Below are 144179 nucleotides of genomic sequence, written 5' to 3'. Positions count from 1 at the left end.
GCATTATTAAATCGCAATGTTAATAAATTCCCGGGACCAGACGGAGTACACCCACGACTTCTCAAGGAATTAGCAAATACAATTGCACTGTCATTAACAATACTATATAATCAGTCTAAAGAAACGGGAATGGTACCAATAGGATGGAAAGAGGCGCATGTATGTGCAATCTACAAAAAAGGGAACAAATCACTCGCTGGAAATTACAGGCCCGTCAGTCTTACGTCAGTTGTGTGCAAAATAATGGAAACGCTTGTTCGGCAACACTTGGTAAATCATATGAAAGCCAACTCCTTGTTCAGTAACAAGCAATATGGTTTTATATCGGGAAGATCAACAACTCTTCAACTCGTTACAGTTCTAGACCAATGGACCAGAGCACTAGATAATGGAAATTCTATTGATTGTATCTATACCGATTTTCAGAAGGCGTTTGATACCGTACCACACAAAAGATTACTTAAAAAACTAAAATCATATGGAATACATCACACTGTCGTTAAATGGATAGAGGACCTCTTAAACGATAGGAAGCAGCCCGTTGTAATTAATGGAAATAATTCGGCTTGGAGACCCGTCACATCTGGAGTTCCACAAGGGTCTGTAATAGGTCCGATATTGTTTGTTGTATACATAAATGACCTCCCGGATACTATGCACTCTGAGACATATCTGTTCGCGGATGACACGAAAATATTCAGAGTTATCACTGAAGAAAATGATTAAACCATTCTACAAGAAGATCTCCATAATATGGTAGCATGATGTGATACATGGCTCTTGAAATTGCATCCTGGGAAATGTGTACACATGCACTTAGGAAGGACAAGTGTTAACGATTGCACGTACTACCTTGCTGATACAACTCTAAAGAAATCACAAGTGGAAAAAGACTTAGGAGTAATGATCGATAGCAGTCTCGAATTAGAAAAACCATAAATCAAAAGAGCAAATATGATGATGGCAATAATAAGAAGAGCATTATAAATTTGGACAAAGAAACCTTTCAATTATTATATAAATCATAAGTGAGAACTCATCCTGATTTCGCATGTGCTATCTAGTTTCCGTACAAAGCGAAATACATCGAAAAAATCGAAGGAGTACAAAGAAGGGCAACAAAGCTGGTCGCTGAAATTAAAAACCTTTCATACATAGACATACTGAAATATCTACAGTTACCAACATTAGCGTTCAGGAGACAGCGAGGAGATATGATAGAAATTTACAATATAACCAACGGAATGTACGATCGTGAAGCCATGGGATTTTTGAAGATGTGGAAAGATGTTTCGTCGCGGTCCGAAAATAGAGGAAATTCTTTAAAAGTATACCCTCAACAATGTAGCACTGTAAAGAGAAAACAACAGTTTTTCACTACGTACTGCAGCGGTGTGGAACAACTTACCAGAGAATGTTGTTTGTGCTAAGAACTTAAATTGTTTTAAAAATGAACTGGATAGATATTGGAAAAATATCGATCTATTTTATGATTTCAAGGCTAATTGACAACCTGAGGTGATATTACAATCAATAACTGTATTCATAAAGTATGTACAGAATTTGAGTCTGTTGTAGAGGATGTTTTATCCTGTATCAGATTTCTGTCATTAAATGTTGTTAGATGTGTACGGTATTAACCCTTCAAGAGTTTTAAGACTTGTTTACGAACATGATACATATTATCGATTTTGTGTCGCACGTCCAATATGTTACACCACGCATAAACACATGACACCAAACGCCATATAAGCCCACAAACTATGCTACATCCAAAAATATCCAAATCTACGAGAGTTAATGTAGCTTGTTTGTTTATAGTAGATTTGGATTACATTTTAACTTTTTTGGTTATTTACATAGTCTATTATATCGGGGGCTGTGGTGGCCGACTGATTAAGATGTCTCGACATATAACTACAAGCGAGTTTGAATTCCAAGTGGAGAAGGTGCCAGGTATTGACCTGGCACGTCCTTAAATAACCCTGGCTGCTAATAGGATGTTAAACTAATAAAACTTAAAACCAAAAAACCTTACACCGAGTCGTATGTCTTTTTAGCTACTTGTACTTTTTGTTTAATGACTTGCTAATCTTAGAATGAAAATATCAACAAACAATATGTAAAAATGGCAATTTTTAAGACAAATGATTCGGTCTATTATTCGATAATCATTTGGTTTCTTAAAGCTGACAATGCAAGTTAAAATTATTAACATGATTTTTTTTTAAATAAGTATACTCGTTTTTCCAAGAATCGTTTATGAGACATTCCCCGGTTGAGGACAGCCATTTTTGTTTTACATTCCGACGACTCACCGACCCCTATATAAAGCGCGTGAATCGACACACGCGCGCTCATTCATGTACCTATACACCTAGCAGTCCACAGGTTATATCACCTACAAATAGGTAAACAAAACCCTCACCTGTAAAACTATATGGAACTATTTTTAGCAAGAAAACATGTCAACTCCTCTAAGTTGTCATTTAGATGTTTCTCAAAATAAAATTCCAACGCAAGTGAATAGAAATCCAAAAATAATCCGTCCACATATCTCCACGTATATCATCGTACCCGACGCACTCAACTGACTATATACACGTGACTACGTACCTGACCCGAACCTGACCCGAGCGACAACTATCAAGGACACACACGTGTCGTTGTACATGTACGTGTAAAAATTAGTTTACATTGAAGTGTTTTATTAGTTCGTATTGGACATATGTTGGGATATAGCTGACAACACATTCATCTATTACTTCAATGAAATATTCTCAGGTGAGTGCAGTGTTTATTTTCAATTTGACATTGTTATTTGCAATATCGGGGCATGTGTATCTGAGACAAGATATGTTTAGAATGATACACGTGTGTCAAGTGTCCCGTGCTTTATATAGGGGGTTGGCCAGTGAAGGTTACTAAGCAGAGCAAAAGAAAAATGGCTGCCACTTCCTTAGATACCACACTGTCATAACTAGGGGATGTCTCAGAAACAATTTTTGAAAAAAAATATTTCGTTAATATTTTTTTTTAATTTCAACTGCATGTTTTTAACTTGCATTGTCAGCTTTAAATCAAATTTCCAGATAATTTTTGTTAGTTTTATACTCTGTGTCTGTTCCATCAGATATAATTATGATGATGTCTAAAGCCGTATGGAAAACATATAAGTTGAAAAAAATGTTTTAAGAACTTCACAAACAAAATATATTAAGAAATATTCCAGTCAATTTTGAACAGATGAATTATGAAGGTAACATTCACCCTAAAAGTTTAAAAAGCTAATTCAGGTAAAAAAACTTGGCCAGAAATCTATATAAACATTTTGTGTGTGTCAAGTTTACTTGAAGATTAAATGAAGTTTTCTTCGTGTGAAATTGATCTCAATTTCAATTTCAGGTAAATGTGTTTTAGGTCAAATTTTGCTGGTGTAATGTATTAAGTGAGTGATGGCTATAAAGTTTTGAAATAATGTCCTTTTCATTTTCGGATTTCGCTTTGGTTTCAATATATTTTTCATGTAAAAATGACAAAATTATTTCTGAATAGGTCTGAATACAAAAATCGAAAATTTACTAATAGCTAAAAAAACCCACTATGTTCTACAAGAATGTTTTAGTAAGAAACTTAAATTACGAAATATATCACCTAATGTTCATAATGAACAAAAGTATGAAATTAAATATTTCTGCTTGAAATTAAATGAAACAATTTTTTTCATCCATAAATGCATGAAGGGGAAGCTGAGATATTTATGTCCATAAAGAAAAAATATGAAATTAAATATTTATATTTGAAATTAAATGAAACAATTTTTTTCGTTCGTAATTGAATGAGGGGAAAACATTTAAGTCTTGCAGGTATTGTGAAAATTTAAGGGGGCAACCCCCTTGTGGATGTTAGCCCGTTCTAAATAAAGCGGAGGAGAAAAAGTATTACATGAATATATACGATCAGGTATATATATAGGTATACACATATCAGGTCAACGAACTATGTGTGTGGAAGTGATATCATTCTATTAATGGCGATCTTGAAACCATCATCAAAAACTCACATCCTGTTTTGAAAAAGAACTGAGTAAATTCACTAACATCTATCTTGGATAAACAGTTATAGCTTAGAATGCATTTCAAGTCAGTCATTTATTATAAAGAGCAAGTAGCGACGAAGCAGCCTTATCTAAAATGAACTAAAGAAGAAGATTACTTAGAAACCTTTCATCTCACAATCTAGTTTCATTTTTGAAGATGTTGTCCGCTTGCCGTCTCCAAACGCATATCCTAATGCCTTTCTGTCAGATTTCCAAACATCATCTACACGTAAAAAATCAAACCGAACAGCCAAACCTTAAAAGTTGAATCCACCTCTAGCTATCAACGAACCATTTTTTTCCGAGCGAATCCTACCATTTGTACGTATTCTTATAATTTCCCCCAGAATGCTAGTATCCTTATTGATGCTGGAAAACAGCCTTTAAAGGTTTCAGTCGAGGCCCAATCCTGATTAGACTCGCAGCCGTGGGTCTTCTCTTAACGTTATTCATCACACACTTGGTTCGAGTTGACGTCATCGGGCTTCACTACTCGTCTAGAAATAAAATCCGCTATAACCATCCATGATTTATAAATGCTCCACTTCCATATTCTACGATTCAGGCTAGAGTTACCGACATTGATGTTGTTTACTGTTCTCGGTGATGTCTTCTGAAAAATGAATTGCAGATCTTCTGCATTATATAACAACAAACGGAACGTCCAGGAAAATATGAACTTTAAAGACCTTTAAATAATTTATACTAAAACTACATTATGGAATTGAGTCTGATTGAGTATTTATTATGTTATTCATTATCGTCTTATATCTTATATATTCCCTTGGTCATCTGCCTTTTTCCCTTTTATTTAAAATATGGCAATGTTATCTGTTAAAAAATCATTCGTGAATGAGAAAATTAGTGTATGACACTCTCTATCTTGTATATGTTTATTTGTTGTATAGCATTGCTATGAAATACTTTTTAAAATAAAATCTCTTTTTTTTGTATATTATTTCACATAAATCCTAATAACGCCAGATTTGTACTACAATCCTCGATTTTTTTTAGAGCTGTAAGTAGCAGTAGGTAGGAAACCATAAACAGGCGATCAAAATTTTGAGGCTGCGATTATGGTCAGTTTTATTGAATAAATGCATCATATACTTGCTTGTAATTAGTAACTACAGTTTTCTATATTTAATTTGCGTTTCATTCATTTGAATGTGTAATTTTACACTGTATTGTAAATATATATTTTCTACAATGAGAGCGATTTTATAGGCTTGACCTGTTACCAATTCTTTTGACATAACATCAGACAATATTTTGAAAGAAAATCGTTGCCATTATCAGCATAATTAACATGACTTCATTTCGCGATGTCCGTTAAAAACAAGCTCACAGTGATTATCTTTTAAGACATAAATTGGTTTTCCTTTACAATTTATATCATTTCGCAGTGTTTTTTCCCAATTATTAATAAATAAAAAAAACTACTAAAAGGTAGATTATTGGAAAGAAAGATGGTATACAGTAGTTTAGCTTCTAGGATCACTGACCAGTTCCGTGGTGACCCAAGCACTGTACGCTACAGACAAAATCAAATATTATAAAAAGAGTGTTAAAGATGCCCTGTCGCCGACAGAACATAACGACACGCATCATTTAAACACTAATTTGTGTCTATACATGTATTTATGCTCTAATGAACATAAAAATTATAAAAATAATATAAGCATTATATAACATAAAAATAATGTAAAATGATTTATTTTTGCTTTCGGTCCATGCTCAGTCAGTACTTCATTCCATATAGGACATAGTATCATGGATTTTCTTCAGGACGCAAATAATTGTTTTTAATATTTTTTCTATATTGAAGTAAGTCAGATAAATCAATAGTGCTAAGGGTGTAAAATAAGTAACCTTTGTAACTGAAGAAAAATACTAATTTGTCTGCCTCTGTTTTTGATAGAGAAAAAATATCATTCATCACAGCTGTAGCATCTCAAAAAATGATCAATTTCCATGTTTGTTCCGATAATGATATAAGACTCTTTCATATGTGGATATTAAGGATAGGGATATTCTACCCGGGGGTAAGAATGTTGTAAAACCTGAGGCTTGCAAGTCAATTCTCTATAAATGAAAACTGCGTGATATTTTCAACGCAAATTAAGTTTGTAAAAGTTTGTATCTTTTAAAGTAAATTCAGCCTAGTTTCTGAAAAACACGGTTAAAACTGTACCAAAAACTAACAATAATTTTGTAGAGGCTCTGATGTCACAAGGCTTTATTGTTTTGGTAGCCATGCAACACAGCTTCAGGCGACATGGGTGCATTGCCATAGACCAGTCAGTATTACAAGTGTAAGTATGAGAGGATAGAAATGAAATACGCATAATAGCACATATGAATTTTATAAATTGTATACAAAAGCGTTCACTAGATATGGTTTGTAATTATGTACATTTCTCATTGTCATTTTTATTCATATCTCTTTAGTTTCTGAATTAGTTGGTTTAGTTTTATTACGGTAATGTCACGGCGATCGATTATCTCATATCAATAGGAAAATGAATCCAATATGAAAAATAAATAACCTTTTTTTTGATAATTCATCTTGAAGCTTTCTCATATATTTTTTAAGGGTGCTAGGTAAATGATTTATTTTTATCTATTGTTTTACAATTCGTTTAAAATTCTCTACTACAACTAACAGTCAAAACATATTTTAGCAATTTTATACTCTGCAGTTTTTAATTAATCAGATATAGTTTTGAAATCACACACATTTATGGACTATGCTTGTTTTTTAGGTTTAAACTATTATTGATACCCCGACTGATTAATCAACTTGTTTAAGTAAAATATATTTGCTCGTGGCGAGTAATATATCACGATAACTTGTTTTACATACGACCTGCTACTCTAACAGGATACCTGTCTGAGTCTTTCTAAAGACACATGTAAATTATTCTTTATCAAAACGTATGTTTATCTCATTTCATAATTTTTTTCTTTCCTAGTATATACATGCAAATGATTTTTGTTGGTATTTTGATATTTTTTTGTGGGTTTTTTATCATTAAATAATTTTTTTCATAGTTATTCCGATTTTCGTGTTTTATCAATTTCAATTCCATGGCAACTAAAATGAAGTTTAACTTTATCTAAAATGTATTTACACATATTTTTCCCATATAGAAATATCAGTCTAAAATGCATCAGTATAATTATTTGTATGCCCAGCTAACCTATCTGCAGTTTCTGTCACCCTAACAAAATTTGACGGTCCAGCATTGCACTTGGAAATTTTAATTTCTAAAAAGAAATCAGGTTTGAAAGTACAACTGTACCATAAGCAGTACCGAAATCGACAACAATCATCACTATTCGACTTTCATTTCGAAGACAATTCATACATTTTGTACACCTTTGTGTCCTTATGTTGCATGGTTATTTGTCTGAAGAAGGTGACATGGCACATATTGTCTTCAAATCATCACATATGAAATGTTCACTATTTATGTAACAATAGTTTTAAAATTAATGTTTTTCCTCCCAAAATGCCAATAAAATACCCTATAATTTATTCCAAGTTTACTGTTCTAATTTATATTCAACTGAAGCCCAAACTTGTCTTAAACAAATAATCTCTGATTATGCTAATTATTGAATTAAGACTTTATCGATTACTTTTGAAGATAATAAGCCTAATTTATCGATGTTACAAACATTAATTGGTTGTATCATCAGTTTATGGGATTAAAGTCATGATGACCTTCGTGGTGTCAGAGAGTCGTGGTGACACGGACATCAAATGCGAAAAAACTTAATGTCTTCTACCAAAACAATTACAACTGCCCATAAATAAACCTCAGTAGCGCACAATGGTTCTTAAGAAAAGAGAATTGTCCCGAGAAAATAAATGTTTTCGTGAAATTTATCGACATGTGTTATACTTTAATAAAAACATTGTCCCTTAATCCGAAGACATACAGTGTAGACCAATACGGCTCCGTGGAAGATTGTAGCTTCCCTCGAGATCCGGATAAATTATACACCCTACTCTGCAATTAGGCTGACTTAAAACACCAAATACAGCTAACGTTACAGTTTCGTCCATTCGTCGCCTGCAATTTACCTTTTCTCGCGTGGACAACCCTCTGTGAGACCAACGCTCACTTCCACTGCTGTTTTTTACGACTCTTTACGCATGCGTTGATTTTTGAAACTGACACCCGGTAGCTCAGTTGGAGTTCTGCTGTCACTGCAGCTAATTGGATCTTTGAATAACATTATATCTCAGCTATGAAACCAGTAAATAGTAAACATCTTTAATCGCACGGAATTAATTTGTTAAAGAAAGCGACTCGTTATCCAGTTTTTGTCGGTTTCACTACGTGTGGCGTCCACCAGTGATCCCTACCAGGGCTATTGACAAAGTAATTTTTGACGGCGCGATTCGGCAAAACCGTTTGCAGTTGATTTGAATTTAACCACTAGTTATATTAGATACCTGGCGGTATCGTACAATTGTGTAGAACAGGTATCTGATGCTTTTGCGATAGTAAATTGCTGAGACAGAAAGTTGATGCTTACAGACATGCATCACTAATTATTTCGCAGGTGAAATACACAAGATGATAAAAAGACACTAATGAGAAAAAAGATAATCTAATTAGTTTTGACAAAGACTACGAAAAAAAATCTTAATATTAATTTAAAAATAAATTTAAATCGATTTGTTGTCTACACAGTTTAGCGTTATGTTCATTAGAACATAGCAGAATTAAGCCAGTTACATTTCTTTTTCTTATAATTACTAAGTTTTTGTTATATATATAATGAATTCCTATAACATTACTTGACTTCACTTTTGTTAAATAGTATTGTCTTTTTTCATGTCACTTTTATTTCTCGTTATTATCCAGTGTATATTAATTTACCCATTGAAATATTATTGTTAATTAACAATGAAAAAGACTTCATTATTTTACATTTCAAGAAAATTTCGATTCAGTAATAAATTGAAATAAGATTTGACAACAGGAAAAGACTATGTAAGTTTTCTCTTAGGTGACAAGTCTCATTTGAGTTTTTGAAACAGAGTCACTAATACCGTGGATTTAGAAATCTTATGATATAAAATCTAGCATATTCTGAAACGCACAAATGTCTTACATTTGTCCTCTGACCACACAAAGGTTCTAGACAATGTTCTGAATTTTAATTTTACTGTCTATAATTAATAATGTTTTTCTTTAATAATTTTGACCAGTCTTAAGTAGTGATCAACTACAGAGAGAAACGGAAGCGTAAGGTCGTCTTGTCCGTCTCACATGGTTCTATGTGTATTTTCAATTCGTCCTCGCCGAACGAAAATAAACTCACCAATTGTTACCCTGTGTGCTATCAAACGCTTGAGTGGTTTCTGGACAAGTTACAGCGGTTTCAATTAATGTCAAGTGATCCGGGTCGTGCGCACTGTGGCCGTTACAATTCTATTACATGATACTTTAAAACATTGATATGATGTTTCAGCAGTCATGGTCTTTGTGACGCTTTTAATTGCCACAATTTCCATAGTTACCTGGTTACCGTGTCATATTGTTTCCTGTTATACGGGTAAACTAGTACCCCGAGGGTAAGCGTGGATGACAACTGCTAGTTATACCCTTCCTAACAAATCCAAATCAGATACAAAAGTAATACCATACATAATGGGTTGTAATTTTCATTTTCATATCAGATCATTTTAATGTGAAAAAAAATAGTTATTCAAATACTCAAATTCAATGTGAACTTTCGGTATGGCAGAATAATTTTTTTTCAATGGGAACGTCATGATTAAATAATTAACAAAGCATGCAATAACTTTTTTTTAAAAATATTGTTCAAATTCAATGTGAATTTTATGTATCACATAAAATCAAACAAATAAACAAATATATTCCTTTTGCAATTAATAAAGAAACTATGCTTTTTGGGGAAACTAGATCAAAATTGTATATACCATAGGATTGAATGAAATAGCTATTTATACATATTTTGTTTTGCCATGTGTCATGCTTGCACTATGTATACATTTGTGTATTTCTGTGACCTGATATCCAATTTCTGGCCGTTTATTCTTTCCTTTTCTCTCCTTCCCCTTATGTTAATTGTTTATTTATTAGTTTATATACCATCCCTCTTCATACCCTTATTCCCCTTTACCTCCTTCCCCCCTTTTTCATTCGTCTTTCTTTTACTTTTCTCACCCCCTGCCCCATTTTCATTAATAATAACAAAAACAATGTAATTTCTAGTATATGAGAGGAAAATGTCATAATGAAATAAAATTGGAGTAATGTGCATGTGGCAAATGTAGTCTTTGTTAATAAATTGTTTGGAAAATAAAAAATTAAAAAAAAAGTTCATGATTAAATGATTAACAAATTAAAAGCATGCATGAACTTAAAGAAATATTGTTCAAATTCAATGTGTATTTTCTGTATCACAATGAAATCATTTTAATGTGAACACGATGATTTAATTAATATTTTTTTTAAATGTTACTCACATTATATGATTCTAACATGAGTGCCATGCTTACTTTGATGGCTAAATGTTAAACTGTATTTATTGGTGGGCCTAGTTTGTTGTTGTATGATGATTTTCAAATAAACCCAAATAACAGATAATGCATCAATTTATTGTTCTAGTATAAAGTATATTATCTACATATGGAAAGAATGAGTATAAATGTTTGCTGGAGTTCGTGAGAAATCTCGAACGATAACTAAATCTCGAAAGTTTTGAACGGGCATACTGTAAATACATTCTTAATGCTTTACATTATACTCTTATTAAATTGATAACAATAGACATCTGTCGTATGGCAATGATTGAGTTGTGACATACTTAAATAGGGTTTCGCATTTTAAAACGACATGCTAGTAAATGTGCAATGTACTCCTTTAGATAGTCATTGGTACTGAGTTTGACCAAAGGTCAGTGTGTCCGGAGGCTCCTATTGTCACTTACTATCATGGTATATGACAAGTTACACGTGTATTTATATCGCCGCAAACACTTCTCTCAGAAAAAACCGAAACGTGTCATAGCGAAGAACGTTTTTCTTCTACTGATCAAAGACGATGAACTGACCATAACAAAGGACCACCAAACTGACCACCGGTGATCGCGTGCTCGGACGTAGTTAATTAGACACCAGCTGGACAACTGACCGAAGGTGTTTAACACTGAGTTTTTATGAAGCCAGGTCAGATTTTTTGAACCACGCCCCTGTATTTATTCTCGCGTTTAGCTGGAAGGGCTGGATAGTTGATGACCACTGAGGTGGACATTGATATTTACGTGTGGACATCTTAATTCTAAACTGGACGATGGTCAACACAGGGCGACTTCTACAAATTACAGGTTCATCGTACGGTTTTCACACTGGCGTTGTTAAACGGAAAACAATGCTTTTGTCATTATTTTTTCTCTTAGAAAGCCAACAATGGTATCACGTTTGATAGTTAAACATAGTATTATGAAAAAGAGTATTTTTTATCTGAAAAATGAAAACTGTATAAATTTGACTTTATTTTAATTTGTACATGGGAAATGATTTCTTAATAAGACCGATGCTAATGCGTTCTCTATTGTGATATAACAATTGTGAAATAGATTTTGAAATGTAAAACTTAAACTTTTGTTTGTTTGTTTGATTAATTAACTTCCTATTCACAACAGGGTCATGTAAGGACGGCCTCCCATGTATTCGGTTTAAAGGGTGTGTGTTATGCGAGGTGCGTGTTTTGGGAGACTGCGGTATATTCATGTTGTGTCTTCTTGTATAGTGGAACTATTGTCCTTTTTTAAGTGCTATATCTCTGAAACATGCTGTCGAAGACACCAAACAACACACACAAAAGTAAATTTTACTAATTGTAATACTAGTAAATAAATGAGTAAATAAACATTATATAATTTCATCACATTTATAGACCGTAAAAATATCTATTTTTGAAAGATTTGTGAATGATCTAATTTTGGTTGTATCTAAATTTGCTTTAAAGGTTTGTTACACAAAAACCTTTTTATAAACTTTCTGATATTTTGACCCCATCAATGTTGGCTGACACACGTTTCACAGCACTCCGCAAAGCTGTTGTCATTCGCAAACACCAAGATGAACTGGTAAATGAAAAGAAATTAAAAAAAAAATACCAAAGATATTTGTTTTTGTATTTTGCGTTTAACGTCATATTAACAGCCAGGGTCAGTTAAGGACTGTCTCCTATGTGTGCTATGTGTTGTGGTGTGTGGATGTCTTTATGTTTTGGGAGTCTCTGGTATATCCATGATGTGTTGCTTTGTAATAGTGCAAACATTTTTTACAGTGCTATATCACTGGAGCTTTCCGCCGAAGTAAGCTGGATTACAGTTTATCACAAATATATTATAAAGAATCTAAAGTGAAGCAGCTGTTAACATACCCAAACATTGTAGGTATAATTGGATGTGCTTTGTTTTATAGGATATCTCTACAAATAGAACATATCGGATACAGATCAACTTTTACAACAAATTCAAAGCATAGCTTATGTGATATGATCGGCTCATGGTGGAAAGGGAAAGTGTCCTAAAAGTTTGATAATAGTCAACAGTCCAAGGCTTATTATGGAATTCTAAATTTTTGTCCTAGAAATCGGTTTATTTCTATAAAGTAACAAAATAGATACAAACATTGTCCACAGAAACAAACATTGTCCACAGATATATACAGACAAAAATATATATGAAATTTTATAATGATCAAATAAGTATACGATATGTGTGAAATTAAAAACTTTTGTAGAAAATAAATCTTCGTAACAACAATATAGTATTCTTGTGCTGTCATATAGTTTACAATGTGGCTAGAAAAATAGGACTGATGTATGTAGCGTCAATGCTGGCTGACAGACATTAACATATAAATATATTTCTTTGTTTTCAAACAATAGACATTGACGTTGCCTATTGAATTAGAAAAAATGCCTTGATAAATCGATGGAATCGTACATTAAAACGTCAGTTTTGCCATTTCAATTTCATTCCATCGAATAGTATGGGCATTTAATTATATTTTATAAGCCTTGGTGACACTATTCTTTTTTAAATTCCATGTGGTTATATAATGGTTATGGTTATAAGATTAGAAAACTTTTCCATGCAGTTGTTTGCAAACAAAAGTGATTTTCCTACCCATATGAAACGTTAAATGAAATAAATAAGATAGTAGAATTGCATCTTTGAAAGATAATTCAACAGAGTCAATATTTCAAAATAATTTAAATGTATGGCTGCCGATTCGACTTGAATGCTGAATTAATCCTATTTTAATTATTTGTTTACTGTGAGGACTGACAAAACTTTTAATTCTGTGGATACATTCGATATCATGTTATCATATTACACAAAAATCTAAATCGTAAGCAAACATCCCAAAGTAAACCTTCACCGTGATGCTTTACTTTGTTAGATCGTAATCAAGAATCAGAAATATCAACATTAGTCATTAAAATAATTCCATGATCTGTTTTACGTAGCAGAAGTCACAGACGTTACCGCTCGTGTTTTCCTTCCAGCCATATACCCGTAATCGTGTACGAAGGCGTGGCTAATTATAGAGTCGGTGGACGGTGAGGAGACGGAGGGGGTTGGTGGGGAGATGGTGGACGTGCCCACCCGATCTTCACAGAGATAAGGCAGCACTGTCGTCTGCTGTTTCTGGTTGACTTGTAGATCGGTCATGACAGCGATATACAGGTCTGGTGCGATACCAGACGCCGAAACCTTACTGGAAACAATTCACATGAAACTCTTTCAATGTAGATGTAAGACAAGGCCATTCACACTGGAAACCAATCCTCGATTTCCAGTGACATGTTGTTGGACAGGTTATGTGTAAATTTATGAATTAGTTACTAGCAACTAAAAAGGCAATGATAAAATGTTAAATCATATACTTTTATTTCATTAATATTACTGAACAATTTCTTACTGAAAATTACTATTTACCCAATGAAATGTGTCAATTTTATACGTAGATTAGTGAATACTAAAATATTTTTTTATATTTGTATAGTTCGTCTCCATATTTGTATAATTATAAGAATAAACAAGTCCCACACAGTATATATATATGTAGAATATTGTTTTAGTTCTCGAGTTCTACGTTGTTACGTAAGAAAAGTTATTTGCATATATTCTTATGTTATAATTAAGGAGATATAACACACAAAATTCAGGATGTATCCTTATTATCAAACGCTTCGTTGTTTATTTAGTATTTAGTACATCACATGATAATTACTAGGAATGCGATTGGATAACAGCCATGATCTATTTTGCGACAGTTCCCTGTCCTTCTTGACTACGGGAGACTATACCTGACTACGGGAACTATACCAAAGTATATTCCCCCGGGAATGAGCACGCGACTAAATATATGACGTCATAATGAATGTCATGTGACGTACTAAATCTATTATGGCCCTTTCCCTGGGGAAGAGTTCTCATATAGTGTTGTCTGGCGAGGTATAGTCCCCTCGTCTTCCACTCGGGGACCATACCTCGCCAGACAACACTATAGGAGAACAGTCCCCTCTGGACAGGGCCATAATAGAATATTAGAATACACTCTAATTTTGCGTTTTATTTCCATAACATAAACGTGTATCATATATAACATATATGTTAAGCCTGAAATAAATTGTTTACATGTCTTTTAAAATTGAAAATACTCTTATAGATAAGGACAGATTTTACATCGGAAGTCATAAACCATTAAGTCATATGTATATGCCACAACTGTGGGAGAATATTGACATGTTATTCTCTCTTCGGTAATCTATTGAATACCATAAGAATTGATGAATGTATACAACAACTTCTCAGTACTGCCCTAAGTCATTTTGAGTTATTATGTGTACTTGTAAAATTAAAACGTATGCATTTTAAGTATTATAATTCTCAAATTGTTGATGGTGAATAACGTTATAAAAAGTGCTCCTTTTAATTCTTAAGTATCCAAATTACGGAATATATACCTTAAAACAATATCTCTCCACTAAAATATCACTTCTTTCATATATGGACGCTCGAACTCAAATTCAAATATTCCGCGATAAATTGTACAAAAGATCAAATGAATGCACAAGTGTCAGTATAAGAGTCACTGAATGCGAAACTATTAATTTAGATTATTTTTCAGTAACATGTATGATTTTGGTCAATTCTAAAAAATAATTGTTATATGTTATTTTAAAAAGTCCACTGCAAATATGCAAATACGATTTTTAACATGCTTCTACATGCATGCATGTAATCATGCTGAGAGGGCGTATATAGGCTTTGTCTGCTGCCCGATCCTAATTGATTCTTTTGATTTAATAAAATATATTTTAAATGATAGACTATGAATTAACGAATGTGTTGAAAAGAACGAAGAAGCTAAATAATGATTATAAATATTTAAATATCAAGCGAAAATAAAGTTAGTTTAGAGTAAGACATAGTAGTTGTAGACATAAACACTAGAAAGTTGAAATAAAAGCCAATATCAGCAAGTCAGTTTTAATTCATTTACAGCCAAAATGTTCTGAAAACTATTTTTTTTTAAATTTATATTGACAAAGTACAATGTTCATATTTATTGAATATGAGTTTATGTAATTGTAGTTTTAAGTCTTTTACAGTCGAAATAATTTGAAAACTAACATTTTTTTTATAAACATGACCAAGAAGAACATTTATATTTATTGAATATGAGTTAATATACAGAAGTAATCAGTTGATTGCAAATATGATTGCTAGAGTATATGATCAAAGTTTCATTATTTTTAACATGACATGACCGCTGTTAAAAAAAACATAAGAGAAATGCTTCTGTGTGCTTTCATGGGTAAACAACAGACCTAGCTGACTGAGAGACACCTTTAATTCTATTTTATTGCCAATTAATTCAGCAAAGCCATCAGCTCCGACCATTTTTCGGACTACACGATGACCAGTATCAATGTCCATATTTTTAAAACTGCTCATTGCAGTTTAAGCTGGCCAAAAACTACATTTAGTCTCCCATAAATCAGAATTCACGAGGAAAGATAAATTCATCCTATTCATGAGATGTTAGATAATCCCTTGCAAAAATTAGCTATTTGCATCTTTTTTGATCTGTCATCGATAGCGCGTTTGCTAGTTTGCACGTGTAGTCACGTGCGCGACTACCGTTACTTTAGTTAGTCCGCGCACGTGTGCAATTATAGAGGGAGCTATGCGTGTAATTAAGCGCTGAAGTTCTGGTACGAACCACGGCGAGCTGCTCTAGACTTGAAGCTATGTAGGATATGCCACTCTAGCAGCAGACAAGAGTTGTGAGGCTCGTGTCCGGATCATGTATCAAATACAGGAACCAATCAAACACCCAGTCTGATCGCGTATTAATCGGCAATGAACACAGTTTGGTTGACCAATGGGAAACGTCTGTTTCCTGTCGCAAAAGGTCAAAGGTCATCAGCGCTCATATATTTCATCATAATTAATATTTTTCAATATAAAATATCCAAACTTATCTCTGCGTTTAGTTGGTATCATCAATTTAGAATAACTCTTTATATGAGTGAACTTGTCAGACTTTATTCGCTGAATTCAGCACCGTTGAGTTATTTAATATCAATAAGAAGAGGTAATGCACGTACGAGTGGATGTCAGCGATGAACAAACACACAGCACAAGAGGTAAGTCGCTTAAATATACAGTAATAAACATGTGCAATTACAAATCAGAATGCATTTAGTGATGTATCTCATACCCGCTACCTCCGTAATTAGATATTTTTGCCTTAGCCATACAAATTCAGCTTATCTACTGCTTCGTGCGTTAACGTGCAAACTTCCACATTCATGTTCTCTTTCTAGTATTTCATAGAAATCTTGTACATCTTCTTTAAACTTCAATTCAAATTTATTGAAACAGCTGTGCCTTGATAAGAGGTTTAATTATCTATTTAAAATTCACCAAATTAAGTAAATTAAGGCGCGTGTTGGCGTTTTAATCAACAAATGTGATGTGTTCATTCAAATAAGAAATTAAACTTTAATATGTCAGATTTCGTCAACAAAATATTTCATATTACATTGAAACTATCTTACTTAGATTAATATTGATTTATCCATTTTAGAATTTATATCCATTCTTAAATCAGTTTTACAGTTAACTTCATTTAATCTATTCTTATTACAATTTACTTACTAAGTATTAATGTCTTATTCTATAATTAATTAAGTATTGTTATTTTGCGTACATTACCAGAAATTTGATTATGATATTAAAGTCTTACATCAAACAAAACGTCCATTGATATAATAATTATATGCTTTCAACTGCACACTGTCGCCAATAATTCACATGGTATGTTTAATTATATTCTCATTAAAGGTAACTTATCAACCTTGTGAAACTACAGATAAAATATTATTATGTAGACTATGAACAAAATAACAACTCTCTTCCTCCACTTATTTTTCCAACTATCTATTCGCTAAATAAATGTTTTACATTTACCATCCTCATTTTACCGACTGGGGTTATATACAGTGTGGTGAAAGCATGTCATAATAAAGTTTGTTTACATATATTTTCGAAAAATCGTCCTCCAGTAGGAGTAATGATCTAATTTATACAATACTAATGTCTCATCTTTTATTGTTTGCGTACCCGTGATCTAAAGGGGAAACCTTTTATTTTTTCATTGAAGCTGCTTGCTATGTGTCATTGTATTTATTTCAAATAACGGAATATTATTTAAAATTTCTTGAAATATTTTAACAAAGATGAACAAAAACAATGCCACACAGCATTAAACAAACAATATCAAAACATCATTTCAAAAAATGGAGCAAAATATTTTGCTTGCATTTGTTTGAAACCTACACATTGGATTATTGTCTGATATTATTCACATTTTGTTAGTTGATCTCAGGTGAACAATACATAAGCATAATAAAGGATATAAAGATATGCATGATCTATGACTTCTATTACAAATTCAATTTTAATTGTAAACCATTTCTACAACAATGGTTTCTGCACCTCAAAGAAAACAAACAAGCAACTTAGTATCCATGGATACGGGTAAAGGATATCATAAAACTTTAACAAAATTCGGAGACATTTTGTCCGAGACTTTACCGATCTAAATAGCGATACGATTTCTGCAACACTTACTTTGGTGTAAAAAAATAATGAATTTTTATAATGTGTATAAATCAGTGTTAGGAAGCTTATGAAGAGTAAATGCAGGTCATGTGGTCATATTGCCATAATTTGTTCCAAGCAATAACAGGAAATTGTCTCTTTGGTATTACGAATTTCTTTAAAAGTTTGGCATCAGATAAATATCAAACTGCATTTTTTCGTTTTAACTTCATCTACATAAAAAGTTCTTTAATCTCTACGACATATGTTTATACCAATTAGTAAAAGATGTTTTCAAAAAACGTTTTATATAGAAATTTTATTATACCAATTTTACCGCTTAGTCATTCTTATGGTTGGAACATGAACCATAATCATTTTGTTTTCATATGCATAATATATATAACGACTTATCTAATAAGTGCACATTGTATTTTTCTTTCATTTATCTTTCTACCATTGTTTCAGTCATTTGTTATTATTCTTAATCTACCTTTTCATGTAATCAAAATACAATATTTTTTGTTTCTAAGCTGTACAATACGCCATATTGAAATAACAGCACTGAAAATTAACTTAATAATGTGATTTTTCTCCCAGAAACACTACGTCGACATGGATACCTATCCGCCCAGTAGTCCTGGATACGACGACGTATGGCGAGAAAATTCCCCGGATGTTAAACAAGCTTATCCGGATCTCTCACGCTCCCCGTACGAATTAAACGTCGGATCGTACCCCGTGACGACAATCGAGTTTGACCCAGTTCCGAACGTTTTCACGTTCTCTCCATGTGGTCCATCATACAGGTGAGGAGAACAGCTACCAAAACATCATCTTCAGTTATGAAAATTTATTTATATTTATTTTTGAGTTAATTAACACGTGATGTTGGAATGCTGAAAAATGTCTCCATTCTGCAAAATCTGGTATCAAGTGGTATCATTGTCTAAAACGGAGTTCAAAATAAAATCAGTAGTTTTCGAAGATAAGCATTGATATCTTACTGTAAATAAAAGTGGTATTCATGATAATAAAAAAGATCGTTACAATAGTAAAGCTCTGGCAATTATAGTAATTAAAATCTAACAAACTTTTTATATATAAATACAAAATGAAAACATTCAGACATATTATTTCAAAATTTCTAATGATTTATTTTTATTACCCAGTAACATTTTTTGTGTATTCTATTGTAAAAAGCAAGATAATATCGTCCGTTTAAATTGTAATTTCGTCCGAATTTGCCCTGAATTTTTATAGGAAGTCTCGCGGATGAGGTAGAAGGTCATTTTCCATTTTTTTGTCATCCATGTGTATAGTCATTACTTGTATATTACGAACCTACATATATCTGACATTGCGGGTAATCATTGATTGTGATGTATTATGTTTAAAAGCGTGACGTCATATTTTTTCATAGAAAACGTTTTCTCACAAAAAAACGACGTCTCAATAGATGTCTACCTACAAAAGAAGATAACTACAGAACCTTGCTAAAAGAATGCATTAATGTTATATAATTTTTTTTGCATATTGACAATTTTGCCGTTGGTTCGTTCAAAGATGTTTCCTTAAAGTTCACGTCTATTAGACAACAAAGATTCAAAGATTCCTTCGATGAAATTTGCAAACATTTTCATAGTTGATTTCAAGAGGTATTGCTATTTTTGAAGTAAACATAAATAAGATAACGCCATAGATTTGTTACACTGCATGTTATTCCCAAAGCAAAATAAAGGAGAAATATATATACAGAAGATAACGGAAAAGAGTTAGTTGAAAATTTGTCAAATCAAATGAAATATATTATAATAGTAAAAACGACGTGACCATATACTTTTGACACGTCACTGCACATGTATGTAGTATGACATATTTCAATAATTTCTGCTACGATTATTAATTTTGAGTTTTATGAATACAATACGGTTTTATATATTTTAAGTTCTCTAGCTACGTGTGTTGCCGTTTTATTTGTTAAAGACAAAAATTCTTCTTTGTATAAAACATAAATAATGATAATAATAATAATTGTTCACACCTTCAACTGAAAAATACTTGAACGTAATTTGAGATTCGTAGATTTTGTAAAGGAGAAATTCGACGGTTAACGATGATGTGTTAGATAGGATTCTAATTCGTGTTAATTCTGTGTGGATAGCCGTTTAAACAGATCCAAGTGATTATTAACCATTGAAAAACAAGTTATTTTTGTCATGAACTACACCCTCAAGTGATAATAAGCTTCGTATCACTAAGCTAAAATACTCTTGAGAAGTAACTGACTCAAGTTTAAATAATAAGTATATTGACCCTTTCACACTTTAAACATGGTCACGTAAAGGTAGACAAGGGTTTTGGGGGAGGGACTGTTTGCTAAAAAGCTGCTTTCTACAAACACTTGACGGCACAAAATGATGGTTCACGTTACAACGTTCGTGCCTGCAGTGTGAAAAGTCTCTTGGTGTCAGGACACCAACAATGATGTCAGGGCATTGGCGAATTTAAATAAAATTATCTGTTTGTTAAAAGTATTTGATTAAGACTGATAACCGTTTTAATTAGGCCAGAAGAGAAAAGTATATTTGCCGTACTTTGTAATACATAAAGTGTGCCGCTTTTGAAATGTATTAAATACTTACTCTATACATATGTGACATCTTCTATTTTGTATACACCTATACAAAATGTCATTTACTCTCAAACTACAATTTCTGATATTTTGAATAAGTCGTTTGCTGAAGTTAGATGTTCTTACAGTATGTGCCACGAGTTAATGCCGCTATTTGTCAGGGATATGATGATGATCGTCAAGCTAACAAAGCTTTAGATTTTCTGTTCGTGGTCATCTGTTCCTCAGATGTGATGTCAATACGATTTAAAGTTTGGACAAGTGATCGCGTGAATGGAAACTCGGTCTATCATTTTTTTTTGTTTTCGTCATATTCAAAGAGAACTTTCCCGATGTTGGACCAGATACTAATATAAACTCTCAGATGGATACTTCGTAGCTTTATTATGCTAATGATTGAGTCTTAATGACGTTGAATGGCAGGGAGGCGAAGTGAAATGAAATCGGGAATCTTGTTTCGTTTTATTACAACTTGCATCGTTTCCGTATATGTCTAACCTGACATCTGCATGGTTTATTTCTTGTTTGATATCAATTCGTGTTGATTCAGCGGCGGTGGACATTACACCTAGTGAGAAATTTAAAATGGATATATAACAATGTGGACTTATTTTGTATACGATTTAAACATATGTGCGATATATCTACTATGTATTCCATATGGGATTAGAGAAACTTTTGGGGTTTGTATACCATCATAAGTAATGAACAATATTACATAATCTTACATTATTATATAATACAAAGTTTTGATGTTACATGTACATTACATAAAATTACAGTATTACATCAATTACATCAATAGGCTTTTTTGTTTCAGTGTCTAGTATAAATACTAAAAATAATATACTAGATCTATATTACATAAAATCACAGCATTATATTATATAACAATGTATGCTACTTCAATAAGCTTGTTTCAATATATTATATAAATATTGAATAAATAATGAATTATTACATAAAATGATACCAATAATTTCCATAAAATTATAGAATTCTATCAATAAACTTGTATAATATCTACTACATATACTAAATATATTATTATACCCATAAGCATGTTTCAGTGCTAATTATGATACTTGATAACAAACAACAATAATATAGTTATAACACGTGATTTTCGTCTGTTGTTTAGCTAAATAATGTTATATCAAATACATCATGCCAAGTCAAGGATGAATATGTTTTATCAACTCTATTTGCTAAATAAAATTATGAAATATCATTTGCGAACCTGTATACCTGTTCAATAAATTCATAACATTTTCTTGACATTCTTTTATTTTCTTTTTCAGTGTTTTTAAGTTGTCGAAATACACAAAATGATAACCTGTTTTTTCTTATCACCAGAATATAAATGGTCTATGCTTTATAAAATCTTAGTAAATATAATATTTAAGTTAGGATTGTTTGCTCTATTATGTTTCCTGACGCTCTCGGGTTCTATGTGTGGTATTTAAATACGGTGGCCACCAGCCTCAGCTTATTTACTTTGCCATCAAAAAACGACATGATCTTTTTACCTTTTGAGATGAACCCCTACCTGTCCGGGTAGTACGACATTTCGAGTACTTTTAACATACCTGTTAATTGTCCTATAATTAATGTTGGAGATAGTTTTAATGGTCTTTGGATAATTTTCAATAAATCTGTCGGTTTCCGTCAGCAACAAATTTGCCAAACTAAATTCTGAATTCTAAAGATAAAATGGCTATCGTAGCATATAACATTATAAAATGTGCAAATACTTTAGCATTTTAATTTAATATTATTTGTAATGGTTAAAATGTTGATGTTTGCTTAAATTTGATATACATGTAGGTATTTTATGTAATGAAATTAAAATCGTCATTCATACATAGAAAGAATATCTACTTACTGAATAACTTGAAATATTCGCGATTACTATTTTTTCGTAATTAGGAGCTTTCAAAAAAATTAATGGGTATCATATCCGTGGTTCTTCAATAGAACAATGATAACAATATCATACAAAATATGATTTGCTATCTTTATATTCGCGGTGACAAAATCAAAATCGTCCTCTATACATAGAATGACTATTCATGACTAATTACTGAATTAAATAGAATATTAGTGAGCACTCTTTCGTGTTTTGTTCACATCATTTCGTGGGTATACATATCCGTGCTTCTCCGATAAAACAATGATAAAAATATTATATAAAATATGATTTATATCTGTGGCTCCATAACAGCCTTGAAAACAAAAAAATAATATGCACAACGAAAAGTCCACGTTATATGGTAACAAACATAGAAAGATTATTTTAGGCTACTATACTTTTATCATTTTGAAAAGTAAAATTAAATTTGATGTTGTGTTAAAATGCGACATAAGAATTCCTTGCATGCAAAACATGCAATGTTGATTGGAAGTACATTTTAGTACGTGGGTATCTTAAAAAAATTCTTTCAGTTTATTTAAAATATATACACGTACTTCTGATAGTTGTATTTTTATATTTCTCGAGAGTTTTCATCCGTTTTTTATGCATCCTTAAGTTTGTTTGACTACATTGTTTAAAACCAAACAATAAAACACTATCGATTTTTTTTTTTTTTTTTTTTTAAGAAAATAAAAAGATTTTTATTACTTATAAGAGGGAAATGATAATAAGTTGCCCTCACACAGGAGGGGATTCATTCAACTAGCAACTTTCATACTTTCATATTTAAATTTAAAAGGCACGTTGTAAATCGCAGAATTCAAGCAGAAGAAAAAATAACTAAAAAGTAAGAAAACTTGAAAATTTATTTCAATTAGATAATTGACCTTTCAAAATGGCCAATTAAGTTGCTACTTCCAGGATCTTGGAAATATTTTTTAAGGGAATGGAATAGTTTTCAAGAGCTGTCAGAATTGTCTTTCTATGACAATACGGATCTGTATTGTTATTACATACAAGTATTTTGATATATTCTCACGACGAAAACGAAAACATCATTTTAGACTACCTCCTTTTCGATGTAAATCTGTAAAAACAGCATTTGTTTCTGATGCTCTATTCACGTGTACATGTATATGAAAATATGTGGAATAATTCACTTCACAATCACAATTTTAGTAACTTCTTGGTTCTGAATAACATAAAGAAAGTTTTTGATTATTTTTTAGTATGAACATTACGGCGCTTATAATTAAAACCATAAAATATTTTTATTCCTTTTTCAAGATTATGTTTGATAAGGTCCAAAAAAATAACTCTAAGCAATTTGGTTTGAGGAACATTGATTTTTTTCATCTATTCATCAAAGAAATCGTTTATTTTCAATAAGTCACTGGTTTTTTTTATTTCAGAGAGTTTTCTGCTTTTAAAGAAAAGTCACCACAAGATATAGCAGATGCGCTTCTGTCCTTGAAGCACGCAGTGGTACATCCGGGTCTTGGAGGACAGTTATCTCCCCTTTCGCCAACCATGCACATTGGTCAAACGCCCTCAGGACCAGGTCCAAACAACGGACAACACCCACAGAGTATTGGTTATGCACTCAATCCAAACACTCAGATGCCACAGAATATTTACCCTTCACAACAATCCCCGCAATATGGCGTGCCGCCTTACCCATGCGAGCCGCAGACGAACATGTTCCCGTCAATGAGCGTTAGTGTATCTATGAGTATGAACGTCGGCATGCCACCTCATGGTGTGAACAACTGTCAGTATAATCCAGTACATCATCAACAGTGGCCAAGTCCACAGCAACAACCTCCGCCAAGGACGATAACTCCACAATATCAGCACTCTCAATACAACATGGCGCCATTATCGCCCCAGTACAACTGTCCCCAGAATCACTCGTATCAGACATCGTATTCGATTCCCTCGGATTTACGACCACTATCGAATTCTGATTCTCGGGGGATTTTTTATCGTCCTCATGATAATCTGAAAGAGGCGGCAAGACTTTGTGCGGTCAACCACTGGAAGAGGTCAAAGTTCTTCGGCGGACGGCATGCGCACGCAACGTTACAAAATGAGAATAACAAAGTCAACTTGTGTAGGATATGTGGCAAAACATACGCGCGCCCTAGCACGTTAAAGACACATCTGAGGACGCATTCAGGTGAGAAACCGTACAGGTGTTCCACTTGCGACAAGTCCTTCTCACAGGCAGCGAATCTGACAGCTCACATCAGGACACACAGCGGGGAAAAACCCTTCAGGTGTCCGATTTGCGACCGTCGGTTCTCGCAGAGTTCAAGCGTCACTACCCACATGCGTACTCATTCCGGAGAACGGCCTTATAGATGCAGATTGTGTAAGAAAGCTTTTTCAGACAGTTCTACACTTACTAAGCATCTCCGTATACACAGTGGAGAAAAACCATACCAGTGTAAACTTTGTCTTCTTCGCTTCTCACAGTCCGGAAACCTCAACCGACACATGCGTGTTCACGCCAACTCGTCATAAAGAAAAACTAGTCACTTTTGCATTATCTTGATGTATCAAAGAACAGAAACGAAAATAGCCTTAATCCTCCAATTAACCACGGTCTATGAAACCCTTATTGGAAATTCAAGTATTGAATTTATGTCAGATATGTAATGTAAGACTCTTTCATTTGTGGATATGAAGGATAGGGATGTTCTACCCGAGAGTCACAAAATGAAGTAAAACCCGAGGCTTGCCGAGGGTTTTGCAGCATTTTGTGATCCCGAGGGTTAAATATCCCTATCCTTCATTACCACTTATGAAAGAGTATTTTTCTTTCATACCTCGACGTTTTATTGCAATTTTACAACTATAATATCCCGCCATTTTGAAATAAATTCGAAGAAATCCACGGCTAGAGGTCAATTTTTCATACATGAAGAAAATAACGTGATATTTTCAACAAAAATTCCGTTGTTTGCATCTTTTAGAATAAAACTAGTCAAGTTTGTGAAAAAAATGTTAACATTTTACCGAGGAAATAGAAATTTTGTTGACGTTGTGACGTCACGAGGCTTTATTGCTTGTGTAGCCATGCAATACAGCCTCAGTGGGCATGAGTTTATTGACCTAGACCAGCCAGTATTACACGCGTAGGTATGAAAGAATACGTATTTATGTCAGGTCTTTTGGAAATTTATTATTTGAAATTTTGTCAAATCCACTACATTACACTATTTATCAAATAATCCGCCTGATATCCAATTATTTCACCCATGTAATATTTTTGCATATTCCACCAGTGTAATATGACCTGGAGCGATTTTCATTGGTTGGAAATCCATTGTGACGTCAAGACAGAAACAATAAAATAACGTTAGGAAAAGGGACGTTACGAGGACGGCGGGACAAAATGGCGGCCTCCGTTAGATTTTCGTAATACATTTTGAAATGTAGGTTTCTGTAGTTATGTGATAATGAGTAAAAATTTGTTTTCATTTCATATGAGATTTTATGAAAACTCGTCTCGAAGTTTTAAGTTTTAATCGTCAAAGCTCGCAAAAAAAATCATGGACTCCTTTCATCAAATCTCGTATGAAATGAATACTCATTGAAGATCATGTATGTCTTTCAGGTTGTTCATATCACCCCGTATGACGTAAACATAGTATTGTTTCTAGTGTAAAACGGTTAATCTAAATCTCAAATGAGATGTGTCTTCGTAAAACTGATATATGTTTATTTCATTAATTATGAGAGAGTCATTTTTTGGATGTCTTAGGGAAAGCAACATGAATATTTAAATTTTTAACTGTCTAACAAATCTGCTATCAGCAGCAAAAGCAAGTTCTGATATGGTTTTATTAACAGAGTGTAAAAAATACTAATAAATGATTCGGATATGTTTTGAACATTTTTGTTTTGTCCGTAAATAAAGTATCTTAATGGAGATTTCGGTTTTATTAATACATTCTTTATTATATTCTTAATGAGAATCTATGACAAGGAAAGAATATTTACATAATAATAATCAATTTTATATTGAAACTAATGTTGTTGTTTCCATGTTTCCTGTTTGTGGTAAGTTGACCGTAAGACGGGGATTGTCGACATTAACAAGTTTCACTATACGTCTCTTACTATATAGAAAATGGAAGTATTTATGTTCCAAAGATTTTTTTTTTTACATCTAGTTGTCAATTAGTGGGTCTAGGTAGTAAACATGCCTGAAATCAAAGCAATCGGGGATTGATTTACAAATGTTACGGTATTGCACCGTACCACACCTACTTTATTAAATATGTCAGAAAACAATATGTGTTGCTTTTGTTTTTATTTTCTTTAGGAATTAAACGATTTCTTCGTGAATCTGCGTAGAGATTACATACAATTACAGATGACAGTTTACTAAGTGTTGTTGTGAAACCTAACAAGAAGATAAATTCGACACTTACCAATTTACTTAAGGGTTCCTATAAACATGATTTTATTGGGTACAAGATACGCCAGTGTAAACGTTCATGTCGAAACCAAGTGTTAATGCTAGGATTTAAGATATTTCATGTCGAAACCAAGTGTTAATGCCAGGATTTAGATATTTCATGTCGATACCAAATGTTAATTCTAGGATTTAGATATTTCATGTTGAACATTTAATAAATCATATACTGTCAACTTTACTAAAAGTGGAATGAGTCTTTTGCTTTGTTTAATATCGAGTTTTTAAAAAAGACTTTATTATTGCTATGAAAGTATTGATTAGAATAAAAAACTAAAATACAATTTATATGCGCCTCAAACATTTCGTCTAATTACAATTTGTATGTAGACAAAATATGATATAAATTCCAATGATAATTCTAGGGGATTGAAAAAGATCGATTTAACGATAATCCAGAAAAGAAAAGTATTCATAATCCATTGTGTATACATATCCTCTTTATTGAAGTACAACATCAGAATACTACTGTGAAAAAAACATAGACTATTAAACAAATTGTAATTCATATTGGATTAATGCTTTTGATATTTTATTTGGCATGTTTTTTTTGTTTTTTTGTTGTTTTTTTTTTAATTTCAGATTCTACAATTTCTGTTATTTCAAATTACTTTTTGTATCAATAATAAATTAAACTAATCTAAATAAATCAATACTAAACACAGTCATATTGTACAAATGAATTTTTCAGATGTGCTGAAATATCTTTTGTAGTTTGTTAACTGCTTTTAACAGAAAATATTCATATAATTGAGCAAATAAAACATTGAAAATATAAAAGATTTACACTAGTAAAATAATCAAATCGATTGTTAATTTGTTTTTTATATGATAAACGTTTAAGTGTATATAAAGTACTTAATTACAATTGTAACGCAATTGATATCTCAATGATTAATGATGAATTCAGATTCAACATTTTTTTTAAATAAAAGATTACATGAAATAGAAATTTCGAAACTTAAATGCAACGTTAAAATGTAAGTTTCTATTGAAGCTGCCTTAAACCCATGACGAATACAGAGTATATAGGATAAATCAAGAAAATAAGAAATATAATATGGATGAAATCGAATCAATCAATGTTTTTCCAAGTATTAATGTGACAGCTGATATATAGAGTATATACTATATAAGCAACAGATGTTTTTATGTTTCCAAGATGAAACATTTTCCAAAATTTTTTTAATATCTTTGAAAAACCTAGAACATGCGTCCTTAAAAGGGTGCATAGACTATTAAACAAATTGTAATTCTATTTGATTTCAAATTGATATACATGAAACAGTAACAAACATTTCGGCTCATTGCCAAACACTACCGGCAAGATCGCGTATAAAATGTGTACATCGCATTAACGCTTGGAAATATTTGCAAGCAAAATGTTCTCACCAGGGCTCTCATAAAATATGACTATGTTGTGCTAGACCATGTCTTCATTGATAAATATAGATCTATTTTGTTTTATTGATGTTGTGAAAAAAATCCAACAATGAATTGGTTTGCTAGTTCTATAGCAATCAATCAAATTTCCCATACCGTGTGCAAAGCAAAACTTGTCTGCCCGGAAGGAGCATGTTAACATGTACCTAATTCAATAGGCACAAGGTGCTCCGGGATACACGTGTAAGCCTAGATAAGATACGCGTAATCTTACACTTATATCATCATTCGTTCGTCAAATTGATATACATGAAATAGATAATAATGGCAGATTGGTGAAATCAAGGCCTCAGTAACAAACATCAACTCAAACAAATCAAAGAAGGCAAATTTTGATAAGCAAATTTAATAGTAATAATAATAGCGAGAAATTTTTGGAAGTTTCTCCTCCTTTTGCAATGGCATACTCAATGTGTTTAATCTCAAGTGGAGTTTATTATCAAATCTGCTAAAGATTAATAATATGTGAATATAAATACTACTATTTGCATAGAGAAATTTCATACAAGTGCATTGTAGATGCACTACAAATGTAATCCAGTATTTTCAATACAAAAAAAAATCAAAAATGTCTACTGGTGACTGAAATCAAGCCATTCAAAATACATTAAATATTTTAAGTAAGAACATGAGAGAGAAAGATTTGTTTCTTTTGTATTTGTCTTTGTATACTGCGAAAAAAGCTAATAAAAATGTGTTTCAAGTGAAACTAGTAATAATGATAGTGAGAAATTACAACTAATTTTACGTTAATTAATACTCTGAAAAGTTTATTTGCCATATGAAAGGAACCGTACCGATTGTGATTAGTAAATGAAACTCTTATCAAAATGTTAAAAAATGTTTACCAAACAAAACAGGTTTTAATAATTACATATATATTGATAATAATATAATATAGATTGTATATAGCAAAGGGGATAGTTTTATATACTGTAAATGTATTGGACATAGGATTAATTCCTTGAGTATCAGCAATACTCTAACAAAACAATGAGAATCGTAATTCGGAGCATCGGTAAGATAAAAGTGATTTATGCCATAATTTTCGCACTTACGAATTAAGAAGAGCTTTAAATATTTTATTCAACCACCAAAAGTTACCCACATTTTGAGAATATCAATAATTACAATGCATTAATTAACAAGTCCAAATAAGTGTTCAAATTAAATGTTGGTATTGAAATACATAGTTCAAACCAAGCGGCCACGCTGTGTTCTATCATTTTATTTCATTTTACATTTTTACAGTGATATTAATAATAATTGTTTTCATCTACACTTACATAAAGAGCTATTAGAGCGCATAAATTCTGGGGTGTTACTATTGTTTATCAGCCATCATACATGTTTGTCTGTGGCTTTGAATGATTTTTACAACTTAATTCGTCAAATCGTACGACTTTCAATAGATAACCGAAGAAAATAGCATGTCAAAATGTTGGCCCAGTTCTGGCACAGATAAGTTTAAAAAAGAAATTTTTTTTGTAACATTGACGAATTGGACTCCAGAAACAAATATTCTTCATGATTACAAAGCATAGTGAAAGACACAATAATTATCTTACCGATTATACATATATTTTATTTTTAACATTTATGTATTGTATTTTGTCTTGATAATGTGGTTTTTTTTTCGTGTTCATAGTATATACATGTGATATACATATAAGGGTCAAAGATAAAGGGGCAGATCGCCTCGAAAATTTGACAATTTGTTTTGTCCACACGGTTGGAATTACTTCTTTGTCCCATGTGATACATATATGTATATGATGTTTATTTTGTTATTCCAGTAAGTTGTATTGCAAATAAAATAAAGAACTGAAATTAAAACAGATCCATCACTAAAGTTTGTAATACCTTCTCACTAAACATTAAACGAACTATTATAAATTAAAATGTTTTAAAGACCGATAAATATGAACGGATTATCTTACTTAAACTTCAATTTCAATAATTTTTATTTCACGAAAAAATGTGGAAAGGGATCAAAAAACAGACTAAGCCTATATAGATTCTCTTCCAAAAATACTTGACGTCTTACCTAAATAAAATATAAACAGGCTGAGGTAATGTTATTGTTCAGCGATTTCACTTTTTACACATCAACATCATGTAGTGGCTAAATGTATTGATTTTAGGTAAGATTCTAATGACTCCAAGATATGTTTTACACATCACATTGCAACAAAATACGCAATCTATTTCATTTTAAAAGATTACAATTTTCGGATCGTGTCTTCCTGCTAGCTATATCCAATATTACAACATTATAGTCGGGGTCAGACACGGAAGTGTCCGATCGTCAAACTGCTTCGGCCACGTGGTCACTCGCCTGGTCCCTATAAAAGGCACATGGTCAGTCGAAGTGGTCATTCTTCCGATCACCTATTCAGTGTCAAGGTAAGTGAGTTGAATTATCTTTTTTCATTTCCGTTTCTTTTTTCTAAGTATTCACGATTTTTAGCATTTCAATGAATTTACATTACAAGTGGAAACTACAATAATTGCATATAAAATCCTGCATTGAACGTGAAAAGATATCTTGAAAATTTTAAAATCGAGTAATGATGTTTGTATATTTGATTTTCACACGAGTTCAATATTAGCCAATGCCACTGTGTTATTTTATTATTCTCTGACTCCTCATACCTACTTCTTAAAAACAAAGTTCTTTACACAAATAGTCGATGTAATATATTATCTGATTTTCTCACGTATAGAATCCTCGGTCGTAAGGCAAACCAGTCAAGATGAACAAGACTTTGATGCTTATCCTTATCCCCTGTCTGGTGGCCTTCGTGGCGGCCCAGTATTACCAGCCAGGATATGGAGGACCTGGGTATTACTATAACTACGCCCTCCAGAGCGCACAGGGAGCCAAGACCAGCAACCTTCTCAACTTCGGTAAGAATTGCCATAATAGACTGATCACATAGCCTCTAGACATTTATTCTGCAAAATAACCTGACATCAGCTCTAAAAAGACGATATTTTTGTACAATCTCAAGTTCGTTTAAATTTATTGAATACACATGTTTTGTTTTTCATTATCTAAAGCCAAACGTAACAATGATGTTTACTTTCGATATTCAATGAATATTATATTCAAAAGAAAACTTGAAAATGAAAACATTCCTGTGCAATGTTATATTTTTACACACAAAAGATATAGATTTACCTGTTATTGATATTGATCTTGATTACTCAAACTAAAACATCACGATTATCATATTCTATTTATCACGATTATAATATTCTATTTATCACGATTATAATATTCTATTTCTCTTTCCCAGGTCTCCTCTTCTTCGCCATCCTGATCCTGACCAACGCCACCGGAAACATCGCTGGTTAAGCACAGAACATAAAGGATGATATATACCCTACTCAAATGATCAAATGGTGAGTTGACTGATACTTGTGTTCACAATATTTTCTTTTATTTCATGAATAGATTACCTATTAGGCGAAAACATAAGGAAATGCGACATTCTTGATACATTCCTAAATAATGTTAAAGAATATGCTTTGATACATAATAATATCCGAACCAGATAAAATAAGTCTACTAAATAGAAAATCTATCAGATGATGAATTCAGTTAAATGAAAAGGACCCTAGAATTTTGATGAAAATGTGACATATAATTTTTTTTTTTAAATTCACTTACCAATTATATTTTCCTTTTTTCTTTTCAGAATTCCACAGACGTTCTGTTATTGTTGATATTGCGCCATGTATTGTTGCTTGAATAAATTATTACTTAAACCTATTTTATTTTTCTGTCCGTTGTGTTTCAATATAATATAACTCAATAAGACTATGAAAAAAACTGTAAAATATTCTTGGCGCAGTCGACATTGTCTCATCCTCGATACTCCAGGGGTTCAATTCACTTATGATCTCTACACCCCTGGACTATCTCATAGCACAATTGAAGACAACAGAACATAATATGTAATTTAGTCCTTTGATAGCCGTATAACGGTGCACTGTGGTTGACTGTGTAGCTTTGAAGTTGGGGGTCGCTCTCTCTCTGTAGTCTTCAAAGGAAATTTTTACTGACCTATAATTGATTCTGATTTTTTCCTCTGAGCTGCCTTCAGTTTTACTATGAGATTGTCCAGGGGTGTAGATATCGTAAGTGATTGGAACCCATAGAATATCGAGGATGACATTGTATCATTCACCTTGATACCTCAGCTTCCGATGATTAATAAGTTTATTTTCTTATTACAAAAACAGTATAACTTGTCACAACCGGCCCTTGTCTAATCCATTTCCCTGTTTAGTTCGGCCTAATTTTATAACATTTTCTTCTTAATGTTTCATAATTAAAACCTGTCTAATCCGGAATCCTGTGTTTACCGTTTAAATATGTTGGTCCCGGTTTTGACTAGTTATACTCTACTTGAGGATTAGATGTCATAATATGGCATAGTCGTCGTAATATCGCATAGGTGTCATAATATGAATTAATGTCAGGTTAAAGATGTGACTTTAGTTAATATCCCCCATTTACTATTATTAAAGGTGCATACCTTACCGAAACCGCTTTTAATTGTTTAAATGTTACTGGGGGGGAAACGTTGGTCATTTTGTCTCAAAAGGTATATTCGGAATACTTTATTAACACATCAATCGGAACTCCTCGGATGTAACTGTCGTACATTGACCTCGGATGTGACACAAGAGCTTCCATTTTGAAACTAAGGGACTATAATCCTTTTCATCACAACTGGTTGCCAACGAGGACACAGCCCCTCGAAAACTGTCAATTCAATGATGCTGTTTGGTGTTTGTGTCGAAGGAAAAATTGTGGCATATAATTTCTTGAAATACGACTATAGAAGTTCAACATTTCAATAACTATCAATTTTCTTATGCGCAGTTAGGGCGTAATTTTAAGGTTTTCCAGCGAAAAAAAATGTTTGATGTTCTTATACCTTTCACATCCGAGGTAATGTTTTACATCCGAAGAGTTCCTATTTGCTAACAGATAGGATGGATAAAGTCGGTATAATTCATTAACATTAATTGGCTACTTGGCAACTTCTACGAAATTTTACCTGATGTCTTATAGTTGTCTAATTTCGCTGGTGGAAAATAACTGTTTGGAACTTAATAACCCTCGCGAGTATCACTAACTATTCAGTATGTATAATGCTAAATATCTATTTAAGCGTGATTCTCATAATATTTTGGGTTAATGAAATCATGGACAAAACCCGGACGGAAATTCTTATTCATAGACGCTTTTTTTTTTTTTTTTTTTTTTTTTTTTTTTGTCTACGACTTCATAAACCCAAAAGATATTGAGAGTATAAATTGCTGTAATACTATTACAATAAAACAACCTGAGTTGTGGCACATTGATATCTTATCCAATATTTCAGTTTGGCGAATGACTTCGCCGCTTTTAAAATTCCCCGCGAAATCATTTTGTATGCATGACGTCTTAATACTTAACGTCTAGTTCTTTCGGTCTATGGAATATAAACTCAAAGATCTCACCAATAGAACATATAACATATGAAACTAGATAATATATCGATAAACTCTAATTACGAAAGTGATTTGTCAATAAACACAACTGGCTTACAGATTTCATAAACCCGAAGTGTTTATAAATAATTTATTACCCCGTATACATGCTTGTTTCAAAGATATCTATGCTAATTATCAGATTATAAAAAATGGGCAAATGGAGATACAGCCAATCAAAGGACCAATCTACCTGCTCATTCGTTGTCGCACACAGAGCCTTTCATATTTCAGGGTTGAATATCCCGACTGAGAAGGTAACTCTGGAGTAGTATGGTTTAATTCACACTGTATCTGTCCCCTACAGAATACACCGATGTGGCTAGCTCGAGATGCTCTGGCCCTGACACCAGACTTGCACATTATGACAGATAGATGTCTGGTTTTTGTGTTAGTGATGAAGTAAGAATGATGGAACTTTACCAGAAAACAAAACTATTCAAAAGCATAATTCAATCATATATATATGGAAACATAAAGAAAAAAACCTTTCATGTTATCATAATCTGATTAAATCCACTTCTTCAATACGCTTGCGCTATGAAAAAGCGTAATGAAGAGCTGATTTTAATCAGATTGGTGTCACTATTACTTTCATATTGAACTGATATGAAGGCAAATGTTGTAACACTAATAAAATCATCTTTTTATTACTACGCTATTGCAATTTACTTCCAAATTGAACTGATATGAAATCATTAGAGACCGTCGATATACTGTAAACTAACTTTTATTCGCGTACGATGAACTTTCAAGAATTTCGCGATCCAAGTAAATTCGCGAAAATTTATCACCGCAAATTAATAACGACATCATCTGTATTGATCGAAATTGTCATTCTATTATTAAACCCGCGAATATTAATGTCCGCTAACTTTTGTTTTAAAATGGAAATCGCGAAATTTAATTGCCGCGAAAGAACTTGGTTTACAGTATATGTTCTGGCGTTATTTATTATTCATTAGCATTCATTTTTGTTTCGGACTTGTAGTGGGTCTCTATTATTGGTAGATCTTTAGTAAAGACCTCGATGTGGGTTTGAATTTCTAAATATATCCACCATCCAGAGGAAGCTATTTAGGTTCCAAACATAAACTATTAAACGGAGGATTTTTATTGCTGATCGATTAATTGATCGATTGATTGATAGGGCTTAACGTCCTTGTTTCGGTTATAACCGATACTATGACACATTGATTAAAAGATCTTACACGAGTGGAGTTTATTAAACGAGTTGAATAAATTAATATACCGTAAGTCTTTAGGCTTATTCAATTGTGGGTTAAGTGTCCATTCAAAAAATACTTTTTATGTCGCAGGTATACGCATCGTAGCCGGTCATGTTGCTTTCTCTGAGGAAATATATTGAAACTCACAATTTTTATTTACGTGGAAAAAAAGTTATTCTTCTTTTACCTTCCTTTAGTCTTGATAAAGGAATTTTTACAAACACTGTGTAAATCCAAGGTTGGGAATTATAATGTCCCGAAAGAAAATAAATTATTTTATAAAAGGCATTATTGGATAGTAAACTGGTCCATTCGTTTGGTTTAATTTAGAAATTAGAAGATGTATTAAAAGAATATTTAACAAACTGAACATTAATTTGAAAACCATAATCATGGGAAGTAGTCTTATAGGTATGGATGCCAAATAGTGTGATGAAAATATAAATAATGATTTTTTCTTTGTGATTGACCTATTCAATTTTTGCATTCCACGATGAAATAAAATCCGGGAATGGCACGGAAATCCGACGTTATCGTGACGTCACTATATAAACATTTACGTTGCGTATTGTTTGGCAAAATAATCCCTTGGAAAAAATCAATGGAATCGTATGTGTAAACGTATTTCATTTTATAAAGTAGCCTTGAAAATTAATTATTAAGCATTTAAGTCACTATTTTTCAATACGCGGAATCATACAGTTTTCAAACAAAATTTCTTTCATACCCCGAAGAAATTAAAAAATAGTGTCTTCAATGCTTTAATAAATACATATTACAATGTGTATCAAATACATTATTGAAACCAACAGATTAGCATAAGTTCCACAAGTCTGCGATAGATTGAGGAGATACTTTATTGTTAAATATTCTGTAAGTTATTGTACATTCATAATTAATATATTATTTCATAATTTCGTTTGGAGATAGCTGATGTAGGCTTTGCCTGATGTCAAATCCTGTAGCATATGTTATAAAAATGGAAATGAAATGAAATGAAAAATAAACATAAACTGAGTTCAATCTAGCTTAAGCTTGTACACATTGGTAAGATATAAAAGAACGAAATTGCCATACGATATTAACAACCTTATCATTTCATATCATAAGCATTTTTTAGCATAACTCAACTCTCGAAGTAATCTATACAGCTTATCAAGTTAAGTCGAATTGTTGGTTTAGTTTTCATTCAAAACTTTTCATACCAGATCTGGTTTTCTGGTGGGCCGCTTCATTTCATACCACTATGAAAATAAATCCGAGAACTGCGTGGAATCCCGATGTTGCGTATTGATTTGAAAAAAAATGCCTAGGAAAATTAATGAAATCATACGTATAACGTATTTTATTTAACAAAGTAGTCTGGAAAATTAATTATACGTCATGTAAGTATTGATGTCACTATTTTTACGCTGATTCTCACAAACGTTTGCAGACAAAATTTATTTCATAACCTAATGAAACTAAAAATAGTGACATTAATGCTTAAATAATGTTTGTATGTTTTTCTCATAAGAAAGATATTGAAAACCAGAATATTGATTACATAAGCTGTAACATTTATTTCAAACCAATGACTAACACATATACACGTACAATAATACAGACTTCATACAATGTAAAACCTATTTCTTCTGATGTTCTATGGATTCTTACAAAAATTTGTAAACAAACGTTATTTCATAACCCGATGAAATTAAATGCTTATAATTAATTTTCCATTCTACTTTATCAAATAAAATACATTTACACGTACGATTAAATTTGATTCAATACGCAACGTCAATGTTTCTATTGTGATGTTACGATAACGCCGCGATTTCGTGTCATTCTCGGATTGATTTTTTTTCATCTTGGTATGAAAAAAAGAACTGGCAAGTCTGAATGCCAGATTTAGTGTGATATCAAGAAAAAATTATATCTATATGAAGAACGTGTGGAATAATTCATTTTTTTAAATAGAATTACCGATTACTTTGAAATATGAAATGACGTTAGAGACAACTGCTTGCATGTTTTTTTCGGTATATACCCCATATTTCCCAACCTTTGTAAATATCATTATTTTTGGCAATACTGCTTTATTCAATTTGAATTTTATTTGTCTAAATATCTTTACATTGTAAATAATTTTATAATTCTCAAAATACAACTAATTATAGTACCGAATGAAACTCTTTTTGGTTGATCACTGTAGACATTGCGGTGTATAATTATTATATTTCATAAATTAGTCATTATTCGTATCCTTGTTGCTGTTGACGACATCAACTGCAAAAATTAAAAGACCCTATATATCGACAATTCTAAATTAAAAATGGATAATGAATGATATACTATATATGTTTATAAAGATCTTTTAAATAATACTTTCATGCTACTATTAAATGCCCATAATTAATATATCTATACATAGATAACGATTAGTAAGCAAAGTATAATTTATTTCCCAATAACAAAACTATCAGCAACATCTGCTGTCTGCAAATTTTTACAAAATCTGGCAGGGACGTTTGACTCTCTGACATATTACCGAATCACACGAGCGTAACCATCACTTCCTTTGAAGATGTATATTTTATATAACGCGTCTTCCTGCTAGCTATATCCAATATTACAACATTATATAGTCTATGTCCTACACGGAAGTGGTCAAACTGCTCCGGCCACGTGGTCACTCACCTGGGCCCTATAAATAGTGCCTGGTCAGCTGTAGAGATCATTCTTCATCAATCTTGTGTTGGGGTAAGTAGTCTGGAAATGTTTCCTTCGTTCTTTATATGTTGGTTGGTTATTATCTACCATTAATGCTTGAAAAGTTAACGTTAAATGGTGTGCACTTTAAAATGTGGTAAACCTATACCTAGTCATAGATTCAAGCGTGCATTCTGAAATGCGATTTTACCTTTTTTATGTAGGGCTTTCCAACTGAATATAAAATATCACTTTGAACTAGCAAATGCAATGTATAGATTTTTTAACATTAAGTGATATTTTTACAAGTACACGTACATATAATGAGAGTTGTGAGAGGCTGTTAAGATCATTCAAAATTAATTTGAGGAATTGTTTAAATCATTAATCAATAATTTGAAAACTGTTTAAATCATAAACCGTTTTTGTGAGAAAATGTTTAAGTCGTGAAATATTATTGTGTGGAATTGGTTTTTGATCATTAATTCATTCTGGGGAATATATTTTCACGGGTTCCACTATTCCCGCATAAATTTATCATCATAATTTTAAGGTAGAAAATGATATTTACACCATCGGTTTATAGAATCCTCGGTCGTACGGCAAACCAGTCAAGATGAACAAGAGTTTGATGCTTATCCTTATCCCCTGTCTGGTGGCCTTCGTGGCGGCCCAGTATTACCAGCCAGGATACGGAGTTGGAGGATATGGAGGACCTGGGTATTACTATAACTACGCCCTCCAGAGCGCACAGGGAGCCAAGACCAGCAACCTCCTCAACTTCGGTTAGTTTTACAACATACCGTGACTGTTAATAATATTTGGCTTCTTTTTATTTATAGAAATAAGATTTTTTTTCTGTTTATCAAATATATATCAAGTTTTAATGTGAGTAGAGATAATTGAATTGCATCTTCGATACTCCAGAGGTGCTATATATCGCTGTCGTGGATATGACATCGATGATATTAACTCCTAGAGTATCGAGGATGAGAGAAATATGAGATAAATCAAGGACAAACAACATTGCTTTCGTAGGTTTTTTTACGAGAAATGTCTGAACTACGTTATCATAACAAAGGTACGACTATGCGTTTTCCTTTTTTGCATATTACAGAGTAAGCTCCCTTGAGAAGGAATCGATTGTTACGTCGTTATTTTGTAAACGCAATTCACGTCGTTTCCCAATCTCTCCCAGGGTACATTGCGGTCCCGCAATGCACCCTGGGAGAGATTGGTCGTTTTGACCTAAATATATAACGTTAATACGCTCGCAAACATTATGTCACAATCAATACCTACCCGCAAGAGAACAATATGCAAATACAAAAAAAGTTATTATAATGAAAAATAACTTTAACAATAACTGTTTGTTTTCTTCAGGTCTTCTCTTCTTCGCCATCCTGATCCTGACCAACGCCACCGGAAACATCGCTGGTTAAGCGTAGATCACAAACGCTGACATGTTCACTATACAAATGATCAAATGGTGAGCGGATTATATTTTTAGGTTACATTTTATTTTAATTTCTAAGAAAATAATAAATCACGGATAACGATGCTTTGTAGCAATGTCGATCTTTCAGAAACATATGTAATAAATGTTTATAAAGAAGATCAATAAAATGTAGATAAATCAATGACAAATGAGTAAATAGATAAATGAATAATAAATAAAAAAAAATAGATAAATGAATAAACATAAATAAATAAATATATAAATGACAATCACATTATTATTATTTTGTATCACTGAAATCGGTGAAGTAACCATTTCCTAAATTATTGATTTAGCACATCCTAATAGTAAGTTTTTTTCGTAACTTTAATCACATAATTGTTTTCTTGGGTTCCTGAAGTCGATGTGACAACTATTTTATTAAGTCTATTTTTGTTGTCTTTTCAGAATTCCACAGACGTTCTGCTATCGATGATATTGCGCCATGTTTTGTTGCTTAAATAAATATTAACTTTAAATTAATCTCTACTTTTGTTTTCCTTGAGTACTTTACATCCTCGATATTCCAGGGGTTAATATCACTGTAGTAATACTCACTCCTGGAATATGTCATATCAAAACTGAAGACTCTGTATGTGGCAACAGATGAGAGTGGAAATTTGGTCCTTTGATTTACAGAATCGAATACTGTGGTGCATCGTATTACTTCGAAGTTGGACATCACTCTTTGTTAATCTTTAAACGAAGTCTCTAGTATGCCTGTGACTTAGTCTTGTTCTCCTGAAATGCGATGAAATAATCCAGCGGTGGATATAGCGAGAGTGAAAGTAATCCCTGGAATATTGATGTTGCATTGCATGAAGGAGAAGACGCCATTAAATGGCCTTCGCTCATTATTCGTTCAGGTGACATCTGTGGTAAGCTAGCTAAGGCTAGCTTATGGAGATGTATTTTTGTCTCTTTAACAATTTAATAGTGTAACGCGAACTATAGATTTCCGGTTGCATACCTGACTTTATAAAGTTATTTACTCGTTGTTGTATCCATTTCCGTTGTGAATGAATCAGGAGTATATACACATTATTTCTGTTACAATTTACTATAGAAAATACTGACGCACATAAATGTCCATCCTCCATACTCCAGGGGTTCCGATCACTTACGATATCTACATTCCTGGACTGTCTCATAGTAAAACTGAAGACAGCTCAGAGGAAAAAATTTGAACCAATCACAGGCCAGCAAAGATTTCCTTTGAAGATTACAGACAGCGGCGTAGCTAGGTCTGTATAGGCCTGCATGCCTTGGGATGCAGGGGGCGAAAAAGACCCTACTCAGGGTCCAGGGGCGAAGCCCCGGTAGGGGGTATGGGGGGCGAAGCCCCCCAGAAGCTGACGGGAAATTGTTTCAATGTAGTAACCATTTTACTTCTTTGGTAACTTTTAACGTATATACCAATGGTTAAATGGAAGTCACAATATTTAGGTGATAACCATGCAAAACTATATACATTGTATACATACTAGACTCCCGTGACAAGTGCTCGAACAAAAAACACGGATTTGGGTGTAAATATTAAATTAGTAAGTAATGGAAGAATTTTGAGTTATTTTAACTGGTGAAAAACTTATGGAGACTATTTTAAACAAAATTATAATTAAGTTTACGTGTTGGTTTGTTTATGACAGCGAGTCAAAGACCACTGTCAAAATGGTGGAAATTGCGAAAGAAGGGACCAGTCCTCGACCACATCAATAAAAAAATTGTATTAATCTGTTGTCTCCAGTCTTACTGAGATAGTCCGGTAAGTGATCGGAACCCCTGGAGTATCGAGGATGATAAATGCCAGACATTGAGATAAAAAAAACCGCCAAAAGTGTATTCACAGTTTAAAAGAATAAAAAAAGTATCCACTGATTTCAAGAATCACAGGGGTTACTGTACATTCCTGTGGGTATAATCATTTTTTCTGTACCAGTATATGCTCGCCGGAAAGTTGGCTGGAATTTTGCCGGATGGTTTTACCAGTACCTGTTGAGTCTCGACTCTCGAAAGTGTTTAGAGATGGAGAACTCGCCACTTCCTCGGATAGAGAATTCCAGATATAGATTAATAGAATATATTTCATCTCCTTTGGGGTGAGACAGGATAATGTCAACTCGAGGGGTAAGATTCTAAATTTGTCAAACACGAGGCTTTGCAGTGTTTGACAGCTTACGAATCTTATCCCGAGGGTTGAGATCTCCTGTCTCGCCCCAAAGAGGGTGAATGATTCTTTTATCTCACACCGGTAAAACTGTGAATATCCCTGTCTGGGGCAAGAGAAAACTCTGCCCTCCGCCTCTGGGTCGCAACTTCAAATCCAAGGTGAGGCAGTTACCATGTACTGACCGCTGGTCGGTGATTTTTCTCCGGGTATTCCGGTGTATCGTTGAAAATGGAGCCAAGATCATTTTTTTGTACATTTTTATCGATTTTTTGTTTACGATATTATGAAGAAAATAAGTGCAGAAATTAGCAAAACGTTGTCGGACAAATGCACTAGTTTGCAATTGGTTTGGCAGGACGTGCTAGGTTCAGGAGGTATTGGAAAGCCAGAGTACCTAGAGAAAAACCACACAACACAACACACCACACGACACAACACACAACATCATACGACAACACAACACATCAACACACAACACAACAACAACACACAACAACACAACAACACCATATGACAACACAACACATCAACACACAACACAAAATCATACAACAACACAACACAACAACATAACGCACAACAACATACTTCATCACACACAACAAAACATTATACAACAACATACAACACCCGGTTTTTTACAAGAAAATACACTTTTTATTTTAAAAATATATATATATGACTTAGGCCTACACAAAGAAAATTTACACCAAAGTTATGAACAGAAAAAGACAATTTTCTATAAGTATGGTAGATCTATGCGTATTTAGTTACAGGACCTACACAAAGAAAATTTACACCAAAGTTATGAACAGAAAGAGACAATTTTCTATAAGTATGGTAGATCTTTGCGTATTTAGTTACAGGACCAATTCATAAATTAATGCAGTAGATTACACACGGCATACAAAATAGTCGATTCTTGGTCAAGGGGGAATAACTCTGATTCAACACACAAAAAAACTCTTCAGATGAGAAGATAGATAATCACTCCATTTGTCAAAATGGCCGACGATACTAGGAAACTCGACGGATCAAAATACAAATTTGATCATTGTGAACTTCTGATGGGATCTCTCTGGATTTACTGCCAATCATAAATGGTATTTTTATTCAGAAAATTATACAGAATTGGTTATTTAATTAAGTTCTTTTTGTGTATCTCTGAGTAATTATGCAAATGATAGCAGTCATTATGTTGTATGAGGAAAAGGGTTTTCCAGAAAAAAATAAAACGAGCTGACAATATTCTTAACGGTAGGCCTACGGTATGGTTTATATCTTCTGTATGCAGCCGATATTAGAGGTAAACTTTAGCACTGTCAAGACAAAGGTATATGCTATTCATATCGTGATTGTAACATTCGACCCTCTCCCGATATTTCCTTAAACAGGTCGGGGAAAACCACCAATTTGTGTATTATACGCAAACTTGAGTATTATACCTCAATTGGAGTATGGATTTGTTGCTAAAAGTAACCTAAATTGCTGAATTTTTAAATTTTGCTATACTTGCAAAAAATTGCATTGATATATATGCCAAGATAAAGTATAATTTACTGAAATTTGTGCAGTAGAAGTGTTTGTTACTTGGGAACTTGATGCAACTTTTCTCAAAGTATTGCATCAATTTTCAATACTTTCCGACATGAAAATAAATCTATTTTTTGCATTAGTGTTGTGTTTCATAGTTAAATAAATGCGATTTGTATAAATAGTTTGGAAAAGTTAATTTTAAAGCAATTTCCTTATACAACTTATGTAAATCACTCTCGATGGCCTGGATGTAAGTGCGCGAGGGGTCTTAATGTGGGAGGAAACCGGAGTGCCCGGAGAAAACCCATGTGATCGGGCAGGTGACCCCCTAACCTTTTCACGTCCGTGTCGTGTAAAAAAGCTATATAGTTACAGTACTGATATAATTATGAAGCAATTTTAGATACATCCTGAATTCATTCTTTAATTACTGTTCTGAATCTTTATCATGTAAAATTTATGCCAAAAAGGTCCAAAACCACATTTCAAAATGTCCTAGTTAATACATCTTCATTTCAACAATTTTGATTATACTTTTGTTTGTTTGTTTGTTTGATTTATTAACATCCTATTAACAGCTATGGTCATGTAAGGACGGCCTCCCATGCAAGTGGTGTGTTGCGTGAACGTTTTGGGAGACTGCGGTATATTCGTGTTGTGTCTTCTTGTATTTCGGAACTGTGCCCTTTTTGTAGTACTATCACTGAAGCATGCCGCCGAAGACACCAAGCAACACACCCCACCCAGTCACATTATACTGACAATGGGTGAACCAGTCGTCCCACTCTCTGTATAATGAGCGCTAAGCAGGAACAGAAACTACCACTTTTATAGACTTTGGTGTGTCTCGGCCAGGGGACAGAACTCAGAGTCTTCCTCACAGGGACGAACGCTCAACTCAAAGCCAAAAGTGAGGCGGTGCCAAGGGAGGCATTAGGAAACACAAAGTCAAGAAGAAGAGAAAAGATAAGATCCTAAATTTAGTCGCCTTTTACGACCATGCAATAGGGGCAGCAGGTACAATATTAACACCCTACCTGCAGGGCCATTTGAGTATACTGTACATGTATATACAAACACATAAAAATGGATGGGACACACATGTGTACATCAATAGATTTACTTCGATTCTCATCTTTCTAAAATTCTTCAGGAAAACTAAAAGCTTAAAATATATGAATAACGGAAAATAAATAGAATTCAATTATTAAATTGATCATCATAAGTAGCTACGTCGTCCTTAGCCGATCATCAGTTGTGATTTTACAACCAATTCTCAACAAGTTTGACCTTTATTTAAAGTTGATTTGGTAAAATATAAAAAGATCTCAAATATTCGTTCTATCTCGGTACGTTATTATATTATTCACCTACTCCCATAACACGAGAGTCGACTGGTCAGCCGGTTTTTATATCGGACGGACTGGTCAGCCGTTTTGTATATCGGACGTTAGTTTGCTGACTGTCGACATGTTCCAAAAGAGTCTCGTCGTGCTATACCTCTAACATTGTTGGAGTAATTATTCACCATGATCACAACCGGTAGGTACAATTAGCAGGTAATTATAATAAGCGATTCAGGCTTATTTGGCTCTTATTTTTCAAACACACTTGCTATCAATGCAATCATTATATCTAAGCATAAATTGTCGAAATTAGTTATGCAGATCAATTGTTAAAAATATATCGGTATTGATAAATAGCATGGATATACAAATGTATTATACAATAAATAACTCTTTCCAGGGAGACAATTCTAGATGTATCCCGACACATAGGGACATAATTATTTTATTATACCGAACAAAATTAAAAGAAAAATATCTCTGGTAAAAGAACCCATGAAGATATATCCCAGCAACAAGATTGCTAAATCTGTTGGGCTGCAAAAAAAAAAAAAGCAACAGCGTTGCCATTGTTGGTTGACGTTGCAGATGAAGTCAACTTCCGGTCACGTGCGGAGCTTCCAAGGGGTTCTTTCCCTGGGGTTATTTTTTCCCTCGGGGGTTATTTCCCTGTGATTACTTCCCTCACCTTCCAATTCCAAGGAAACATCTAACTTATTCAATGTCATGTGATCAAGTTTAATCCAATCAGAACATTCTAAATGGAAGCGAGGTATGATAAACTCTAAATATTTCTGACCAGGCAGTTTTGGAAAAATAATGAAGAAACATGATGTATAGAATATACTATAGACCTTAAAGGCTCACAACCTTTCCGGAGCAAAATTTAAAGGTTTCTGAAAATCATAAATGACTTAACAGACACCTGGAAAGTTGAAAAAAATGGCCAGACATGCATTCGGACCAGTATGGACTGTGAGTAAGCCGGACCAAACTAGATTTTGCCATACCGAACATTAATGTGAATTTCTGAAGTAAACATAACTTCCTGCTTTAAAATTTTAGTACCAGGCAACTGCTTTCATGATTATCTCATGCAGTTCAAATTCTATATTCTTTTTGCCAGGTTGGCAACTGCGTCATACTTCAGAGACGCCATTTCTACTGACTTTCAGTGCTCAATAATTGCCAGACGGCCGGTCTCGACTGTTTTTAAAATTGTTGGTCCACGTTAATTTTTTCCGGAAATGTCCGTCAGACCAGCACATTTCGCAATGTCTGACGTAAGAAAATATATCGATGACCTTAGATCAGGTTACAACATGAAGCTTATGCAAGATATCCCGTGTAATATAAGATAATAGTTGGGTTTCATTTCGCTGTTTTGTCTTCTGGTGCAGTGATAATTAACTGCCGTGCAGTATTTAGGACGACAGTTTGAAACATAAGACGACCCACGTAAGAAAATTAACATTTTATTTATTTTGATTAGATTGTTGAGAAGGTGATGATAAGTGTAGTATTAACGGTAAGTTGATAACTTTTGCGACTTTATAAAATTATCGATCTTGTATTACATTCCATTTTTTAAATTAAAAGCGGTTTCGGAAAGGAAGTGGGCCTTTAAATAATTATAATCTGACTGATGATATATAAAAGCTTTAAAACATTCCTGAAATAATCTTATTTACAGATAAATATGGAGGCAGATCAGGATGGGGATCCGAGGACAGAAGGGCAGCACCCCAGTGACAGGAACGCCATCTCCCATCTCATCATGGCCAGTGCAATAGTATCACGGAACGTGTCGACCGCTAACTCCGATATAGATGTTACAAACATTGACGAACCCCAAGTCTCTGACAATGTACAACACCTGGCTAGTTCTACATCGGCCACAGTTCCCCCACAGATCAGACGACACTCCGACCCATTGGTGGGCATGGAACGACATCAGACCCTTCATCAATCTCCCCGACAATCCCCGCTACCATCACGCTTTGTCTCCTCTCCCACCCTCTCCCTCTCGACCCATAGTTCATCCCCTCCCCCAATCATAATGTCTGATCGTGAATTCTCACACAGTGAAGATGGCAGCTCATTTATCATCAACGGTGACCTCGACGATCCGCGAAAGTACGAACCCATCAATATAGACACAACAGATCACAGTGAAGATGCCACATACACTTTACCTGATTCATCACCTGAAATGTCGGCCTACGACAACGGAGCCAAGGCACAATACAAGATGTATAAATGTCGTCTTTGTAACTTCACGGCCACCACCTACACACAGCTCCAGCTTCACATGCCAAGACACGGAGGTATTCTATACTTCATACTACTGTAATCCACAAATTTTCTCAAAATTCAAACTTTCGCATCATTTTGTGAGAGAGCTTGAACGCGAATTCATAATACTTATAACTGCAAATTTCCCTATAGGTTTATGAGAGAACTTGATTTTAAAAAATTTCTGCAAATAATTGTATAATTATATGTCAATGCATGATTTCGAGTAAGAGCCATTGATATACAGGTATATGCAAATATTTTGAAAATAACTAAGATACAAAATATTGTATTTGTCAAAAACCAATGCAAGAAGTAAACAGTATTGAACTAATATGTGTGGTTCAAATTCGTTTTAAGAAATGGGAAAAAAACACACACACAAAAAAACCCCAATATAATGAATGTTACCAAAGCATCTTTTATAATTTTATGCTTATACATATATAGTTATTATATATATATATGGGTCAAGGAAGTAATATCTACAGTTGTTTGCCATATAACACTGGATCTTTATAGACATATGTCTGTAGTTATTATATATGTATAGTGTACTATTCCGTCTTTGCATATTACAGAGTTGCCTGTATGTATATATCCATTGTGATGCCATTGTTTTGTAAGAGAATTGAAACTCACGTCATTTTCTCTTAAAAATAGTATGACGCTACATTGATGAGTATACTCAAAAACAGATGACGTAAAAATCAATACCTGCTGACAAGGGCAGGTAACTCTGTAATATGCAAATATAGAACATTTTATATCAAATATAAATGACTGTTTATGAAACCAGACTTCCATAAACATCCCCATTTGTGTGTCATTCTATGTGAGCAAATTACCTGATAACATACAAACGACTCTGGTCATTTAATTAACACACATATGCAATTTTTTTTTTTTTTTGTCTTATTTGTTTTTTTAGTGCATTTTATCTTTATTTATTGTAAACTTTGTTGTAATTCCTATTTATATGTGTTCTTTTTTACTTTCAGGGGTGAAGGCACTGAAATGCCCGTTGTGTGACTACTCGACTAATGATAAAAGTAACTTCCGCAGACATAGACGACTCCACATCGGTACTAACCCAGTCAGTGTACTGAAGTGTGAGAAATGTACGTACTCAACGATACTTCCCCGTAAGTTCCGAGAACATTACAGCCAGGTACACAATGAACAAATCGGTCCTAATTACCAGTTTCAAAGCAGTCCCTACCGACCCTCTGGGTATGACACTGCTCAATTCAAGTACAGATTGGGTCATGTTGATCTGAATCCCGGTCATATCCCCACGTCAACTGCCCCTCAAAGTATGGCTGCGACCTCGGCCCTGCATTCCCTCCTGCGAGGGATCCACTCGACCCCAGTACACTACCCCCATCAGCCTGCTCAACCTATCCAGGGCCAGTGTCTAGGCCAGTACCCGGGGTATGCGGCCCCGTTAAGACGACCGGCTGATGAATCTCACATGGCCTCAAATTATCTCCGCTCCATTGTATCCTCTATCATGAATAGTCCTCAGACCGTTTCCATGCCAACCCCCAGTAGTACCATATCCTCATCAGGCTTTTACATGGCAGCTGATCCCACTCACCAACAACAGCAACAACAACAACAACAGCAGCAACATATACGTGTGACCCATTCTCCCATACAAGTTGGGATACAACCACTTCAAGATCAGGTCAGTAGCCATCAGGTCAAGGTCAAGATGGAACCTCCTGATCACCCTGACACGCCAGAGACCGCCGACGTTTCCAGTACAGCACCCCCACCACGACATCACTTTATATCAGACCAGGACCGTCGGCTAGAGTTAAATCCCTTCTCACGGAGCTTCTCCGAAGTGGAAGACGGCGGCATGGTCATGGAATGTAATGAAGTGGCAACAACTGCTGAAATAAGACAAACATTATCTGCCGATTCTGGTCGCTCACAAAGAGGTGACCGGTCGAGTATTGAGCTGCGGGCCAGTGTTGATGACAGGGTGAATACTACAGTTAAAATGGAGGTGTCGAGTGTGGGGATACAGTGCTCAATACCAGTCATCAAAACCGAGGCAAGCGTTGTCAGTGACAACTCCAACACTCTGTCAGCGAGTTGTGTAGAACGCGGTGTACAGTGTGAGATTATGACATCAGGTCGTTGTGTTAATCAGAGATCTCGCTCCCTTCCGGGAGAATCCAGTTTCACTGAACAACAAAACTTTCAAATAACGGAGAACCGGTGCAATCATTGTGGTATCACATTTGATGACGAGGTGTTGTTCTCGATTCACATTGGCTGCCACAGCCACACAGATCCGTTTGTTTGTAACGTCTGCGGCAAACATTGCGGCAACAAGTATGGCTTTTATTCTCATATAATGAGAGGCCACCACTACTGACTGAAGGCTGCTATTAGATACATTGAATATTTCTCATCAGCAGTTCTCATCAAATGAGAGTTAGCTGTGTTGGTCGTTAACTCATGCACCCCTAAAGACACATTTAGACTCTTCTAAATCAAAGACTAGACCAGTCCATTATGAAATTTCAGGGGTAAATGAGTTAATCTTAGAGTATTTATGTATAGATTTGATCTCATTTACAGGATGCTGTTTTCACTGCCGATCATATGTCATATGATCTGCTTTAATGCTGTTGTTACTGAAATGTTTTAAATATTTTCAAGATGTGATTCTTGAACAATAGTTGAATTTTTTGTATCTTGTTTTATCTTTAAACATTTTGTTGTGTCAAAGACGATCATCTTGAATCTACTTTTTTTGTGTGTGAGTAAATTAGATATATCTTTGTATTGTATATTTATATCAATATATATTTTTCATGTATTTGTATCTATTAGTTCGTAAACTGAGCTTTGTTAAACTGCACAAAATCTGTCTGCTTTACAATCTTAAGGGATTAATCATGATCATTTTTGATATTCATTTGAAGCTTTAACCATTTTTATCTATCAGAGTTACTCCCCTTTGTTTCGCTCCCTCAATACTGACAGTGTAAAACAAAGGGAAATAACTCTGGTAGATCAGAATAGCTTTAACAAGCAGCCTTGATGTAATCCGAGATTTAGATAATACACATCTAATTCTCTGATATATTATGATATAGCCTCCGGGCAAGGCTTGAGAAAAATAGGGAATTTAACTGGTAAATTGGGAATTTAACTGGACATTGGTAATTTAACTCTACAACTGGGAAAATAACTGTACAACTGGGAAAATAACCGAAAATTGGTAATTTTTACCTATTTCCCAGTTAAATTACCAAATTTCGGTTATTTTACCTATTTTGGGCTTACCAGTGTTATGCATCAAAATTTTCATCTTCATACTTTGAGATATTTATTTAGTTCGTTAATTAAAAAATAATTAATCATTTTGCATACCATGTTTGAAATGTAAATGACAAGTCTGTTGTAAACAGGTAAACATAAATCACTATGTATTTTCTTTACTTCTGAGACCCTGGTAGACATTTTTCTGTGTGGTAGATAATATCTGTAAAATGATTTGATAGTTGACACTATCCACAGGGACTTGGCACATTTCCAACCAAATGTAAAACATATACATGACGTACAGTATTTAGAAATATACAGTAATACGTAATTGGAAAATTGTGCCAATTCCCTGTGTAAAAGTGACAACCAACTTCTAAAAATGAATTGAAGTCTAAAATGGAGCTTACTTCAGTTTTTTCTCTAATCAATAATGTTTTTTTTTTAATTTATGTCAGGAGAAACGGTAGTTAGAAGCTGAGAATTGCAAAAAATTGGGGCGGGTGTTTTTTGTGATTATTTGTCACTATTATCACTGACTAATCTTATCAATATCAATTTAGAGTATTTGCATAAATTTTGAAATTATTGAAAGAAATATAATTGCTATTTTGGTAAATTTCATGTAAAATATTTTACTGCCGAAAATAATCTACTGTAAAGTGTATAATACCAAATTTTAATAGTCCCAAATATTTATCTCATACCAACATCAGATCAACCATTTTTACAATATTAAATTACTGCTGAAACAATCTGATTAAAATCATATCTTGATTTTCACGTAACTCTAGAAAACCTTACAAGATGTACCATGCATTCCATTTGCAGATTTGCACCAGTTGTATGGATATGAATCTGCTGTATCTCAAATAAAACACATCTTACAAAATGTACCAGCAGAACTGAATGGGTTCTGCCATCATGGAAAAATCCAAACGTGTTCTATTTGGCGGTGCCGTATCATTTGAGTACAATGGGTATGAATCCGCAAATGGAATGCACAGGTAACAAACAGAGAGTAGGTTTACCGGAGCGGAGAGGATATCGAGCTAATATTTTCATCAGACTCCTGCTGAAAAACAAATTCATTAAGTGGCTCAAAGCTGTTGCTATTTCTTCAACCAAAGTATTAAAACTTTTATTGAAAAAACCAAATATCTTTACTTTGTCTTCCTACAAATTATCAATCATCTTATATTTTCTTTTACTTATGTATTTTTATAAAGCTATTATACTGTTATTAGCTTTTTATTCAGCATGGTTGGAAAGCACAAGATCAGTGAAGTACACGACCTACTCCAACATTGGGAGAGGTATTCTGTCTTTGCATATTACAGAGTTATCTACCCTTGCAGGTAGGTATTAATTTTGATGTCATTTGCTTGCGAGCATAACATCAAACTTTTCAGACGGAATGACATGAATTTTGCTCCCAAAATAATGAAGTCACAATGGATATCTACCAAGGGAGGTAATTTTGTAATATGGAAAGACGGAATAGTATGACAAGTTTTTCAATGTGGTATATATAATATTACTGTATTTTACCAAACCATGTGTATGTGGTATTTTGTGGGTTTCCCCAAGATGTTGTTGATATTTCTGTCATCTATCTTGAATACCATTAAACATGTATTGTTCTGTCATTGCATTTTAAACAGTTATCTGCCCTTCCTGGTTTCGATTGATGGTGGCGTTTGGGGTTTGCAAGCTAACTTAACATAAAATGTTTTAGAGAAAATGATGCAAAGTTCGCTCACAAGATAATAATGTCACAATTACGTTCCCATTAGTGAGATAACTTAAATATTCAAAAAAGAAAAATATGGATAAGCCAAAAGAGTAAAATATTATTTACTTGGCTGTTTTGTATCTAATTTGGTATTCCTAGCAGATAAAGAAGAAAACATTTCATCAAACATCTGCTTTTTGCCCCAATATTTTTACTAACAATCATTCATTACATTTATACAAAATTAAGAAGCTTTGTATTAATTTTATCTTTTCTGCTGGACAAATGGTGGCATTAAATTACCTGACAAACAATGGCAATATAATTATATAGTCAAATAATCTGCACCAAACCATGCATTACAGCTGGGTGGTATATAGGTCAAACTAGGCCTCAAGGTCATGGAATAACCTGGAGGTGATGGAGTAGACTGATGTCATAGGATAGCCTAGAGGTCATGGGATACTCTCAATGTCATAGGATACTCTCAATGTCATGGGACAGTCTCAAGGTCACAAAATAGTCTTATGGTCCTGGTATAATCTCAAAGTCATGGGATAGTCTCAAGGTCATGGAACAGTCTCAAGGTCATGGAACAGTGTCAAAGTCATAGGGTAGTTCCAATGTAATGGGATACTCTCAAGGTTATGGGAAGGTCTCAAGGTCATGGAACAGTCTCAAGTCATAAGTTTGACTTGGCCAATCTTACATGATATTACAAAAAGTACATTATATTTGTTGACTATTTAAAGAGTTGAAGAGTTTAAGCATTAAAGATTGTTTCGTGATTCCAAAGCCAGGTTTGACTATGTTTCATTGTACAGTATATATGAAAAAGATTTGTTGACCTAACAAAATGAAATGTGTATGTGTTATCGATTTACCTATATACATGTATGTATATATCTGCTAGATAGAATTTTACTGCCCTCTATATTTATATATATATATATCTATTATACACAAACCTAGATTTATGTTATGGTAATTGTTATGCTCCATTACAAATTTAATGTATTGATATGCTTTTACATTGATACACATTGATCATTACAAATTGTGTGTTTCTATAGATTTTTAAAGTGAAAACACCATTTTGTTGATTTTCTGCTATATGAAATGTAGATTATGTCCCTTGATTATGTGGATTATGTCCCTTGATTATGTGGGTCATGTTCTTTGATTATGTGGGTCATTTCCTTTGATTATGTGGGTTATGTCCCTTGATTAAGTGGATTATTTCCCGTTACAAAATTAGAGACACTTAAATCTTATTATGTACATGTGAGACTTTGGTGTGGATCCTGAATTTTCTATTTGAATAACAGGATTGATTTTCCTAGGAAAGCAATCTATCTCTCAAATGGTCTCCCTTACAAGTCGCTTTAGGAGAACTAAAGGAGATAAGTTTATTCTGAGGTTTAGTACACATGTACCTCCTGGCATTTCATTATGTGTTACAGATAAGAAGCCCCAGTGCATAGCCTTTTGATGTACAGCCCTCCCCCCACGCCCCGTTCTGATCTATTTAAGTTTACTTCCCTGAGTTTCAGTCTGTCGGATGGAATGTGGGGGAAAAAAGGGAAGTAACTTTGATAGATTAGACTGTCAATTCCAGTTCAGTGTGTGTTTGTTTACTATTGAAGTAGTTCAGAGTTATTCCTGTTCGTGTTCACATCTGTAATTTTATGATGGTACTCTTTGTTAGATCTCAAATCTAATAAAGTATTCCGTCTTTGCATATTACAGAGTTAGCTCCCTTGAGGGTAGGTATCCATTGTGACATCCTTATTTTGTGAGCGCAATTCATCTTGTTTTTTCTGAAAATAATGATGTTACTCTCGCAAACACATGACATCACAATTGATGCCTTACCACAAGGGCAAATAACTCTGTAATATGCAAATACAAATAATTCAATGTGGAGTTATCTTTCCTGAAATAAAATTATGGTTTGTAACCACAGGGACTTGGCACAAATTTCCCAACAGTCAGCATATATATATATATTACCAAGTCCCTGTCATTTAAAAATAATGTGTTTCAATGAGAAGAATATACTTTCTAGCAAAATAATAGTAACGATGAAAGACTGATTGACATGCAGCATTTCTAACATCTTTCACAGAAAATATGATATTTAAATTGGAAAATCTTAACATGACCATATAACCTAAACTTTGACAATGGTATTTTTCAATTTTATTTAGTATGGTTTGCTAGTTGTTTAGCTGCAGATTTTAAATTTTACTTATTTTGATATGCATTGCTTATCAGTGTTTTTGTAGATCTCATGGTTCATATTTCAAATTAATGCTTTTTCTTGGTAGAATTCCTGAATTTGTGCCATATCATGTTGAAGCATTTATGTTCAACCAAATTTTACAATATGTGTTTCATATGTATTTTTACTGAGAATGCAGCTTAAACAATTAATTAAATTTTTTAAAATATATCATGTTGCTGTTTTGGGAGGTAATGTGTTTGTTGAGGAAGAATTTTTTTTTTTTTTTAATTAGTATTGTTCTTATGTGTTTCTGTTTTTTAGTGGAGAAGAACATCAAAAAGTTTTGATCTTATCCATCAGAGTAACTTCCCTTTGTTTCACTCAGATTTAGAGGACAGGATTTATTCAATTTATTTTCCGGAAATTAACTCTCATAGGACACTGTTGATGAGAAGAGGAGTATTCATCAAAGGGGGACAACTTTTATTATAAAATAAAAAAAATACGGGAAAAAAAAAAAACAATTTGGCTATTAATTATCTGACAACATTTACCCTAAAGCTGGGGATGAGATATCTACCTTTAAAATCTATATCACGAAAAATTTAAAAATTTTAAATCTGATTTTCTTGGTTTTTTTTTAAAATCAAATCGCAAAAATTTTGATTGCAAAAATAACCTTTTTGACCTTGGCATGCATCTGTAAATAATATAAGGCAGAGTGCTGGTAGTTTCACTCAAGCTATTTCTTATCTGTTGCACTTACATAACTATAATTTTTATTTTCATACTAAATCCGGCTTTCTAACTGGTAGACTCTTTTTTCTTCATACTTCTAAGAAGAAAAACTCAAGGAATATTGCGAAAACATGACAAATCACAATAGAGACGTCAGTGTTGCGTATTGATTTGGAAGAAGTAATCTATTAGAAAATCAATGGAATCATATATTTAAACATATTTTATCTTACCGTATATTTTTAATTATAAGATTTGATGTCACTATATCCTAATTTCACTGGGTTATGAAATAAACTTTGTTTGTAAAATTTTGTGAAAATCTGTAAAGCTGATTTACACAGTTTGCAAACAAAATTCTGTTATACCTCAATGAAAGTAAAAAATATTGGCATCAATGCGTAATCATGAAAAAAATGTGCCATAATATACAATATAATCATGACGTGGTTCACCGACCTCAATACCTTTGTTTACCTCTTGTCTTAATCTATAATCTGCTTTTGTTTTCATTCACTATTTGTTAATCACAATATCTTGACTATTGTTATTCTTACTTGAATATTGATGTAGACTTTTATCCTAATGTTGAAATTTTAGTCTTCATTTATTTCACAACATTTCACTTGATACCTACGCAATGTTCATTACTGTTTGCAAGTAGTTTATAGCAGGAATTTCCTCCGACCAATACATCTGATTTAGACATTCTGCCAGTTAGTTCTCTGGGGTACACCCGACACCTCTGTTATTGTACTTATCACAATGTCTAGGTTTGGTATCAGGGTTAGAGGAAACTCAGAGTAGATAGTGCTGTGACGTTACAGTATCGACTGTACAACATTGATTTATATGTGAGCTTGTGTCCAGTTTTCCTTACGGCTAATTTATTGTAGATATTTTATGCATTTTTATATATTAAACTATATGTCTTTTTACAATCGTTTGATTGTTCATATTTTGTTCACTGATTTGTTAAAGATGATCCTCCACCGACAGAGCAGAAATGAAATGGGCTATTGAAAGATTCATGTGAGTGTAATGAAATCAAAATTTTTTTCCCTTCAAATTTCCTCGTCATTTCTTGTGCCTGCAAAAGATAGCCTACCCTCTCGCCATTACAGGGGTTGGTATCACTGTCGTTGTATCCACTCCTGGAATATGTCATAGTAAAACTGAAGTCATTTCAGGAGGAAAAACCTGACCAATCACAGAAACATTGACGCCCAACAGTCAACCAATGTATATTTCTTGTGTACGTCAAGGACCAAATTACATGTCTCACCTGTGGTTGTACACACACTAGGAGTGGGTATATCATGACAGTAATAATACTCCTGTGTTGTTGGCGACATTATGCACATTGCTGTACAGTTACAGGTGATCAACCTCAAACGACCACGGTGGTCTAGTGGTTAAGATGTCCTGACATTTTACCACAAACCTTCCACCTCTTGGTTGCGGGTTCAAATCCCATGTGGGGCAGTTGGCAGGTACTGACTAATTGTCGGTGGTTTTTCTCCAGGCACTCCAGCTTTTCTCCACCAGCAAACCTGGCACGTCACTCCTTACAGGACCCTGGCTGTTAATAGGGTGTTAAACTAATAAAACCAAAACGATCTTGGTATTTGATCTTATATTAAAATCAAAAATATGTATGCCTCAAAATCCCTCATACAAATGTATACTACGACTTAAATATTAGACTCATTTGGATACCGCGACCTTATACTTTCTATTCATTAAAGAAATGCTAACTTTGAACACAGGTTAGAAATCTACTTATTTTATTGTGAACTTGACACTGCATGATACCTTCAATCCCAAGTCTGTCCGTACGTGTACATAGAGCTGTCCACTTGTCGTTCCGGGGCTCGAATACATAGTTTTAGGTAAAACGCTAGGCTGACGTGTGACGTACGATACTTAGCCGGGATGTCGTCATAAACTTCTCCAGTGACGTCATAGATATGACGCAAGAGTACCTATGGGACAAGAACAGAGTGAGAAAAATAACTACATTGTCTTTCTGGAGCTACGTCTCTATATTGGTGATCTTTAAATCCATATTTATCGTACGACTGGTCTGTTTATGTTACACTGTCATGTCATAAAATACCATAAGACACACGTGTAATGACACCATTGTGACGTCACGGGTAAAAATGATGTCACAATCAAAATATGACGTCGCACGTTGGTCTGAGTAGACGGAAACGTCTAATCCGAGCTAAGCGTAATATGAAAGTTTTGTCTATATTTCAATAAATACTAGTTATCCTGTGTGATGGATATCATCTTGCACTTGTGTCTGCGTAATATGGATTTACTCAAAAAAAATTAGTATGTATCGCGCGCCTATAGTCTCGTGGCATATAAAATTATGGATCTGGTTTATGGAACATCATACACAAAACTGATCACTGAAATCTAGGTAACGTTTCATTCTCCGTGTCTTCATCACGTGAAAACATTATTCTTTCGTAAATGGGATCCCTGAGAACACATACTGTAGATGTGGTTATTTTCGAGGGAATTCTTGTTTCGCGGTTCGATTGGCAAGCTCTTTGCAGGACTGTTATTTTGATCAATATTTCTCGCAAATATGAAAACAATAAAGACGTTACATTAATAAACAAATAGAAAAGAGATAATCATTTTCAAAAATCCACGGCTATTATATACTACATGTTAGCATCTAAATTTTGGTGGAGTTGGTGATATTGGAAAAACATCAACATAAAGTTTAGCCCCAACTGCTATGCCACCAACTCAACGGAATACATATGTAAACAATCATATAAAAAGGCACTATGGATGTATTGTCTGCATATAAGTAGAATTCATTTTCTAAAACAATATACCAATGAAAGATGAAAAAAATCCATGAATGTGAATAATCTTTAAGGATGCCAAAAAGCGAAAGCTTATAAAGGTAAGGCAAATATATAACTGAAATTATAACTGATACCCTCATGGCTTTCCTGTCGGGTACGACCGCTCTTCTGTCGATCTGGGATCGCCTAATCAATCCAACCCTTGCCGCTAACTCAATATCTTCGTCACGTAATAGATACAGTTTGTCTGATTCGATATGATTTGTGTTTTCAGACTGAAAATATCCGATTTCATCGAATATATCGTTTATCTTTCTATCATCCGTCACTGTTGAGCGTTCAGCACCACATTCATCGAGTCGGTCATCTTTTACGGAAACATCGGATTCGTTTCCGATCGGAATGTGGTCCTCTGGAATTATTAGTAAATCTGTTTCCTCGGTGTTAATTGAAGCTGAGTTCATTATGCTATCATTTATACTTTTACCATCCAGTATAAGTTTATCTAAGCGTTCGTTATATTCTCCAACGTCCTTTAGGCGTCCGTCATATTCTTCAACGTCCTTTTGGCGTCCAACATATTCTCCAACGTCCATTTTTTCGATTTCAATTTGCAAACTGTCTGTACGCGAAATATTGCATCGATAATTGATGACGTTTAGTGACAATTCCACGACGTCATAGTTTACGTTTCAATTATGACGTCACTATCTGGCGTCATTACCTTCGGAACAATCCAACCGTTGATTGTCGCCTTCATGACGCATACAACACAGCTCATTGTGCATTGTTAATACAACTTGGAAATGGCTGAACTTTTGACAAAAAGGGCAATCGAATGTGTGGACCAGGATGGGTCGAAATACAACGCCGAGGATATGTGTAAATCGAAGAAAGTGAAATGGGACTCGAATGAAAGACACGTCGATACCAGTGAGCAGATTTCAAGACAACAGCAAGACGAAGATCGGAACAACAGTAACGGACATGTAAAGGCGAAGGTTAATGTATCGGAAGTAAGTGGAGATCTTAAAGCCACAATTTCAGAACAAAATCCGTATCGGATTGTCGTTGGGGAGAATAACAAGAACAGAAACTTTGACGATGAGGCACAGAAAGCATCAAATATATTGAAAAACATTGTCATGGAGAAAATGAATGACAGAATTGCCGACGAAGCGTCATCTTTAGCATTTCAAGGAGTTGAGAAACATAATTTTCAACCTATGGTGTTACCTCTGAATTGCAGAACTTCACAGTCACGACCAGCATTGCCAGTACGTTATATTCCGGTCCAAAACAATGCATTTCCACCTTTTGTTAGAGGGCAAAACATTGCTGCCTTTGGAAATCTGACATCACTCCCCCACCAGACTCAAGCTGGAATGTCAAGGACCATACAACAGCCTGGAAAGTTGATGGTACAATCCATTCCAAATGTGTCTTCTGTAACGAAAACTTTGCCACCTATATTTGTGACGGCACCAAATGGAACCATTGTTCCACCATCGTCCGGAACAGCCTCCCGATCGGCAGGAACCATGACATCAATAAACGATCAGAGCTTGCCAACTACTGAATACTTCAATAAAATTTCAACTCCAGGGATGAAAGCGGCAACGGTTCAAGTGATGCCAGGTGAGTCCGGTGATTTTTTTTTTATTACGTTTAAAACACTCCGAGGTACAATACTAAATTATTACCCACTATATTGCACGCTTCCTCGGCAGTCCAGAGGTTTTTATCACTGACGTTGTATCCATCCCTGGACTATCTCATAACGTTTCATAACCCTAAATGATATTGAGAATAATGCTTAGATACTCATTATCTGTTGTCAAATTAAGTCGAGTGATTATCAAAGTCTAGCGAAATGATTATTATATTGATATATCATAATGTAAATCCTCAATGAGCGATACTGTACTGGTCAGCGACCACGCACAGGGGCTTGTAACGAGAGTTTGGTATGTGTGTGCCTGCTTTGAATAGTCATGCCTACAGCAGACTCTCCCTCCCAACTCTCATTAGAATCTCCTGTAAGACCAAGTACCCATTTTCGACATCGCGTGCGTTTTTTGTATGATTAGTTGATTATACACGAGTTATCAAGCATTATTTTGTGGAAACCTACATATGGGAGTTTTAATTTAAATATGGAGGTTTAATTACAAGATTAAAAAAAAAGAATTTTAGGGAGTTCAAATAAACGGTGCTTGCTGTTTTAGCAAGTGACATAACATGTCAAATTTGAGGCCTGATAACATACATTAACGTTATATGTACGAAGTAATATACATTTGAATTGAATTTTAAATGAAAAATATTGGACGAAAGCTGAAATAAACTAGTCCATATCATAAGAGTAAATTATAACCCCTCTAACTCGAATCCGCATTCCTTGAATACCCCCATTTGTCGAACTGATTGCATGGCACCGACCGTGTCCCGAACGCAACGTATACAATATACAGTAAAGTACCAAAAGTCTTCGTAATTTTTACTTTTCCTTATATATATATTCTATGTATTTTTTTACATTTTTTCATTGATTTTTCCTTATCTCATCTATTGGCGGATTTTAATCAATTTTGGCATACTTGAAAAAAAATATCTACACTTTCAGCTCATAATATTTGTATAATTTTCCGATATTTCAAAATATTTTTTTTGTGCACCACTAAAACTTATGGCGTCAATTCCTTCTTTGTTCTTACCAAAATGACAACGAAAAAGTTTTGCGTGGTAATGAAATACGGTTTTCTCAAAAAGTGCATAAAGGAAAACTTTGTAAATATTATTAGTTGAAAGAGTAGATAATTTTCAGAATGCCAAATTTGATTAAAATTCGCACCTAGATGAGATCAGGAAAAATCTAAGAAAAAAAGTAAAAATACATAGAATATATAGTGAACGATAAAAATTACGAAGACTTTTGGCACACGACTGTATATACATATGACAGTTATATGTAATAAGCAGAATATAATTATGTTACAAAAATATAATAATTGTGCAATTACTAATGGAAGGCAATCATTTCTCGTCATCGCGTTTTTAGGTTGCTTGATTATACGTATGCGAATTACAAAAATTATCTTCTGAAAGAAGATGCCACCATGCAGGTTTCCATTAAAAATGTTCACAGATACATTGTAGGTCTACAAATGCGATGGCGATTGGTCGCTTACTAGATCTACTTGTGTCTTTCTGTTTGGTACATGTATTGACGTATAAACTCTTTTTGGTTACATGCAGTCTGGTTATAATATAGTTCATTAACAGACACTTATTAAAGTGTTTGGCAGCAAAATAACCAGAGATGATCACATTCGGATTGTAATAACCCACAGATTCAGCTAAATTTAGGCAATTTTGCCAGTGCTATTCCAATATTCCTTAAGTTTTTGAAACTCCTTAATCATTCAAATAGTGAATTTTCTAACAAAATTTTGTAAAAAGAAATTTTGTCAAAAAAAAAAAAAAAAAAAAAAAAAAAAAACAACAACACTAAAATATCTATCTTAAAAGTTTTGAAATCAGTCTGAACCTGTAGTTAACTCAACCCCACTTATGACTTGTTGTAAACTCAATCCAGTGATTATAACATGTTACAGTTTGGTATACTAATAAGCACAGATTTTTGAGTACACTTGGCGCTAATTATGGCGAATACGGTATTATCTTTACTTGAATGGCTGCCAAGTATACATATATATGCATATGAAAAAAATCAAGTGTTAAAACAAATTCGCCTTCACTAGCTCTTTCGCAACTCTCGCTACTCTTCAAGGAATGTTTATCCCATCCCCTGAAGAGTAGCGGCAACTGCGAAAGCGTTAGGGAACGCGGCTTTGTTAAAATATTTGTGTTTACTTTTTTGTTCCATTACAAGGACATACTACATTTATTTATTCTATACCAGTATATACTTTTTGTAAAATACATTTGAAGATGATTCACCGGAGTTTATTAAACACAAAAAGGTATAGTTTAAACAGTAACTTGTATAACATGCAAATTAGTCATAATTATTTTCAGACGATTGTTTCTTATACCTTCAGGTACACATATGACATACAAAACCCCAGGTGCTACCTTTAGGAACCGACATGGCAAAGTGAAGCGGCCAATGAACGCGTTTATGGTTTGGGCGCGAAACTACAGAAGTCGTCTGTCAGATGAGATGCCGCACGCATCTAACGCACAAATCAGCGTCCGGCTTGGCCAGATATGGGGCAACATGTCTCTTGTCGACAAGGAAAAATACTTCAGAGAGGCAGAACGTATCAAGCTCCAACATAACCGAGAATTTCCAGGTTAGATTTTTACTTTCTTCCACAGTTCGTTTAGTTTATGTTTTGTTTGATTGAGCGTAATAGTAGTTACTAATGCCGTTTTTAGGATGTCCCACTTGTTGATGTAATATTTTTGAGAATCAAAATCCTGATGTTCAGTGATCCCTTTAATTGAAAAAAAAATATATTTGTATTTCTTACTAACTTAACAAAAATGCGTATTTGATCTTCTAGGTTGGGTTTACCAGCCAAGGCAAAAGAAAGTTCATGTAGAGACCCAACATGATCGTCTTTGGGCAAGATTTGGATCCAATAAGGAACTAACAGAGTCAGTCATATCCTCTTGTCCGGGTGCATCAGTGACCAACGGTCAGCAGATCGTAACACCTACTCCTGTGACCGTGTACCCTAAGGCACCAATTGTCCACGCGCCAAATGTCTCCGTCACGTCCCCTCTTCCCTCGTTTTCACAGATGACACAGACAGTTTCTTATCACACACCGATCATGTCTATGGAGACGGCAGTCAAACCAACACCGGAAACCTTTGCCACTATCGCTAATATAGGAGCCGGAACTTCGGATGGGTCATCCGACGGATGCCAGGAATCTGCCAGAAGACCGACAGCCTTCAAGACAGTAGGGAACAGTCAGGCACCGCCATCTGCCAAACAAATCACCCTCAAGAAAGAAAATGATCAGATTACTCCTGTGATGTCACCAGCCGTAGATCTTGCTCCACCTAAGCCAGTTTCATCTTACCTACCATCTACTGGAAATGCGAAATCATTGTCCAGTACGAGTGTGGGATGTCCTTCGCCTAAAGGTCGCCCTCCAAGTATTTCCCGTAGAGTTCCAAGTAAGTTCCGTATGAACAAGTTAAAAGACTTTGCCTTCGTAAACAAATCAATGCATGGCATATTGCATGTAAAGTTACATTTGTTCCTCAAGATGTGACTGCTTTAAAACATTTTCTCACGAATATTATTTACGATGCAACTATGCGACTTAAAGATCTATGCTCATGAATATCATTTATGTTCTGTCGGCGGTGGAGCATCTTTAATAAGTATTGCTTGTTGTCTTGTAGCTACCCCGGCAATGCTTCTGTCATCACAACATGCTAACAAAGAAGCGATCTCAGCGAAGAATATTTCCAGCAGTCCTAACAAAAATTTATCTTCTGGGTGAGTTTTTTTGTAAATTCGTCCTGAATTCTATCCTCGATACTCAAGGGTTACTTTTACAAGTAGTATTACAGAAGCTATTCTGTACTTTCACATTAGGTATTGATTGTGACGTCATGTGTTTGCGAGCATATAACGTTGTAAATTTCGGAGAAAATGACGTGAATTGCGCTCAATAATAAATAATGACGTAACAAACTCTGTAATATGCAAAGACGGAATATCCACCCCTGGATTACCTCATAGTAAAACTGAAATCTTATCAATCAGAGGCATGCAAAGACTTCCTTTGAAGACTAAAAAGAGAGCGACGCCCAACTTCACAAAATCACACAGTCAACCACAGTATACCATTATTCGATTATTTTGATGTACATGTCCTGATCTCTTGCCGCCAGTTTTACTATGAGAGAGTCCATGTGTGGACATAATGGAAGTAATTTAGTAATCCCTGGAGTATCGAGCCGAGGACACCTGAATTCCCACATTTATGGAACTTATTGTTACCAGTCCATTGTTTTATCGCCTTGTTGTTACCCCAACTTCAGTCGACTACCAAACGTTCTTGGAATATCATGCCACACCGTCCCACTTCTTGTCATAGCAACTGTAGTATAATGCGTTATTGTCATTCTTGTAGAACCAATGTAACGACAAGTACGTCGAGCCAGAGACTACACAGCAGCGACGTCACGACACTATCGACGGTCAAAGACGTCACACCGAACGTCTCTCAGAGGTCTTCCAAGTGTGCCGACCCTGTAGACGAGTTATGGCCCTTCCCTCTCCCAACTGTTGAACAGACACACCATGTGGATGTGCTTTACGATGGTAAGTCTGTTCACATTCAGTGATGGTTTTATTATTTTTTATTATTATACATTTTTCTTCATTTCTTGCTTTTAAAGAGTTACCTGCACTTGCAGGAAATGTGTATGTTGTATTTAGAGAAAACGACCATTAGACGTCCAAATTATTTGATAATTCGTTCATTTCCAGATCATCTGCGATACGAGCGGGAGAGTGGCCCGGGATACATTGATCCCTACAATCCGTTCTATTACGATGGTAGCTATGATGAAACAAGGTCAGGGCTACAAGTTGACGTCAACAGGTAGGTCATGGGCTTGAAATTCGATAGTTCCTTGCCTTTAGATTGTGTCACAAATTGCAAGGGTCATCTTATGGATTTCCATTTTCAACGACTTCATATCTATAACGAAACATCGTCTCATAGGCATGCTTCATGAGTTGATTCAGTTGTTGAATGGAAAAATTCATCACTGTTGTGTGTGATAGGGAATGACAAATAACATGCTTTGAGGTCATATTGTTGCATCGCAAATGCACTGTCTTCTTTCGCAAGTATCTGAAAGCTAATATATCTATATAAACTTGTAGGTCCCATGTATTTATAAACTGTAACTAATTCTCAGAATTCACTGTCTCTGTTTTGGCGCGGAATGGTTTCACAAAGGAAGTCCGTGGTATTGTCTTATTGTGATAGCAAGAACTTTCTCCAACTTTATAGCGCTGCCACAATAAAGTTACCAAACAGCATGTCTAATCCGATCACATTATACTGAAAGCAGGCTAACCTGTCGCCTAGTTCATAAAATTCTGATTGCTTAAAGGGACAATTCAGTCTAAGAGAATATTAAAATTTGTACATATATCAGAAAAAAATAAAGTTCTAATGGAAATTAGATCAGTCGTTTTTACTGTGATATGCCAGAAAAGCCCATGGTGGTGAAATGCGTGTGAAATGTTCAAACACGCTCACTGTCCGCCATTACACATTGTGGTCAAACATCTTGTATGCCGAACCCTCTCCCTTGCTCGTAGAGTAATGCTACTTTTGTCTAGAACTGCTCAAATCGACAGTAGTGTGTTTACCGTATTACGTGCGTGACTTTGGCTCGGATATGGGTACAGCGTACATATTGTACCTGCTTAATCGTATTGATCAACGATTTGTAATTACAACGGTATTTATTATAATACTTAACAATGACGTGGAATTTGTCAATATTTTGTGTTATACGTTTCATAAGAAATATTGAACAATACATTATGCCATATTTTGTATCTTGGTTATGTAAAAGAATTAGCCTGAGTGACTTGTCCCTTTAAACACTATATGTAATGAAGTACAAATGACGCGGTGGCAAAGGTATCATTCATGAAGGACAGAAAAGATTATACCCATAATTAAGTTGCCTTTTACTCTTAGAGGCAATAGCTATGCTACAGTTCTTACGCGCGGATTGAACTTATCAATCTCAGTTTTGGTGAAAAATGAATAATCCAGTCACCTATTATGTAAAATAAATTGGAATAGTGTCTTTATATGAGGTGTTTCTTTTGCAGTTGGCAGAAGTATCTAAACTACACCAAGATACAAAATGAAGCAGAGGAGAAGACAAATCTGACAAAGTATTTCCCGCCTCCTTGCACCAATGGTGGCTGGTATGAGCAGACTTCAAACAACGCCGACACCCAGCAGACGACATATTCTAAACCTAATGACCAGGAACCTAGGCGCTCTTCGTCCGAATCATGTTTTGCTTCATCCCTCACCAGCGCTATACATGTGCTTGACGACGTCAATTCTGGAGGTGCCCCGGATGGTTATACCGACATCAGTTCCCATGGATACCAGCAGAACAAAATACCAACGATATCCAAAAGTGTAGTCGACGTTCAAAGCCAGAGTTGTGCTCTACAAGCATTAGATCTTAGCTCTGGTAACCGTGGCCAATCAAGCGCGTCTGATATAATTTATCTCGGTCAGGAAACCACCCATCTGGGATCCGGAGATGGTGTTGCAAAATCAGTCTACTTAGAAGGCAGTCCACAGGATAAACCCGAGGACTCCCGGCCACTGAAGAAGAGAACAGAACGCTACAGAAGAGATTTCACTCACGGGAGGTCTTGCGTCACTTCCGGAGAAGCACCATCCGGAACTTATTTAGAGGATGTCATATTTCTCACATCACCGGAAAAGGCCGCCGCAGAAGCCTCAATGTCTCATCATTTACCCAGACAAGGAAGCGACCATATCCCCAGGGAGCCTCCTAAAGCCCACACCACCTCACCTAAACTAGTTATAGACGTAGGTCATGACTTTGTGCGATCTCTCAGATCTGGTACCGTTGTCACCGATCTCGCCCCAGTAGATTTGTCTTTACGTCACACATCTCAACCCCAAACAACCCACCATGTGGAGACGGCTGGAAACCGAACTGAACCTTGTGTGGTCGCTGTTAAGAAGGAACAGTATAACTGACGATTTTTACACGAATCTTTGTGACGAGAATTAGCGATGAAATGTTAAGTGGTTGCCTACGCCTGCATGAAATTGAGTTTGTGATACATTTTTATATAAATTTGTTATATACATATCGTTCTTGCTCCAACTCATGAAATTTGTGTTTTGTTAATCGTTTAAAGGTTGTCATTTTACAATATGGACACCTTTTTCAACAGACTTGTCTTTCCGCCTTTTCAAAAGACAATTTTATATGGTTCTTTCACCGATTGCAGTGATGGGGAAATTGTCTTTTGGAAACAGGGATATGATTAATCAGGGATATCATTAATCCATCACTTTAAATCGTTAAAGGCGTATATTTTTGTTCACCAAAAGAACACCTTACTCACATTGTAAATATTAGAACATCTTCATCCGCGGGGCCCAATATACTACAGTAGTATTCGCTAAAGAAAATACAAAGCTGAAAGTGAATGGAATGTGTCGTCGAAGACCCCTGGTTGACTGCACTGCGCAATGCTACACTTACAACGTTGCATAATGCAGTCAAGCGTGGGCATTCGACGATGAGCAAAATGCTGAAAGTTGCTAAAATCATATTACTATTGGTTTTTAATATTGCAAATGGTTCTCTTTTCAACGATTCTGGGCCAATTTGAACAAAATCATCAATAGCTATATTTCATGCCGATTATTCTAGTCAAAGTTTAACTTATTTTCTAAAGTAAATAACTAACAAATGAATGCAAAACTCAAGAAAGAGATACTACGGGAAATCGAGCATTAGATACACATATGGATGCCACATAATTATGAACTCCGACTATCTAAATAACTTTTTAGGACCAAATGGTCATTAATAACACAACATGAACTGCGTATAAAGACACCTTTTCCTTGCCTCATGGAGGGTCTTTATAGGCATTTTTTGAGTCCTGCATATGAAACCGATGGGTCTACATTTCACATTTACCTTAAAGAAGGAAACCTTATAAGAAATAGTTATATGAAGTTTCAGAAAGAAATCTGTTGAATTTGGTACTTTCTGAGAAATAGCGAAAACGAAATTCAATTGTGAAAATTCAAGATGACTGCCTGCCGGCCATCTTGAACTTGAGTGGTCTCAAAATAAAATATGCATAACTATAGTCATCAAGGGGGCTTATAAATGAAATTTGAGAGAAAATAATTTAGTATACAAGTATATTCTTTGAGAAAAAGTGCGATAATCTTCAATTGTCAGTATTCAAGATTGCAGCCTGTTGGCCATCTTGAATCTTAATTGCTCTCAAAATACATTATGCGTATAACTATGCACCCAAAGGAACATACAGACGAATTTGAGGGAGATCTTTTCGATAGTTTTTGAGAAATAGCGATAACAAGAATTATTTACAGATGGCAGGATGGACGGACAGGCCAAGAAAGTAGAAATTTAGATCATTTTAAACCACGAAAGGTTTTTATATTTTGGACAGCATGAGCAATTGTTGTGTTTAATGATTTACTTCATCTAATCATACTAAAGGTATAGCAGTCATCTGGATTTAGAATATTTTATTAATTTTGTTATAATTTGCATCAAAGTTTTTCAAGTTCGTGTATAAAGTAAAGTAGTTCTTCATAATCTCTCTTCATTCTAGTTCACCTCATCATTCCTTCTTTCCTTCCCAATTCTTTGTTCTTTATTTTACTTTTTCTCTCCATCAAAAAAACCAAACAGTGTAATTATACTGATGAAAGAAAGAATGGCAGAGTGAAAGATGTGCATGGAAGATAACTTTATTCATATTTCATGATTATGTGATTAATGTAAATTATACATTGTTTGAAAAAAAAATTTAAAAAAAAAAAAAAAAATAGTTCTGAGTGAAAGTGCGACTATACAGCTGTCATTTGTGTATGATATAAAATCAATTCACATTTTCTTACTAAAATATATTGTTCCTAGGACATAAAATTTTAGCAAATATTGTAAATTTATTTAAAATACATTGTACATACATTGCATTTATTTAACACACAAAATGTTTGTTTTTAAATCAAAATACATTTGAATATCAATGAAAACATAATTGAAAAGAACATAAACACATAAATATCAGTGGAAGATCACAAAATCCGATGGACTATATAGTCGACAATGGTAAAGAAATAAATAAAAACAAACTTTAAATCTTTTTGAACATCTTTTAAGTATTAACTTGAATAGATTTTTTATGTTATGGAGATATAACACAAAAATCTGAGTGTACTCTAAATAAACCGCGAATAATAGCATTTATGAATGTTACACTGCAATTAAGCATTGAAGTCACTATTTTTTAATTGCATCGGGGGATGAAAGAAAATTTGTATTCAAACTGTGTGAATCCACGTAGCGGATTCTCACAAAAGCTTGCAAACAAAATTTATTTCATAACCCGATGAAATTAAAAAATAGTGACTTCAATGCTCATAATAAATTTTCCAGGCTACTTTGTAAAATGAAATACATTTACACGTACGATTCCATTGATTTTTTCTAAGGGATTATTTTTGCCAAATCAATACGCAACGTAAATGTTTCTATTGTGACGTCACGATACATCGGATTTCTGCGCCATTTCCGGATATTTTTTTTCATCATGGAATGCAAAAAAATGAATAGGCCAATCAGAAAGCCAGAAACAAAGAAAAAATAATTATAGAGTAATAATTATTTTTTTCTTTGTTTCTGGCTTTCTATTAAAAATAGTGACTTCAATGCTTAAATAAAAATTTTGCTTAATCCAAACTTTCTTTTTGTCAAACTGTATAGAATGAAGTATGAAGCAGCTTGATATACATAGCCTAGTAGCATGTTTTGATTTAAAAAAAACCTAGAATAATCCACTATACTAACAACAAGAAGGTATGTGTGTTTATGTAAAGAGTGGCCATTGTTTCTTTGTGAATTAATGGTGTTCTGCAAACTCTTCAATATTGGAGGAAATAAAGGAAATAATAATAACTGAGCTATACTTGTTTAAACCAAAATTTTATTGTATACTTATTATTTTATGAAACTGTGTAGGATGCAATTTTTTATGAAACTGTGTAGGATGCAGCATTTTATCAAACTATATAAACTGCAGCAGCATGATTCATTTAATACCATTCGTGTGGTAAATTATCGGCTGATTTACCTGATTTACCTGATCTTCGGTCTATATCGGCAACAATACATTTTGGCCTCCTCAACTTAGACTTAAGTCACTTGAAATTCCACTGGTTGCACATACATTTCTGTGTCACACTCATAGATGTCCACTTACTGCATACTTCTAACCTCTCACAAAGGAAAATTTTGGCCAATAAATGTCTTGCTACCACAGTTGACTCCACAATAGCCCACTTACACGGCCAGTTAGGATTAATTGACCATGAAAGGGGCTGAATCTCCCATTCATGGCCAAGTAAAGGTTATTGCATGGCTTTCGAGTAATACGGGATTTCTTGCACCCGAGCGAAGCGAGGGGGTAATAAGTCCCGAGTGACGAGAAATCATGCAATAACTGACTTACTGCATGCTTCTTAACATTGAACAAAAAGACAGGTTGAATAAAAAATACACAACTTTCCATCCCTATACCCCCACTCTCCCACTGTTGATTGCACACATGTCCAGCCCCTTTCATGGTCATGTAATAATCCTGAATACTCAATTAGATGTTAAAAATAACTGTCCATACTTAAAATTGTGTTTTCTTCTGTCTACTATTTTTATATATGTACTATACAATGTCCATTACATCCATACCCTATCATTTTGTGGCAGATATGACCTGTCATGGAATCATCAGTAGTAATCAGGACTAAATTTCAACGGGTGATTTCTCCATTCCTTGTTTAGTTTGGATTTTGACGAGTTGAGTTTTTCTGCACTGGTAAGCTTATATAGCTGATATACATAGCCTAGTAGCATGTTTTGAGTTTACAAACATAAATAATCCCACTTTACCAACTAGAAGAGTTTACACCTGAGCTTAAGTAGCCTGAATAACCCCAACATGCTTAGCTAACTGAATTGTTTACACACATACACATGTGGGTCGATTTCTTCACGGTAGTTGGCCATGAGCTTGTTTGGGTTTGTTTGCCTACTTTCATATATCCCAGGGCCAGGTGTATGCGTGTTAATTGAGTCTCACAATATAATTTCTTCTTAACTTTCAGGTAGGTATTCTACATTCCTCCATGGTGGGACATATAATTAGATATTATACGTGGAGTATAACAGTATACTGGATTCTGATCTTCATCATAGTGGATGACTCAACGTCGCTGGGGTTTAAAACACATCAAATGGGGTATAAATATACATTCACGTATGTGTACCCTATTGGTGTTAAGCAAAGGTTAGCCTACGACGAATCAGAAATCCAAATCATGTTGGCGAACCAGAAATGCAATATAGTAAGAAAAAGTAGGAGCTTGGTTGATATTGTAAATTATCTATTTTCATTTTCATGTCATGGTACGTGTATATCGATCTATTTTTATGCTGTTATGGATGAGACCTCTAGTTGCAATTGAGTTAATCAGATATAAATATGGATATCTTGAGATCATAATTAAGACCTCAAGATTCGCATGCAATTGAATCCACACCATAATTTCTGAATACAATGTAATTGGATGCAAAACAAGTATTCACTTAAGTAATGATTGCAAATTTCATATTTCATTTGTGCACTCAATGTACTTTATTTTTTTTCAAGAAAATGTACATTATAACATTTTGAAAAGTGGAGACGGCTGACAGTTTCGCCATATCTACAAAATTTCAAGATTTTCTTTCTTGAGATGAATTCTAAAATTTCAAGATTTTCTTTCTTGAGATGAATTCTAAAAGTGCTTAATATATATAACAACAAATAAAATTCATATTTTTATTAAAACATGGAATTCATTTCAGCTGCAGAAATCAAGTAAAAAAAATAACTAAAGCATATGTGTTGGTTTGTTTTTGTTGCAGATTCACCCAGTTATGACCCAGGCTTGTTTGAACAACATTGAGAACACCTCAAAGCTCCTGTCACTATATCTGGACAGGCATGTGATCGGAACACCAGAGGAAGTTGACAACCGGAGAAAAATTCTGCTCACTGAGGAATGGATACACAATAACGGTCAAAGAAAGAAATCTTTTCTGTACGGAAACACAGCTGAAGGAATCAACTTGCCAGATATCAACACGGATATTATGATTGTAGATAATCATGTTGTAGTTATGTACCCTGGGCCCAGAGTTGTGTCAGCCGACAAAACAGTATTTTATATAAAGGAGACAGAGTGCTTGCAGCCGGAGAGTGTTGCATTACAGAGAGTTAAAACTGGTCGAAAGTGCAGTACAGTGCTGCAAAACTCATTCGTTCAGTTGGAGGGCGTTCAATTTTTATCAAGTGACATTTTCCAGGAACAGATATTAAGCAAACATAAAGATATGGGATTACCCAGTGAGTCTGAGACATTACATAAAGTCAACTTTGCACACTGCTTTCACTGCGACAGTTGGCCAAGGCCAGCAGAAGCATGGGTCAGTCGTACAAGATTGAATGGTTGGCCGTCACAAACATTGATAAACAACATCGTACGAAAGGGGTGCCATATTGTGCCTACAAAAGTTGAAAATTTAAACGGAAAACCTCCACAATGGAAAATATCATTGGCATCAGCTGAAAGAGATTTAGTTTATTCTTTCAGCCATGTCCAATTTAAAGTGTATTGGCTTCTAAAATACTTCTTTGTGGAAATCAAGGAAGCACTGACGAACAACATTCCAGATGTCAACTTTATATCATCTGATTTATTAAAATCAGTCATATTTTTCACAATAGAAAACTCACATCAAAATATCTGGCATGACCACAATTTATTCTCCTGTTTCTGGATTTGCATCAACACTCTGGTGACTTATGTAAAGGCAGGATATTTGCCCCATTACTTCATTCCAAATATCAACATGTTCAAGGACAAACTCACCCGCCGACACCAAAAAAGACTTTTTCACATTCTGAATTACTTTCGTAAAAATAAGTTACTATGTCTATCCTTCGGGAAAAATTTTCAACCGACTTTGTCTGAAAGACTTTGTGGCGTAAATGTTTGGCAGGAAATAACAAGTCCAGAATCATCAATAGAAAAGGAGTACAAATATGATACGAGTGTCATGTCTGGCTCAGTGACAGTTTCGTCATATCGTCCAACTACGTTGACATCAGCGATGAATTTATTTATGAAAACTGAAGCTGAGGTAACAGCAGCCATCGCGTATGGATATATCGTGAGAAGTGTCTCTTTAATTGCACAACACGATTTTAAGCGTCACACTTCAAGTTGTGTCAGTAGCAAGCCTGTTAGTCTCACTTCAAGTTGTGCCAGTAACAAGCCTGGTAGACACACTTCAAGTTGTGCAAGTAACATGCCTGATAGTCATACTTCAAGTTGTGCCAGTAACAAGCCTGGTAGACACACTTCAAGTTGTGCAAGTAACATGTTCGATAGTCATACTTCAAGTTGTGTCAGTAGCAAGCCTGTTAGTCATACTTCAAGTTGTGCCAGTGACAAGTCTGGTAGACACACTTCAAGTTGCCTCAGTAACAAGCCTGATAGTCATACTTCAAGTTGTGTCAGCAACAAGGCTTTGTACAAGGCCACAAGAAAGTCCAAATATCAGATAGCAATATGTGCCTCAATGGGAACGTGTACAGAAGTCTTGTACTTAGCGACTTTCTACTTCCTCACAGGAAACTTTAGTAGATCTTTAGAGCTTTGTGAAGAAGTCAGGTCACAACCATCATATTTTGCAGCAGGTTTCAGCAGTTTACCACCGAAACAAAAATCTTCTTATTTAAACGAATACTGCGGGAAAGGATATACTTTAACTGACAAGTTGAAGAGAGCAATGTCAAAACCAATTAGTTTTGTAAAGGAAGGCATATTTCTACCCCAACTTCAACCCGAGGTAGAGAAATGCCCGATGGGTGTTTTCATTCCCCCGCTACCGTACGCAATTTTTCTGTCCTTTCTCTGTAGCCATGAACTAGGAGACATCCACGGATGCCGAGCAGCGCTACATATCTTCATCATGACAAAGTACGATGACCTTCAAGGGGCACATCGACACTGGATCGTCCACAACCTCCTAGGGGTGTGTTACCAAACTCTGGGGGACCATGATCGTGCTGAGCGAGCTTACAAGGACTCCGCAAAAACAAAGACAGTGTACCACGAATTCAATCCTGTCCTAGAGAGGATTGAGGGTCTACAAGGGTCAGATAGGGCTGAAAGGATTTCGGATAGCCAGTGAAGTGTACTAAAATGTTAGTACTGTATAACTTGTCAAAACTGGCTTTTGTCTAATTAGGATCCCTGTGCATTCCGACTCCATTTTATTTATAGTAGACCAGTAATGAACAAGAGGCTAAGAGGACATGTACCGCGCACTTGGTTTATTTAGTAATTATCACATAATCTCTTGCAATAGGAAAATCGACCCCTGTTGGCTCCACTACTCAGGTCATTGATGGGTCAGGCAAACGATTTGTATAATTTTGAATCCCAACCATATATGGAATTTTTAATGCTTAGTTTCAAAGTTGTTTTAATATATCGAACACTCAAGACTGACAAGTTTAGATTTCTTCATGTATAAGTAAACATATTCGTACATGTGCTAGTGATACTTTCGGTGTCATTCCAATGTACTGTGAATGTTATTGAGAGAGAAGCAAAATAATCAAAGTTTAAGGCCCACTACCTTTCCGAAACGGGCTTTAATTCTTTTAATATTGGAATGTTAAACGAGATTGCCAGTTTTGAAGAGTCGCAAGAGTTATTAACTTACCATTGACACTAACTCTTATCAACACTTTCTGAATTACTAAATTAAATCAAATGTTTCTTTTATATTTGATAACGCGGGTTGTGTTTATTATCGAGCGTTAGTTTACCATTACTACGCCATACAGAGAACTGAATCTCCACTGTTCACATATATTGCGTCGGAAATCTTCCATTTGTTTGATGTCGTTACCTCATCTTAGGCCATCGGTATATATATACTAGTACTGCATTCCAAAAGTTCTGTTATATGTATGTGCATTTTTACAAATATACATAAAGTACAGAAATATTATATATTATTCATAAACCAATTTATCTTTAACTTTAATATACGTAACAGAACATCTGGAGGGCAGTGTCTGTTCTGGCGTCATTAGTGTTTTAAAGAAACTTTAAATTTTTGTTTTGGAAAAGGTAGTGGGCCTTTAATAGCTTTGTTATACCTGATAATAATATTAGCTTGTACTTAATGTTTAGAAACACACTACTATAAATCGCTGATACTTTCAATAATTTATTCCTGTATTTGCTGATGACAAATATTCCTTACACATCTATACTTCTTCTCCAATGAAATAACGTCATTTAACTGGAAAATGTACATGCATGCCGGCAACATTTTCTTCACATATTCTTCTTGTGATGTCATCACTGCTCAAATCTGTACAAACTAGACTGTGATTCTATAAAAGAATCCACAACTTATCCTTATTAGTCCTAGCTAGTAAGCCATTGGATTGAGTGGAATTTAGACTCCTCAGAAATTTAAATACTATCATCGAGAACCAATGATGAAAACTGTTAACTGTCGCAGTTTGCACTGTTAAGCAACTAAGGCAGTAATACAGTAAATACACACATCATAAGGTAAGGAAAATATATATCAACAATTTGTTTATTGTCAATGGACATTTTTTTCTCTCCTGGAATTCCCAGGAAAATTTACACGATATTTTAAAACACAAGCATTTTCAAACTCATTTTTTTCAATGTTTTGTTGAAACAAAATAATTTCCTTTCACACACATTTACAACTGTATCTTACGACTACCAAGATGATAAAATAGCATGATCATTTAGAACCACTCACACTGAATGACGATATACAAGAACACTCTGCCCCGCCCCAACATGATGGATGATCGATGATATACAGGACAATACAAGAACACTCTGCCCCGCCCCAACATGATGGATGATATACAGGACAATACAAGAACACTCTGCCCCGCCCCAACATGATGGATGATATACAGGACAATACAAGAACATTCTGCCCCGCCCCAACATGATGGATGATATACAGGACAATACAAGAACATTCTGCCCCGCCCCAACATGATGGATGATATACAGGACAATACAAGAACACCTCTGCCCCGCCCCAACATGATGGATGATATACAGGACAATACAAGAACAATCTGCCCCGCCCCAACATGATGGATGATATACAGGACAATACAAGAACACTCTGCCCCGCCCCAACATGATGGATGATATACAGGACAATACAAGAACAATCTGCCCCGCCCCAACATGATGGATGATATACATGACAATACAAGAACAATCTGCCCCGCCCCAACATGATGGATGATATACAGGGACAATACAAGAACACTCTGCCCCGCCCCAACATGATGGATGATATACGACAATACAGGACAATACAAGAACAAGAAATCTGCCCCGCCCCAACATGATGGATGATATACAGGACAATACAAGAACACTCTGCCCCGCCCCAACATGATGGATGATATACAGGACAATACAAGAACACTCTGCCCCGCCCCAACATGATGGATGATATACAGGACAATACAAGAACACTCTGCCCCGCCCCAACATGATGGATGATATACAGGACAATACAAGAACACTCTGCCCCGCCCCCCAACATGATGGATGATATACAGGACAATACAAGAACACTCTGCCCCGCCCCAACATGATGGATGATATACAGGACAATACAAGAACAATCTGCCCCGCCCCAACATGATGGATGATATACAGGACAATACAAGAACAATCTGCCCCGCCCCAACATGATGGATGATATACAGGACAATACAAGAACATTCTGCCCCGCCCCAACATGATGGATGATATACAGGACAATACAAGAACACTCTGCCCCGCCCCAACATGATGGATGATATACAGGACAATACAAGAACACTCTGCCCCGCCCCAACATGATGGATGTTATACAGGACAATACAAGAACACTCTGCCCCGCCCCAACATGATGGATGTTATACAGGACAATACAAGAACACTCTGCCCCGCCCCAACATGATGGATGATATACAGGACAATACAAGAACACTCTGCCCCGCCCCAACATGATGGATGATATACAGGACAATACAAGAACACTCTGCCCCGCCCCAACATGATGGATGATATACAGGACAATACAAGAACACTCTGCCCCGCCCTAACATGATGGATGATATACAGGACAATACAAGAACACTCTGCCCCGCCCCAACATGATGGATGATATACAGGACAATACAAGAACACTCTGCCCCGCCCCAACATGATGGATGATATACAGGACAATACAAGAACACTCTGCCCCGCCCCAACATGATGGATGATATACAGGACAATACAAGAACACTCTGCCCCGCCCCAACATGATGGATGATATACAGGACAATACAAGAACACTCTGCCCCGCCCCAACATGATGGATGATATACAGGACAATACAAGAACACTCTGCCCCGCCCCAACATGATGGATGATATACAGGACAATACAAGAACACTCTGCCCCCGCCCCAACATGATGGATGATATACAGGACAATACAAGAACACTCTGCCCCGCCCCAACATGATGGATGATATATACAGGACAATACAAGAACACTCTGCCCCGCCCCAACATGATGGATGATATACAGGACAATACAAGAACAATCTGCCCCGCCCCAACATGATGGATGATATACAGGACAATACAAGAACACCTCTGCCCCGCCCCAACATGATGGATGATATACAGGACAATACAAGAACAGACATCTCTGCCCCGCCCCAACATGATGGATGATATACAGGACAATACAAGAACACTCTGCCCCGCCCCAACATGATGGATGATATACAGGACAATACAAGAACACTCTGCCCCGCCCCAACATGATGGATGATATACAGGACAATACAAGAACACTCTGCCCCGCCCCAACATGATGGATGATATACAGGACAATACAAGAACACTCTGCCCCGCCCCAACATGATGGATGATATACAGGACAATACAAGAACACTCTGCCCCGCCCCAACATGATGGATGATATACAGGACAATACAAGAACACTCTGCCCCGCCCCAACATGATGGATGATATACAGGACAATACAAGAACACTCTGCCCCCGCCCCAACATGATGGATGATATACAGGACAATACAAGAACACTCTGCCCCGCCCCAACATGATGGATGATATACAGGACAATACAAGAACACTCTGCCCCGCCCCAACATGATGGATGATATACAGGACAATACAAGAACACTCTGCCCCGCCCCAACATGATGGATGATATACAGGACAATACAAGAACACTCTGCCCCGCCCCAACATGATGGATGATATACAGGACAATACAAGAACAATCTCTGCCCCGCCCCAACATGATGGATGATATACAGGACAATACAAGAACACTCTGCCCCGCCCCAACATGATGGATGATATACAGGACAATACAAGAACACTCTGCCCCGCCCCCAACATGATGGATGATATACAGGACAATACAAGAACACTCTGCCCCGCCCCAACATGATGGATGATATACAGGACAATACAAGAACACTCTGCCCCGCCCCAACATGATGGATGATATACAGGACAATACAAGAACACTCTGCCCCGCCCCAACATGATGGATGATATACAGGACAATACAAGAACACTCTGCCCCGCCCCAACATGATGGATGATATACAGGACAATACAAGAACACTCTGCCCCGCCCCAACATGATGGATGATATACAGGACAATACAAGAACACTCTGCCCCGCCCCAACATGATGGATGATATACAGGACAATACAAGAACACTCTGCCCCGCCCCAACATGATGGATGATATACAGGACAATACAAGAACACTCTGCCCCGCCCCAACATGATGGATGATATACAGGACAATACAAGAACACTCTGCCCCGCCCCAACATGATGGATGATATACAGGACAATACAAGAACACTCTGCCCCGCCCCAACATGATGGATGATATACAGGACAATACAAGAACACTCTGCCCCGCCCAACATGATGGATGATATACAGGACAATACAAGAACACTCTGCCCCGCCCCAACATGATGGATGATATACAGGACAATACAAGAACACTCTGCCCCGCCCCAACATGATGGATGATATACAGGACAATACAAGAACACTCTGCCCCGCCCCAACATGATGGATGATATACAGGACAATACAAGAACACTCTGCCCCGCCCCAACATGATGGATGATATACAGGACAATACAAGAACACTCTGCCCCGCCCCAACATGATGGATGATATACAGGACAATACAAGAACACTCTGCCCCGCCCTAACATGATGGATGATATACAGGACAATACAAGAACACTCTGCCCCCGCCCCAACATGATGGATGATATACAGGACAATACAAGAACACTCTGCCCCGCCCCAACATGATGGATGATATACAGGACAATACAAGAACACTCTGCCCCGCCCCAACATGATGGATGATATACAGGACAATACAAGAACACTCTGCCCCGCCCCAACATGATGGATGATATACAGGACAATACAAGAACACTCTGCCCCGCCCTAACATGATGGATGATATACAGGACAATACAAGAACACTCTGCCCCGCCCCAACATGATGGATGATATACAGGACAATACAAGAACACTCTGGCCCCGCCCCAACATGATGGATGATATACAGGACAATACAAGAACACTCTGCCCCGCCCCCAACATGATGGATGATATACAGGACAATACAAGAACAATTCTGCCCCGCCCCAACATGATGGATGATATACAGGACAATACAAGAACACTCTGCCCCGCCCCAACATGATGGATATACAGGACAATACAAGAACACTCTGCCCCGCCCCAACATGATGGACAGGACAATACAAGAACACTCTGCCCCGCCCCAACATGATGGATGATATACAGGACAATACAAGAACACTCTGCCCCGCCCCAACATGATGGATGATATACAGGACAATACAAGAACACTCTGCCCCGCCCCAACATGATGGATGATATACAGGACAATACAAGAACAATCTGCCCCGCCCCAACATGATGGATGATATACAGGACAATACAAGAACACTCTCCCCCCTCCACAACATGATCGATGATATACAGGACAATACAAGAACACTCCGCCCCGCCCCAACATGATGGATGATATACAGGACAATCTCTACATCCTTAACAGGTGTCCTTACACCAGATGTCTGTTTACATGATGATAATGATGGAACACACATCCAACTCCTTCACACAATATGTTGCACCATATTGATTCCATCTACTAGAATTGCACACTGAGCGATGCTATCAGGAACCATCTCTTCCATTTAGTGATTTTTTAAATCCAAAGTTACTTGCAATAAAATGTTTCACTTCTATGGAGTTTAACCACATAATATTTGGGATTGTTGAAAACGATTTTTTAAATCCAATATTCAGATTAAAGAAAACTTCTGTCCTTGGTTTTATCCACGGAATACGACCGTATTCTGTCTACCCCGGAAGAACCATGATACGCGGAGCAATACTCATAGACATGAGCTCTTGGAAGAGCAACTTGCAGGCATATGGCATACGGATCTGGGAGATCTGAAATAGAAAGGACACAAATAAGTAACAGATACAAATGTTTCCTTTTCGAATACTATTCAAATACTGTAAACAAACTTTCTTTCAAGGCTACAAGATTTCCTTTATTTTTTCAAAGCATATTTGCATACACAGGCAATATACCCTGGTATCTGAAATTCATGTGATTTTTTTTTTCTCACATGAAATTCACATTAATTTTAGGTGGAGGCGCTTTCATCAGAAATTCACATTAAATGTTTTTACATAAATTTCTTGTGAAGTTTACTTTTTGCCTTGGTTCACGTGGAATTCGTGTGAAGATATATAGAGTAAGTTTCAAGGATTTAAAAACAAATGCAAATACATTACAGCATAATTGTGGGAGATATAAATTTGCAGAGATAAATTTTCGTGAATTTACCTTGATCACGAAATTCGCAAAAATAAATTTCACTTGAAAGAAATCAGATTTACAGTACAGATTGAGGCTGCAGGAACTTGCAACAATATCGCATATTTAAATGAGAACATTTATTCATCTAATTTTCAATAAAGTCAATGGTATATAGGCATAAAAAACAAGCTGTAGGTGGTTCTACAAGGAATCATGTTGGAAGAGTACTTATTTGTTCTAATCAGTGAATGTAAAAATTAAGACAAGCACCACGGAAAATAAACATGTCATACCTGTGTTTTGTTCTTGCATCCTCGACACTCGAAGGTCTGGTTACGTAAGTTAGCTATGGCGATTAATCCACAGAAATTACACAGATGTACTCTATAGGGGTCGGACGCCTCAAACAGTCGCTCACGCAGGAACTGAGCAGCACCGTGGGCAATTTGACAATCACGTTCCATCTCTCCGAAACGTAAACCACCATCCCTAGAAAAGATCAGAAACATCACGGTATTTAGATGGTTTTTTTTATTATTCTAAAAAGTTTGCTAACTTCATCATAAAATTAAGGTAAGATATTGGGGTACCCTTTCATTAAATATTCATTTTTTAAATACTCTCTGCTATACAGAAATTTGAAAATGCCTGTCTTTTTTCAACAGAACTATAATACAAAGTAAAATGTCCAAAGGTTTATGATATCACCAGCACTTATCAAACTTCTGTATACATTCAACACTTAACAGCTTGGGATATATGTAAAACACACCTAAATATCTTATATAACAGCAATAATAAAATTGGGGAGTGATATAATCTTAGTCAAACCTGTCTATAAAATATGGTCTATATAAGAAAGTGGACTTTATACCCAGATTTGTTTCTGTGATGACCATTTGAGTACCTAGAAATAAGTCTCATTGATCTAGTGTTGTTATACAGAGGTAGGTGTAAGTAAGATTTGATACAAGTCGTATCCTCACCTGGCTCTGCCTTCCATGGGTTGTCTGTTGAGGATCTGTAGTGGTCCTCGAGCTCGCGAGTGGATCTTATCGTCCACCATATGCTTCAGACGCTGGTAGTAGGTAGGCCCCAGGAACACTTGGGCATTTAGTTTTCTTCCTGTGAAGCCATTGTAAAGGATCTGTGGAAACCAAAAACTTAAAATGATCCCCCACAAAACTATCAAGGTATCAGTAAAATCCAAGTAGGCATGGTACTTGATAAACCACATATCACATAATCTAAATTTGTCAGATGTTGAAAACACATCCTATTCATTCTAATCAGCATTGCTTTACTGCTATAATCATTCCTGCACACATATAATAATAATTGATTTTATTTTCATTTGATTGCAAATTGAGTCAAAGACTCTTCTCTCACATGTGGTCGAAATATAAAATGTACAGTATTTACTGCAGTTAGCACTAAACATACAGAATTATATTTGCCAAAAATCAATTGGACAATTTTAAGTAAAATTATCACTGTGCAAGTCAATGATTAGATTTTTTTTTTTAAAAAACTAATATAAAGTACACAGTACTTGAAAATTGGCTGAAACATGTTACACATAAAAGCCGGTGCAATATAATCCGTCTTTAGCAATTTTAAAAGTTAAGCTCCCAATGTTTATATTTATGAACTGTTAAGCACTTATAATTTTTCACACGTTTCCCCGAAAAGTATGATTGTTAATTTCACAAACACATCATGCACAAGTGATCACAATTTTATAATTTTCATAAATTAAGGCATGTAACTTGTTTTGGCTACAATATAGCCACTGCCATAAAATGATTGTTTACAAACATATGAACCACGTTAACTTGTAGAACAATTAACAGATTAGTTTGAATATTTGCTTCATTGACCATACCTCGTTTCCTCTCTGGTGATAACCGTACTGATGGAGTAAGTTTGACACTTTCTGTACGTTGACGGCATCGTTGAAGGGTGTTGCATCACCTATCTCACCCTTGTTGGCTGCGACCTTACTCTGTAGGCACTCGAACAAATGGCCAATGGTCATTCTACTGGGAATAGCATGAGGGTTAATGATAATATCAGGAGTGATTCCCTCACAGGTAAATGGCATGTCCTGAAAATGCATAAATTTTACATAAAACAAAGGTCAACAATCTCAAATGTAGAGTGCAGGCTGATGTACATGTACATTTTTGAATGAGATAGCGTCGAAACCAATATATTCAAAGTACGCAAGATTTCATTCTCAGTTTAACTTGATATTCATGGAAATTTTCTGCAATCTGTGATTAGCATTCCTGCATACAAAATGTTTACATTAGGGGTCAGATTCTGGTGTCCATTGTTATGTGTAGAAATGCCAATCACAGATTTCAGATTTTTACAAAATCGAAATATAAGTCACAGTGACCTGATTTTGGTATCCGACATATCACTAGGTGGCCCTACATACTAAGTATGTCACAGGTCAAAGTGTGGGTCACAGTACCCTGATTTTAGCTGGTTTTCTGTGACAGTTTGTTGACCCCCTGTCTGTATGTGACAGTAATTTTTTGTGTGACAATTTGACTATGTTTACCTCCTGTCTGTAGGTGATACCACAGGTTCCCTTCTGTCCGTGACGACTGGCAAACTTGTCTCCAATCTGGGGCGTCTTCACGGTCCTCACACGGATCTTACAGAACTTATAGCCTTCCTGGTTAATGGTGACCATCACCTGGACAAAATCATGTACACTTTAGTAAAGTAAGCCAATACCTAACTAATACCATTCCCACAACCTGTCCACAGATATTTGTTCATGACTACAGGGCATTTATCTGCATCAGTTCATTTTCCTTGTTCTATTACAAAAGTCCACTTTTTTTCCCTGGTAAAAATCATTCATCAAAATCACAAAAGCCTCTAATTCAAAGCATTTCCATCATTTTTATGTATATTAATTAGTGTTATACTTATGTATTTAGGTCAACAAATTCACAGATAAGTGATTGTAGAGGAAGATAATGAGTAGAAAGATGAAATGCACACAATGCGAAATCCTAGAAACTCCCTCCCTCGTCTCAGCTAGTGACAGAGGAATAATAGGATTCCTCCCCCCTTTTCTTTAGCTATTATGGTCCAATATTGCAAAAAACTATCATTTATGCTCCCTTCATCTGTTCAGAAATAACAAGCATTACCTGATCTATGATACCAGTTTCACTTCTCCTCATGAACACACTGGCATCTCGCTTAGAAAATCTTCTGGCTGTAGCATCAAGCTATAAAATAATTATACAAAATGATATCAAAAGTTCATAGAAGCTATATGCCTACAAAAGAAAGCTGAAATTGGCTTCTCAGACTATGGAATCAAAAGGCTTGAAACAAAATATCATTGAGTATCTTTATGAGCCAAGATAAGAATTCAATTTCTTTAAGAAATTACACATTTTTTCCCCATTAATATGAACAATTATTAAATTTATATATTGCATAATTAATTATATTCATCAGCCTTTTTCGGAAAATCACCGAAAAAAATCTAAACAAAATATCAACATCCTTTTCCTAAAAATGTTTCTTCATTTGGATTCGAGTGTGTCATCAATGCACTAATTAATCCACTTAGATTTGGTACAAACAAGTTAATATTATATCAAAAAAAGATCACGATAAATGTTTCTGTGTATTAGGTGATAGCAATAAACCACACCATACCTCATCATCGTTAGGAGGCAGAGTCATCGTCTTGCCGATAAGGACGTCGTCCCCTGACACTCTGAGTCCCGGAGATATGATACCATCCTCATCTAATTTGTCATAAATAGCTGGCCTCATACCTGTTAAATAGATAAATGTAATATGTTATAACTATTCCATATTAAACCAATATTAGCTTCAACTATGAGGTTATTCAAGCACTTTTTGAGTGTATAAATGAGCATCTTTCTGAATTTAAAGCAGTGTAAGTTTAAGGAAAGTCCCTAAAGTTACAAATTTCTATCAAAACACTTTCCAAAATGAGAAAGAGACTACTTTAGCCATATTAAAGGCATGTCTGTGTTGTAAATTTTTCCTGAACAATCAAGAATGTTTGTAGAGTTTCATTTCCAAAGCAGAGGGTCAAGGTATCCTTTGACATTTCAAACTTGTGATCACCAGATACTATTCTGCTGTAAACCTACTACAATGATAGGTTGAATAGACAAATTACGGACAAGACATGCTGTCCCCTCCCAAAGCAGAACAGTATAAAACTGTTAAGTATTTTAGTTACCCTGAACATGCTCTCGGTCAGGTTTCTCAAACAACTCTTCTTGGTCCAGCCCCTTCTTGGCTTCTGCGTCCTTGTAAGACCGAAAGAAAAATGATCTGCAATAAAATCAAAATGGCAGTTAGAAGTAAGGCCTAGCATTATATTGCTTCTGGAACTTAAGAAAGTAAAGATTTCTTAAACAAACCATTGTGAATGATTAGAAATAGGTTTGTGACCTGTTTTTGTTAACAAGCTCTGAAGTTTCAAATCCATTACTTCAAATGAGATATTATGAATTTACCTAAAGAAACCTCGCTCAATAGCTGATGCATTGAGAATGACAGAATCTTCCTGGTTGTAGCCTGTGTAGGTTGCGATGGCGACGACAGTGTTGATACCTAAAACAGACATAGAAATCAAAGTAATGACAGTTTCTCACAGGTTAAACATAGTTATACATCATAATGAATCTCGGATTACTGTTTAATTCGAATAAAAGGAGCAATTATTTCTTGAATTTGAAAACCGATTCCCATCACTATAATTTTAACATATTTGTGAATACATAATTTATAATCAATGGCTCTTACTGACAATTGTGCATTCATTGATATGTTTCATACAATTATTCGTTGAATTTATGTTTGAGCTATCTTCCTAAATTAGAAAAGTTTTTGCTGTAATAAAAACACCAGGCTTTTAGCATTTATCACAAGGCCTGGTGTCATAAGTGGATATTTCAATGAAATCGACTTTAGTGGAGCTTATATTGGCGCCCACCAAAAAAATGTCTGACAATGGAAAGAGGGATCCCCAAACTTTTTCAAAACACACGACATATAAAATTTGAGACAGATCGCTATAGTACTTTCTAAGAAATAGTGGTAAACAAATTTGAAATCTAAGATGGCGGCCGGTTGGCTATTTGTTTACGCAGTCCTGAAAGGCATTTGCATCAGTCCTAAAAAGGTACTAACAACTATGGTAAAGGGGAACCTACACATAAAATTTGAGAGAGATCCCTTCAGTGGATCCCAAAATGCAATATGCACTTTCTGAAAATTTTATTGAAACAGACTTTAGTGGGGGCCTTTATTGAAACAAACATTAGTGGAGCCTTTACTGAAACAGACTTTTAGTGGAGCATATATTGAATCAGACTTCAGTGGGGCCTTTATTGAAACAGATTTTAGTGTGGAGCCTTTATTGAAACAGAATATAGTGGAGCCTTTATTGAAACAGACTTTAGTGGGGGCCTTTATTGAAAACAGACTTTAGTGGAGCATATATTGAAACAGAACATTGTGGGGCCAAAAAGATATTTCATTTTTTTAATATTTGAGTGTATCCTGAATGCCTAACATAAAACTTTCCTCCTGTAATAAAAGGCTGTAAATATGGTGATTTATTAATTGGCTCTATTCAATGGAATCTGGAGATTTGATTGCTTACCTGCAGGAAGTTCCCTGAAGCGTAGGTATTCCATAGAACGAGTGGTGACAAGAGGTTTCTGTGGGTAGAGGAGTCCGTGGGCCAGGGTGTCCATTCTTACGTGGAAGTTGGTGATATATACACCCATGGCCTGTTTACCCATAGCGGATTGGTATGTGTTACGTGGGGACTGCGATACGAGAGGAAACAAAAAGTCATCAAAAACTTAATCTACTTCAATAACCATAACTGTTTGAACATAATGTTTTGACTGAAGAAAATGTTCAACTTTTTTTCTCAATAATATGTACAGTGAATTCTACACGTAGTAAGATTAAGCGAAACCACACTCTCTCTATTCTTAAACAAGTTTTCGTTATAAACCATAAAACTTATCAAAGAAAAAGAAGGGTATACGCTGTAGTTTTATATTGAGAAGTTGACCATATTTTGCTGTTTCAAGCACTTAAATTACGATTCCCTATTAGCTTCTAAGGATTATAAACTGATCCAGAGCTTAATCGTATAATTTCAATGAATTTTTCAACTATAAAACACTTTATTATCAAATCTATGTGATAAACTCTGTCAGATTCATATTAAAATTCTTCAAAAACATAAAATCATCAATATTCAATTTAACACAAGTTTTATCGCTAAGTTAGAAAGATGAGCAGCCTGGTTGTTGTTACCTGGTTGTGATCAGGGAATGGGATGATGGAGGCACAGACGCCAAGGATCATGGCTGGATGGATCTCACAGTGGGTATAGGTAGAACAGTACTGGACATCTTTGTCCTCTGAAAGGTCATCAGGGGTCATAGCCAGCATGATGGACTCCTCCTCTAGGGGGTCAATGTACTCCACAACTCCACTAGCCACCAGGTCCTGCCAACTGTTAAACACAGTCACATCAAGGTAGTACAGATGAAAACCATAATAGATCTATCAGTAAAATCGATTGATACCACGATAGATTGATTGGACTAATTCACCTGCCACGTGATACCCGATAACGTTTGTGCGGGATTAGTATCTCCAGCGGTGATGGAACTTAACTATTTGTAATCTTCCCGCAGAAATATTGACTTCAGCTCAAGACATCATCTTTTGACTTCATTCTATCACTGATAGAAACATTAGTCCCACACAAACGTTATCAGGTATTACGTGGTACCTGAATTATTCCCATTGGTTAAAAACCATGATTTATTAATCGTTAAAATTTGTTGAAATATAAGGTAGATTATGTGATAAATGAAGGGAAATCTGATTGATGGTTAGTATCTATTTTCCACTATCTGTTTTACTTTTGTTGATATTTGTTGTACTTAGCTGTTGTACTATTGTTGATATTACCTGTAGCTGTTGTATTCTTGTTGATACTTTTGTTGATATTTGTTTTACTGCTGTTGATATTGTGTTTACCTGTAGCTGTTGTACTTTTGTCGATATTTGTTTACCTGCCTGTAGCTATTGTACTTTTGTTATCATTTGTTTACATAACTGTAGCTATTGTACTTTTGTTATTATTTGCTTACATACCTGTAGCTATTGTACTTTTGATATTATTTGCTTACATACCTGTAGCTATTGTACTTTTGATATTATTTGCTTACATACCTGTAGCTATTGTACTTTTGATATTATTTGCTTACATACCTGTAGCTATTGTACTTTTGATATTATTTGCTTACATACCTGTAGCTATTGTACTTTTGATATTATTTGCTTACATACCTGTAGCTATTGTACTTTTGTTATCATTTGCTTACATACCTGTAGCTATTGTACTTCTATACTATTATTGTGTTTACATACTGTAGCTGTTTACTTTTGTTATCATTTTGTTTACATACCCTGTAGCTGATTTACTTCTGTTATTATTTGTTTTTACATAGCTGTAGCTGTTTACTTTTGTTATCATTTGTATACATACCTGTAGCTGTTTACTTTTGCTATTATTTGTATACATACCTGTAGCTGTTTACTTTTGTTATTATTTGTATACATACCTGTAGCTATTGTACTTTTGCTATTATTTGCTTACATACCTGTAGCTATTGTACTTTTGCTATTATTTGCTTACATACCAGTAGCTATTGTACTTTTGATATTATTATTTGCTTACATACCTGTAGCTATTGTACTTCTGTTTTTATTTGTTTACATACTTGTAGCTATTGTACTTCTATTATTATTTGGTTTACATACCTGTAGCTGTTTACTTTTGTTATCATTTTTTTTACATACCTGTAGCTATTGTACTTTTGTTATTATTTGTATACATACCTGTAGCTGTTTACTTTTGTTATTATTTGTTTACATACCTGTAGCTGTTTACTTTTGTTATTATTTGTATACATACCTGTAGCTATTGTACTTTTGCTATTATTTGTATACATACCTGTAGCTGTTTACTTTTGTTATTATTTGTTTACATACCTGTAGCTGTTTACTTTTGTTATCATTTTGTTTACATACCTGTAGCTGTTGTACTTTTGTTATTATTTGTTTACATACCTGTAGCTGTTTACTTTTGCTATTATTTGTATACATACCTGTAGCTATTGTACTTTTGATATTATTTGCTTACATACCTGTAGCTATTGTACTTTTGCTATTATTTGCTTACATACCTGTAGCTATTGTACTTTTGCTATTATTTGTATACATACCTGTAGCTATTGTACTTTTGTTATTATTTGTTTACATACCTGTAGCTATTGTACTTTTGTTATTATTTGTATACATACCTGTAGCTGTTTACTTTTGTTATTATTTGTTTACATACCTGTAGCTGTTTACTTTTGTTATTATTTGTTTACATACCTGTAGCTGTTTACTTTTGTTATTATTGGTTTACATACCTGTAGCTGTTGTACTTCTATTATTATTTGTATACATACCTGTAGCTGTTGTACTTTTGTTATTATTTGTTTACATACCTGTAGCTGTTTACTTTTGTTACTATTTGTTTACATACCTGTAGCTGTTTACTTCTATTATTATTTTGGTATACATACCTGTAGCTGTTGTACTTTTGTTATTATTTGTTTACATACCTGTAGCTGTTTACTTTTGTTATTATTTGTTTACATACCTGTAGCTGTTTACTTTTGTTATTATTTGTTTACATACCTGTAGCTGTTTACTTTTGTTATTATTTGTATACATACCTGTAGCTGTTTACTTTTGTTATTATTTGTTTACATACCTGTAGCTGTTTACTTTTGTTACTATTTGTTTACATACCTGTAGCTGTTTACTTTTGTTATTATTTGTATACATACCTGTAGCTGTTTACTTTTGTTATTATTTGTATACATACCTGTAGCTGTTTACTTTTGCTATTATTTGTATACATACCTGTAGCTATTGTACTTCTGTTATTATTTGTATACATACCTGTAGCTGTTTACTTTTGTTATTATTTGTTTACATACCTGTAGCTGTTTACTTTTGTTATAATTTGTTTACATACCTGTAGCTGTTGTACTCCTTCTGTTTTAGCTGTTTAATATGACTTTGTTTTAACAATAGTTTCTGGTTATCCACAATCAGTAAAGGCCGACAGATCCTTCCAGCGTCTGTGTAAATCCGAATTTCTCGGTCACGTATATCTCGGATCATTGACACCTGTAACAAAACCACAATTGAGTCATTTAGAAGATCCTTCAATCCTAACACCATCAAGACAATCTCAACTTAAGTTATTAAAGATTCTGTTGTTGGAAAAGACGCCAAATGAGTATTCAATTCGACTAATATCATACTGACAAATAACATAAAGCTGTTTTTGTTAATACAGTAGTCGTTGGACCTAGTTGTTAATTTTTTAATCAATGACAGACCTGGTGATTTTATATTTTCTTTTGCCCGAATATATTTTACTCAAACTAGAGTGTATATACAATGAAACCTCAATATTTCAGACGTCCATAGTCTGAAAGTCTAGCAGTCAGGATGGAAGTGTTAGGGAACAAATTACTGTAAATTTGCATATTGAGAAAGAACAAGGAATCTGACAGTCCAGAAAATTTGTAATCTGGATGGTTAAGGATGGGATCAAAGCCAATCTAATATCAAAATTAGACTTGTAATTGCACCTTGCTATGATGCTCTATGTTACGCTCCAATACAAGATCTAACAATTCCCCATTCAGGGTCACCTCAGCATGACCCCTGTCCTAGAATTGGAACATCCCAGGTCATACTGTTAGCCATTTATACTACCAAAAGAATCAACCACACCGAAGATTTCATGGGCGACACACTATTGGCTAACTATAGGTGTGATGCTGTGGTGAAGCAGAATTGGGAGTCGTTACATAAACAAGAAATGTGTAAATTAATGTTGATCTTCTGTTACCTCTGACACAATGATGTCCATCTCCCTGCGGAGTTTTCTGAGCGTGTTCATCAAGTGTTCAGCATCTCTGTGGATTCCTACCCAACAGCCATTCACAAATATCTTTGTAGCACTAAAACAGACAATTCAAACATTACAATTTGTTGTTAAAACAGAGAAGTCAAATGATACAATATTGTTATCACAACAAATACAGATTAACTAGGTTTTGTTAGTGTCATAAGAATCCCCCTTTGGGGTGAGACAGGAGAATTTTATCCCGGGGCTTGAGATCTCCTGCATAACCCCATAGAGGGTGAATGATTCTTTTTCTCTGACCCTATGTGAGCATGTGCAACGTTTTGTGTATCGTGTCTTTTACCCCTGGGCTGAGATAGAAAATCTAACACCGGTGAAATTGTGGATATTCCAGTCCAGGGCAAAAGAAATGATGATTCATGCCTTGTGTCTTAGATCCTTCCTTATTAAAACTTTAACCCTTAACTTTCTTGAACACCTATAAGGTTTTCTAATTCTCATGCTAGGAGGACTAGAGAAAGTATGAAATATTCCCAGTATTCTTACTCCTGTATTGATGACGGTGCGACTTCCTCCAGGTTTTCCATACTCCATTCCTCCAAGAACTCCAGAATTGGTGAGGGCTGGGAGCCGACAGAGATGTACGCCATCAGGGCAAGATTCTTTACCAAGCCTACAGCACCACCCTACAAACAAATTTAAAATGTATACAATTAACAATGTCTTAAATTAAAACCATACAATTAACAATGTCTTAAATTAAAACCAAATCACACTTTAGAAATTCTTAATCACCTACTTTTAAACTTTAAAAGTAACATATTATATATGATGTAAAGGTACAAATAATTCTTGACAATATTCTCAATGTCTGTAATTCTGAGTGTGTAATTAAGCCAAATCTTATTTTTTCTATAGATAGAAGCTTACCTCTGGTGTTTCAGCAGGACACACCATTCCCCATTGCGTGTTGTGTAACTGTCGAGGACGAGCAAGTTTACCGTCTCTACCAATCGGGGAATTCAACCTCCGTAAATGGGATAAAGTTGACACAAACGTCAGTCTGTTCAACACCTGTAAATGAACGCATGATTTGGTCAAAGATAATTTAATTAGCAACACATTTGATATAAAACTGAACAGAAAATTTTTAAACCCTTAACATTCTCTACAACTCTACCAAAACCAGGCAGCCATTTCCTAATTTAACCCTGAAATTTCATCATGTACAACTCTAGTCTTTAATTAAGAAGTGCTTAAATGTGTCTTCAGGGTGAATGAGTTAATTTCCTTTTACAAGGAAAGTTGTTCAAGGTATTGATATATAGCTGTCTGGAATTCTTTCAATTTTCTTCCACCTCGAGACGCATAGTTCAAAAGCACTTGTAATGTAGTTGCCAAATCATGACAATAGGTTGATGTTTTTTTCTCAGGAACCTACCACCGCAAAAATCTAGCACATCTGTAAAAGACAACGAAACCAGTCTACCAACCTGAGACACACCGGCTCTGGCTTGATGGGCCTTCTTTTGGTCGCCCCAGTTCCCTGTAGCCAAGGAGTATTTTAATCCGTCTGTAATGATGCGAGTTTTGATGGCTAACTCTAAGTTAAAGTCCTTCCCTCTGTCTATGAACTTCTGTGAGTACATTCTGACTTCCTTCATCAGGTTTCTGAACATTCTGTTAGGGAAGTATAAGAAATTATAAGCATATTGTGCTCCTTCATTCAGATTCAAAAATAACTTTCAAGTGTCATCAATTTTGAAAATGTTTCATTTCTTTCACCATGCTTATATTTTTATCAAAAATAAACCTTTATTGTAAATTAAAATCAAAGTATTGTCTAATGAACAAAAATAAAATCTTTTAAAAATGTAAATGTGTTCCAAAAAACAAGATGACTGACATTCTTGAAACAAAACTTTATAAGTAAGATGATTGACATTCTTGAAACAAAACTTTATAAACAAAATGATTGACATTCTTGAAACAAAATTTTATAAACAAGATGATTGACATTCTTGAAACAAAATTTTATAAACAAGATGATTGACATTCTTGAAACAAAATTTTATAAACAAGATGATTGACATTCTTGAAACAAAATTTTATAAACAAGATGATTGACATTCTTGAAACAAAATTTTATAAACAAAATGATTGACATTCTTGAAACAAAATTTTATAAACAAAATGATTGACTTTCTTGAAACAATCTTTATGAACATAGACAACTAACAAACTGTCATTTTACGAATTTTTACAACCGATATTAAAAACAATCTCAAACCTTACAAGGGATACTTAGCCTCGGTATGTTTTAGATTATAGACTAGTAAGTAATATCAGACAAACCCTCTAAACAGGAAGGCCAATAAAGGTCCAGCTAAGTCAAGTCTTTTGTTGCCATAGTGATCTCGATCATCCACCTCCCGTCGTCCCAGGGCTGCCAGTAGTAGACGGTGCACCATGTACCTATAATATCATTAGAAATAATGAAAAATGACCGCTATTCATACAAAGTACATGTTATTAGGCAAATTTTGATTAAATTTTTGATTTAATGATTAGAAGTGTACATTTTAATAATTACTGAAATTTCTAATTTCTACATGGTTTAACATTAGCTTTTACTTCTAAGTTAGGTCCATGGGACTCTATGGTCTTAAATTCTAACATCTGAGTGTTTATTTCCATAAAATACATTACTAAAGTTTTACATCACAAGGTCCCTGGGATTACCAAGATTTTATTTCAGGAGTCCACTTCAACTTTTTTGTGTCAGCAATGCAGAAATCCTGCATCAGAGTAAACTCAGATTTCTGTAGAACTAACTTTTTCTACAATAATCCATGATGCTTGTTTCTCAAGTAATTATTTTTGTAAGCTTATTGTTCATAACCAAACATATATTAAATAAAATTCACATCACCACCAACAGGAGTTCATATTCACAGAAATAATTGCAACATATTTGAATATCCTTGCTGATGAATGTGCAAATAAATATCTTGCAAAATATAGATGATTTGCAAAACTTCTTGTACAAATTATACAAATATCATTTTGAAAACAATTTTACCCCAGAAAGTAGGCTTTCTTTGTTTCACAGAAGTCACTGACTCCAACGTGGGGTAACATTTCCTTCTGCAGAATTTCACGGGCGTATTTAATTCTCTTCTCCTTAGTAACACCTGGCCGAGCACCACGAGAACCGATGAAATTCAGAGCCACATTTCTCTCCTGGATCACGAAAGCCTCGTCTAGCGAGGGTTTTACCTGTAAAGTTAAAGAAACAGATGTGGTGATATAACGGTCACTGATTTTAACTAAAATCAAGGATCCATACAAACTGATCATTTAGTTTATCTAATTATTGCAGAGGTGAGAATCAGTAATAAAGATGTGCATCTAATTATTGCAGAGGTGAGAATCAGTAATAAAGATGTGCATATAATGTGTTTTTCATTATAAAACCAAATTTTTATTATTTTAAGATCATGTTCTTACACACAGTGTATGTCTTCTTCAATTTGTCACTTTTATATGTGGAATTTCTTAAAGATCAACTGCATGTGTTTATTCCAAATACCTATAAGAGTATTGATACTTTTTAAATTGAGTATATACCAGTGTTTTTAAAACAAGTAACAATACTTTTATCAGTATTGAGTACTGGTATCCAACCCTATAGATATTTCTATGATCAAAATAATCTTCCAATACTGGTCAGCATTGAAAGATTTCAATGTATTCAAAGTAACAATTTCTTTTTCAATTCTCTTGAAACAAAAGCGACCTGCCACATTTCTTATTTTTCAATTTATTATTGTAAAGAACAAACCATCTCCATCATCTCTGGATCATCAAAGTCGTAGATGATGTGTTCCAGGATATCTCTGTCCGACACGAATCCCAGAGCTCGGAATACAATAATGATTGGAATCTCTTGTTTGATGTATGGCAGAATACCTATGATTCTCTGTCCAATAGCACTCTTCTTTGCCCCCTACAAAATGAAAATCATTGGTTTATACTTCTTTGTTCCCAACCGAACAAAGTTCATAAGTTTCAAGTCTATCAAACAAATTCTTGGCTCCAAACATGAGATGAATCATTCGATTCATGATTATAATCCATAGCAATATGCAAATTCTCACTAATATTTGGTTCAATATACTCAACATATTCATTAAATCTTACATTGTAAATTACAAATTCAGTATTTAGCACCTGAATATCACACATTGTACCTTGTAGAACTATAAAGTACATTTTGTATTACAATGGCACAACCAACTTCGGTCTGCTTTGATTTGAATAATATAATTCCTACCCCTACCACTTTACGACACTAGATATTTAAATAAATTATTTAAAAGAAGAATGCATAGTAGTTTTACCATATATTGATACATGTGAAGATATTCAATTTGACAGAGTTTCTTGATAGGGTGTTGGTGCCAGACTTACCCCACCTCCTTTGGCCATCATGTTAACCCAAAGTGTACTCGTAGGTCTGGATGAATGCTCCAGACACGATCGTATCTCTGTTTTAAAGGCGTACTTAGAATCTTTTTGTTGAAAGACATAAACTACAAAAGACAGGGAAAGATTTCAAAACAACAATTATTACCAGAGTTCAAAATTAAGCTACATGTGTGCGAGTATGTGTGAGCTGCCTCTAAATAAGTTTATAAAATTTGATAGATATTTTTATTAATTGAAGATGAGTATTTTATCATATAATATGATGCTTATGATAAATTAATTTTAAAGAAAGACAAAATTTCATTTTATCATATACAGTCAAACCTCAATGATTCGAACTTCGATGAATCAAATTTCTCGCTGTATCGAACTTTTTGTCTGGTCCCGAATTTCTTCACTATATAACATTACTAACTAACCCATGTATGAATCGAAGTTTTATGAATCGAAGTTCTCGATGTATCAAACTTTTTTCATGGACCATTTGTTATATAGAAATCGCATAGGTAAACTGACACTCGATGATTTGAATAAAATTTACACTGACAGATCAGGTTGTTCCCGTCCGATACCCCGCGGCATGCTGTCACACCTACGTTAGCTGTCTCGCGGCGGCCCTTCGCCGGACAATAGAGATTATGACAGCTTGTGTTGCTTGCTTGATATCATCAAGATAATTAATATCACTAATCAGGCCGATACCCGGTGCTTTGTTTTTTACAAGCTGCGTTATTAAATCATTAGTACGGCAAAGATACAGTTGGGTCGTTTTTGATGTTCGCCGCCGCCATTGGTAGCGGTTTGTAGAATTTACGGAACGGTAAATAGCGAGCCACATTATTAATAAACTCATACTCAAAACTGTTACATTGCACAACTTTGGCATAAATACTGGAGCAAATCGATCATTCTAAATCGAAGTATTTTGTAGGTGTTGTAACGCTTTCGGTTCCTCCTTTTTTAGTTTCGTTTTTACAACGTGTTTTCGTTTTTATATTCATTCCGTAATATTAACCATCGCTTAAATAGTTACCAAACGAACACTTGTACATGGGTTAGGCCTAGTACACGTAAGTCTTGTTTATAATATATAGGTATGTATTGCTAACGATAGCAATACATATGATTAATTGCATACTTCGTTTTTATTTTCTTTTGCTTGTGGTAAATGCAATGTGTATAAAGTTTACGGAACGGAGACGACATGTACACAACTACCACAGTTGGTCATGGTAAAAAAAACATCGGTCTAATTTCAACCACGAATAATTCGAAGTCTCGATGTTTCGAAGTTTTTCTGACGGTCCCTTGAACTTCAATACATCGAGGTTTGACTGTAGTATGATGATAATGATATAATTAATTATATAGAAAGACAAAATTTCATTTCGTCATATAACATGATGATTATGATATAATAGATTTATAAAAAGTCAAAATTTCTTGAGCTGAATACACCTAATAAAATATTTTAATACTGAAAATCTGAAATATTTCATTCTCTGTAGTAGCAATATAATTTATCACATTATATGAATACCTGTGTTGGTTGCCATTTTCTCTTGAGCGATGAGCACTTTTTCTGACCCGTTGATGATGAAATATCCTCCCGGGTCCAGTGGACACTCGTTTAATTCTGTTAAATCACGATCCGTGAGGCCACTCAGTAGACAGTATGTGGATCGTAACATAATTGGGATTTTCCCGATAAAAGTCTTTTGGTGAGTTGTTTCTATAGGATCCTCGCCTTCCTTCACAACTGTTTTAGTAATGTCAACGTACAGAGGGGCCGAATAGCTGTAATAACAAGTTTATTGCTTATGAAAAGTAACCAGAATGTTTTATTGTAATTAGCACTAAAGGTGCATAAAAAATTGCAACAAAGGGAGCGCTTATTTGTGAACCAAACTGTAATTAAGTTGTGGACGAAAAACACCAGCAATATTTCAGCTTTTTCTGTTACTCATGGCACATTAATCTGTGAAAAGTAAATATGCATGCATATGCATTTTAACCTATAAGACACATTATTAAGTTGTGATTCACAATGTAATATGGGATACAATGCTGATGTTAGAGGCATCACATGTTGTAAAACAATGTTAAATCTATGGAATGGGGATGTTTATACAACTTCAAGAATCAACTCCTTTTCCAGAAAGGAGGAGGGGCGCAATTAGGGGAAAGGGCGCTAATTACAGTGAATTTGGTACCCCTGTAGTTGGAAATTATTACAAAACTCACTTAATAATCCAAATCGATCGAAAAATATTGGAAACAGAATTTATTGAAAACGGGATGTATCATATCAAAATAGAAGTGAAAAATATTGTTGCAGCCCTACAAATAAGTTGAATCATCTGTTTTGTTGGTATTCTTTGTTCTTCTTTGTTCATTTCCCGATATTCAACATCACTTACGTGAGATTTCGCAGTCTTGCCTCATTGGGCATCATAGGACTCGGTGCGCCGTCTTTTTCCCAATGTGTTGGTTTTGATAAATAAATCTGCTCAAACTTCAGCAGGTATCTTGGCTAAATAGAAACAAAGATGGTATTAAAATGCATTGAGAAAAAACTCCAGGTCAAATCCTTGTCTATACATGTCTATTGGTGATAGACTATGGGTAAACAAAAGTTGTCAGCACATGCCTACATACATTCACAAATTATTTTTATTTTTTATTTTTTTTTTTATGTTACTGTATCATTCATATGTTCATAACACATTTTTTTTTCATCAAGTTTCAGGAAGAATTAGATCAACACTAAATGTCTATTTGAAATTTTCGGAATTCATGTTGTATTAAAGATCAACATCATGTGTTTTTAACAGCCTCAAAATTTGCATATATGAAGGAGGTATATTTAGTGACCTGATGCATAGTAACTACACTAGTACTGTACATGTTATAAGAGCCTCTAGGATAATTTGTTGCTATCAGTGTCATTATCATTACTGTTAGGTATCAATTTCATTCTAAATGATTATGATATAAAGTGTTGTTTCTAAAAAAAAAAAAAATGTATTAATTTCAAAGAAAGTAACTGGCACCAATATCACTGTGGGGAACCAGAATGGTTCCTCATGACCCAGATTAACTACCCTTCGCTTCTCCTGGCATAGTTTCGGTAAAGATACTTAATGTTACAGCAATTTTCTTTCACTTCATATGCCTCTAAAGCCGATGATAGGCCACTAGAAGAAAGAGCAGTATTAAACTCGGGGCAATTAAAAAACTGTTATGGTTCATCATAGCGAAAGACATCCATAGTGAAAGAACATGAAAATAGGCAGTAATGTTTGTATTCAGCCATTATTTTGTATCAAACTCCACTCTTTAGAAAGGAGACTCCACTGTTTTAGACAGTAGATAAAAACTTATTTTTGTGATAAACTAATATTTAATATAATTTGATATTTTTTAATGTCTGGGAGGATATCTTCTAGCGATTTAGCATTTGTTGGAAGCCAATGCAAATATTACCCTAACAAGACATATTGACAATATTTTGCCATTGCGAAAGTAACGAGACATTAAATATAAATTGAGATAAATCCTTACAGGTGTCTCTATGGTCCCCGAGGTGTGTTGTGCCTCGGCCTGCAGGTCAATCTGCGGCGAGTCCTCCACTATACGCTGTACAGACATCTGGATAAACTCGTCGAAGGAATCCAGTTGTTGTCGCACCAATCCCTTCTCATCGAAATACGAGCTGATGACGATCCAACAGGCCTCCTGCCAGAGATCTGGAGTGATGTCATCACTTTCATCCTCCATCTCTGTCAAAGCAAGGAATTATTAAAATGATCAGGTGTAAAACATTTTAAATGTCTTTTGATATCCAGCATTATTAAATCGCCAGTTTACAATTGTACAATTTCAAATATCCATTTTCAATAAAATATATTGAGGCATATGTAGGCTAGAAGCTGGTTTCGATTTATAAAGGCTTATCCTGTTATCTAATCCGTTTATATGCATTTTCAGTTTTCATATAATAAAATTTGTTGAAATGAAAAATATGTAGCTGGCTCAGTGGTTATGTTTCTTGTTATATAACGTACGTTATTCTCTCTTGACAATGCAATGTTTCTCAAACCGGTAACCCGGCATTATTTTGGGCTACTTTTCTTCCACAATAGTATACCTATGTATATAATTTCTCACAGAGTAATATAATTGATCTGAAAGGATCCGTCGATATCATATAAAGAGCCTTATGTCTACAAAGACTGACAGGTTAATCTTCAGTCACTGTACTTAGCAAGTACTGTTATTTATGTATGGACTGATTTCCGGAGATTTTAATTCAGTGTGACAACCATACAGTTACAACTATAATTCTCTTAGATCCTACATATAACTTCGTAAAAAGTCTCTGAAATGGGATAATATCGTATCAGCAAAATTTGTTTATTTCCGGAAACGGTAAAAGCGCCATATTTAAATTGTGAAATGTAAACAATGACTTTATTTTATCACAATTATCAGTTTCTTTTACCTTCATCTTGTCCATACATCTTGGAGACGTTTGTTGGATACTTAATCTAAATAAATATTTGCAAACTATACATTAAATGGGTCAGATTCCCGTGATGTTTATGGATTTTGACAGCACGACTTTCATTGTGCGTGGTGCAATATTCCGCATTCACGCGGAACTCTCCGGTCAATGGAGGTAAGAATCGTTTACTAATATTTTTCGGATCACCTCTGGAAATATCCCAATCTAATGTTAACGGGCTAATACATTTTGAACCTCTCGGATATCTTCTTAATAGCTAAGAAGGCATTGGCTAAAGAAAATAATTAGTTTGCTAAATGCCTGTATTTTTAGGTTTTTTTGATACCCGCGAAACGCGTTTTGCTAATATTTTTTTGGGCTCAAGATAGTTTTCCGGGCTATAACTCAATAGCCGTTCGACGCAGCTTCTTGAAACTTTCTGTATACATAAGACAAGCGCCTTAGTTGTTGTGCCTTCTTCCGTTTTGGGATTTTTCCCCCGTTACCATGGAAACTTAGACAAAAATGCCAAATTATTGTTTCCTTTTGTTTCCAGACTATAATTCCAAAACCTTGCAAAGCAGCTCCATGAAACTTTCTGAATATATCAGACAAGTGCCCTTGTTGTGCCTTTTGCTATGCCATGTAATTAGAGTTTTTTTCTGACAGACTGTTGCCATGGAAACTTAGTAAAGAATATCAAACTACTCTTTCTTTTTGTTTCCGGGCTCTAGCCTAACTCCAAAACCGTTCAATGAAGCTCCATGAAACTTTCTGTATATATCAGATTACTGCTTCTTTTTGTTACCTATGGTTATATTATTTGTTTCCAGTTTTACAATACTCACATACATTTAAAATCATATATATACTTGAATAATTGTTACTTTGACCCTGATATATTTGGGTTTTTATAATCAATCAACCAATCAATCAAGCAATCAATATTTTATTTTAGTGTCACGCATCGTAAAAATATACAGCCATTGATAAAATAAATGTAAATCTTCATGTAATTTTAAATGCCCAGCCGATTATCGGCTTGAGACACTTATGAAAATGTAGATTACTCCATATGGAGTTAAAAAATCCTCATTGTTATACATATTAAAACTATGTTAAAAGTCACATGTGAAGCATAAAAGTAAAATTTCATCATGGTATCATTAAAAATAAAAAATAAAATAGCCTTCTTCGTTTCATTATTTGATAGATTGTTTTAGATAATAGACATTGAAGTTCATTATAACAGAATTACGATGGCTGATTTGTGCCATTTCGTCTTTTCGCCCAGAAAAGACGAGAATTAAGAAACCTTAAATTTCGTCCTTTCGTCTTTTCGGTGCGAAAAGAAGAAATTTAACAATCTCTGTATCTCGTGTTTTCGAGGCGAAAAGACGAAAAATAAAACACTAAAAGACGAAAGTGATACACGCTAATTAGCGACTTTTATTCTCGTCTTTTCGCCCCGAAAAGACGTCTTTTCGTCTCCCGGTCCGGTGTGGAAGTCATCTTTGAAATCTTTTTAACAGGAGTAAACATGTATCATGTTGACAGCAGATTCGTAGATTTGCCACTAACAAATTCATCAAGATGGCGGATATGTCAGATGGTGTTCACACTTCGTTTCAGATCAATCACCTATAAGTGAAGATACACGGTCCCGAAGGAGTATGCTTGAACTGCAAAATGTTCCTCTACAGGACTTTGGTGAGGCATATGACCAAAATTTTGAAACGAGTTATCAAGAATTTGATGAATTTAACCATAGTTGTGATCCAGACCTACATAACAGTATGCATGTGTGGGATGATGAGCATGACATTACAGCGCATGACAGTCCCTTAAATAATTCCCCGCCTCTCTCATGTATCCCCGATCAGGCGTTTATTCAAAGTTTGGATGGTGGAACTATTTAATTAAGCCAAAGATCCTTATGTTTCTACATTATTGAAACTGACTCATCATTCCGTCGATTCCATAACATGGTACAGAACGACTCTATTGAATAGAGCTAGGACTTTAGCGCGAAAAGACGAAATTTAACAATCTCTGATCTCCGTACACATTGTACTGTTTTCGAGGCGAAAAGACGAAAAATAAAACACTAAAAGAACGAAAGTGATATCGCTAATTAGCACTTTTATTCCCGTCTTTCGAAATTTGTCTTTTCGTCTCCCGGTCCGGTGTGGAAGTCATTGTTGAAAATTTTTAACGGAAAACATGTATCACTGTTGACAGCAGATTCGTAGATTTCTTCCATGGAAAAATTCATTAAAACTTTGACTTAAACGTGAACGGGAATATGTAGATGTAGGATGACGTTCACTACCCTTTGTTTCAGACTCAATCGACGGATAAGTAAGATATCCCGTACGGAGTATGCTGAACTGCAATATGTTCCTTACAGAAAATTGTTAGGCATATGACCAAAATTTTGAAAACGATTCTCAAAATTTGATGAATTTAACCATAGTTGTGATCCAGACCTACATAACAGTATGCATGTGTGGGATAATGAGCATGACATTACAGCGCATGACAGTCCCTTAAATAATTCCCCGCCTCTCTCATGTATCCCCGATCAGGCCTTTATTCAAAGTTTGGATGGTGGAACTATTTAATTAAGCCAAAGATCCTTATGTTTCTACATTATTGAAACTGACTCATCATTCCGTCGATTCCATAACATGGTACAGAACGACTCTATTGAATAGAGCTAGGACCTTACAGAAGGGTGCCCTGAAGACCTATCCCAAAAGACCAAAAGACATCGAAAGGCTAGGGGGATCGAGTAGCCAGCATGGACGCCAGAGACTGTTACACATTGTACCAATTTCTCCAAGGCGATAGAACTAATGGATCGGAAAAGATTTTTACCCACAGCATTCGAAAACAGACTTTTGGTAGCTTTTCTGCCACATTTGTACTTGTTGATCAGAATGTCACGGAACTGACTAGCACTGTTACAGCCAGTTGAAAGAGTTTCTTCCATGGAAAATGAATTAAAACTTTGTCTTAAACGTGAACGGGAATCCGCACGTAAGATGTAGGATGACGTGAACTACCCTGTTGGTGCCTCTGACTCAAACGACGGACAGGTAAATATCACCTGTAGAGATTAGAGTGGACTTTATAGAAAATGGTAGAGGAGGACATTATTTAGTGAAGGATGGATACAAATTTTCCATAAAGACAAAGCGAAATGATAGATGTTTCTTTCATTACACCCAGTGTGTTGATCGTCCTGTGGCCCAGCAACCATTACAACGCTCAAAAACATCCCTGTAACATTCACGCACATAACCTTATTCCAGGAGCTGTTCTGCCATAGGTTTGGCTGCCTTTAGCATTCCTCAATGTTTGGTTCGACGGCATTGAAAACAATGTACTAAACACTTTTTCTAAAATAGACTATAACTTACCTGTAATTAGCCCCTATTGTTCTCCTATTGTTCCTCCCCCCCCCAATGTTAAAATAGGATATGTTGGCTGAGTGGGAAGACACCAGCCATACTGACACGCGTACCCGTGCTATTGTCCAGCAGGGCCGGTCATACACACGTGAGGCCTCTCCTTCGGTAGACTCCAAACGTAAACAAGTTTCGGATAAAAGTGTAGTTCACCCTGGTTCTTCCGATGATGTATTACGCAATATCACTGAAACACCCTATCCTGATATAGACGATAGCCCAACTAGTCGTTACATACCGACTACAGATTCTGAGGAAAAGCATAACAAAGTTTCCCCTCCTCGTGCCTATGCGGACCTTGTAAACAAAATTCCTGTCCGGGTTGTTAACCGGGAAACCAGCCCTGCAGTTACCTCACGCAATCTGGATAACTCGACAAATAATGACATTTTTGTGTTAATGTATCGCGAATCAACATCTTCAACTCGCGAAACGGCTTGCTTTCGGCAAAAGTATCAGTACCTAAGTCTCAAGCGCACATACTGGAAAGCGATAATTTTTGGCCTAATGAAATCAAATGCAGGAGATGGATCCGGAATAAGTTATTGCGTGGTGAATTTTCCTCAAATCCAGTAACCTCATTTAGTGAAATCAATGACAACAATTACTTTTAACATTTACTTGTGTTCGGCAACTCTCTGGATTACCATATCACTAGCTATTCTTTCTTGGAACGTGCGAGGGATCATCTCGTCATCCCTTTGTATAAACAATATACTGTCAGCTAAAGCGTACGACATAGCCTTCTTAAGTGAACTACGTCTCTCGCAGCACTGTGCTGATTTTCCAAATAGTATTCACGAACATTTTTACGCCTATCCGAGTACCAAAGACGCGAACTTTGAAACTATTTGTTGTCGACCCGGTGGTCTTATATTTTTAGTAAACAAAGACCTTTGTTATACCGTTGACACGGTTGATACCAGCCGGTCAAACCACATCATTGGATTAAATATTCATCGAGTTAATTCTATGCCACTCTATCTGTTTGGCGTTTACATGCCCAGTGACTCAAACATTAACCAATATTTCGAAGAAATTGAAACCCTCAATGTTTTCGTCCGCTTCTACTCTGAGTTAGGAGATGTCGCTGTGATTGGTGATCTCAACGCACAATACGACACACTACCCGTGTCGTACCCAGCGCGTCGTAAGCAAAGCCTATTTCACGAATTCATTTCAGCCAACAACCTCATCCATGTCAACAAATCGAGGTATGTAGTGGCCTTCCCTACACGATGCTCGACTGCATTCAATCATGCAGAGTCTTTTCCTCTGCCGATGCCGATATCGCCTCTGATCATGCAATTTTGGAATGCGTTCTTAAATCACCTCTGATCCAACGATCTGCGTCTCCTATCGCTACCACACATCCTCTTTGGAGTAAATGTTATACAGATCAGCTAATCAAGTATCAGCTAGCAGTCGACTATATGTTACAGTCTTTTCAAGATTTCAAAATTAATGCACCAGCAGATACTGACAGATGTCATGTTTTTATCACCGACGCATTGATCGCTTGTGCACATTCACATATCCCAACCTCAAGATACAACCCGCGCCTGAAGCCTTACTGGAATAGTAACGTTAAATCAGCCCACAAGGCTGCCCGTGCGCGACGAAGAGAATGGATAGCAGAAGGTAAACCAAGGGGATCCGATCATCATTCATACCGGGAATATAAGCTAGCTAAACGTGTTTTCAAGAATACCCAACGAGCAGCCTACCATGAATATCTACGAAATCTCCACCAAGATCTGAACGACGCTGCAGACGGTGATAGTTAGACGTTTTGGAAAGCCCTGAAGCTTTTAAAGGGTCCTTCACGCCTCAGTGTCTCGCCATTTAAGGTTGGTGACGAAACTTTACGTTCTCCAATTGAGTCGCGCAGGCGTTTGGTAATTACTTCCAGTCAGTGTATAAGGCTAACTCTGAGCCGACAGATCTGTCCGACGACTCTGATCCTGATGACCCTAAGGACGCTTTCGATCACGACGAGCTTAATAGGAATATAACCTTCGACGAGGTTGAACGTGCTATCCGTGGTCTCAAACTTAAAAAAGGCACCATGGATTGACCGTATCCAAAACGAGCATTTACGATATGGAGGACGAACACTGATATTGGGTCTTCAAAAACTGTTCACTAAATGCCTTGAGTACGAACTCATGCCCGAAGTATGGAAACGAGGCATAATTCTCCCCATATTCAAAGGAGGTAACAAGTCTCGCGGCGATACTGCAAGCTACAGGCCAATCACTCTCTTATGTTGCACGTACAAACTCTTTGAAACGGTGGTCAACAACAGGATACAGGGTTTCCAAATGACCAACAAAACGGTTTCCGTAAGTCCCTCAGCTGTACAACTGCTACCTGTTATTTTCAAGAAACTATCTTTCATAACATTGAGTCGGGAACAATGTCTTTATCTCATTCTTGGATCGGCCTTCGATACCGTCTGGCACACAGGCTTTTTTCGTAAACTCTGTAGTATCGGCATCAAAGGCCGGAAGCTTAACATCATTCGCGCCTCGTACAAGGATATGTTGAGCGCCATGACGTGGCATGGTATGACGTCACATTGGTTTCCTGTTGAATCTGGAGTCAGGCAAGGTGGTGTCTTATCTACCTTTCTCTACCAAACGTTTATTGATAACCTACTCGATTGTCTAGAAAAAAGCCAACACGGTGCCTCTTCTGTAGGATCACCTCTGGGAACCCAACTCTGGCAGACGATATTGCACTAATCAGCACTTCTCCACAATCGCTTCAACACCTATTGAACATTTGTCAGGTATACAGCACAAAGTGGAAGTTTGAATGCAATGGTTCAAAGTTTCAAATTCTAGTAATAGGAAACTACATTCCAAGAAATCCGATGGAAACATGGACACTGGGCCTTCATACCATTGATATCTCACACTCCCAAACACACCTGGGTACAATTATTTCGTCCAAACTGACTAATGCCGAACGCATCACCAACGCATGTGATAAAGGTAGAAGAACCTTACATCCGATCGTTGGTGTAGCCCATTTCTTATCTGCAATAAGTCCAATCGTTAAAGCCAGTCTTTATAAGAAAGTCGTCTTACCATCTATTCTGTATGGTTGTGAACATTAGGTAAATCTCTTCGCTACTGGCATCTCCAAGATAGCACGTTTTCAACATGACGCTGCAAAACTTATACTTGGCTTGCCGAGCCGTTCGAGGTCCGATATAGCTGAGCCTATTCTTGGCCTCTTCAGAATTTCAGCAGAGATCGACCGGAGGAAACTACTGTTTCTGCAAAAAATTATCGCTATGGACCAACGTTACTTGCCAAAGCAAATTTTTACTATTTGTCTTCATTTGTATATTTCAAAGAGACCCACGGTTAACCACGAGAAGGGATATTTCCCTGATATAGTTAAGGTACTCCAGAAATACAACCTTCTTGCTTATTTGGAGTCTTATCTACGATCTTACATTTTTCCTTCCAAGATCCAATGGAAACGTATAATAAATTCCAATATCAGATTACGTGAAAATTCGGCGCTCGAGGATCGTATGGCAAACGATAATGACTTATCCCTTTTAAAAACTTACATTCCTCATACGACCCATATATACTGTGGCTTGCTGCTGAATCTGTGTCCGATATTAAGACCATCTACTGTTTATGTAAAGTTTTGGCAGTACCGAGAGTGTTTGCCGGTAACCAGTGTCTGCTCTGCTCTCTGACATATGACAACGCTGCAGTTCATCTTTGTTCTGAATGTACATTCTACGACACCCTAAGACAAACTTTCATGGAAGATATTCAATCTGAACTTCTCTCTATTTTCAATTTCATTGAAAATTTGGATCATTCCTCCTTCACCCGTAGCCTTGTAGGAGCCATTGTAGGAATCCCCTTCATCAGTGTTGCAGAACAAAGACAATTCTTTATAAAGTCAATTCAATATGTTGTACGCGTTACGCGATGCCTTTTGTGAACCATTGAAGTTTAACCAACGCTACTGAACCGCGCGGCTATATAACTTGTTCATAAGTTGTATATTCCAGCAGCGAGCTCCGACCTATTTAACTTTTATTTTCATTATTCTTTTCTTTATTTTTTGTGTGGATTTGATTGTATTCAATATCTTCTAACGGGGGAAATAAAGCTTGATGATGATGTATCGATATAGATTGATGTGTGCTCACCATATAAGCGACCGTGCTTAGTCACATGACTTCAGAGACTCGATCTGACCATTGGTAAGGATGTTCCCTCCATTTTCATTGTTCAGAAGACTGGCGAACGGACAACACACTTTTTTGAGCTTCTGAATAAACAACACTTCATAACTCAATAGGCAAGTCCGTTCTGATCATTTCGTTTATAGGCTAAATATATTGTTTAATGTGTGTGTAATTATATACACTATTTATATTTAAAGATTTATTAACGAAGTCTAACTTCCCCGTATGGGAGTATGTGAAGTCATACTGGCATAAACCACAGGGACCTGGTTAGAATTTCATAACCGACGGTATAAATACATGTATGTACAATGTATATATTACTCTCCCTCTCTCCTCTTAAAACACGTAGCATAGTGTTTTGTATTGTTGTCGTTTTAAATGAAATTGCTTGCATCTAAAATACATCTAAATACATCAGCTGTTATAAGTCAGTCGACAGTACCACAAAGATCTGAGAATTAGTTACAGTTTATATAATTATCGACCCACCAGAGTGCTCTAAAAAAAGGGTCCTCCTGCACATCTTCTTACTTCATTTTAGAAAATTTTCCGCTGCGCGGCGCTTTTCCTAAAAGGTTCAAGCACGTAATGTTCAAACCTTTAGTAATGTAAATTCAACACACACGAACTAGACTAAAATGTCCATCAAGGGATTATACTATTTCAAAAGTGCAAATCATCAAAATACATTGTAAAACTCATCTGAGTCATTCCAAAAGGTATTTTTTTTTATCGGGGAAGACCCGCGGACCTCCTAAACAACAAAATCTGGCGCCTTCGGCGCTCGCAAATTCAGTAAAATACACCGTGAAACTCATCTCAGCCATTCTAAATCGTAAAATTTTCCCGGGGAAAAACCATGGCCCCAAAAACAACAAGTTCTCACGCCTTCGGTGCTCGCAAATTCATTGAAATACATTGTAAAACTCATCTCGACCATTCTAAATCGTAAACATTTTTCCCGGCAATCACCAAAATCTCGCGCCTTCGGTGTTTCGCAATTTCAACAAAATGCATCGTAAAACTAATCTAAGCCATTATAAATCGTGAAAAAAAATTCCCGGGGTAAAACCCAGGACCCCCCCCCCCCCCCCCCCAAAAAAAAAAAAAAAAAAAAAAAAAACGCCTTCGGTGCTTGCAAATTTATCAAAATACATCGTAAAACTCATCTCAACCATTCTAAATCGTAATTTTTTCCCGAGGGAGAACCAGGACCCTTCAAATACCAAAATGTTACGAAATATTGAGGACTGTAACGGAATTGGTTCCGTGTCGAATTCTCCAACAGGTTTCTCAGGTAGCGTTGTACGTAGTCGTATTGACTGTATCCAATTTCGTAGTGTTTGTTACGTTTGTGATCATAGATCACATTCAGTGATCCCTCAAGTCCTTTATCACTAACGCCTTTAACTATAAAAACTACTCAAAGACAGATATTAAATTCATGGTTTATTATTTCTAACCATGAGAAATAGCAATTAACAATTTAACAAGTATAACAATTGAATAAAGAATAATTTACAATGAGTATGCAATGTTATATAGAAGATAATTACAAATGGTTTGATAAGTTACAATGTACAACTACACATGTTCCAATTTACATTCTATTACCTATTCAAATCACCAGGTTTCCAATCTCATTGATTAATTTCTGCATCCAGAAGAACAATATTAATTGAGTCAGTGGATTTAATACCATGTAAGGGATATCCAATCTTAACAATCTACATGACGGTATCTCTTGTGGTATTGCTAACTATCAACACCGCTCAGTGGAAGGTAGTATATATCGTCTACTTATGTGTGTTTGGACAAAAAGCAGATCAGGGTACCTTCAGGAATATATCTATTTAGAGAAAACAATATATTGCACAAATGAGTTCCATATACGGTATGTAGTACTCAGCATGGCAACTCCAGTTTACAATCGAAAGAAAAGGAAAAAAAAACTAACATTGCTCTCACCAGCGTCATTAAGAACAGAAGAGCCATGGCAGATCTAATGGCCCAGATCATCCGCTCCTCCTTGCAATGGAAACAGCATGTCAAGACATAAGAAAACATATGCTCATTGCGGCAATCGGACAACTCCTCTGAGATAGAAAGGAAATCATGAGAGGAGTAAGTCGAAATGATATCAACGGTGTGGAAATACTTATAAACACAGGGGTAGTATGGAAGGGTGTACCATTGAGCTGAGTGTCGGAGGGAGGCTATTCTTAAAGGATAGAATCACACACCATTTATAAATATACTTCAAGGCCCACAGATATACTAGCAAGGTCTTAGTTTTACTTCAACTCCAATTATGCGAAACAATAAGCCAAGATGTAGCCATCATCGGTGGGATTTGCAAGAGGGAAAATTTTGAATTCACATTCTCTAGGGAAACGTTTATCAAGGCTATAGCTTCCCGGAACAAAACGAAGGTTGAGGACATCTATGAGGTCCCTACATATATCTACAGGAGTAGGTATTGTTAACCTTAATATATGGACACCATTAACATCCTCATGCCAAGAGCAACAGATCGCAATACGAAACAAAGTTTGTTTTCGCGTTTTGGTCGAAATTATAAATAATTCTGAGATAAAAATTCAAGTGTCATTTTAAGTAAGGATAGAGATTACTTTGGTGGCTTATGTGTTTACGTGTGTGACTTCACAAGCTTCAGACAGCAGAAAATTGTGATATTTTATTTCTTTTCGTTTCCATGTAATTTTGTAAAATGTCTTAGAGTCTCGAACTCATATTAAATGCACATGTGAAACGGGTGTAGAATCAAAACAAAGGCAAACCGTTATATAGATGTCTTTATATATTACATGTTGTATCAATAGGTCTCCCGTGTATGAAAGAACGAGAATGATATAACATTAGAAAATGCAAGATAAAGAGTGAACAGTTGAGCAATGGCGTATATACAAATTCTTGGTACCTCCACATATTGTGAAGGTATCTGAAATACAGTGCATGTTATCAATATTACACACACACACGCCCTAACACACCCACACACCCACACACACAAACACAATATTTTACATTCTTATATCAGACTGACGTACTATGGTTTTCCTTCCGTCAGTACTGTCGAAGTGAAACAAAGTGACTATGATAAATCAAAATGAACCTTTTTGATTCACAAGTACGCAAGGAAAAGTTTGGAATTTAAAAAAGAAGGGGAGGGGGGGGGGCCTGCAAATTATAATAAAAGCCATCCGTTAAAAAAGGATCCAAGGTATTCATTAAACATCCAGAATGATTAGAAATATCCTCGAAACAACAACCTACTTAGATGTAATTCGATATTTATTGACAGGTCTTACTCAGATAATCAGAAGGTATCACAATGCATGGGATAAGTTGTACCCAGTTTCATATATACCATTAGATGCATCAAAATATGTTTATATCAAATAAATCAGAGAGATGAAATGATATCAATAATATTTATAATTATAAGTCTTACTTAATAACAATTATTATAATACATATTTATCATATTTATTGTTAGGATTTGTATAGATATCTGTATTGATTTGAAAAATAAATATATATATAAATTTTGAACCTTTGCTTCGGTCCATATGGTGCTATATCGTCCGAATAGAATAATTATTTTAAATTATACATTCTATGAATTAACATTTAGGGGCTGACCCAAATGGTCCTTATGAGTTCAGAATACTTCGGATGTTAAAGAAAATCGGAATCGGGCAACAGGCAACATGCCTATACACGCCCTCTCCTTATATATCAAGAGTACATACAAATCAATATATATATATATATATACATAAATAATCTCAATTGCTATTTTTATCTAATGATGATGATATCCTAAAACATCAAGCTAGAAATGTAAGCATCATATACAAAATGTCACCTAGTTCATTACAAATACAAAAAAAAAGGATTTTACAAGATATTCAACGAATTCAACGGAATCTATTCAACAAAATTCAGCGAAATATATTGGTATCTCTGACAAAGCACTGAACTTCATCCAATATAGCTTTATCAATGTTAATATCGTGTCTTTCAGAGCCATGTAAAATGTATGTTGTCAGTGGCATATTATTGTCAAGTTCCAAGATAGAATTAAAAAGGAGCCGTTTTGGTTGACGTATAAAGGACAGTAGAGAAAATAGTGTTCACAATCTTCGTTTTGAAATCCACACAGGCAAGCTGAACTGTCACTGAGATGAGAATTAACGAGATCCGTATTAAGGTTACAAGCAAAATTTCTCAACTGACATAATGAAATATTTGACATAAGATCACCATTGTATTTGAAAATATCGGAACATCGAGCATCAAAGATATATGTATGTATTTACTGTAAAACTTTTGACGGATCTAACAGATGACTTTGTAGGAAATGGACAGGACGGTTCGTTCCAATCGGCCATAATAGACGGGGAGAAGCTGTTTTTATATAATTGGGTTCTAGCAGCAGGAACATTAAATAATCTAAAATTGTAATTACCACTAATATCTAAAGAGGGTTGTAATAATTCATGAATGTGAGAAGGGCAATTTTTATTAAACATATTTAAAAAAAAGTTATATTTCGATGTAGATGTCTTCGTTTAATAAGTGGTACTAGGCCAGATTCTCTATAAATTATTGCGTGACTTGTTCTCCTTCTTAAAACTTTTGAATGTGACCTGACATACACTAGTGACAACATCACATAAATATAACAGATATGGACCATGTGTGAAAACCGCCGACATAAATCAACGCATGGGTAGAAAGATAAGTTGGTATATATTCACAATTATAAACTCTTCCTTTTACATTTTACGGAAGTAGTTATATCATCGTTAATAAAAAAATGTCTTTTCATGAAAAACTCAATATTAAATTGAAATGTTTTCTCATATTTAATTGAGATTACATGCCGGTTACTTGCTTTTAGGCTACACAGCGTGTTAAACATTGTAACGGTTTCAAGAATCATTAAATGGTATATAAACATAAACTTACACAGTCATAGAAAATAGTTAAATAAGCATTCCATTTTACTTATTTACAACTAGAACGCTTATTGGCCTTGATAAAAGATCTGGATAAAACACACTGTGTAAAAAGCAATAGTATGCCGATCACAACTACACCCGTTTACAAATTCAAACAATACATACTGTAAATATACTTATTTTAGGAGCAGTTTTATTTTAGAGCTTTTCGAGCTGTCTTTGAAGCGCTAATTCATCTATAGTGCTACATTTTGTGAAAGGCTATTTCCGGTATTGAATCGCCAATTTGCGATAATTGATATCCGCGCTATAAAAATCATAATTTAAAGTTTTTTCGCATTTGCGCTAAATTTGGACTGTGCTAAAATAAAAAAACGTTTACACTATGCTGTCACATATACTGTCTTTGCACATTACAGAGTTACTTCCCTTGCTGGTAGGTATTTATTGTGACGTCATTATTTTATGAGCGCAATTCACGTCGTTTTCTCATAAACGTTTGACTTTACGCTCCCAAACACATGACTTCACAATCAATACCTACCTGCAAGTGCAGATAACTCTGTAATATGCAAATTCGGAATATGTATAAAGTATAATAATATCTTTATAACAATGCTAAATAATATCAATTCCGTCACTTTGCGTTTTAGTGTGTTTACTATACTATTTGGAAATACTACATGGTGGCAAACGTCATCAGAAAGTGAAAATGAAATTATGTGAAACATGATAAATACTTATACCATATACAATGATATCACGGTTTATAGCACTTTCAGTATCTATAGTTAAAACAATTAACATGCACTGCCAAACCTTTTCTTGTCATCTTGACTAACTTATTGGATCCAACGTTTAGTTCTATCAAAAAATAATATACAATTGTACAATTATAGAATTTTGATAAGGTCGATGCATGGTTTTATTAACCAAAGAAAAACTATCGACCGAGGAAAATTACGAGGTTTATTACAAGTTTGATTAAACTTTCAATAAAATACAAAAATAAAAGAAAAGAAAAATAAAAAAAAATTGTGAAAGAAAGATTTGAACTGCATCTATTAGAAGTGAACAACACAGGAAATAACGACATAAGCAATATTTCAAATTAGACTTTACACTTTACCACTCTACTCCTCAATTTTACACACGTTTATCAATGGTCGTAAACTTTTAAAATCGATGCAACAAACTAGTATGGAGGTTTATAGACAAAAGCGTTGGGTACTTCTTCGCCGAAGTGAGATTGGGGTGGGTAAGCGGGGTCCATTCCCTTTTGGGGCGGATACACTGAGTCATAGGAAGGGGGTGCGCTGGGTGGAGGCCCTGATGATGGTGGTGGTATGTTTGGTGGTGGCATTCCATGTGGTGGCATGCCACGTGATGGTGGAGGGCGTCCTTTCGGAGGTCTAGGTGGCGGGCCTCGCGGAGACATGGGAGCGGAATGTATCCTTTGTATTTTTTTCTTTCGTTCGACAATCACCTTATCTGGTTTGACTTTTGGTTCTGAAATACAATATAAACAGCGTACATAGATCACATAATGAGGGAAAAGTCAAGCTAGTGACAATGGATTGAGAAAATTTCACTCTGGAGGCATCCTAGCTGCGATATTGTAGCTTAAAAGACTTTGGACAAAGTTAAAATGGTGTCGTCTTTAGAGTAACAAACGACGCCTATTACTATTATTGATTGCGCATTATCACTATCAAAATGTTTGTATGCATTTAACATACTTGTTATATATCCCTTACCTGCTAGGCAATAAAACTGAACAGTATAAAATATCAAAACCTCAGCGAGACATTATCTTTTTACATATACATATGAAGGTCTCTCTGAAGGAAATTTATACGGCAAGTCTACAAATTGTGAACTTAACATCTTGTGAGCGGTACGGTTGAATCGTCGTTATGTTTGTTTTTGACAAAAAAATATATAAATGCATGAATACATATAAAATAATTGAAAACGTACAAACAGGTATAGAAAATTGTGCCCGAGTGATTTTCTGAGGTACTGCTCCACTAAGACACATAGGCACCATTTTGTATCCGGCCGAAAAGTATAGTAGGTCGAGAACGTATATTTGTTCTAGAGGCATCCTCGAAATTTTAGTGGAATTGTATAAGCCATACAACATATTATCCTCTGTAGAATAAGAATCCACCCAACAGCTATTCCAACATTCTAGAACTTATCAGCAAAGTGCAAAACGTATCGAATATGTTCTGAATCTAACATAATATTAAATATGATACGAATAAACATGACTAGTGTTCAACCACAATGAGAAGGGGCGATTTAATATTATCACTAGATTAAAAGCCCACTACCTTTGCGAAACAAATATTAAAAGCTTCTTAAAACAATAATATACGAAAATGTATATCAATGTCCTATGTTACATGAACGAATAACAGAAATGAGAAACCAGCAGCTAAATTCAAAACACAATTTAATTATATATACAATATTATACAGAGATGGTTTACAATATCTAAAGTAATTGGTGGTGATACAAGAGTAATACGATGATTTAAAGTGTAACTTATCTGTATGCGAATGTCCTGGTATAATCCTTGATCCTTCCAGGTTTCAAATTCACAATAATCACAAATCCCCAAGGAAATTGAATGTCCACCGATGATTTGTAAAGTTCCAGGCAATATGAATAAATCCACACAAAGTGTTGTAATAATCCACAGATAAAGTCACAATAGCTCTCCCAATAGAATCTTATATGGCGCTGTACAATTCTTGATATGTCTTATCACAGGTCTCATTACAGTTCTGATTAGCCTTGGACAGCTGGAGTATATATAGCTAAACCCTAATTCAAGAATATTGGAGAACCTTCTACTTCTAGAAATATCTAACTAAAAGCAGTAAACAAATAAACACACATAACTTTCTGGAAATGGATCATTCTAGATCTCTACTTAAAATCAACATGTTTACAAACATATTTGTTTATACATGATTATATTCTAGAAAGTTCTATAACCTAAATCAATGATATGACCTTCATAGGATGTATTGATAAAAAAAGCTATAGGAGTTATCTCCCTTATCTCATAACTACATGTATTTAGTGTCATACATAACACACCCCTCCTTAAAGAAAAGAAAGTTTTCTTGAAAAGGAAACTTTCTTCAAATATTAAGTCATATTTAAATCCTTGATAAAGCATCAGCCAGAATATTGTCTTTCCCTTTGATATGTTTGATGTCAAGATTGTACTCTTGCAAAGTCAAACTCCACCTGAGAATTCTTTGATTTTTGTTTTTCATTTTCCCAATGAATGTCAAAGGGTTGTGGTCGGTGAAGACCAACACAGGCACAACTGTAGTGCAGAGATATACATCAAATTGGTTCAAGGCCAAAATCAACGCTAAACATTCTTTCTCAATGGTGGAATAATTTCTCTGGTGTTTGTCAAACTTTTTCGAGAAATAACAAATTGGATGGTCAATTTTTTCAGTACCTTCTTGCATCAAAACAGCACCAACACCTACATCGCTGGCGTCAACAAACAGTTTAAACTGTTTATTAAAATCTGGAGCAGTCAGAACTGGTGAGTTTGATAGTATGGCTTTCAATTTCTCAAAGGCAGACTTACATTCGTCTGACCAGACAAATTTGACATTTTTCTTTAACAAAGCAGTAAGTGGAGCTGCTATAACAGAGAAATTTTGACAAAATTTTCTGTAGTATCCAGCCATACCAAGAAATCTCATCAGCTCTCTCTTGCTTCCAGGAGATGGAAAATCTATAATTGATTCTACTTTGGCCTGAACAGGCTTAACCTGCCCCTGTCCTACAACATGGCCTAAAAATTCAACAGTTGCATGACAAAATTCACATTTCAATAAGTTTACAGTCAATTTCATGGTAGTGAGTCTTTCGAAGAAATCACGAATCCCGCGTAGATGGTCTTTCCACGTGTCGTGGTAGTTGATGACGTCATCGATGTATCCATCACAGCCTTCCAGGTCTGATATCACGCTGTTAAGAAGACGTTGAAATGTTGCCGGGGCATTCTTCATACCAAACGGCATAACTTTGTACTGGTACAAACCTTGTGAGGTTACAAATGCCGACACTTCTTTAGCTCTTTCTGTTAATGGCACCTGCCAATATCCTTTCAACAGGTCAAACTTGCTTACGTACTTGGCTTTGCCAACTTTGTCAATACACGAGTCAATCCTTGGAATTGGATAAGAGTCTGTTTTACTGACAGAGTTTACTTTTCTGAAGTCAGTACAGAACCGGTATGTCTTGTCTGCCTTTGGTACCAGAACACATGGAGAGCTCCATTCACTTTTGCTTGGTTCAATAATATCATTGTCCAACATGTATTGAATTTCTTTCTTTAAGTGTTCTTCTTTCAAAGGATTGACACGGTAAGGATGTTGCTTGACAGGTGGCGCATCGCCTACATCCACGTCGTGATAGATAGCATCTGTTTTGCCTGGTGTATCCGGAAACAAATGTTTATACTCAAGTATCAAATCTTTAAGTTCATTGCGTTCCTTTTCCGATAGATGACATAGTTTCTTGTCCAAGTTTGCGAGCACATCTGAATTCCTTAACTTAACACCACAGTCTAAACCTACATCTTGTACACCACCATCTAAGTCTAATTTACAAATATCAGCTGTACTTTCACTTTGTGATGGTACAGAGGCCAAAGTAGCAATAGGTTGAGAGGTCTTGCTCTCTTCTCTATCTACATATTTCTTAAGCATATTAACATGACATAATTGAGTTTTCTTGCGCCTCCCTGGAGTTTGTACAATGTAGTTAACATCATCGACCTTTTTCTCAACAACATAAGGTCCAAAATATCTAGCTTGCAAAGGCTGACCCGGTATTGGTAATAGAGCCAAAATTTTGTCACCTGGATCAAAACTTCTTGCACGGGCATCTTTATCATACCATGTTTTCATTTTGGTTTGAGTAACGGCCAAATTTTCTTTTGCCAGTTCACATGCCCTTGTCAACCTTTGCTTAAAGTTACACACATAATCTAAGAGATTCACTTTAGAATCTTCGTCCAAAATTTTGTCTTTCAAAATTTTCAAAGGACCACGTACAGTGTGTCCAAACACAAGTTCAAAGGGACTAAAGCCAAGAGATTCTTGTACAGATTCTCTAACGCCAAACAACAACATGTGTATACCTTCGTCCCAATCTCTTTTGTTTTCAAAACAATAAGATCTCATCATATTCTTCAATGTCTGATGAAAACGTTCTAAAGCACCCTGAGACTCTGGATGATAAGCACTAGACTTATACTGCTTGATCTGGAGCTGGTACATGACTTGTTGAAAAATACCAGACATGAAATTCGAACCTTGGTCCGATTGGACAGCTTTTGGAAGACCAACCAATGTAAAGAATTTAACCAAAGCCTTGACTATGTTAGGGGCTTTAATATTCCTGAGTGGAATGGCTTCAGGAAAGCGTGTGGAAGCACACATAATAGTTAAAAGATACTCATTCCCAGACTTAGTTTTGGGTAGAGGACCTACACAGTCTATAATGACTCTACTAAATGGTTCCTCAAATGCTGGAATGGGGTGCAAAGGTGCAACAGGGATTTTCTGATTAGGTTTCCCTACCACCTGACAAGTATGACAAGACCTACAAAAATCAGCCACATCCCGTTTCAACTTGGGCCAAAAGAAGTGATCTAAGATCCTGTTATAAGTCTTGGTCACACCTAGATGCCCTGCCATAGGTACGTCACGAGACAAACTTAGAATATCTTGCCTATACCTCGGTGGGACAACTATTTGATTGACGACCTTCCAGTCTTCCTCGGGAGACACATCAGGGGGGCGCCACTTGCGCATCAACACACCTGACTGACGGAAGTAACAAACCGGGACTTTCTCAGCCTCTTCCTCACTCAAAGCCCGATTACACAATAAGGAGATTTCAGGATCTTTCTCCTGTTCTACTATAAGCTCCTCTCTAGACAAAGATGATTTACTCATCATGTCAGACAAAGAAGTACCCTTGTTAGGAACAACTCTATCACTATCAAAGTCTACAGGATTGCTCAAAAGATCACACTTGCTCCCGACATCCTCTATATCATGAGCCAAGAAAGTGTCACCTAACCCTGGACTATAATGATCCTCAACTACTGCAACATCAGAAACCTTCTTACCCATTGAACGAGTTACAGCACAAGAAGGGAAAATACCAGGAAATTCCTGTTGAATAGTCTCAGCATCACCTGTTTTATCTGGAATACTGGACACTAAGGGATCTACCCTAACTTTCTCTCCAGCCAAGTCATTGCCTAAAATGAGCGACACGCCCTCTATGGGAAGTTCCGGTCTAACACCAATGGTGACAGGCCCAGTAACCAAGTCTGACTTTAAATAAACACAATGGAGAGGCACATTAACAAAACCTAACTCTACACCTTGAAGCAAAACACTACTACCAGATGAGGTCTCCTCAGACAAAGGCACTACACCATCTAATATTAAAGAATGAGAAGCCCCAGTATCTCTCAAAATCTTCACAGGTTTCAAGTTGGTGATATCACTAGTAAGTGAAACAAAACCTTCAGAAATGAAGGGAGAGTACTTCTCCAAGACACTATCAGACTCTGAGCTCTTAATTTCAACAGACACTTTAGAATCTTCCACAATATTACTAAGTTTCTGACTAGGCTTTGACATAGCTAACACAGAAGGAACTGACTGTTTACGCCTTTGCTCCTTACGCTGGAGAGAAATAACATTCAGACATAACATGCCCTACTTTCTTGCAGTAATTACAAACAAGACCAGAAGGAGACCCCACACCTACCCTATCATCTGTTTTAGAAGCAGACTTAGTTTTATCACCTAATTTAGGTTTGTCGTTGGAAGGGCCACTAAAGGTTGGGTTCCTAGGCTGACCAAATTTACTAGTACCTGTGGTACTGTTTTTGTCTTGAGAACTGTTTTTAACAAATGAGCCTTTGTGGGTGAGAGCGTAATCATCAGCCATTGTAGCTGCTTCACTAAGTGTTTCAACTTTTCTCTCATCTAAATGAGTTTTTATGTTTGTTGTGGACACAACGTTTAAACTCCTCTATCAACAATAATTGCCTGAATTTACCGAAATTCTCATCAATTTCTTTAGAATCACACCACCTATTAAATAATTGTTCCTTTTCTCTGGCAAATTCTACATGAGTTTGTTCATCTCTCTTTCTCGAGTTTCGAAATTTCTGGCGGTAAGCCTCAGGAACTAACTCATAAGCTTTCAAAATAGCTTTCTTAACTACTTGGTAATTTGAAATGTCATCAACAGATAAAGAAGAATAAATGTCTCTAGCTTTACCAATCAAGACACTCTGAAGAAGCATTGTAAGCTTATCTTCAGGCCATTTCATACTATCAGCTATTTTCTCAAAATGCAGAAAATACTTGTCAACTTCTTTCTCTTGAAAAGGAGGAACTAACCTAATGTTTCTACTGACATCAAAACCTCTGTTTCCTTGTAAACCCCTAAAAGTTAGATTACTTGAACTGTCTTGAGAAGCTAGCTCTAATTCTTTCATTCTAAGTTCTGTTTCAGCTTGAATTTTCTGCTTCTCTAGTTCTAACATCTGATCTCTCTCGATCTCTTTTTCTTTTAATTCTCTTTCAATTTCTTTTGCTCTTAACTCTCTTTCTTTGTCTTTTTCTTTTTCTCTTAACTCCATCTCTTTCATTTCCTTCTCTATTTCCATTTGTCTTAGTTTCATTTCATGTTCAAGTTCCATTTGTCTAATTTGAATTTCTGAACTGACTGTTTCCTCTATACTATCTAATGCACTAGAGTCAAATTTGCCATTGTCAACAAAATATCTTATAATTACATTCCTAATTTCAGCTTTCCTCAAATTAGTTTTGATAGTAAGGCCTAAATGTTTACCCAATAACAGTAAATCCTTCTTACAAACTTGCAAAAGAACTTCCAGGGATGGCGCTTTAACAAACTGTTCTACCTGCATAGTAGTCATATTTATCTAGCTGTTGGTTTCAAATGTAAACTCAAAGTTTGTACACAAATTTTGAAAATTTCTTAATTAATTTTTCAAAGTTAGATTTCACAAATTGAATATCGATCCCGGACAAGAGCCCCCAATTCCTGTTACATGAACGAATAACAGAAATGAGAAACCAGCAGCTAAATTCAAAACACAATTTAATTATATATACAATATTATACAGAGATGGTTTACAATATCTAAAGTAATTGGTGGTGATACAAGAGTAATACGATGATTTAAAGTGTAACTTATCTGTATGCGAATGTCCTGGTATAATCCTTGATCCTTCCAGGTTTCAAATTCACAATAATCACAAATCCCCAAGGAAATTGAATGTCCACCGATGATTTGTAAAGTTCCAGGCAATATGAATAAATCCACACAAAGTGTTGTAATAATCCACAGATAAAGTCACAATAGCTCTCCCAATAGAATCTTATATGGCGCTGTACAATTCTTGATATGTCTTATCACAGGTCTCATTACAGTTCTGATTAGCCTTGGACAGCTGGAGTATATATAGCTAAACCCTAATTCAAGAATATTGGAGAACCTTCTACTTCTAGAAATATCTAACTAAAAGCAGTAAACAAATAAACACACATAACTTTCTGGAAATAGATCATTCTAGATCTCTACTTAAAATCAACATGTTTACAAACATATTTGTTTATACATGATTATATTCTAGAAAGTTCTATAACCTAAATCAATGATATGACCTTCATAGGATGTATTGATAAAAAAAGCTATAGGAGTTATCTCCCTTATCTCATAACTACATGTATTTAGTGTCATACATAACACCTAAGAGGATGTTATTACACCAATCAAATGCAAGATTCCCTGCGTAAATCATGTTAACAGTGAAGATTGATGTCGCTGTTTTGCTGTCTGGCGCAGTGACAATCAACCGACGTGCGGTTATTAGGACGACGACGGGAAACATAAAGCGACCCGCGTTAAGAAAATAAGCATTTAAGGATGTATTCTTCTGAGGTTACAGTCCCGTTGAAGTCTCGTTTCGACTTAGATCAAAGAAGTTATGAGATTTTCAAAAAGAATTTATCAATAACTGTAGCAAGTTGCCAGTTGTAAATTTTGTCAATAAAATTATATTTCTATCTTAAGTTGATTTTTTATACGGGGATTTTAAGAAATGACGCATTTGGCGGCCATTTTGAAATTGTGTCTTTTTTTGCTTTGAGTAGAGCCACAGTTTTACCATTATTTACTGAAATTGTTTTTACTAAAATCATCACTGCGCCACCATTTTTAGCTGTATTGTACGGTGGCTGATTTATGCAATTTCGTCTTTTCGTCTTTTCGCCCCGAAAAGACGAAAATGAAATATCTTAATTCTCGTCTTTTCGTCTTTTCGCCCCGAAAAGACGAAAATTAAGAAATTTAAATTTCGTCTTTTCACGGCGAAAAGACGAAAAGACGAAAAGTCAAACACGAAAAGACGAAAGTGAAGCACGCTAATTAGCGTCTTTAATTTTCGTCTTTTCGCCTTCTAAAATATCGTCTTTTCGGGGCGAAAAGACGAAAATTAACAAACCTTAATTTTCGTCTTTTCGTCTTTTCGCCTTTTCGCTCCGAAAAATTACAAATTACAGATATACTTTGTCATCTTTCATATACGACGGAGATTATAATGTAATTTCTAATGTACATTATGATGATGTCATGTATGTAGTCAAAATGTCTTTTCAAATAATATACAGTACATTATACCTACTGATTGACTGTTATAATTAACTGTATTTGAGCAATTTCTCGGTTCAAGTCCTTCCTTTAAACTCAAAGTCTTCACGAGTTGTCTTTCATAAAAAATATTTGTTAACAAGTTGATCCGTGGTTCAAACGCTTTCAAATATTACCCGCCGACAACTTTTTTTTTCAAGTTGTGTAGGTGAGGCAACTCCTGTAAGTACTATGTTTAGCATCTAAGTTCATTATGTCCTAACATGTACACGGCAATGTTTTGATAAGCGTAATTGCTAAATAGGGCGATTAGAACACAAAAAATAAGATATTAAAGAATTTTAGAAAATGTATCAATCACGCTAAAAGATTTGCGGAATGATGAATCTGTTAGTGGCACGTGGCATATGCCACGTGTGAGAAATCTACGTAACTGCTGTAAACATACATGTTGACTTATGTTTTAAAACTTCTAATCTTAGTTATTGATGAAGATACTTGTAATACTATCAATTTAATAAATCGATTGTTATCATAAACTACTTTGATGCTTCCATATTGTAAGTCAATATTTAAGATAAAAAGATTTCAAAATGACTTCCATACCGGACCGGAAGACGAAAATTAAGGTTTGTTAATTTTCGTCTTTTCGGTGCGAAAAGACGAAAAGACGAAAATTAGGTTTGTTAATTTTTGTCTTTTCGGGGCGAAAAGACGAGATTTTTGAAGGCGAAAAGACGAGAATTAAAGTCGCTAATTAGCGTGTATCACTTTCGTCTTTTCGTGTTTGAGTTTTCGTCTTTTCGTTTTTTCGCCGCGAAAAGACGAAATTTAAATTTGTTAAATTTCGTCTTTTCGGGGCGAAAAGACGAAAAGACGAAATTTAGGGTTTCTTAATTCTCGTCTTTTCGCCGAAAAGACGAAAAGACGAAAATTAAGGTTTGTTAATTTTCGTCTTTTCGGGGCGAAAAGACGAAAAGACGAAATTTAAGGTTTGTTAATTTTCGTCTTTTTCGGGGCGAAAAGATTAAAAGACGAAAATGAAGGTTTGTTAATTTTCGTCTTTTCGGGGCGAAAAGACGAAAAGACGAGATTTTTGAAGGCGAAAAGACGAGAATTAAAGTCGCTAATTAGCGTGTATCACTTTCGTCTTTTCGTGTTTGAGTTTTCGTCTTTTCGTCTTTTCGCCGCGAAAAGACGAAATTTAAATTTGTTAAATTTCGTCTTTTCGGGGCGAAAAGACGAAAAGACGAAATTAAAGGTTTCTTAATTCTCGTCTTTTCGGGGCGAAAAGACGAAAAGACGAAAAGACGAAATGGCACAAATCAGCCACCGTAGTGTTGAGCAAATTTTTGCTGTAAATCTTTACTAGGTTCTTGGTTATTAAAATATTGAGCATTAATGTGTGAAATGATACACTTTTGTCATTTATTTTTTTTAATTTAATGGTAATATGCACTTTTATTTTTTACGCTAAAATATTGAAAAATAACAAATATTCAAATGGGGCAAAAAAGTAAGCACACGGACCCCCCATTTTGCTGCCTTATTTACAAAAAACAACCATTTCTCTATTGATTTGCAAAATATTAACAAAAGTTTAATACCAGAACTTTTTCTATACCGGGTTAAATTTGGCAAAAAGTGCTGGAAATGATACATTTTGTAGCTCAAAATTAAGGGGTAGGGGTAGCTTATGTTGTTATTCTGCGAAAAAATATGAATACTATTATTCAAAACCGGTATGTTTTTAAAGAAGACCCCTGGAAAATAAATTCTACAAACATCCATACATATCAAACACCTAATTAGGAAATTATAGCTTAAATCTCTTGTATGTATGGTCAAAACAGCAAAATTCCCATAAAATCCAATATTTTGTCAATTAGGCATCTTTGAGTGACAATAGCTCAAAAACGAGCACACGGCCATATGTTTTTTTTTTTCTTCCATTTTCTTTTATGGTTTGTACTCCTATTTCCAAATATTTATATGAGAAAAAAAGTTTAATACAGAAGTTTTGACTTTCTCAGAGGAGTACATCCTTAATATATATAAATTAATTTACTAAGAATTTGATGGTATGTGTAGTATTGATGGTAAGTTAATAACTTTTGTGACTCTATAAAGTATCAATTTCGTTTTACATTTTAAAAATTAAAAGCGTTTCTGAAAGGTAGTGGCCCTTTAAAGGTTGGTGAAACTAATAACAATGTTAAAATCTTAATTGTAAAAAAAATTCGGGAAAACAATCTCGCTAGCCAAGGATATACTCTCCCTGAAACCCTTGGCGGATCTCGCGTCAAAAATGAAGTATCTGCTTTCAAATTCTGATTAGATGCGGCTAGGTTCATATCAGCCGCCCAATGAAAACGAGGGTTTTATGTCAACGAAATTGAACCGTAGTGATGGGAGTGATCATTGAGGTAGGGTAAGTCTATCAACAACAGCTACTAACGAAGTTATATTTACTATTTTGTCCATTATGAAATATTTTATACAAGTTTAATGAAGTACATGGATACGTTGCTCTCCAAACAAATAGGAAAAGTAAACATCTGCATGGTTTATAAGTCATGACGTTAAACAAATTATGCAAAGATAAACTGCGATCTCGTGACAAAATTGGACACTGAAGCATGAAACACAAAAAAATAGTGCCTGATGTATCAAACAAATAAGTCGCAAACATTTTAATTTTTGGTATTTTGAATCAGCCACAAACAACATGTGCATTTCAAAGGTAGCTAGAATTTTTTTCCGATCCATACAACAATAACACGAGCTTTTTCATTGGCTGCTTATTACGTAAATGGAAGGGGCGCAACTGGGTTGATCCAGCAGGTGGCGTAGTGCTGGAACTTCAGTTTTAACGTGACATCTTCCAGGGTTTCAAGGAGTGTATTGTACTGAAGATACTCGGCTAGCGAAGTTGGTATCAAAAGAACATAAACCTAAGCCTAGAGTTGAAGACTGCACAACTTGTAAACGTAATCAGATGGTTATGGTTTGCTTACCTCGTTTTTTAAGGACAACAGGTTCCTCCGTTTTTATGACAACATCTACCCGACGACTTGTCGATGAGTGTTTAACACACAGGTAGATGACAAAGAAGATTATTGCAATCAAAATCAAACCTCCAATTACACCTCCCACTATGGCCGCCGTCCTAAGGTTGAAGATATAGGTATTAGGTTAAATCAGGTACCCCTGAAGACACATTTAGACTCGCCTAAATCAAAGACTAGACCAGTCCATTATGGAATTTCAGTGGTGAATGAGTTATTCACTTAACTATTCAGCATTAAAAACATAACAAAAATCAATAATTAATTTCGAATTTTCCAAGTTTGGTTTGAGAAGTTTAACGTCCTATTAACAGCTAGGGTCATTTAAAGGGACAATTCACTCAGGCTAATTCTTTTACATAACCAAGAAGCAAAATATGGCATAAATGTATTGTTCTACATTTCTTATGAAACATATAACATAAAATATTGACAAATTCCACGTCATTATTTAGTATTTTAATCTATACCGTTGTAATTATAAATCGTTGATCAATACGATTCAGCAGGTAAAATATGTTCGCTGTATCTGTACCGGAGCCAACGTCACGCACGTTTAACAAATGAACTACATAACCACTGAGGAGGTGATAAAATGATTTTTTTTAGACGAGCCAATTCACCTAATAAGGTAAACACACTATTGTCAGAGCGATTTAAGCAGTTCTAGACAAAAGTAGCATTACTCTACGAGCAAGGGACAGGGTTCGGCATACAAGAAGTTCGACCACAATGTGTAATGGCGGACAGCTAGCGAGTTTGAACACTCCACACGCATTTCACCACCATGGGCTTTTCTGGCATATTACAGTAAAACCAACTGATCTAATTTCCATTAGAACTGGTTTTTTCCGATATATGTACAAATTTTAACGTTCTTTTAACCTGAATTGTCCCTTTAAGGACGTGCCTGGTTTGTTGGTAGAGGAAAGCCGGAGTACCCGGAGAAAAACCACCGACCAGCGGTCAGTACCTGGCAACTGCCCCACATGGGATTCGAACTCGCGACCCAGAGGTGGAGGGCATGTGGTAATATGTCGGTACATCTTAACCACAAAGAAACAAGACAACATCTGTAGTTGAAAACAATAATACGACCACAAACACTTTTGTCTGTTTACGAGGGGATTAAACATTGTCCGAAATATCCTATCCCCAAAAACCCGTTAAATACGGCATTTTCATGTAACTTTATAAAATGTATAAAAAAAGAAACTACCTACATATTTGAAACTAAAGATGATAAGTTCCAGTGTATCATTACTAATGTTTTACAACTATTACATGTATGGCTCTCGGTTTTTACTTACATTCCCGAATCTCCATCATCAGCGCTACTATCGGCGTTTGACGACTGTGAGTAATAGTACGTGTTGTAGTAATAGTTGTAATACCGCACATAACCGCTATAACTACGGTAACTACGGTAACTCCGGTAACTTCGGTAACGCCCATCGCTAAGATCTGTAATCAAACCGTAACGAGATTAAATAAACCATGACCCACAATCGTGTCAGAATATCAAGAGGTTTTTTTGTGTGTAAAGACTTGGATGCAAACTACTGGCATTGGGGCAATGTCAAAATATCAGCAAGCTCACAAAATAATATCCTTACTCGACTTTATCGTAAAACAATATTTGTCAGATAATTAACGTTTCCAAGAGCATGAGAAATTAATTTCACAGTAAGTCGCATTCAATCTGCAATTACGGTTTATAGTAGGCTATTTACTATGTGATTTAGGAACTGAATCTACGTCAACAAATAAAAAAGCTCGTGCTACTTTGTTTTCTTATCATGTTCATTACCAAAACTCATAATATGTAGATGTGCTACTATTGGTAAGTAAAATAACGTTTGAAAACCAAATGATCATATTTCTTTAGTATTACACGATGTTAGATTTTTATATTTACATTTTTACTGCAGTCCCACTATGTACATATGTAATCTTATTAAGTGCAGTTTGACGTCGCACACAATGTCTTTGCAATCATATAGACTATGAACTTAAATCGCTTTTTATGACGTCATTATCGTGACGTCACAATTGTCGTGCCAGCGATAACGGAAACGGCTGTTCCATCCTTGAAGATAACGAATGATTAATTCATTATAGATGCAAAATCGCTTGGTATTCTAATACAAAATTTTAACCGAATATAAATATAAGTATTGAACGTTCATATAAATGCCAACTGGACAGAGGCAAATTCCATGAAGCGCGCTTCATGTTGAATTTGCCTATGTTCAATTGGCATTTAAAGCGTTCATGACGTCCAATGCTTATTATTTACATTTGGATATAATTTTATGATGAAATCCAAAAAGATTTTGGATCTATAATGAATCAATCTTTCGTTATCGTCAATGATGGAACAGCCATTTTCCGTAATCGCTTGTACGACAATTTTGACGTTACAATGATAACGACGTCAATGTCAATTACGCGGCTTTGGTCGAATGCAAACTCGCTTGGTAAGGTTACAAAGTGGGACTGCAGTGAATCTGTAAATATACAATTAAACGTAAATGAGCGAAAATTTGGGCATGTTCTTATTTCATCTATAACCTATAAATATTTTGATGAATTAAGCTGTGAAAATCATTCAAAGGCGTAAATAAAAATGCATCTTGCCTTATACGCATAAGTTACAACAGAGAATTTTCGCGTTAAAAAATCTTATTTTTTATGCTTTTTGTATGTATAATTGAAAATATCTGCTGAAATCACTTTATAATGACCAATAATTCTATAAAAATGTGCAATGAAAGTGTAAACAACAACTTGGTTTATGATCTGATCATATGAACTCATTTCACTACACTGTAGATGTAAATATTATCATGTTTGGCAGTACTGCCAAAATTCACTTTGAGATCTTATTTGTCTGTGTAACATTAAAACCTATGCATTGTTAGTATTGAAATTCTCAAAAGTTTGTATCTTTTGGTGGTGATTGACATATTAAAACCTCTTCTTGATTGGTGAGTATGAAATTACGGCACATATAACTTTAAAACTTCAATAAAGATTAACAATACACTGCATAGATAATATGCTCCACTAATAGATAGGTTTACTGAAGAGTAGTTTTCATTCGTCGACTGTAATTTTGAACTCTAATGTATAGCCGATTGATTTAGCGGTTATATTATTTTCTCGATTTCGAGGGACATTGGTGTCACCAGCGAACTAATAAGTATTAAATAAATCATATCTAATATTACTACTTTGTCCCATACAATAACTATCATGTGTTAAAAGCAATTGTAGAGAGTTTGTGGTATTGAAGTGTCAATAAATAAGTATAATCGTTCCTACAGTACACTGTGAAATGCATTTTGCGTTTTTAAATATAAATACTACGTTACTATAACTGGTCCTTAGCGCTGATTTCTACTTAAATATCAGCTATACATAAGTAAGTAACATAGGTAAGGAATCGCTTACTTACTCCATATTGGTAGACGATACAACAACTACTACAAGGTATATTATAAACACCTTGCAATCCGGTCTCGCATCAGTGAACACCCGGTGATCCTAATTAATACAAACATTCATAACTAGTAGAATATACTAAACTTTTACTTACCTATAAATTGTAGAATTTCAAGTAAAAACGTGAAAATAATTTTCCGCAGCCACATTTTGACAGTTTCTCCACCCCCTGATTGTTCAGTTAAAACATGAGTCTAGGATTTAACTTTTATGGGGGGCCAAAATGGGAGAAACATTAGACATTTGCCTTAATTTAAACTTCATAATTCACGAAATGTCTTATTGTGACTAAAGCAATGGAAGAGAACTATGATGACAGTAATAGAGAGATAATGTTATATGTTAAACAGGTTTTTAAAATGATAAAAGTAAAACGTTCCCCCTACTAACCCTCTTTTTGTATCTATGTACACATAACCACAACAGAGGCGAGCAATTGTGTACACACGTGTGTTTTTCATACCGTTAATGGACATCAATGGAGTTTAAAACATGTATTGACGAATATGCGGAATAAGCCATACACAATAGGTATTGTTAGTGGGAATAGGCCAGGTATATAATTCTACTGGGAATGGTGTATCAAATAATGGAAAAAATCAACGTAACATGGGGTTTCCCCTCAATGCAATATACTTATATTTAGCATGTTGGTTTAAAGAATACCAAATCTCATTCTCCCTTTAATGACTTTCAAATTAAAAATGTTTGAAGGAATGATATTTCAATACATAAACAGGATCTTAAAAAAGCTTTAACTCGTATGAAATTTTATGAAACGCGTCTAATTAAGAAGTTTCTCGACAAGTTCCTTAAAATCGCATTTGAAATTAACATATTAACAAGACATGCGTATCAAGTGTAGAAACGGTCAAAAACGTAAAGGATATATCTACCGCTCAGAAATCATTTTCATAAAAGAATATTTTATTGTTGATAAAAATATATAAATTGTAGTCATAGGATGCGATTTTGTGACACTAAACTGTATCCTTTTAAAGGCCCACCACCTTTCCGAAACGGCTTTTAATTTTTAAAAGTGAAATGTAAAACGAGATCGATAATTGTGTAGAGTCGCAAAAGTTATTAACTTACCGTTAATACTACACTTACCATCGCCTTCTGAACAATTTAATTAAAATAAATAAAAAAGTTAGCTTTCATAATACGGGTCGTCTTATGTTTTCCGCCGTCGTCCTAGATGCCGTCGTCCTACCACGCGATAGTTGACTATCACTGCACCATGCAGACGGCAAAACAGCAAAATGACTCTCAAACGTTTCCATAGATAACGTAGGAAATCTTGCATATGTTTGGTGTTGTTAGCTCATCTTAGGCCATCGATTTGTATTTTCTTATGTTTTTAAAGGAACCTTTATATTTTGCTCCTGAAATGTCTTGGGCCTTTAAATCATCTTTAAAACAGTTAGCTATTGCAGCTGATATGATATTGATACTGGTAACAATTACATTTGCTTACAAAATACACCTCAACTTGTTTATCTATCTAATGTACTATTCAATAATACATGCTACATCTGCATGTGTTTAAAAGGTTCTAATAACCCTAACATGTAAGTGAAGTTCCTTTTACTAACAGAAGATGGTAACACCATAAACATAATTTATGTATTGAATAATATGCAACCTTATTTGGAGTTCACACCTTCAGTCTTGTTTGCAGAAGTGTATTGTATTGACATTTGTCTGTACAATGTATAATCTACTTATCATATCTTCTATATCGCTCTCCGTAGACCGTCCGCTTCTAATTAGATTCATACAATGTGCAGCGGACGACTCTATTGAAGGATTATGAAATAGATTGAGTTGACATTCTATAGGCTTGGCAAATTATACTCAGGGTATCAATGATATGAGACTCAATCTTAATCAAAAACTTTTGCATGTGATTTATTTTCGCGAATTTCATGTTCCAAATAAACGTCTGTCTCCGCGAATTAATATTCACACCATTTATATTGAATGGAATTCTCATTCAATTTTTAAATTCGCGGATTCCTTTTGAAATGGCAATCGCTAAATGTTATAGTCGCAAATGAGCGTTGTATAGCAGTAGATCAGAGGTTACAATTAAAAAGCGATAAAGGAAGAGAGAAATAACTCTTTCTAATACTAAGTACTGTTTGCTGTACGACGATGTGAAACATTTGACGTGCGACCTCTACCATGTCTGTCACAATGTTCTCATCGTTGGACATCTAACATTGTTGAAGCAGACGAGAAAATGTGAAGGATGTAAATATTATGTAGTGATAAATCCGAAATTGCTATTGCTTCATTGGCTTCAGCGGAAATCATATAAAAGCTCCAAATCACTGAAGAAATTTGCGCACAAATATTTCATATCATGAAGTATTACCTTTTTCAATGTTAATTTTATACCATATGATCGCGTTTTTATGTGCTTCGTGATAAAGGGACAGGCTCTGACCGAATTGACATTATGTCATTTATATATTTTGTTTACACATTTATGATTACTTACTTGCCCTATATTTACCATTTGAAGTAATTCGTATTCTACAGACATATGTTTGTAAGAATCCTGTGGTACCCGGAACATGCCGTTGATATTACTTCTTAAATCCCTCGCATGCGTTTTTATAGTTTTTATTAGTTTAACGTCCTATCGCAAGGGTCAGGTAAGGACTACCAGCGGTCAGTACCTGTCCCACATGGGATTCGAACTTGTGGAGGGTTTGTGGTAATATATCGAGACATCTTACAACTCGGCCACCGCGGCTCCATTTGACCCGTACAATAATTATCCTATATTATTAGCAATGGTAGGCAGTTTGTAGCACTTGGCGTGTCTGTAGATGCGCACAGTCGTTCCAACGTTTTCAAAGGACCACTCTAAAAACTTTAAATAAATACTATATTACTATAAGGTCCGTCGTAATATTTGGAAAAAACATCTAATATAATTCCATATCTAAACATACCTCAGGTAAAGGCAACTTATATCATTGTAAATACTTAGGTAAATAGGGGACTTTCAGATGTTCTCACAATGTGGTTTTTACATACAATGCATATATTCTTCTGTGCTAGATTATTTCTTTTTATATTGTTATAAAACCCGCAACGATTAGATAAAGCCTGTTTTGTTAACATATATATTAAAACACATGAAAGCAAGGCTACCTTAAGGCTACCTTAAAATGTACATACCATTACCCAAATAAATTTTGATTTTTGTGGAGTCCCAAAAATTATTAGCTTATCATTAATACTACACCTATCATAACGTCGTCAATCTCGGTCACTCGCTATCATTCCAAACCTGATCTTGTAAAACCACTGTACGTGAGGAAAGCGTCTTCCCAAAAACAATACCACAGTGGAACTATTTACCACCAGATACAACAACAAAACAATAACTCTACTTTGAAATCCTCTATTAGCACTATCAATTATCAAAATCAACATGTACCAGCCTACGCATACATTAAACTTGCATAAGTCTTCGTCTTTCATGAAATAGGCAAGTTTATGGTAAAAGAAGAAGTAGAAATTTAAACTGATGTTTATGCATATACCAGTGTACTGATATTTTGTCCTTTTTCTAATTTCCATATTTGATTGTTACTTTCGGTATTACACATTTAATAATATTGATCTATGACAATCCAAAACAGAATTTATAACATTGAAATATTTTAGTTTCTCTGACTGATCTGGTATCAAATGTATTTATCATGGAAAATATTGGCAAATCCAGCTGTTAGCAAGATACATGTAATTACAAACACATAGAAATTGAATATGACAAAAACAAATGACAATGACTCGTTACAAAACAATGATATAACTTCTTTAAGGCTTTATTTAAAATTTGAAGTACATAGACAAATACTAAATAAACGAATATGCTATAAGACAACTTAAAGGTGTAATCAAGCATTTCATCAATTATGTATTTGAAGATGTAAATGAAGTATTAAAGGATTAAAACAAATCATGTTTCGTGACAAAACAGCCAAAATATTGAATACCTATAGTATCGTAGTGTCCCAAATAATAAGAGAAATATAGGTTGATTTAATATTTTGTACAACTGAAGCCTTGTACTGTTTGGAAAATATAAGGGGTCCCAGAAAGACACAGATATTAATCATTGTCATATCACAGCTCGCTTGTGCCAGTAAATGTTTCAATAGATAATTGTCTCAAATATTCACCATTATTGTCATATCACAGCTCGCTTATTCAGTAATATTTTCAATAGAAAAGACAGTTGTCTCAAGAAATAACCATTATTATCATGTAACATTCCGCTTGTACCAGCAACATTTTCAAAAGAAAAGACAGTTGTCCCAAGAAATAACCATCATTGTCATATCACATAGTGATACTTGCACCAGTGAAAGTTCCAAAAGACAACTAACTATCTTATATAGTCACCACCATATCATGTCACAGCTCGCTTGTACCAGTAAAATAGATAGTTATCCATATTTCGTCTTTGCATATTACAGAGTTAGCTCCCTTGCGGGTAGGTATCGATTGTTACGTCATTATTTAGTGAGCGCAATTCACGTTGTTCTCTCCGAAAAGAATGACGTTACGCTCGTAAACACATGACGTCACAATCAATACCTACCCAGAAGGGCAGATAACTATGTAATATGCAAATACAAGCACAGTTATCCTTCAAATGAATATGCGAATGTCTCAGTGTGAATATTATTTGGGACATGATTTCGTATAAACATGCATGTCCAATACACATAGAAATTGTCCGCTGTATATAGGTAGTCGGTAGTATCAAATAAAAACATCACGCCCTGCAATAACACACCTACCCTACATAAAACCAACACAATGCATTACATTATACATTCATTGTTGATATTCAAAGTAAAAAATGGTTTCGGATTATAACACTCAAATGCTCTACGACCGGTTTTAAAACAATGTAAATTCTGTTCTGGTATATTTTGATTTTAAATTATCGAAAAGTCTGGTTACCAATAAAGGAAACGAATCTTTTGAAGTCAATGTATTTGACTTAAAAGTTATTCTGGTGAAATTCCAAATACCAATGCTGCTTGTTACGATACCAGACTCACCAAAGATGGCCGATTGCTACTGCGAGAGTCAAACATTCAGGTATCAAGGACAGGAATATCGTTGTATTTTATGACGCATATTAGTCCGTGTATGAAATCTGTCATATGTGGTTATCCTTAGAATAATAGTCGAAATGTTGCGAAGGGTCGGAGAGGGCCGAATCTACGTCATCTTCTACACTAGATGATGAGTACGTCTCCGAATCCGAACTGCTATCTGTTAGTTCCGGTTCCGGTGGAGGAGTGAGAGGTTTACATCCGGTAGAGACGGGATACGGAAGTTTATATATCGGAAGGGTGTAATCTGATTCTGAGGAGTCTATAGATTTTCCCCTTGGCTTTTTTCTGTTTTCTTTTTGAAGGATAGCTGAAAATGAAAGAGAAATAGTTCAACTCACTTGTTTTAAAGCATTTTATGATGCTTACATTTATGTACATTTATCAATTATGGACCTTTGTTGAGGTTTATATGATGAAATATCATCCTGGTAGAATTAAATAAAATAATTTGATTTAACCGAATCTAAGGTCCTTAATTTCTCTATTAGGCATGCACTTTATTTGACATGTCAAAAGTATGTGCATATTAATTACAAGTAAAATGACGGCCATAAGACGCAACCCTGAAGAACGCTTGGGCAACGATGTTCACAAGAAATACCGAGTCGATATGTCCAACCTCGAACCTCGCGTGACCATGTATTAGCCAAAACCAGTGCATATCTAATATAAAAAGCTATCACATTCATTTAGGAGTGATAGTAGAGGAAAAAGTGAAAATGTATGTGAAACATTATTTGTTATTTCAGAAATTAAGAAAACAGAACATCATTACTATATTGAAACTTATCAAAGCCAGTTCATAGCACAAATGTAACTTCACACGTATTTTGCAGCTAAGTGTTGTATGTAAACTCAATCTTCAGATTCTCGCTACTTTGGTAATTATATAAATGCATTTATGCATGGCTTGGGTACGTACATCTTAAGACAATTTTCTTTGCCAGGTCCTCCACTGGTAACAGTGTCAAGGAAGGCTTCTTCGTCAAGGGATCTGGTGCATTGTTCCAACGGGCTGAACCGTCCACAGAATCGTCAGTCACTGAATTAACTGTAGCAAACATAAATATGTCAAAGCATCTTTAAGTCGATAAAGTAAGCTAAAATCACCATGCGTGCCTTATAATTAAATATACAAGAAATGATTCCTAATATACGTAGCATCAATGAGAAATACCGATAATTTATATCGAAAATATACGAAAGTAGAAGAAATGAAACTCAATATCTTGAGAATAAAAAATGAAAAATGTTGTAAGCTTTCTCTATGCTGTAACGAAAATAAAAGACTTAGTGCAATTTTCAAAATGAATAAATGAATAAATAGAAAAGATGAATAGAAAACTGGAAAACTTATGTCAAGCATGAGTTAGTCAAGAATTTATTACATGACAATATTGATATCGCACCCTTTATTAGCCCGGGAATCAATACCAGCCCAAGGGACGCAGGGCTGATATCAGGTCAAGGGCTGATAAAAGATGCAATATCAAAATTGTCATATCGTAATCTTTATCGTTCATTTTGAAGAAAAAAAGAAAAGTAATAAAATGAACAATTTCAAAGCTTTATTTAAACGTATTGAGCAGATTCTACTTCACAATGGAATATCATTCTTCTGTGATTACGTCATTGATTAGGCCAAATTAATGTCGAAATATTCAATAGGGAAGCGTTTCATTGTATGATAACTTATATACAAATACAGGATACCCGGTAAAACGATCCTAAAGTTCAATTTTCAACAAAATTAACACGATTCTTACGAATAACTAACTAAAGTACTTACCTTGTGGCTTATTGAATGTGTTTGATAAGACGTCTGGTTTTTCAGACGAGTCTTGTAAGACGTGTGATTTCTCAGACGAGCCTGGCAGGGCCATAAACCTAAAGCAGCAATATTTTCGAATCTTGCAGAACATGATGACGAGGAAGACGATAACGGCGACGACACACATAGCGAAGATCGTCAGGAAGATGATGAAAGTGGGACTGTGTCAAAATAAAATTATATAGCAATACAAAGGTATATGTGTGATCGCTTGGATAAAAATGGCTGAATAGTTCTTCAAATAATACAATAAAAGTCTTACTTATGGTGGCTGATTACGGCCATCTCGTGTTGTCGTGTTGTCGCCTTGTCGAGTTGTCGCCTTGTCGAGTTGTCGCGATCCCAAACTGCGACAAACCGAGATTAAACAGTTAAAATGTCGACTTGTCGCGTTTTCGAACCGCGACAATTCGACAACACGACAACACGACAAGTTGACAACACAACAAGTCGACATTTCAAACACGAGATGGCCGTAATCAGCCACCATACTTACTAGTAAAGGCCAACAACCTTTGCGAAACAAAAAATAAAAGTAACAAACGATGTAGCGGATTAACCGTGAGTGATTTGTATCGTACCTGCTTGTGTCTGGGCCTCCAACGAAACCAGCAGCGTTTGACTGTGACGTAATTGAGCCCGTCCTAGTAGAGGAACCTCCGGCCCTGGCGGCCAAACATACATCCACATGGCCTAAAGTGAGACATTTAAACACAAGTGTAAATAAAATCATCAAAGTGAACAATTTTTGTGTGCTTGATTAAAATAATGTATGCGATGTGTTATGTGTATGAAGTACGCGGTATGTGTTTTAGGAGACAACGGTATATTCATGTTATGTTTTCCTATGATATAGGAACTCTTTTCCTTTTCAAAGTGCGATCCCACTGAAACACTTCGCCGAAGACACTAAACGACACACCATGTTTGTTTATAAAACAAGCATAAATAATTTATTAACCTACTTTAACATGAGAAAAACATAGGATGCTTAGTGCACAGATGATAAAATTCATTTAATACATGCATGACATGATTTATGCACGTGACCTTACCAATGTGACCCTAGAATGAAATCATCTTAATCAGGTCATGTCAAGATCCACATGCAGTACTAAACATCAATTTTAACCTATAAAATCGTTGAAAAATCTTAATTTTCACCAAAAATATTAAAGTTTTTAATGTCAAAATAGAAAAAAAACTTAACTAGGTCACTTTGACATACTTTTTGAATTTTTCATTAACTGTTCTTAACTGAACTTCACAAATCAAAAATTTACTTGCAAAAACTGCAAAAATATTATCTTTATTCTAATATTTAATTAATTAGGACTTAAACAATGAAAATTTGAATTTTTACCCTTTGACATTTGACCTTTAAAATAACCATAAGCGCAGAAAAAATTGGGTATTCTGAATAGCATACAATATGCAGCTGACCCTAAGGTATCTTCATACCAAATATTTTCCTTATCACTGAGTGGCCGTTAAACGGCCCTAAATGATACCCCTCCTTTGTTTTGAATTTGAAAATCGCGAATTTTAGTAGCCGCTAAAAATGTTGATTGACAGTAACTTCACACTCAATTTACCAGGTCTAACCCCGGTATGCTTGGGATTTATTACGAACTGGGAGATCGATGTGAATAACTCCTCAAAATTTTTATGTTATAGAATTTTAAAAAAATAAATACACATAATTTTGTAATTTACTTAGATGTTTTAGATGATAGAGACAGAATAACATTATGCAAATTTCGTACAACCAACCATAAATTTATCGTTGAAACAGGCCGATGGCAACCAATTGTATACTCTGAAAGAAAATGTCAACTTTTGTAATAGTCAACAAATTGGTGATGAATTACATTATACAGTTGTTGACTGGGGTTGAGGGCAACAGATGATTTGTTGAACCCGAAGACAAACTGTTGCCCGAGGCCGAAGGCCAAGGGCAACAGTTTGTGTGAGGGTCCAATAAATCATCTGTTGCCCGAAAACCCAGTCGATAACTGTTTTGTTATACCCATTGACTCAAAACAATGCATTGACGTCACGAATTGTAGGTGTGACGTCACTCCGGTCCAACAGCACATTTTAACAGTCGATTTTAACAGTTTTTTGGACAGCTCGACGGAACAGTTTCATATATGGCATTTTTGGCAATAGAGTTTATATAGGAACTATTTCATAGGGGTATATAACAATATTTCTTAGAATGTAGCACCTTATTCGCCCAAAGAATTATGTATAATGATCAATATTTTGGACTATGGCCGAATGCTATAAAGTTGAATGAACTAATCCACTTTCATAAAAACACTAAAGAAATTATGTACGTTTATTAGGATAATTAATAATATTATTTGATCTCCTTAGCTCATGTTATTCATCTAAACAACTGCTGTATACCTTTATCGAATACTAATGATTCTAACATTTATTCGTAAAAAAGAAATAAAAGGAATTTGAATTGGATTACGGTCTGTGCGATATTCTTTTTCGGGTATTTAGTATTGATGGTAATGTCCACACTGTAGGGATAGTTATGGATAGCTATTATGTAAAGCATTCATATACAACGCTTTGATACATGGACAAAACTGTTGATATTTTCAAGCATCCGAAGGCGTTCGCCAAGGTGGTGTCATCGGCCCCTCATATTTAGTCATTGTAAGGGGCGGACTTATATCTATATGTATAGAGTTCCCTCATATATAGTCATTATATGGAGAGGCGGACAAATATCTTACTCTATATGTATATTGTTCCCTCATATCTAGTCATTATATGGGGAGGCGGACTTATATCTATCGAGTATCCATATGTTTATATGTTTAGAGACATTATATATATAGAGTCCCTATGTTTAGTCATTGTAGAGACAGACTTATATATTATATCTTTATAGAGTTCCCTATGTTTAGTCATTGTATGGAGAGACGGGACTATATAGAGAGTCCCTATGTTTAGTCATTGTATAGAGAGGCAGACTTTATATATAGAGTCCCTATGTTTAGTCATTGTATAGAGAGGCAGACTTATATATAGAGAGTCCCTATGTTTAGTCATTGTATAGAGAGGCAGACTTATATATAGAGAGTCCCTATGTTTAGTCATTGTATGGAGAGACAGACTTATATATAGAGAGTCCCTATGTTTAGTCATTGAATGGAGAGGCAGACTTATATATAGAGAGTCCCTATGTTTAGTCATTGTATAGAGAGACAGACTTATATATAGAGAGTCCCTATGTTTAGTCATTGTATAGAGAGACGGACTTATATATAGAGAGTCCCTATGTTTAGTCATTGTATAGAGAGGCAGACTTATATATAGAGAGTCCCTATGTTTAGTCATTGTATGGAGAGACAGACTTATATATAGAGTCCCTATGTTTAGTCATTGTATGGAGAGACGGACTTATATATAGAGAGTCCCTATGTTTAGTCATTGTATAGAGAGACGGACTTATATATAGAGAGTCCCTATGTTTAGTCATTGTATAGAGAGACAGACTTATATATAGAGAGTCCCTATGTTTAGTCATTGTATGGAGAGACAGACTTATATATAGAGAGTCCCTATGTTTAGTCATTGTATGGAGAGACGGACTTATATATTAGAGAGTCCCTATGTTTAGTCATTGTATAGAGAGACGGACTTATATATAGAGAGTCCCTATGTTTAGTCATTGTATAGAGAGACAGACTTATATATAGAGAGTCCCTATGTTTAGTCATTGTATGGAGAGGCAGACTTATATATAGAGAGTCCCTATGTTTAGTCATTGTATGGAGAGACGGACTTATATATAGAGAGTCCCTATGTTTAGTCATTGTATGGAGAGACGGACTTATATATAGAGAGTCCCTATGTTTAGTCATTGTATGGAGAGACAGACTTATATATAGAGAGTCCCTATGTTTAGTCATTGTATGGAGAGACGGACTTATATATAGAGAGTCCCTATGTTTAGTCATTGTATAGAGAGACAGACTTATATATAGAGTCCCTATGTTTAGTCATTGTATGGAGAGACGGACTTATATATAGAGAGTCCCTATGTTTAGTCATTGTATAGAGAGACAGACTTATATATAGAGAGTCCCTATGTTTAGTCATTGTATGGAGAGACAGACTTATATATAGAGAGTCCCTATGTTTAGTCATTGAATGGAGAGGCAGACTTATATATAGAGTCCCTATGTTTAGTCATTGTATGGAGAGACGGACTTATATATAGAGAGTCCCTATGTTTAGTCATTGTATGGAGAGACAGACTTATATATAGAGAGTCCCTATGTTTAGTCATTGAATGGAGAGGCAGACTTATATAGAGAGTCCCTATGTTTAGTCATTGTATAGAGAGGCAGACTTATATATAGAGAGTCCCTATGTTTAGTCATTGAATGGAGAGGCAGACTTATATAGAGAGGTCCCTATGTTTAGTCATTGTATAGAGAGACAGACTTATATATAGAGAGTCCCTATGTTTAGTCATTGTATAGAGAGGCAGACTTATATATAGAGAGTCCCTATGTTTAGTCATTGTATAGAGAGGCAGACTTATATATAGAGAGTCCCTATGTTTAGTCATTGTATAGAGAGGCAGACTTATATAGAGAGTCCCTATATTTAGTCATTGTATAGAGAGGCAGACTTATATATAGAGAGTCCCTATGTTTAGTCATTGTATGGAGAGACAGACTTATATATAGAGAGTCCCTATATTTAGTCATTGTATGGAGAGACGGACTTATATATAGAGAGTCCCTATGTTTAGTCATTGTATGGAGAGACAGACTTATATATAGAGAGTCCCTATGTTTAGTCATTGTATAGAGAGGCAGACTTATATATAGAGAGTCCCTATGTTTAGTCATTGTATAGAGAGACAGACTTATATATAGAGAGTCCCTATGTTTAGTCATTGTATAGAGAGGCAGACTTATATATAGAGAGAGTCCCTATGTTTAGTCATTGTATAGAGAGGCAGACTTATATATAGAGAGTCCCTATGTTTAGTCATTGTATAGAGAGACAGACTTATATATAGAGAGTCCCTATGTTTAGTCATTGTATAGAGAGGCAGACTTATATAGAGAGTCCCTATGTTTTAGTCATTGTATGGAGAGACGGACTTATATATAGAGAGTCCCTATGTTTAGTCATTGTATGGAGAGACAGACTTATATATAGAGAGTCCCTATGTTTAGTCATTGTATGGAGAGACAGACTTATATATAGAGAGTCCCTATGTTTAGTCATTGTATAGAGAGACATACTTATATATAGAGAGTCCCTGTGTTTAGTTATTGTATGGAGAGACGGACTTATATATAGAGAGTCCCTATGTTTAGTCATTGAATGGAGAGACAGACTTATATATAGAGAGTCCCTATGTTTAGTCATTGTATGGAGAGGCAGACTTATATAGAGAGTCCCTATGTTTAGTCATTGTATGGAGAGACGGACTTATATATAGAGAGTCCCTATGTTTAGTCATTGTATAGAGAGGCAGACTTATATCTAAAGAGTTCCTTATAGATATTCAGATACAACTTACAAGTCTGACTGCCTAAATCGAGACTTGTGTCGTCGTGAGTAGACTGTCGAAGGGATTAATTCGTTCTTTGTTATATAACGATTACATTTAAACCGTAGTCATTACGTAATGACAACCGCGTAATAGTCTCAGGCATTAAAAGTATAAGTATTCCTTGCTGACAAAAAATCAACTATTGAATTGAAATAATTATTAGTGGAAAGACTTGAGCGCGGTATTTAATACATTAGTATTGAAAAAAAGTATAGATTGATATCTTTAGCACGTTTCGACACATCTGATATTTTAAGAGCATTTTCTAATACACTGTCCACTATCAGTGGTAACAGTGGTCACTGTTGACAATTGAAGCGATTGATTGTACCTATTTTATCGGGATATAAACTACATATTAAATACACAGTATAATGCCTATAGTTGTAACATCTTACCGACGTGTGCTGACGGAGAAAAATCATCGCCATACGACCATTAATTGGGTACTTTTCTGAGTTGTTGGACTTGAATCCACCATCTATTCGAGATATTAGGATTCGTGGTGGAATATCGGACACTGGACACACATGATTTGACGATTTTTTGTATGTAAGGGTTCGTAATAAGAAAGATAAATATCCAAATACGGTCGTGCATACTTTGTTACATGTCATTTGGAATAAATGTGCTTTTAGGCGCTTAAAGTGAAATGGTGACGGAGTTGCAAGCCTTTGCACAGAGAATACACGTATCATAAATGTCTTCATTTGCATAAAATGCATGTGCCTATATGCTCGGGATATTGAACCACATTTTTGTGAAGTACATTTGTCATCTGCGATCACCATTTTTTTCTATTTATGTTGATTTTTTAAATCCGACTGTTCACAACATACTTTGTGTCTACATAGTAATCATAAAAAGCTATTCAATATCGTTTCCAATCCACATGTACAATTTAACTTTAAATCATTTGTAAGGTCTTCTTACAAGCCCTATTATAAATGATTTGTATGGTATTTTAGTGTCGCATAGAATGTATATATTGTATGTCTTCAAAGACATTTAAACCGATCACATTAGATTTAACTAATTATTATAATTATAACTTGAATATATATTCAAAGTCATCTCAACCGATAAAAAAATATAACATGTGAACAATACATAAGCAATAACAAAAATTCTCTAACACATATGTATTTATATAACGGGTCAAAAGGTACGACGAATCAACAAATTGGACCGGATATAGAAACAATTATAGACTGGTGCATTTATGTTCAAATCTGGTGTAATTATAGTCTATTATTAGAGACAATATGAGACTAATTGATAATACATGTCCCTAAAATCATATTTACACTCAAACGATCTTCGATTCGTATATCATAGGGAAAAATATAGGGTGCATGGTTACAATAAAAGATTGACATGTCATTCATAGTTTTGACGTTTCCAGTGATATTACTACAATTGTACTTACCAAGCAAAACGAACAACAATCCATACAATAATACCATGACTATCGTTCTATTCATTTTGTCAATGTCGTCAAGTTAGTTTTTTGGAATGAAATTTCAAAGTTGGAATCCTATCTCCAAATGTACGTCACGTGTAAGATATTCCAAAGTTATCGCCAATATACATTACCGAATATATAATTGGCAAAATATCTCCGACCATAGCCAATGCTCTTTGGAACACTGCATATTTTTGGTATGTGTAACAAAAACTTGACAAAACCGAATGCCTCCAACTGGTTTGGTTTTTAGATAATATCATTCAAGCTGAATGATAGTCGACCATTATTTGTTGTTGGAATCTCATTAAAAATCCACGTGAACAGGTCTCCGAAGAATATCACAAAACAGGACCCCAAATGGTGTAAAATACCTGTGTTTGTGACGTCACACATGTGTACCTGTCGGCTAGACACAGGTTAATCACTACCTATATATATACATAAGTATATCTATCAATAGAAACGATTGGTCTATTCAGGTTTTGATATAATTCATTAAATGGAAGAAGCGCGTATTTTGATAACGTGTTAGAGATAATCCCTCGGTCGGTGTGTGTTAATTACAATTCAGCTATACATGTACACAAACGTTGTTAATTGTAATTCGACGTATACAATGGCGGAATATATATATAGAGGTATTGCATTAATTAATTCTGACCGATATAAATGTTATATCGTTGTCGACGCACAAGTTATTGGAGTCGATAGGTGTATAAATTCATCCGGATTTATTTCAACAAATTAATCTGCATTTAAAGTTGTATGGTCTATCACTTTCGCTCTTTTTGTCATAGTAAAAACTGTATAGGTGTTATACACATTTTTCTCCGTCTCTCCGAGGATTAAGCTTTCTAATTTTACCACTTTTTAGCTCGCCTATTCGAAGAATAGGGGGAGCTAATGTTGTCACCCCGGCTTCGGCGTCGGCGTTGGCGTCCCATTTCAAGTTAAAGTTTTTGAGCAAGTTTCTGTTTCGTCAATTGTTTAAGCTTAAGTCATCATAAATGTTTATGATTTTATTTTCCTAATGTGTTTGGATGCTGAACGTGATAATACAACCAATTTGGGGCCCTTTAGGGTTTTTCCATGTTAAAGTTTTTGAGCAAGTTTCTATTTTGTCTATTGTTTAAGCTTAAGTTATCATAAATATTTATGATTTTATTTTCCTAATGTGTATGGATGCTGAACGTGATAATACAACCAATTTTGGGTCCTTTAA

General features: G+C 35.1%; 8 protein-coding genes and 1 long non-coding RNA gene across 10 annotated transcripts; 5 read left to right on the top strand and 4 right to left on the bottom strand.

Moving 5' to 3' along the window:
- The first annotated feature begins 18898 nt into the window (after window positions 1–18898).
- Window positions 18899–25359, top strand: LOC138334585 (protein glass-like). Its single transcript, XM_069283236.1, has 2 exons — window positions 18899–19092; window positions 24246–25359. The coding sequence occupies exons 1-2, from the start codon at window positions 18899–18901 to the stop codon at window positions 25357–25359; spliced, it is 1308 nt and encodes a 435-aa protein (XP_069139337.1).
- Window positions 25360–31154: 5795 nt separating this feature from the next.
- On the top strand, window positions 31155–32538 carry LOC138334802 (uncharacterized). Its single transcript, XR_011210171.1, has 4 exons — window positions 31155–31168; window positions 31489–31672; window positions 32065–32170; window positions 32467–32538. It is a non-coding gene; the product is annotated as an uncharacterized lncRNA (long non-coding RNA).
- Window positions 32539–42886: 10348 nt separating this feature from the next.
- Window positions 42887–56009, top strand: LOC138335401 (protein hunchback-like). Its single transcript, XM_069284466.1, has 3 exons — window positions 42887–43006; window positions 46479–47112; window positions 48082–56009. Exons 1-3 carry the CDS (start codon window positions 43004–43006, stop codon window positions 49470–49472), a joined length of 2028 nt encoding a protein of 675 aa, XP_069140567.1. The 5' UTR covers window positions 42887–43003; the 3' UTR covers window positions 49473–56009.
- An 842-nt stretch (window positions 56010–56851) lies between these two features.
- On the bottom strand, window positions 56852–58549 carry LOC138335400 (uncharacterized). Its single transcript, XM_069284465.1, has 2 exons — window positions 58040–58549; window positions 56852–57053 (listed from the first exon to the last, which is right to left on the bottom strand). The coding sequence occupies exons 1-2, from the start codon at window positions 58499–58501 to the stop codon at window positions 56886–56888; spliced, it is 630 nt and encodes a 209-aa protein (XP_069140566.1). The 5' UTR covers window positions 58502–58549; the 3' UTR covers window positions 56852–56885.
- A 62-nt stretch (window positions 58550–58611) lies between these two features.
- LOC138335399 (uncharacterized) lies at window positions 58612–66808 on the top strand. The gene is made up of 7 exons (XM_069284464.1): window positions 58612–59543; window positions 61970–62224; window positions 62438–63061; window positions 63293–63389; window positions 64030–64220; window positions 64389–64503; window positions 65760–66808. The coding sequence occupies exons 1-7, from the start codon at window positions 58712–58714 to the stop codon at window positions 66676–66678; spliced, it is 3033 nt and encodes a 1010-aa protein (XP_069140565.1). The 5' UTR covers window positions 58612–58711; the 3' UTR covers window positions 66679–66808.
- Window positions 66809–70551: 3743 nt separating this feature from the next.
- Window positions 70552–75672, top strand: LOC138335398 (uncharacterized). The gene is made up of 2 exons (XM_069284462.1): window positions 70552–70860; window positions 71663–75672. The coding sequence occupies exon 2, from the start codon at window positions 71675–71677 to the stop codon at window positions 73994–73996; it is 2322 nt and encodes a 773-aa protein (XP_069140563.1). The 5' UTR covers window positions 70552–70860; window positions 71663–71674; the 3' UTR covers window positions 73997–75672.
- A 4061-nt stretch (window positions 75673–79733) lies between these two features.
- On the bottom strand, window positions 79734–100037 carry LOC138335397 (DNA-directed RNA polymerase II subunit RPB2). The gene is made up of 24 exons (XM_069284461.1): window positions 99864–100037; window positions 98924–99141; window positions 97780–97892; window positions 96900–97156; window positions 95342–95463; window positions 94713–94877; window positions 93951–94147; window positions 93224–93343; window positions 92362–92548; window positions 91799–91942; window positions 91415–91554; window positions 90851–90962; window positions 89963–90117; window positions 87172–87373; window positions 86501–86669; window positions 85350–85446; window positions 85070–85164; window positions 84511–84632; window positions 83991–84071; window positions 83387–83524; window positions 82700–82921; window positions 81801–81961; window positions 81108–81303; window positions 79734–80438 (listed from the first exon to the last, which is right to left on the bottom strand). Exons 1-24 carry the CDS (start codon window positions 99880–99882, stop codon window positions 80343–80345), a joined length of 3528 nt encoding a protein of 1175 aa, XP_069140562.1. The 5' UTR covers window positions 99883–100037; the 3' UTR covers window positions 79734–80342.
- A 13661-nt stretch (window positions 100038–113698) lies between these two features.
- LOC138335396 (uncharacterized) lies at window positions 113699–129105 on the bottom strand. Its single transcript, XM_069284460.1, has 4 exons — window positions 128989–129105; window positions 126698–126851; window positions 125337–125488; window positions 113699–114070 (listed from the first exon to the last, which is right to left on the bottom strand). Exons 1-4 carry the CDS (start codon window positions 129041–129043, stop codon window positions 113757–113759), a joined length of 675 nt encoding a protein of 224 aa, XP_069140561.1. The 5' UTR covers window positions 129044–129105; the 3' UTR covers window positions 113699–113756.
- A 3656-nt stretch (window positions 129106–132761) lies between these two features.
- Window positions 132762–143365, bottom strand: LOC138335394 (protein DDB_G0268328-like). 2 transcript variants are annotated; one of them, XM_069284459.1, is made up of 5 exons: window positions 142919–143365; window positions 136466–136577; window positions 135843–135940; window positions 134976–135104; window positions 132762–134360 (listed from the first exon to the last, which is right to left on the bottom strand). In XM_069284459.1, the coding sequence occupies exons 1-5, from the start codon at window positions 142971–142973 to the stop codon at window positions 134095–134097; spliced, it is 660 nt and encodes a 219-aa protein (XP_069140560.1). In that variant the 5' UTR covers window positions 142974–143365; the 3' UTR covers window positions 132762–134094. The 2 variants fall into 2 exon arrangements, with proteins under 2 accessions (XP_069140560.1, XP_069140559.1); XM_069284458.1 differs by having other exon boundaries at window positions 132765–134360; window positions 135843–136045; window positions 142919–143363.
- Between the last annotated feature and the right edge of the window lie 814 nt (window positions 143366–144179).

The sequence above is a fragment of the Argopecten irradians genome, chromosome 11, assembly GCF_041381155.1.
Source record: "Argopecten irradians isolate NY chromosome 11, Ai_NY, whole genome shotgun sequence".
NCBI lineage: Eukaryota > Metazoa > Mollusca > Bivalvia > Pectinida > Pectinidae > Argopecten > Argopecten irradians.
Note: the sequence above shows the minus strand (reverse complement) of the source record. Positions and strands in the feature narration are given on the sequence as shown.

Coding starts and splice junctions, on each gene's coding strand:
- LOC138334585 (XM_069283236.1), top strand. CDS start 18,899: ATGGATACCTATCCGCCCAGTAGTCCTGGATACGACGACGTATGGCGA. Junction 19,093..24,245: donor CCATGTGGTCCATCATACAG/GTGAGGAGAACA, acceptor TTTTTATTTCAG/AGAGTTTTCTGCTTTTAAAG.
- LOC138335401 (XM_069284466.1), top strand. Junction 47,113..48,081: donor TCACATGCCAAGACACGGAG/GTATTCTATACT, acceptor TTTTACTTTCAG/GGGTGAAGGCACTGAAATGC.
- LOC138335400 (XM_069284465.1), bottom strand. CDS start 58,501: ATGGACGTTGGAGAATATGTTGGACGCCAAAAGGACGTTGAAGAATAT. Junction 57,054..58,039: donor CCGACAGGAAAGCCATGAGG/GTATCAGTTATA, acceptor CTTGTCCCATAG/GTACTCTTGCGTCATATCTA.
- LOC138335399 (XM_069284464.1), top strand. CDS start 58,712: ATGGCTGAACTTTTGACAAAAAGGGCAATCGAATGTGTGGACCAGGAT. Junction 63,390..64,029: donor AACAAAAATTTATCTTCTGG/GTGAGTTTTTTT, acceptor TCATTCTTGTAG/AACCAATGTAACGACAAGTA. Junction 64,504..65,759: donor CTACAAGTTGACGTCAACAG/GTAGGTCATGGG, acceptor TTTCTTTTGCAG/TTGGCAGAAGTATCTAAACT.
- LOC138335398 (XM_069284462.1), top strand. CDS start 71,675: ATGACCCAGGCTTGTTTGAACAACATTGAGAACACCTCAAAGCTCCTG.
- LOC138335397 (XM_069284461.1), bottom strand. Junction 97,893..98,923: donor CGGGGACCATAGAGACACCT/GTAAGGATTTAT, acceptor GTTTCTATTTAG/CCAAGATACCTGCTGAAGTT. Junction 84,633..85,069: donor TGACCGAGAGCATGTTCAGG/GTAACTAAAATA, acceptor TCTATTTAACAG/GTATGAGGCCAGCTATTTAT.
- LOC138335396 (XM_069284460.1), bottom strand. CDS start 129,043: ATGTGGCTGCGGAAAATTATTTTCACGTTTTTACTTGAAATTCTACAA. Junction 126,852..128,988: donor TGAAATTCTACAATTTATAG/GTAAGTAAAAGT, acceptor GTTTGATTACAG/ATCTTAGCGATGGGCGTTAC. Junction 125,489..126,697: donor GATGATGGAGATTCGGGAAT/GTAAGTAAAAAC, acceptor CTTCAACCTTAG/GACGGCGGCCATAGTGGGAG.
- LOC138335394 (XM_069284458.1), bottom strand. CDS start 142,973: ATGAATAGAACGATAGTCATGGTATTATTGTATGGATTGTTGTTCGTT. Junction 135,105..135,842: donor CACATTCAATAAGCCACAAG/GTAAGTACTTTA, acceptor TGTTTGCTACAG/TTAATTCAGTGACTGACGAT. Junction 134,361..134,975: donor AAAGAAAATTGTCTTAAGAT/GTACGTACCCAA, acceptor TTTCATTTTCAG/CTATCCTTCAAAAAGAAAAC.